At 46.5% G+C, this 129,100-nt stretch overlaps 1 protein-coding gene and 3 long non-coding RNA genes across 5 annotated transcripts; all 4 read right to left on the reverse strand.

Annotated features, from left to right (window-relative positions):
• Window positions 1–16,800: 16,800 nt before the first annotated feature.
• LOC308195760 lies at window positions 16,801–19,727 on the reverse strand. Its single transcript, XR_013951838.1, has 2 exons — window positions 18,595–19,727; window positions 16,801–17,724 (listed from the first exon to the last, which is right to left on the reverse strand). It is a non-coding gene; the product is annotated as an uncharacterized lncRNA (long non-coding RNA).
• Window positions 19,728–44,814: 25,087 nt separating this feature from the next.
• On the reverse strand, window positions 44,815–121,502 carry PELI2 (pellino E3 ubiquitin protein ligase family member 2). Of its 2 annotated transcripts, none has more exons than XM_080594918.1 (6): window positions 121,304–121,502; window positions 96,679–96,808; window positions 61,444–61,545; window positions 55,076–55,273; window positions 54,190–54,378; window positions 44,815–51,056 (listed from the first exon to the last, which is right to left on the reverse strand). In XM_080594918.1, exons 1-6 carry the CDS (start codon window positions 121,354–121,356, stop codon window positions 50,490–50,492), a joined length of 1,239 nt encoding a protein of 412 aa, XP_080451044.1. In that variant the 5' UTR covers window positions 121,357–121,502; the 3' UTR covers window positions 44,815–50,489. The 2 variants fall into 2 exon arrangements, with proteins under 2 accessions (XP_080451044.1, XP_080451043.1); XM_080594917.1 differs by having other exon boundaries at window positions 121,280–121,500.
• On the reverse strand, window positions 78,109–96,667 carry LOC308196214. The gene is made up of 2 exons (XR_013952128.1): window positions 91,307–96,667; window positions 78,109–90,749 (listed from the first exon to the last, which is right to left on the reverse strand). It is a non-coding gene; the product is annotated as an uncharacterized lncRNA (long non-coding RNA).
• A 1,840-nt stretch (window positions 121,503–123,342) lies between the features above and the next one.
• Window positions 123,343–127,855, reverse strand: LOC308195808. Its single transcript, XR_013951860.1, has 3 exons — window positions 127,419–127,855; window positions 125,744–125,775; window positions 123,343–125,592 (listed from the first exon to the last, which is right to left on the reverse strand). It is a non-coding gene; the product is annotated as an uncharacterized lncRNA (long non-coding RNA).
• Between the last annotated feature and the right edge of the window lie 1,245 nt (window positions 127,856–129,100).

Below are 129,100 nucleotides of genomic sequence, written 5' to 3' on the forward strand. Positions count from 1 at the left end.
GCGGCGTGACCCGCTCCGAAGTTAATGGGACCGCCTGGAGGAGCTGGTGATTCGGGGCATTCAGGGTACAAACGGCGGCTGAGCGAGGCTGGGCCGCATGGCCGCCTTCCACCCGGAGGGAAACTGCTCGGCGCTGCGGTGACCGAGCGAGCTTCAATGTACTCGACTCGTTGGCAGGTTCCTCGCCTTGTTGGCTGAGGTTCATCGGGGAGAAGAAAAAGATACGTTGCGATCCTCAGCCAGCCATTGTCACTATGGTAATGAGAGGGGTCATTGTTCCCGCACCCGTTGGGGCTGCTAAAATGTAATTTTAGCAGCAAAGTGCACAGTCTGTTTGTGAAAGCACGCTGGTGGCGAGGCTCTTTATCCAAAGCGCGGCTTTTTTCTTTGCGGCATTTTTCGTTCTTTGTACTTGACTTGGAAAAGGCATCCAAAGACAATGTTAGCCGTGACTGATTACAATTATATTGAGGGGGGAGGTAGCAATTTAAACGTGAATATGGAAACGTGGAACAATGTCTGGTAATAATATGGTGAGGACAAACTATTCTTTAATTGTCCTACAAGTTGTTTTATATCTTTGTCGTGCAGAAACTGGAACTTTTAGGGTGCCGGTGACAAAGTACTTTGCTCTAATATGGTAGGGCAGGCTCACAACAGCCTTTATCTTATTGAATAACTACCACCGTTTCAAAGGGCAGGATTACAGACACACTTCATGTTGGCACAAACACTTTAAAGAGTGCATTTACATTTTTCTTCTGTAAGCAGAAATCTGTCAGTTCATGAGATTTGACTTCTCCTTCTTCTCCAGGAGTAACCCAGAGGGCTGACCAAGGCAAGAAGGACATGCAAACCTTCTTTTTTTTTTCTGTTTTTCTTAGGGGTAGTGTGAGCCAGGCAGGTATTTTAAATTGTTTTCATTCATGCTCTAAAAGTTGAGAGTTGCCCAAATCCACCCCACCACAGAGCAATGAACAACAAATCTCTGGGCTTTCTCGAAGCCTTGAGGATGGGCTCAACAGCATTAATAATAATAATAAAAATAAAAATAAAAAAAATAGAAAAGAAAAAAGTATTCCTGAGGGGAAAGGCACTGGGGAAAGTGAAAAGCTTTTGAATTTTTGAAAGCTCTTTGATTTATTGGAAAATAAATAAATAAGTGAACCAACCATCACCTGGAACTTGTAGCACGAGAGCATACTCTAGTGGTAAGTAAGCAGAGAAAGTGCTGGTGGTTTGCGCAGTCTGAGAGCTGGGTGTAGATGGTGAGACGCCCGCTGCCTTTCAGGGGGAGGCTTAGTCTCTCCTATCTCCTCCTGGTTTGTGCTCCGCTCAGCCTGACAGGAAATACCCAAGGCAGGCAGAGAAAATAAACAGGAACTTCTAAAGTAATTTAAAAACAGAGCTGGAGAACATATCTCCAAAAATGGCTGTGTGCTTAGAGAGTTGTCTTTGTATTGGGCTCTGTTGCAGATTTACCCCTGAGAGACGCAGTTTAGAGGAAGCAGGAGATAGGAAAAGGGAGAATAATACTTAAAGCAAATTCTCTTCACCCATGGCAGTGTCATTACAAACTTGAATGAGCACAGTTATTGCAAATAAATAAAAACAATAGACCAGAACCAGTTTTACATAAGAAAATACTGAAATACTGTTCAATTAGTCCTAAGCTTTAGTTAAACCTTTTCTTTTGCCCATCAGGTGATAAGGTTAATACAGAAAGCACTCAACTGCTGTACTTGTGTAACAACAGTCAGCATCCATTTAATGAACTTGCGTGTATACACATTTAGCAAAGCCTCAATATTGTCAGCGCTGGACTGGCACAGAATTTTAATGGCAAAGTGGCCAGCCCTTGTCTTAATCGTAAACAGTGTCCTTACGGAAGAAAAGCTTGTCCTCGCGAGGAACATTAGCGATACCAATAAGCACCGCTTCTGTATTTAAACAAGAAGTTTGGCAGTATTTCCACTGCCGATATACGCCTGCCTGCAAAGCACAAAGGGGGAGATTATGATACTTTTATTTGTTCTTAACTGGCTCGAATAAGCTGCGTTTTATGACTTCTTGCTTTGAGGGGGAATGGGAAGACCAGGCTTGTGCCCGCACTTAACCACAGCAGGGCTGGGATAGCTGGACGTGGTGCAGAGGGCTTCCCGGCGGGACAAGCAGCATGCATGTTCCAGCAAGGATCCCCTGAGCCCCATCGCGGGGCGGTCACCGTGCCTGTCCCACAAGTGCACGCGTTTGGAGTTACTGAGGGGAGCAGCTGCATCTCATCCGGTGGTGGGTTTGGCCCAGAGTTGACCATGAAGACCAAGAGCTACCGAGGAGAAGCTGGGACATCTGCGGTCACCCAAGCACTCGGGGACCTGTGCAATACAGCACACAGGTGGCTCGTTGTAGTCGCCCTGGTGGCACTCTCCAGCGCCTTTTGAATCTTTTGAATCCATGCCCAATTTAGATTAAAGAAGAAAAAAAAAAAAGGTAAAGGTCTCCCAGATGTTATTACATTATTATATTCACGGCCATTTCGTGCAAAGCAGCTGGGAGGAGGTGAGACGCCCAAATCGGAGTCTGCAGCGGGAGGAAGGAGGAATGCAGCTGAAATGTGGTCTGCTCAGCAGTGGCCAGGCTATCCGCAGAGCAGGGTGGTGGCATCATGCTGTCCTCTGGCATGGGGATGGGACCTCGGGGACTGAGGTTGGAGGCTGGGGGAGCCTGGGGGCTCAGATCCAAGGGAAAACAGGCTTCATTGGCTCCATCGCTCGCAGGACAGCTTGCTCACTATTTCAAAAATCAGTTTCATTTTCTTCCCCAAATAATAATAAAATTAGACTGAACCAATATCCCCATGCAGATCTTGTTTTTCATGATTTGCAACTTTATAAAACAGGCTTTCTTCTCTCGCAAAAGACCTCCCGTGCCTGCTTGCTGCCGTTCTTAGCGGCCTTCCAGCTGATTTTCTGACACACCGAGCAGTCACAGATCCCATTTGTCTCGGCTGGTTTTCCCAGAACTCTGACAATCAGCTCTATGTTTTCACACCTGATTTCCTTAAACTTATTTATTTATCCCCGTGCCTTAGTGGTAGGCTCGGGTCTGGTGCCTGGTGTGCACAGTGACTCCGCACTGGAGGCGCAGACCTCACCAGTGCGCCTGGTGCACCACATGAGGGCCCCGTTCCCTTCATCCCCAAACCCCTGGATTACTCTGATTAGGATTTGTAAGAAGGGTAGTATGCTGGGAACATCTTTTACCACCACAAAACACATTTAAATGGTTTTTATCCTTCTTTTTCATTACATGTGCCAGAGGTAAATTGTCATCTTGTGCCTTGGCGGCCAAACTCGGCAGCCTGGCCCGAGGAATACCCAAGCACGGCACGTATCTGAAGACCTGCAATAGCAGATGATGCTTCGGATCTCCAGTGCTTCCAGCTCTCATTTTGTCACCTGTGCTCTCAGTCTGGCAGCATCCCCACAGCTCAGGCAGATCTCTGTGCTCCGTAGGCGGTTTTCCAAGCAGAGCGCCTGGACATGCTCCGACCACTCGTTCCTGGGTCTGCACGGGTCCCGCGGCTGTTCTCCTTAGAGGTCAGGAAGAACAAAAAAAAAAAAAGAATCGAGATATTTTGGCTCCGTCTCCATTTCCTGCAGAAGGCCAGGCTAGGAAACAGATTAAATGGATTACCTTAAATCCAGACTAAATCCTGGCATGAACCCAGACCTGATTTGCCCATTCATGGCACCAGTTACTCAACGTCCATGTGGCCAAAGCTTTGCATGAGCAGTCCGCGCTCAAGCTAGCTGCCTTGTGGAAGACACTGTGGGAAGGACCCCACATTCAATTTATCTGCTGAATCGTGGCTGTGGGACGTCACCAGAAGGATCCATGGCCCACACAGCAGAAGAGCAGACGAGGAACACTCTGCCCAAGCTGCCTACATTTGAACTAAGGCCACCACTGAGCGCACGTTAAAGGACAGCCTGAACCCAGGTCTCCTCTCCTTGAAGTCCCAAAGCTTGCTTCAAGCTCACATCTGAGCGTCAGCTCATAACCCTGTAAGGTGGCCATAAGGTGATCTGGGGAACGGGCCTGGGTTTAAATACAACCTAGATCTCCATCACAGGTGCTGCCAGAGCTTTTGCTGCTGGGGCTGAAAGAGAGGGTTGCGTTTATTTCTGTATGTCAAGCTTTCAGGAATGAGAGAACACCAGCACAAAACTTAGATATGCTGCTCTGGGGCTTGTTGTTACAACAACCTTTAAGTAAACGTGGTTGGGTTTGTTATTTTTTTTTCCCACCAGGTCATGCCTCATGTGATGCCTTAGATGACTGGTAATTTTGGAAATAAACCCAGGAAGGTTTTCATAATCAGAAGGAGCTGATGAACATGCTGGAGGCTCGCAGGTGGCTGAGACGAGAGGCTGCAGACTCTGCAAATGAAAGGGAAACCAAAGGCAGGGCCCCAGTAAGTTCTCACATGGATGTGGCTTTCTAGGAATGGAACTGGGAAATTTGAACTGGTCCCATGGAGACCAAAAACTTCCAGTTTAGCATTGCCTAATCCTGTGTCTCAGGTAGAGTGATCTTACCCTGAGCATCCTTTTAACACCAAGCAGGTGTTGACAATCAGATCAAAACAGCATTTAACATAAAGCAAGAGGCCGAAGCAGAATGTACTGATGTTTCCTAGAACTGTTATTTCAGGGGTGGATAAAAAGAAACAATAACCAGGCAGGGTATTTCCTGAGACCTTCAAACCCCTTGTTACATTAAGTGAGAGGGAACAGCTTCTACAGCCTCCTCCTCCTCCTCTTCTTCTGCATCTAAGAGCCCAGCAGAGGGTGACTGCAGCGTCTCGTGGTCAGCAGCCCCTACAACGTCTGCTTTTACATTAATGCACCCGATGTTGCCACCGTTTATAATTTACGAGCCGCAGACTTCTCTTCCACTTTCTGTGGCCCAGTATTTTCAAGCTCCCCACAAGCCAAAATGAGAAAAATGCATCTCGTTTTTCCAAGGCCAGAACTGCTGGTGCAGAAAATAGCCGAGTGCTCGGGACTGAACTCTGCGTCTGCTTACACTGGGAGAAATCCAGCATCCCTCACTGCCTTCGGCTGATTTACTCCAGATTCGCGCTGACAGAAAGCAGAATTTGGCTCTTGCTGTTTTCTGATGGCATTAAGGCCTTTAAAGAAAATCCTACAAAAGATTTAGCCGCAAACAAAATCTCCTGCCTCCCACAAATCTGCCTGAACCTGCGCTGTGAAAGGAGCCGGAGGATCTTGCAGGGGACAGGGGACTCTCCGACAGGGGCAGCTGTGCAGATATTTGGGCATGATATTAGCAGGAAAAAGTGCAAAATAGGTGTGTTGTGACCCAAGATGCTCCAACCTGCCTGCGCTGCCATTACTGCTGGGGGCAAAGGCATCACTGCTTGGTGACTTGATAGTCATTATGAGCTAATGAGCAACAGCTTAATCAGCACAGGTAATTCTTCTGTAATATGTGAGACAATTACACATTTTTCTTCTGATTTTTAGGAACCTCGTGGATTTTTTTTTCGCTTGTAAGTGTAAGATAATGGCCCCACAGGCAGGATGGAGGCATCCTCAGGGTCACATCTTCCATCCTCCAGCTCCGCAGCACTTTTGGGGAAGGCAGCTCCCTGCTAAACACCCTAAGCCTTGCATAACCTGGCAGTTTCTTCCCTTGTCCTGGCCAAAATCCCACCGCTGAGATTCTGCCAGTTAACCCCCCTCCCGAAACATCCGTCCTGCCTGGAGGCTGGGGACAAGAAGACGCCGATCAGACAGCCCCGGCATGTTTCTAACGCCACGGCAGAGCAGGGGGAAGGCAGGCAGCCTGCAGACAACAGGGTGGCTGCCTCGAGCCGACACATTTCTCCCTGCGCTCCAGACAAGATGTGTCACAAGCCCGGCTTGGTGGGGGATATCCTGTCTCCCACCTCCTTTGGCTCGCTTGAGTTTCTCCCGTCACGGGCCGGCTGGAATTAAAACCAAGAGCCAAATTCCCCCTGGTTGCGGTCAAACAGAAGCGGCTGCCCATCTCCGCCCCTCGCTCCCAGGCTGGAGCCTGCAACGAGCAGATTTCCCAGCTGGTTTCCCAGCCCAGGACCTGCATAAGGCCATCGAGCAAACAGGAGCCGGGGAATTGGGTCCAAGCGGGCAGGTGCAGCAGCTGGATAGCTTGTGGATTCCCCTTCTGCCGCAAAACACCGGTTACTGCACATATGTTGCAACGAGAGCATTGTTTGCCATCAGCAGAGCGAAAGGCAGGGGCTTGCTGCGGTTTGGGAGAATTGCTCTTGGGGATGTTCAGGAGCTGGACGTGTGTGGGAGCAGAGGATGCTCTGGGGGATGGAAGATGAAGAATTTTGGCCTCGGCTGCCTGTACCCAGTGTGTGCATCTCCCCCAGGATATATCAGGTGCGGAGCCATGTCCCTGTGCCGAGCACTGCTGGAGAACCAGGAGCAGGGCAGGCTCCCCAGGGAGGACTTGTTACAGCACAGGAGAGGTCTAAAAATTGCTGCAAGCAGCAGTAGGGGTGCCAAAAAAAAAAAAAACAAAAAAAAAAAACCGCTTTGCCGTTACATTTAGCAATCTGCGGCTTAGCAGAGAGAAGGGTAGGCGGTGAGTTGACCGTGGTCTGTAAGTACCCCATGAGGAGAAGATTTCTAACGGTGGAGCGGTGATTAATTGAGCAGACAAAGGCAAGGTGAGCCCGAAGTGCTAAAAGCTGCAATTAGATAAACTACACCTGGAAGTAAGGCGAGCGGTCCTGCCGGAAGGTAATGAAACGCTGGAGAAATTCGCCTGGGGTGGCAGCTCCCAGCTCCCAGCTCAGGGCACAGCGATGGCCTCACGCATCGCTTTGTCCTCCTGGCATCCCTTATTTCTCTAGCTCCTTTTTGCCATTTCCAGGGGATGAGGGGGGCAGTAGGGCTTGAGATGACTTAGAAGTTCCCCCAGCCATGTGTGGACAAACAGAAGGGCCAGGCCAGCGGGGTTCAGCACCAGGATACCTCAATTCCAGGACCACCAGGGGCCACTTGGCTTCCCTAAAAGCATTTGATTTCAGGGTTGGAGACTCCCCATTTATTCTCCTGTCCCATGGCAATGTTTCTGAGGGACTAAGACAGGGAGAGCCGCCCAGCCCCACATATAACAGATGACCTGGACTTATGCCCAGTGCCACCACACGTTGGCCTTGGCCTTATTCCACCCCTCCTCAAGTCCGTGGAGCTCCGGGACACCGCGGCCGGGAGGAGAGCGAGGCCTCCCGTTCCTAACAGCCCCTAATCCCTGCCCTCCGTAATCAGTTTTAAAACGGCCATCAAATCTTCCCTCCGCCTTTAAATGAAAAAGTGATGTCAGCGGTAATCTGCTGCCCCGATTTATCCCCGCGTGTTTTCGGCAGTTTGGGCTAATGCATTGTTCCACAAACATATGTTTTGACGTACCCGCGCGCGCACCCACACAAAGGGAAAGCTTTGAGCGCGCTGCACTCGTTATGGAGACTAATGCCTTAAATATTACTTTTAATACTAATGTCAGATTATTAAAAACGTAATCCATTCTCCTGATTGGACCTAATGTAAGCAGGAGGATAAGAGGGCTTCTATCCATGCATTAACACATTTCATGGAGCGTAAAGCCACTTTCTTCCTCTTAAAACAGAAGGTCAGGAACTAATAGAATCTGCACTTCGAGTGGTTTTTTAAAACATATTACACAGAAACTTTAGTGAAAGTTAATCTGTTGATAAGTGTCAGCTGGAGCTGTGTGGGTAAACAAGAAATAAATGTAATTCACAGGCAGTTTTTTCCTGCTAAAGACCTATCTGTGCACTTTAAAACATTTATGTTTAAATAGAGCAGAGACCAGCGCTAAGAAGCACTCAGCTGAAAGCAGCTTTATGCAAATGTGTCGTAAGGGACTAAAGTAAAGTAAGCTACCCAAATCTCCCAAAGCTGAAGGGAGAAGGGCTCTGACCCTGGGGGAGCTCTCCCCCGACCCTGACCACAAACCCTTTCTGGCTTTCATTCCCCTCTTCCCTCTTTGGCCCCACTTTTTTTTTTTTTTCTCATTCCCACTGCAGAGGGCTGAGTAATTTCCAAAACCAGCCCCGTTTCCCCATTTCTTTTCCCCAACATCTGCGGAGTGATTTGGAAATCCCAAACCGGGTGCTGACACAGGGACGACGTCCATAAAGGGCTGATGTTGCCCAGGACTCACAAATTTGGCAGAAACACCATTTTTAAGCAGCCTCAGCTCCCCGACGGTGGCGGAGGCCAGGCGGTGACCCAACTGCAGCGGGCGAAGCAGGAGGTGGAAGCGTGCGCTGGCAAGCTCCGGGGCTTGGCCCTTGTGCTCCCAGCCACATGCCAGGGATTTAAGCTTCGGAAGCAGGCTACAGCCACCAGAAAGGGATTGATGACATATGGATTTCATACATTCAGCAAATGAAGGAAAAGCTCTCTGTGGCTGCATGGGATTAGCACCATTCCCATACAATTCCTTGTAGTCCCCCCTGGAGGAGGGCTGCATTGCTGGACACCGTCACCTTCACACCATTTGGGCCATACTAATCTCAATGGCAGTGGAAAACGCTAGAGATGTGGGGGGAATTCGGGTCCTATAGGTCCGGACCCTCCCTGTAATAGAGACAAGCAATTTTCCTCCTTGTCTGGCTGCCCGGTGTTTGCTGGTGTGGCTGCAAGCTGTGCTGGGGCTCGGGAGATACACAGATAGGTGAGAATCAGAATTTGGGGGGTTATCCAACTCCGGGGAAATGGGGACCAAAGTGATTTGGCATTTCCCATGCAACAAGCGACACTTGCCAGTATGGGAATAAGTGGCCAGTGCTGCTTGCACCCCAAGGCTGCTACAAGTCCTTTGGCAACCAGTCAGGTACAACCAAAATCAAACGGTAGCACCTTTCAGCCCAGGGCAAAGAAGAAATGTTTGCGACAGAACCCAGCTAGTTCCTTTCACCTTGAAATATCCTCAGGCTGCAACTACTTCCCAACGCATTTAACATTGTCAAATACCATGCGCCAAGGAGACCCCTCAGTTCATGAACAAAGTCACTGAAGAAGGAAGAAAAAAGGTAAAATAAAAAGCTGTGGTGCTACAGAGTGAGCCCCCATAGCCTGGCCATGTTATTTCAGGGAAACAATAGGACACCAGTTCGAAATAAGTGAGATCGGATCGTGTGCCTGGTGGTGGTGCAGAGCAGGAGGGAGCTGCTATCTAAACCCCTTCTGTGGCTTCTGTCCTTAGCAGAAGCTGATCGTGCCTCAGGGGACCCAAAATCCCTACAAATGGGAATTCGCTGGCCATCTATAAGGCTATGATTTTGTCACGGCAGCCACAGGAGCCATGAATTTGAATTAACTCCATGAAATCTAACAAATGGAGGGAGAAATACATCTAATGCGGCAGGTTCTTTCGTTTGTTTCCAAGAGGCCATGTCCTGCCACGAGCTGATGGCAACTCAAATCAGGGGAGGCATCACTCAGCAAGGAATTAGCTCTTGTAGCTGTGCCCATCTCCAAGGCATGCTGCTGAGCGGGGAGGTGGAAGGGTGGGGAATGCAACCAAGGTCCGAACGAGATGGGAAATATCTGAGCAGGAGCAAAATCGGCTTCGGCAGAGACCCTGCAGGCAGCAGACAGGAGCGAAGCCTCCTGGTGGGGAGCACGGCTCTGCCCAGCCGATGAGGATGAGGGGGACAGTTTGTTGAAGGTGACAAACCTGGCCTTGCAACCAAATGGTCAGCAAGTCCGTGACTTCACGACTTCATTGGTCTCACCAAGTGAGAGAAAACATGAGCCGGAGCTCATGGAGGGACAGTGCCTTGTCTGACATGGCCAGCTGGGCACAACACAGTTGGGATAATAATTATAACAATAACAATAACAAACAATAATAACAGATAAGCTACGTGGAGGCTGTTGGGTGCTTTTGCCAATGCATTCCCAAGTCTTTCAGCAGTGACAAGTCCTTGATATCGATCAGGACAAGATGCTTGACCTGACTCTGCTGTGTTCTTTTCCCATATTTGAAATGATGCCATGTTTGGCCAAAACTAAATTCAGGGGCTTCATGAGCACCACTTCCGATTAAGTACTTGAAACCCTCTTGAATTTTCGTGTGACTTAAGGCACGGCATTCCTGCTGGGGAATACCCTCTGCGTGGTCGATCAGTAGCCATCAGATGGGAACGAACTCGCAGATGGCAGCCTCGGCTCGGGGTCACACCTCCACCAGCTTCTCTGCAGAATAAATTAGTGCCTCGTCATGCTGTTAGGGAAGGACGTGGCTCTCTGTTATGTGCATGTGTGGACCTGGCAGGAGTACATTTTGTTATTTAAAAGCACCTTTAAGCCGGCCCTGGCGTTTGGTATCATTCCAGGGACTTTTCCCCCACTCTTTTCTCCTCCATGACATAGGTTAAAATGTATTGCTTTAGACCCATGTTTGCATCATCTTCTGGAAAGTTTCTTCTTTACATTCAAGTGTCTCTTAAGCAGCATCACCTGTGTGGCAAACAACTGTGGGTTTGATATTTAACTTGCCTTTTTTCTGGGATTCCCAGCACCCAACAGAGACAACGTCACAGTCTCCACGTCCCCCTTCCTTCTACGATCTCTCCCCCATTCCCACACAGCCCAAATCAAGTGAAGATTTCTTATAGAAGACCTAGATAAGGGAAGACAACAGCTGTATGTCTCATTATTATTTCATCGAGAGCCTCACAGCGGAGGCATGAAGCGATGGCATGGTGGGACTTCTCCGTCCCAGTGCAATGTCCCATTCTTAGGCAAGCAATAACAACCAGCTCTTGAGTTCCTCATTTACCTACCTTGTGTTTAGCCTTCCTCATGGTTTGGTTTGGCTTCCTGGCTGTGACATCGATGAACGTGTATAATCCTGTACAATGTTGGCTAAAGCATTAATCAGAGTAGCCTGCTGGAAACCGTGGCTGATAGCTGAACGCCCTCCACAAGAACGTGCTGACAAGGCCAAGGCTGGTTCAGCCTTGCCTTGTGGTCCTTCAGAAGTGTCCCCACCATGTCACTCTCCTTCTGCGACCGTGGCCTCCTCCAGCTCCAGCCTGTCTCACCAGGGAAGAGGCACCCAGATCCTCCTCCAACTTAGCTTCCCATTGGGAAGGTCTTCTGCATCTGCCCCTGCCATGGTAGGAGAGGAAAGAAGCGAAGCAACCTCGTTATCTATGAGACAAGGTAATTTTTAAAGCTGTCAGATGGGGCAGAAGGTGGGCATGTCATTAAGGAGCAGCCTGTGTGCTCATCACACAACCAAATGGTTGCAGCTTGCTTGCATGTGGCATAGGGAAGGAGGTGGCCATGGGCTCGTGCACCAAGCACGGGTCCCACCAGGAGCAACAAGCTGGACCACATGAAGGGAATAGGCTGAAAATCACCTGAAAACACAGGCAGCCGAAGTTGCAAACATTAACAAATTTGGAAATGTCTCCTCTTTAGCAGATCAGTGAGTATCGAAACAAAATGGGGCCAGAAGCTAATTATATGGAAATATTTCTATTTGCACATTTCACTGGAAGGCAAAGCGGAGAGTGCAACTAATACATCTCTACGACTGACAGGAATATTAAGTTTTCTGTCATTTTGCTACCACGGCTACCTTTCTCAGCATGCATTCTGTCCTAGTTCCCATTAAGGTGAGAGCAGAATCAAACTCATTAATTGTCTGCATTTTAGATATGATAAGAATTTAGTGGCTGGTGTTAATTAAACTACAAAACAACTCCTCTTGCTGCGGTGTGCATTCCAAGTTGGAGCAATTAATTCACTCACTTAAACTGATCAAGATTTAATTACCATCACTCTGTGCAATTACTCCATAATTAAAGTAATTTGGTTCATTCCACTCGCTGACAGTGTCATTGAACAGCCATTCATAGTACCAAAAGAAGTGATAATTAACTTAAAGAACAGCTCAAGGCAGTTTTACACAGACTTAGTTATTCCTAAATATACCTATACCAGAGAAAGAAACCTATCATATAATACAGGTACTTCCCCAGTAAAGGGTTTGGGATATTCTGGGTTTGTTTTATAAGTCAGCACGCTGTAGCAAACCCAGTTTGGGGCAAGGCTTTGTGGTTGTCACTGGAGAACGTGCTGGTTCGTACAGATGGGCACAATAAAACTTGGATCCCACCAGCTCTGCAGGCTTCCCCTTCCTGTTCCTGGTGACTCCTCATGAGGAAAGAAGCAAAATCCTCAATGAAAAGTTCCTTCCACTGAGATAACACTGACAGCTCCTAAGATCTTACCAAGTGTCTCGTGGCAGGGAACTACAACAGACACACGTTGCATTCTGTAAGGTGCTGAACTCATACCAAATGCAAGACCATGCAGGAATACTTCTGTATCTACCTATGTCATCTTTAAAATAATGATGGAGACCTGGTGTCTCAGTGCTCATGGCAGGTTTCTTTAGAAAATTCAGTTTCGCCTTTATTTTATTCTAGAAAATTATTTCGCTGGTAGAGTTATTCCCTAAGAATTGGAAGCCTATTTCCAGAAGTAGGGTGCTTGTCATCACAAGGACAAAGTTGGTACCACAAACCTCTGTGCTGAACCTTAGACTCCTTAGATCAGTCTAATCTTTCCCCGATAACCTTGTAAAATGCCAGACTCTCTACAGGATGGACAGAGAGAGAGGTGGCCATAGCCATCTGTCCTTCTGAAGGATGCTGGGGCTGGAGTGGCAAAGAAGACCTTCAAGATTTTTCTAAGTCAAGTCTTCTCAGCCCATGCACAGAAAGTCAAAACCTAACCCGCCACAACATTTTGGTCACCAAGTCTGCAATATTGGTGTTGAATTTTTATTCCCCACCACGATGATGTTGATCTAGAGAGTCACCTCAAACAAGTGGAAGAAGCACACTGGCTATTGTCCATGACTATCAAGTCAGTGGCATGTGTCATCTTCTCCAAGAGCCCACTTGTCCTCAGCAGCATCATGGGGAAGCCAGGCCAGCTCCAGCTGACCAGATAATCCACCCCACACTTTAACAGGACCGCCTGTCCAGCGCAGCCTCATCCCATAGCATCCCACGACATCCTCAGTTCTCTCCTCATGGTCATGTCTCGGGCGGCCCCCAGCCAGCTACAGAGATCGGTGCTGATGTGTCTTTGATGTGATGGAGAGTATTGACCCCAAATATGCCGGATTCAGCTGATAATGAATACATTCATCCTGGAAAAATGAATATATCTGGTTGTTGGAGCTGGGTGATTCTGCTTTCTGTGAAAACACACGTGGCCACCGAGCTGTTGCTGCCATTGGCATGGGCAGAGAAGCACCAACAGGCACAGGGTTGCACATGCTAATTCCTGATGCAGCCCAGCTCCTTGTGCTGTGGGTTTCCCAGGGTGTCAGCACGCCCGGCAGACCACCACAGCAACCCAAGACATACCCCAAAAGCTGGGAATTATCCCTGCACCTGCACTGCTTCTAAAGCCGAGCGTTTTGGTCGGGCTCCCAGCGCTGGTTAGCCTTCTGTGACTCAGCAGTGGCTAAGTTAATATCAGCTCTGCCCAGGGGAATATATTCAATATTTCTTTTTACTTAAAAAAAAGGAAAAAAAAAATCCCAAACGTTATTTTTAAGCTTCTAAAAGAGCATTACAAAAGAATGAAGGGGAAGGAAAAAAAGAGACTATGTAAAGATTGCTTACCAGAGCCCTTTTACAATAGGCGGCCACACAACAGAAATAGGTGGACATTAATTCATGCTAGCCTTGCACACCTAAATACCATTAATTCATCAAAACTAATAACATTAATTCCTTCAAAAAATGAGATTAAAGACAGGCACCCCTTGCAGTCATAATCTGTGGCTGATGACACTAAAATGAAACCTCCGGTATACAAAGCTGCCAGCAGAGCCTGTAGAGTCTCATAAATTGCAGCTGCCAATACATAAATCCTCAAGACAATATACGTTATTTTCCAGGGAGCGAGCATTCGCACACCAAACACCAAAGGAAAAGGAATGCAAAAAAAAAATAAATGCTGGTGGGTGTCTTAGGAGCTGGGCTGGCCTGTGGCTGGACCTGCTGGCAGCTGTGGAAGCAATTTTATTCTCAGCAAGAGCAGTCGGGCGTTGGGACGGGTTGCCCAGGGCAGTGGTGGAGTCACCGTCCCTGGGGGTGTTCAAGGAGAGGTTGGGCCTGGTGCTTAGGGACATGGTTTAGTGGGTGACAGTGGTAATAGGGTGTTGGACCAAATATCTTGGAGGTCTCTTCCAACCTTAATGATTCTATGAATGGCAAAGGGTGCTGAGATTTCAGCGGGTTTGGGCCATCGTCCTGGCGGTCGGTTGTGATGTGGCGCGCTCTAAAGGTGGGCTTTGGCAACGATAGGGGAGAAATACGAGATGGGAAAGCACAAACTGCTGCACAGCTCCTTCCTTCCTTTCCCAAGCCCAGGGGAATGTGAGGGTTCAGCTCCCATCCTCAGGGTCAGAGCCCTGTCCCCAGAGGCATGGAGGGAACGGGTGAAAAAGGAGGGGAGCAGGCACCGTGTCAGGGTTTGGAGGGTTTGGATTCTCTCTGCCAAAAGGCTCCTCCTTGGCAGGCCAGGATTTCCCACGCTGCACAAATTTCTATGGATTTGCACTGAGAGGTGTCCGCGCTGAAGCTCGTGGCCAGGCTGAGAGCAAGACCAGCGGGATGCTGCGTGCACCTCCGGCTTGCCCAGCACCACAGTCCGGGGTTGGCGCTGCAGACACACCACCGGCGCCTCTGAAACGCCAGAGGTATTATTTCAGATTAAGCTGAGATTAAGCCCATTTAATTTTAACTCGGATTAAGCCCCTATTTAGAGGCTGGCCCCGTTTCTGACGCAGCCAGGCTCCCCCTGACCAAGAGGGGCTGGGAGTCGCCGCAGCCAGGAGCATCCTCCTTGGAGGAGACGGAGCCTGCATCTCCTCCTGCCCGCCTCGGGCACGCGGTGCTGTGGGGTTTGTGCCTCCTGATTTAGGGGTGCCCAGCGCCTGCTGCAGCCCACGGGGCTTTGGGCAGCCCTGGACACTGGGGAGCTGCACCCCTGTGATCTCCAAGCGGCGATGGAGGCACGTTGCTCCACATGGATGGGCCACCTCCACGTGCTACATTCCTTAATGGCACAGGGCTTTATCCTGCCCTGCTTTTTAAGAAATACTGCACCATCCATCAATGCCTTTCAGAGAATATCTGTTTGCAATGAAATTTAGGGAGAGAAGAGTTCGGGACCTGTTCAGGCCGGCTGGAAAACTGCAATGGGGAGAACACAATCAGTGCCTGCTGGTGTTAGCGGGATCCCAAAGGTCTGGCACAGCCGTGTGAGGGACCATGCAGTCCCCAAAACCAGAGAGATGTCTCCGTGTCTGAGGCATTACGGTGACGTGTGGCACACAAGAGGACACGGGCAGATGAATGTGCCCGGGGAAAGACCGGGATAATTTTTCTTTGAGAGCTGCAAGTCATCGAGGTTTCTCAAAAGGCAGGCACTGCAGCAGAGGCAGGCTCTGCAGTGCTTGTTTTTCTATTTGGTAGATTTCTGGAGTATGTCGTATTATAATTCGCCCACCCTTTCCTCCTAACCCAGCCCGGGCTGTGCTATTACTCGGCCGTGCAGCCTGTTTTCACTTCCTACTGACTGGCTGTGCACTTCCCTCGCGCTAATCCCTCGGTAATGGACACTTTCTTCGAGCCAGCTGAGATCCGAGTTACATTGTCTTTGCGCTTCTCGCAGATTTGATTACCGGGATAGCTTTGTTTTCATTATTTTGAGATTTGGGGATTTTGCCTGTTTCCCTCGGACTGATTCTCGCCGTTCGAGGCGGGCTGGCGTCCCACGGCCCCTGGTTGTGTTTGATCCGGGAGCGGCGGGGGAGCAGCCCCCCGGCTCTCCAGCCGCCAACGCCGAAGCAAGAGCCGCGTTTTGCTTTCGCTGGAAAGCACCTTTTGCTTGCAGAACAAAACCAGAGCAATTTCTGGCACTTCTCTCACCATACTGAGGCACGCTGGCTTCATCTGGGCTCCGCTTGCACCCGGGAGGTGGAAACCACCCCCAGCCTGGGCAGGCAGGGGATGGTGGTCAGCCCAGGCCACGCAGCCCCTCAAATTTTTTGGCACCAGTCACGGCGTTTGCAGACCAGAAGCTGCTTCCAGCCCAGTTCCAGAGCCCTGAGAAGTCCAGGGATGTTCACCTTCCCCACTTCTTCTTGGCACCCTCTCCTTAAATTAAATCACGAAACTAATCTGATATTTTGATGCTTCCTGATAAAGCTTACGTCTGTCAGAATGACCTTTCGGCTAAATAGCAATAGCTGGCGTTAATCCTATTATTTCATCACGATTATTACTTTTTATCAATGCAACGCAGCTGCCATTTCGTCGCGCGCTAAGTGAATTGAAGTTCTCAGCTGGGGCACGCCGCGCTCTCAGACGCGCGAAGCTCTGATAGCCACAGCACGGATCGCCGCTCCTTCTCCCTCCGAGCCCCTGCACCTGATTCTGAGCCCGCGCTGAGACTGTCGGAAAAGTCAGCTCAGCTCCGAGAAAAATAATCCCATTCCAGCCCATGGAGGCATCAGGTGAAACTCGTTGCTGTCCCTCGTGGGGAAGCAGCCCACAGCTGGGCGGTGCAAAAAGGACGTTTGGCGGCTTCTGCAAAAGAAGCGTGATGAAATTGCTGATTCTGATGACTTGTCTTAAAAGAAGTAGTAAATAAATATCAGACCAATTCCAAGGTTGATTGAAAGGAAGATAAAGGTAAGGGCTGAAGCATTTTGGATACAGTCCATGCAGCATTTCCACCCAGTCCCTAAGTGCATGTTTTAGGGAGGCAGAGGAATAATGCCACTGACTTGAGGGGGTTGTTCACCCTGTCACATCGTAGGGATGCTTTAGTGCTTCTCTGGATCCCGGTGTAAGGTGTGAGAGACCAAACCCCTGCTGGCCTGGCCACTCACCATGACCTCAGCAATCCCATAAGCTTCACGGGGCAATGCACCCAGCCCTACAGCCACCTCCGTGGCCACAAAGGCAGGTCCAGCTGGGGCATCAGTCCCAAGGACAGCGAAGGGTCTGTCCCAGGGTCTTGCAGGAGGTCTTTACGAGCCAGTTAGATGAATATCCTTCTCGCTCAGACATCGCCGATTCCAGCTGGAGGCCAGGCATGGGTGAGGTGTCTTTTTGAAGTCCCTGCCAGCCTTAATTTTGGTTTCTGTGCCGGGGAAGGGTTGGATGCGCAGGAGGTGGCCGTGCAGAGCTGGTCCTGCTGAGCCCTGCATCGGTGCTGCACTGGCCATGGGAAGACGTGGGCAAAGGTCTTCAAAAAATGTGGCACTGACGATGTCCTGGGCGTGGATGTGGACACGGGGGTGAGCACGGACGTGGGCACGGACATGAACTTGGGCATGGGTCTGGGCAGTGCAGTTAGGTCTGAACAACCCTAATGGTCCCTCTGGGACCCCGCAGCTGGTGGTTTCCCAGTGCCGTGGGAGCTCCTGCTAGGACTGGAAATGTCCAGGACAAAGGAGACATCCCCCAAAAGGCCCGGCCTTAGGGGACCCCCCTGGATTTAGGAGACAGCGCCGGACGGTGCCTACTTCTTCTGCAGCTCCTCATTTGTCCTTTACAAGGTTCTGTGATTTAAGAACGTGTGTTAAATCTTCTGCAACAATCAATTCAAATATACAAGTTTGGCTATTCAAATTACTTTTCCAAAAGTACTTTAAAATGCATTAAGTTATTAATTGCCTGCTGGCACTTTAATCAAACGGGAAAATTGACATAGCCAGAGGCATGTATTTTTGTGGAAAGGAAATTTATTTAAGAAGAAACAGCAGCTCTTACTGCTTAATTTAAACTGAGAAAACTGTGGAAAATCAACTGCTATGGAAAATTAATAAAACATTTCCAGCTGCAAACAGTGACTAATTGTACAAGATGAAGACTGCCTGGAATTAATAACTTGCAATCTTCTGTGTGAAGAACCCCCTACCAGTTCAATTTACTGGGAGATTAAATTACTTCTAAGTTTGCCATATTAAAACAGAACATGAATAAAATGTTAGTGAAAGCACATCTATTATTTACTGTCTGTGATATGGATATAATTATTTCCAAACAACCACAATGTGACGTGACTGGCAATACTGAAGTTATTTGCTAGTGAATGGAGTCATACCACCCCGGTTCCCGTAAAAGCAACCCAAATGGGTTTCCTTTAGATGGCACGTTGCTGCCACAGGGAATTATCCCCCCCAGCCCCTGCCCCGCGATGCCCAGCACCCCGTTCTTGCTGCTCTTCTAGCACCGGCACCGCTGTGCTTTCCCAACCGCCCCATGCCTCATGAGCCCTGCGCCTCCATCGCTTTGCCCAATTTTTATATTTTTCCCCCCGTTTTAAAGCAGGAGCCAGCTGAGTGCACGGAAAGCCTGGTGCAAGTCGGAGATCCAGCAGCAGTGGAGGAAAACTAGGCGAATGCTGTCCCCCCCATGCCAAAGCTCACCTGCGGAGCCACCAAACTCACGCTTTCTTTTCACGCGCGTGCCAAGTTCGCGGGGAGCGTAAGCCCCTTTCAAAGGAGTAGAAAATGGGAAGGTGGAAAAGAAACAAAGCCAGGCGAGAGGGTGTTTGCTAAAACCCAAACAAAACCCAGCGGGGTTTCGGAGCAACCCGAGAGGGAGCAGGAGGTGGGAGAGCTGCGGAGGTGTTGCCAGACCCTAGGATGCAGCGTGGTGGTCCCGGTGTGGTGCTGGGTGCTGAGATAAAGCAAAAAAAAAAAAAAAAAAAGAGGTTGGGCAAGGCATGGGTTAGGTGGAGGAGGTTTTACAGAAGGTTTTGATGCACCAGGTGGGTTGGGAATGGTGAGGGACCACCTGGGATGCATTTGGGGCTGATAAGGCTGACAACACTCACCTGACACAAGGTGCAAAATGCTTCCAGGGCATTAGTGTAGCATTAAGACACTTTAAAAAATACAGTGTGCTACAGAGATGGGACATGGGAACATAGTAAGGGTCTGTGGGGTATCAGTCCTTGCCATTCAGCTCAAAGACAGGGAGGAGAAGGACAGCATGACGCCATCCCCACTTTAGAGGGGAGAAACTGAGGCACGGAGCAGCCTGGGGCACTGTGTTGGGGGTCTCATGGTCACAGCCCCAGTGGGAACACCCCCTCCATGTCCATCTCTGCCCACCTGGCCAGGGAGGGACGCCCAAGCTGGCACCCACCAAGAGGTATCCTGGCCACATGGGGCTGTCAGCGCGTGTCCTAGTGCCCTCTGGAAGCACTAAAATGGGGTTGGAGGGATGGAGATGGATGCACCGCGGTGGGAACCACCCAACAACTCATTCAAACAGAAATAAGTGGCTTACCATCGCATGGGACTGCCTCTAAGGCTTTGCTTTGACCTGAGGCTGTCCCAGGAAGGTCTCATCAGGAGATGCCAAGCCCCAGCAGAAGGTGCTGCAGAGGCAGCTCCGCTCGCTCCCGGCTCCCCAGTGTGGCACGTGGTGTTTGGAGCCTCTCACAACGTACCTCCAAGGCCCGTGAACGATAATGAGTGTAATTATCAGCGCTGGGCATTGAAAGATAAGAAGTTCTTCTCTATCCACGAGCAAATGAGTTGTCGTGCAGGTCTGTGGGTTAATACACAGAACGTGCATGGACGGAGACGGAGTTTCCAAAAGATGTTTTCACGTTTCCATAATTGAGTGTGTCACATTTAATTGCAATAGGCTTTGCACTGCGCAAACCTGGGGACCTCTCCTCTTGATAGCAAATTAGACCTGATTGCCTAATTGCAATTACCTGGGTAATTAGATAGGAATAGAGTATAGCCTTGTGCTGCACAACAGTGAGGATCCACTTCCTAAAAGGGTTGGCCTGGCTTCAATGTGGAAAACTTGGACAGACAGACAGACAGACAGACAGACAACTTAACCTGCTTGTAATGACACAAGAGTAGCCCCAGGGCTTGCCCCCTCAAGATAATAGTTAAAAATGACACAAGTCTGGCTGCAAAGAGCCTCGTTTGTGCTGCAGTCTGGATATCAGCAACCTGAAGTACTGGAGAGCAAGGGGGGACACCGTGCCCCAGTGTGCAGCTCCTGTGCAGGATCTCTTGGAAGATCTTCCAGGATCCAGCCGGGATCTTGCTCCAGGCCAGCAGGAGATGCTTCACACCTCGAGACACCAGCCCTGAAGGTGCAGCTTCAGCTCTATGGAAACACGGTGCTGGGAAAGGTTCGGGTGGGATGGGAGGACCTGGGGAAGAAGGATGGAGCCGTATCGCAGGGGTCAGGGCTCACTGCCACCACGCCTTGATGCTACCATGCCCTGCTGCCACCATGCCTCGGTGCCACTGGGCTTTTCTGGGCCTCGAAGGAGAACTGGCTTTGCTCTGGAGTGGGTTCAAGAAGCAAGAAGAAAGCATTAATAATCCCCTCTCAGCAGGGTGCGGTGCTCATAAATCCTAGTGGCTGTAAGGCTCACCTGGACGCCTGGCAAGACTTGTTTGCCTGAAAGCCCCCTTTCCCCCCCTGCTGGGGACGTGCCAGCCTGGAGCCACGTCCCCATGGGATGGAGATGACCTGCGCCATGCAGCAGCCCCTGGTGAGGAGCGGGAGGAAGAAGGCCTCTCTGCACGGAAGGTGGCTGGTGTTTAAAGCAGGATCAGCCCCCTCCCAGCCCCTACACCATCGTTCACCCTTGCCTGGGACAACCTGGCCTTCCTTTGCTCTGAAGGGCCAATTCCAGCCCCGTTCCCCCGTCTCAGCCCTCATCCCTCCATCCAGGCCCATTCCCCCCACCCTCACCCACCACGTTTCCCCCATCGCCGCCCCGACGCTCCCTTTCTCCCCGCTTCGTTGTGCTGTTTTCTTTTCCCTTTCTCTTTTTTTTTTTTTATTCCCTTTCTTCTTTTACCCTTAAAGAGCGAACAAAACAAAACAGGAGAAAGCGGTGCCAATCTGATCCTCTTAGCCCAACGTGCCTACCCCGGGGAGGGCTCCGGCGGCGCGCGGCGAAACCCCGGCGCATTCGTCCTGCTCCTTCCCAGCAACTCCGGCAAATTGTAAGCCACCGCGGAGGGGTGTGCCCCCAGGCACCCTGCAAATCCACTGCCTTTGTCATAACGAGAACAAATCCCACCTTTGAAGTTTTTCCTCCTTGTTACAAGGGGAATGTCTTTTGTTTAATCCATTTTAGCCTTTAATGCCTGACCTGGATCAATCCTGTTGGGTAGATTACACACTGCTCACGCCGACTTTAAACTACCCTACAGGGATTTTTATTTCTCCCCCCCTACTTTCCCCCCTCCACCGCCCCGCATCGGTGTGAGAATCTCAGCAATAATCAGCATTACACTTCAGGCCGTCGCTCACTTTGAAGGGGGAGACTGTCTTTTAACGGAAGGGCAGGGGGGGGACCCTAAATATCAAGCAGATTTAATCAGCTCGGAGGCCTTTCAGTCTCGTATTCATAAGGGATCTTTATCAGTTGTGAAAATCAGCACAGAACTTGGTTGGGCTCTGGGTGTCGCCGTGTCCTCCTCGGCCATTTTGTGCTGTTTGGGACCCCGCAGCCTTCCCGTTGTATATCTGGGGTAAAGCATGGGAAACACCAACCCAGGACTGCTGCAGACAGCTGGCCAGGGTGTGCAGCTCCCACACCGTGTCCGACCAACGCTGGCCTCCTCCATCCCACTGCTCGTGCGTATGCAAGAGGCTGAAAACTGCTCCCAGGAGGACCCAGGTGCCCTCCCTGATGACCGAGACACACACGGAGGACAGATCTGTACATGGCCCCATAACCGGGGCTCACAGCAGATACCCATCTGTAGGTGGCATATCTACAGCACCTCTCCTCTCCTCCAGCATCAAAGCTGTGCTGTAGGTCTCGCTGGCAGTTTAACGTGGGCTTTCTTGCTTTTTCATGCAGTTTGAGGCCAATCTCCAGCCTTGTTCTTGAAGGGGTACAAAGCAACAGGGCCCAGGCTCATGCAGGGCTGCAGGGGCCCTCCAGAGGTGACGGCAGCATTTCCCTGTCCTCCCCAGCCCTGGCACCAGGGTGGAGGGAATATTACTCCCACCAACATTGCTTTGCTCCTGCTGGCCGTGAAGCCAACGCCGGGGCCTTTGTTACTCCTAGCCAGCCTCTCTCCAAGTTACTCACAATATTTTTAGGCCCCAGACTGGACACGGTGCTTCCCCTTGGGCCTGGCAGGGGCACGTGGGGCAGGACAACTCCTGGCAGGGCTCACATGGGAATAAACCCCCAAATGGAGTGTATCTTTTGTGCCATATCAGCCTCGGGCTGCGATTTGCTCTGCTTTCACCAGGAGGCATCTCCTTCAGGTTAGCACTTTGTGTGTCCCGTTTTCCCCCCCTAACCATACCGTTGAGGAGCCCCATCCTGCTCGCTTCCGACCATGGTTCATCGAGGTCATTTGGGATTCCTGTACAAAAGGCTTTCTTTTTTGCCAGCAGGAGCCACAAAATGTCCACAAGAGCGGGGCCATTTTACAGCCCCCTTGGAAGGGGCCAGCTTTGGGCCACGCCAGCCAGCCCTCGGGACAAGCGCAGGTAAGGGAACATCCTCTTTGGCTATTTATGAGATTGATATGCTTTGAAATTAGTAACCCTCCATTAGCTCTCCAAATAGCTCTGAATCATTAGGGTCAGTACGTCTGCACTCCTCAAAATGAGCTTTTACCTGAATTAGCATCTCAAAGAGGCAGGGCTCCCTTCCCCTGCACATCGGGATGATTTTCGTGGCCAATCCAGGCCCCGCATCCCAAATACATTCAGGGGAACCTGCTGGCTTGTTTAAAATGTTCTTTTTCCTTCCCATTCTTTACTAAATGCCTATTATATTAATGTTTAAAATCCATTTAAGTTCATCATGGGTGGCTTTGTGAAAGGACACCGGGCTCCATCATCGTAATTAGATGATTTATTGCCCTCTCGTGGTGACACACGCTAACTAGAGACGCTGTGACTTAAATTGGATGAGCCTTCCAAGAGTGCTTGAGTGAGAAATAAAAAGAGAATTATTAATACCATTAGGAAGCAGCGGCGTATCCGTGCTAGGGATACACCGTGCTAGGAGAGGGATTAGCCAAAACTCGCTGCTTTGCAGCTGAGCGCTGCCGTAGCGGGCGCCCGGCCCGACGTCGGGCCAACATCTCCCACCGGCTGGCACAGCGAGCGGGGTGAGGCTGGCACGGGGATGGGAATGCCATAAAAATGGAAATATTGGATGAGAGCACGGGTTTAGAGTGAGAAACCACCGGGAAAGCTTCGCCCTGGGACCTGCTGCTCCGCGTGCCCCCGAGCAGGGCCATCTCTGCCCTCCCTCCTTCTCTGCTGCTGGCCACAGGAGGTAGTGGTTTCACTTTCTTTTATTCCAAAAGTTTGTTTCCTCTTTTCTCACTGCTAATAAAAGTACATTACAGGTTTACAAACCTTCTCCCCTCCCAGTGTGCCAGCCTTCCACTTTGTCCCCGCTCTGGGGAAAGCTGCAAACCACCCCAAGTTAACCCACGGTATGATAATTTCCCAGCAGTGTAGGGGAATCCATAGCAGCGTTTTTTGCTGATTTAATTAAAAACAAAACATCAACAACAAAAAACAGGCAGGCCTGAACTGCAATAATTTGCTGTAAAACCCAAGTATAGACCTAGCTTGGAGCTGTTATTCAAATGCCTGGGTTAATACAGTGTAAAACCATGAGCACATCCTCTTACGGCGGGTCTTAAATCTTTAAGAGTGGCTTATATCAATCTAGTTTAAGTCAATTCCTCACCCAGTTAAGCTAAATTGAAAGAAGCACTCAGACCCTAAATGCCAGCACAGAGCTGCTGCCACCTAATCCCCTTGCACGCAGGAATGGCAAAAGAAATACCAGAGGCAGTGGCTGGATGCCCTGTGGCCACCAGAGGTGTGTGTGCAGATGAGGTCTTCCCAGTGGTAAAGGAAAAATAAAGGAAAAAAAAGGAAAAAAGCTTTTTTTTCCTACCTGTCACAATTCCTGGAGGCTGCACATTGCTCCTGAGTCCGACTGCTTGAGCTTCGCCAGCGAGCTGGGGCCGTGCTGGCTGGCGGCAGGGCCAGGAGCGCCCCTGGGGACCTGCACGGAGTTAAACACACTTGCAGTAAATAAATAAAATAAAGCTTTGATTTTTGGTGCAGTCATTAGGAAGCTTCACATCTGGGTCCTGTGAGCACATGAGCCTTCGGCCTCAGGCACCCCAGCACCCCTCACCTCTGCCCTGCTCCACCTGGCGCTGAGCAGCAGCTTCCCAAAAGCCAGAGGCGACCCCAAATGCTGTGACCCCAAACGCTGCGTGTGTTCAGCCTTGCAGGCCTCCTGCCCTCCCCATCCTTTACAGACGACCGGGAAGAAAACTTAAAATCACCACTGGCGAAGTCATCAAAGCCCTTGGAAGATTGTGGGGAGATTAAATAGACACCACCTTGAGGGTCTCGCCAACCAGCCCCATGCCTCCTCTTCCCAGCCCTGGAGCTCGCTCTTTGAGCAGGACAAAAGCCATTTTTAAAAAATCCTTTACCCACTGACACTCATTGGGGTGTGATACCTGGGAGTGCCAAAGCTCACGAAAAAGGCAGCCCCACGCAGAAGTGACCCAGAGCAAGGAGCCCGCTGCTGAGCACCCACACAAAAACCCACTGCAGGCAGCAGCACCGCGAGGACACGGAGACAGCGACCCCAGAAGATGTGACCTGATGGAAAAATTCCCATTTTACGCACACCTCCCCACCAGGCTGCGGCCCTGGCTATGGGAGAAATCGATTCCTTGCCTTTTGTGGCCGAAAAAGGCTTGGGGGAGCAGTGCCTGCAGGAGGAGCGTGGTTTTCCTACAGATTTTGGGCGTGAGCAGCCAAAAAACCTGACCTAAGGGCATCGGCCACCCTGCAGCCTTGCTTGGGTGCTCTAGGGACGTTATCCCTAAGGGTGTCTGGGGGCTGACACTTGGGCCAGAAGCCCTATTTACCTGCAGGAACAAATTCCCTGGGAGAAAAGGGGTTATTTTATTTTCTCTTTCAGCACCCTTTCCCCCAGCTCTGGGCATTAGGTGGCAGCAGCGCGCAGGCAGCGAGGGGCCCCCACTGCAGCAGCCCCCTCCTGACCCTTTTTCGGGGATGTCTGCACGCCAGGGGGTTTTGCTCCTATCATCCCTACAGGGCAGGGACCTTTTGGGGTCGGCAGCGAATATTGGGGTGTTTGGGAAAGCGGCTTCGGGTAGTGCATGTTGTGGCCGGTGTTCGGTTTGGGGTGGTGAGGGGCAAGGGGTGGGCGCTGCGATACCTGGCCATAAATCTTGATTTTTGGAAGGCAATTTGCAGGAGGAAAGGCAATGCCCTTACACCAGACGTGCTCCAGCTCCAGCCCAGAGCATGATGGCAGTGAGGTGGGCAGTTCCCTTAAACCCACTGGCCAGGAAGTTAAGTCTGAGGAGTGACGAAAATTGCAGTTAAAAAAAAAAAAAATTGAGGAGAGAAAAAGATTTCTTTGCTAATGCTGCAGCTGCAGAGGAATTTATGGAAGGGCGAGGGAAGTTGTAAGGCACAGTATTTATTTTTCTGCCCGACACATCCACTTGCTCAGTCTCGCATTGCCTTATCTACCAACCCCGATAAGAGCCCCGGAGAAGGAAAAGAAACAGCAGAGAAATTAGCAATCACGAGATATTGCATCAGGTCGGTGTGACAAATGTGGGGACGGAGAACACCGCGTCCTTCGCCCCCCCCGAGATAGGGCTGCCTGGAAACCAAAGGGCTGTTTTACCCAACACTGCAGGAGCAGTGTCTTTTCCTGGTGCCACTTCTGCAAAGGGTGGAGGCACCGGTCCTGCTTCCAGCCCTGGTCACCGCTGGGTGCTTGAGAACAAGTGGCTCTCGAAGGAGCCTTTGCTGCAGCAAAACGAGGCATTTTTGGGGGCTGCACACTCAGACGGTTTTGCTCCGGAGCCCAGGGGATGACACGACAGCACCCGGATGCCTCCTGCGAGCACCCTGCAAAGGGGAAAACCAGCAAGCGACAAGCGAGGCTGGGTTAAACAGCTCGAGACTACCCAAATTTAATTTTTATTTAAAAAAAAAAAAAAAAAGAAGAGAGATTGTCTGTAACCTTCGGCTGTAACCTTTCTCCATCTCGCTGATGAAATTCAGCAGTCTGCCTGCCAAGAACAAGTCGCAGGACTTGCCAAGCGCTATTGAGCAGCGTGCCCCCGTGGCTCAGGGGGATTTCGTGACTTAGCGCGTGTGCGCTGCAGTGATTTACACCGGAGCGGGGGGGGAGGCAGGAGGTCACATTCACAAATGTTGTGAAAAATCCTTAATTACTCCCCCAAGGGCTGTGTCCGAGCTACCGGAGGGCCAAAAAGGAGATTGAAAAGGTTCATTAAGGAAGTTGGCGGACAGATGCGGCCGCATCGCCCAGCCGCAATATGGTCCGTGACCTTAAACCAGCGAGCTGGGAACCTGAGCACGATGTAATGAGAGGGGAGAGGGGGAGAGCTTTAAAGCAGCGCTTGTAGCCCGGCATCGTGAGCTGGCTGCCTCGAAATGCTGGTTTCGCTCTGTGCAACGAGCAGCAATGCCAAGAGAGGGCAGCCCAAGCCGCCACATCCACGCCCGGCTCTTCCCAAATCCGCGCACCCAGCCATTAGGATGCTGTGAGCAAGCGGTGTGTGTGTGTGGGGGGAAATAATTAAATAATAAATAAAAAAGGCATTTCCAACCTAAATTCCCTGCACAAAAAAAAATAGAAAAAATAATAATAATAATAAAAAAGCTGGGAAAGAAAATAGAGGAAGAAGGCAGAAGAAGATACAGGGGGAAGCCAAGAGAGCTCCCATTCGGAGGGAGCGAGAGGCTGAAGCCCCAAGGCTGCGACCTGCTTGTGACAGATGATTGTAAGAGCTGGGAGGCTGGGCTGAATCCCTCTCCTAAGGGACTGTGGGGGAGACATGAGCTGAAGCGAGGTGCCCCAGGGCTTTGTTTTCAAAATGTTTTAGGAAAAAAGACGTGGGGAAAGTTTCCTACGCGGGGCGTAACTCAGCCCCACGGAGCACGTCCCGAGGGTCTTGCCCCTTTAGGGGGGGGGCACTGATTTCCCACGCAGATGTCTGGGCTTTTGGTCTCCCCCGAGCCCATTAAAGGCCTCTTCCCTGCAGAACGAGGCAGCTTTGCACATTTACAGTGTCCTTAATAAATAGTGACAATAAAACCCGGGGAGATAGGGTAATGGATTGTGTCAACGTGCAAACATCTCTTCGGGGCATTTCCAAGCGAGTCGCTTGATCTCAGCAGCCCTAATTGTGGCTGGGAAGCAGGTGGGGTGTATTACACTAAACACTCGATTCAGGCCGTTTAAACCCAGCATTATTCACAGCCCCGACCAGAACGCTGAGCTCCTTTCTTCCATTTCAATGCGGATCTGTGCAGCCTTACAAAGCGCCCGCGCGCTCGTGGCTCCGGCAGACAATAGCTGCACCAAAACCACTGCTCCCGGAGGGGCTGGGGAAGTTTTGTCTGTGCTCGTGGTGCTGGGCATGTCCCTTCCCAGGGAGAACGAATCCACCAGGCTCTGGCTCAGCTGGTGAAAATCCAAGGTGCTGAGATGAGGATCGGCCCCCCGAAGCGGCTGGGCTTGGAGCGGACAAAGTGAATTAATCAGAAGGAAAAAGAATTACCCAGCAAATTCCCTCGACGTGTTGTACCAATTTAAAGCAGTGTTAACGTTGATTTATTGATTCAGAAAGGTACTTACATTTATAAAAGCAGCGAGGGCTTGTCTATAGTGCCAATAACGCAAGGCAGACCTGCTGGCTGTCACACGGGCGGCTCTGATCCTGCAGCAGCGCAGCAAACTCGTCAGGTGAGGCAAAGGGACGCACAGGGAAAAATCAGGAAACTTTATTTCCCGTGCAAGAAAATATAAAGAATTAAAAAAATAATAAATAAAGGGGGGCTAAAGGCCAGGATAACGCATAGGAGCCAAGTATGCTGTGAAGATCCAGGGAGTTAACGGGGCTGGAAACCAAAGCAGTGATGGGGTGGAGCAGCGAGGTCTCCACCAGCACATCTGGGACCCAGGTGGGGTGCACGGGCACCCCCAGCCCCACGGCAGCCCCAGCAGCACAGGGAGGTGTCCCCAGGGCCAGCACTGCCAGGCATTATGGACGGGAACGAGGGGCGATTTCACAGATTCACAGATTCACAGATTTCTCTAGGTTGGAAGAGACCTCAAGATCATCGAGTCCAACCTCCGACCTAACACTAAGTACTCCACTAAACCATATCCCTAAGCTCTACATCTAAACGTCTTTTAAAGACCTCCAGGGATGGTGACTCCACCACCTCCCTGGGCAGCCCGTTCCAATGCTTAATAACCCTTTCGGTAAAGAAGTACTTCCTAACATCCAACCTAAAACTCCCCTGTCGCAACTTTAGCCCATTCCCCCTCGTCCTGTCACTAGGCACGTGGGAGAATAGACCAACCCCCACCTCTCTACAGCCTCCTTTCAGGTAACTGTAGAGAGTGATAAGGTCGCCCCTGAGCCTCCTCTTCTCCAGGCTGAACAAGCCCAGTTCCCTCAGCCGCTCCTCGTAAGACTTGTTCTCCAGACCCCTCACAAGCTTGGTCGCCCTTCTCTGGACTCGCTCGAGCACGTCCATGTCCTTCCTGTAGCGAGGGGCCCAAAACTGAACACAGTACTCGAGGTGCGGCCTCACCAGAGCCGAGTACAGGGGCACAATCACTTCCCTCGACCTGCTGGCCACACTGCTTCTTATGCAGGCCAGGATGCTGTTGGCCTTCTTGGCCACCTGGGCACACTGCTGGCTCATATTCAGCCGACTATCCACCAATACTCCCAGGTCCTTCTCGGCCAGGCAGCTTTCCAGCCACTCATCTCCCAGCCTGTAGCTCTGCTTGGGGTTGTTGCGCCCCAGGTGCAGGACCCGGCACTTGGCCTTGTTGAACTTCATGCAGTTGACCTCAGCCCATCGCTCCAGCCTATCCAGATCCTCCTGCAGAGCCTTCCTGCCCTCGAGCAGATCGACACACGCACTTAGCTTGGTGTCATCTGCAAACTTACTGAGGGTGCACTGGACGCCCTCATCCAGATCATCAATAAAGATATTAAAGAGGACCGGCCCCAGTACCGAGCCCTGGGGGACTCCACTAGTGACCGGCCTCCAACCAGATTTGACTCCATTCACCACAACTCTCTGGGCCCGGCCATCCAGCCAGTTTCTAACCCAGCGAAGCGTACGCCAGTCCAAGCCCCGAGCAGCCAGTTTCTTGAGGAGAATGTTGTGGGGAATGGTGTCAAAAGCCTTACTGAGGTCAAGGTAGACCACGTCCACAGCCTTTCCCTCATCCACCAAGCGCGTCACTTGGTCATAGAAGGAGATCAGGTTCGTCAAGCAGGACCTGCCTTTCATAAACCCATGCTGACTGGGCCTGATCGCCTGCTTGCCCTGATTTGTAGGGTCTCATGCGAGAAGTGATGCTGAACAAACCCGCTGAGCTGCAGGGGCATTTCTGCGTTTGTTTTTTTGTTTGTGTGCGGAATTTGGTTTCTTTGCCTGGTTTTTGGAAAGCTACGAGGTATTAGGGCAGTCACTCAGCAAGAGGACACCTTGCAGTAGGAAGGGATTTGGGGGCACAGGGTTGCTCTGAGCAGCTCGGCAAATCCCGATGGCAAGCAGGGAAAGGTTTTGGGAGCCAAGAGGCCGGTAGGTGCTGGGTGCCGAGAGCCTGGCCTGGCCAGGGGACCCTGGGGACAGCACGGGGCTGGGACAGCCACAGCTTCTCTGCCAGGGCACTGCTGTCCCTCTGCTCGGTGGCTCGCCCACAAGGGATCCACGAGCAGGGAAGCGGCAGGAAGAAAATCCCCTTCTGCAGCAAAGGCAAGCCAGCGATCTGTCCCAGGCTCCTGCTCGGGAGACACATGGGAATAAAGACGCTTCTCAGAAGAGGAGGAACAACCCAAGTCACTGCCCACAAGGTCCAGCACGGCCCAGGTCAAACGGGCAGTGCAGCAGGTGCTTGCTTGTGCAAGAAAATCCACATAAGCTCCCCACGGTTGGACCGAACTCCTTACCGGCTTCTCCTCAAAGCCAGGGGGACATTGAGCTGCTTGCACGAGCCCTGCCCCGGGGGTTTTCCCAGGCTGGACCGAAGCAGAGAGGTAACACAACCTGGACATCGCCGTCCTGGGCAGCTCCTGGACGGGCGCTGGAGCAAAGACCTTGGGGCATGCCCGTGCTCGAGCAGCACGCGGGGCAGAGAGGAAGAGCAGGGGGTGATTATTTATCCCTGGAGCTGATTTAGATCACAACTGGCCCCTCTGGGCAGCTGGAGCAGGGTCAGACCCCCTCATCCCCACACCGTCTCCTTCTACAGCCCCGGCCATCTCCTTCCCCACCCACAACAGAAAAGAGCGAGGCGGCTCCGGCAGCAGACAAATGGTGCACAAATTGCACGAGCCGCAGAGGTTGTTGCAGTTACTGAGTGATTAAAGCAGCTGAGCTCTGGAGCGATCAGGATGAACGTGGTTTAAAAATGGGGGAACGTGGGGAGGGGACTCCTCCGGCATCTCTCCGGGGGCTGTGCCATGGGAGCCCTCCGAAAGAGCTCCAGATAAGTAAGACATCATTAATAAATCAACGACAGGAAAATGAAAATGGAAGTAGATGAATCAGCGAGCTGATCGGGTCACAGATGAGAAATAGCACATCTGCTGCTGCTTTCAGTGCATTAACAAATAAGGCCACTGGATCAGACACACTAATGCTTGGAATAATGAAGCTTCAAGACCGATTAGAGCATAAATCACTTTTTTAAAACGTCGCTGGTCCCTCCCCATCCATTGGGAGACATATTTGCTTTATGCTGCGCGCTTCTGGCGGCTACGTGGCAATGCTGCTGCCCCGCTCTGCTCGGCGGCAGGGCACAAACCCCAAACCCAGGGCTCAGCCTGGTGCCGTGGTCCCCTTGGGGTGCGTCTGATCCAGGCGGTCACCCTGGGGCAGGGACTGACCGCTGACACTTCATTGATTCCTTGATGCCTGGATGGGACCCGAGCACCTTCCTCTCTTCCTGTCGGGTGTGCAGGGATTTGGGGTTTGGCTCAGCTCACGGGCTGCGGAGCGATTCCCCCATTCCAGCTGGGAACAGGGAACCTGGGGTCAGGCTGGGGGAACTCAGCATCACCAGCTCCCACCAACATCTGGCTCGGGAAGAAGGGATCCGCCTGGATTTGGGGAAGGAAGACAAAGCAGCTTTGCCATGGTCACGCAAACCAGCAGCGAGCTGGGAACAGCCCCAGTTTGGCCTGTGGGGCCACGGGACTCGGGGACAGGGCCAGGAGGGTGACGGCATTGCAGGGGACCCCGCCGCAGGCTGGCATGTCCCAGCCCCATGCGGCGAGCTCTCGCAGCATTCATCCTTCTCCCTGTTCACATTTTCCCATCTCCCTGCTACCAGTCGTGGGGACGGCACAGCACCCCAAAGCCTCCCCCTCCTTCATCCCCTCCGCACCGGCTGAACGCCAGCCCCAAGCCCACACGCTGTGGGACATTTGGGGGCACAAAGCAGGAGGTGCCGGCACCATTTGGGTACCCACGGACCCAGGGGTCTCCCATCCCGGCTTCTCCCCGATTTCTCTCGGCGCATCCCCACCTCCTCCGCCCCTTCCCGGGCACAGCGGCGAGATCAATAAGCTCATCAAGCCGCTCCCCTCCGGGCTTGCAAGAGAGACGGATCGTTATTGGTGTTTCTATTTTTAAATAGTGCACGGATATGATAGCAATAGGGTCATCCGTGTCCCCAGCTCCGCCGAATCGTGACCCGAGTCACAGATGGCTGGGTCTGCAACGAGCTGCAGCCTGGGCGTGCAAAACCCAGCACCAGAGCAGCGATAGGAAGAGCCACTTCTTGGTAACCTCCAGGGGCACCGCTGCAGAAAAAGCCCACCAATTTCCCCCCCATGTCCCCAAATTCAGGCCGGGTGGGTCGTGCGCGGAGGTCGGGTCGCCTCGGAGGTCAGGCAGCTTTATTCCAAAAAGTGGAAATTGCATTTGGGACGAAATATCTGCACTGCTGCCTTTTCACCGTGGGGATGATGAATTTGTGGCACCTGCAAGCACAGGAGCAGAGCTCCCTCCTCCAGCCCCGTTCAATCCCATTGAAACAAGGGCAGGGCGCTGCTTGGGATTCAGGGGAGCCATGCACGGGATTGCTGCCTGGCAAGACTACCGCCCCATTACGATTTTACACGACTCCGCTATCCCATTGCTTAAGTACAGATGCCTCTGCTGCCCGCGCCCATGCGAAATTGCTTCCCATTGTCCTGCCGCAGAGACGGCAAATGCGATTCTCTGGGCTTAGTGTCGAGAGCTGAATTACCAATTTGCAGCCGAGGCAGGGAGGGCCGGTGGGCTGCTGGGGGCCGAGAGCCCGCGCAAGGGACAGGGCAGTGGTTTTAGCTCAAGCGGTGATGAATATCGGCGAGTTTCCCATCCGAAATTAAGAGGTCTGCTCTCGCCGCCAGGCGCCCTATTTATTCCGGCGACAGCCGCGCGCGTTTGTATTAATATTAAAAGGGGAAGGAGCAGCCAGCTACATTCATTCATTAGGAGAAGCGCCGCGAAGAAGCCTGCTTGGGCTGAGATTACCTGTTTGCAAGTGATATTCGTCACTGAACCGAAAACTAATTACGTGGCTCGCTACCTTTCCCTCTCCCTTAGGCTCCCGGAGACCACCGGCGAGCCCGAAGGAGCTGCGGGAGCGCGGCAGTGGCTGCGGTGCGAAACTGGACCTGGGTTTGTGCACAGTCAGCAGCGCTGCCTTGGCATTAGGAACCGGGGCTGGGTGGGGGGCAAAGCCCCTGGGCCCCCTCCCCATCGCTGAGCTGTGGTGGCTGCGGGGGGAGCCACCGGCGTGTCCCCGATGGGTGTCACCGGGCTCAGCAGCACCCTGGGTGCCTGGCGGGCATGGGGCAGCGTGTGCAGCTCACCTGAGTTTTTAAAGGCAGGCTTTTGCCTTGGGAAGTGTTTAAAAAGGCAGGGTTTGACCTAAAAGGGGCTGGGATAGATCCTTGGGTGCGTGCGTTTGAAAACAACGCTCATTGTTTGAGTTGAAAGGGAAAAGGGAAAGGGAAAGGGAAAGGGAAAGGGAAAGGGAAGGGGAAGGGGAAGGGGAAGGGGAAGGGGAAGGGGAAGGGGAAGGGGAAGGGGAAGGGGAAGGGGAAGGGGAAGGGGAAGGGGAAGGGGAAGGGGAAGGGGAAGGGGAAGGGGAAGGGGAAGGGGAAGGGGAAGGGGAAGGGGAAGGGGAAGGGGAAGGGAAAGGGAAAGGGAAAGGGAAAGGGAAAGGGAAAGGGAAAGGGAAAGGGAAAGGGAAAGGGAAAGGGAAAGGGAAAGGGAAAGGGAAAGGGAAAGGGAAAGGGAAAGGGAAAGGGAAAGGGAAAGCCTGTGGGCAGGATGATTCCCCAGGGGGCTGGGGGCAGTTCTGGGGTGCTGCCGGCCCCCAGCAGCTTTGGGTTGTGGCTCTCGAGGGGCTGTGTGGCCAGGTCCCTGCGGTGGCCTCAGGAAGGAGCTAGCACTTCTTGCTGCTCCCAGCCCTGTGTCCTCCGCTGGAGCCACGAAAGCACCTGTCAGAAGGGGTTTCGGGCCAGATAAATCCCTGCTCAATTCAGTGCCTGCTACACTCTGCGGGGAGAAGGACGCCCCTGTCCAGAAAAATGCACTCGGCGGTTTTCATCCTTTTGATTTATGGGGCGTCGGGCTGAAGAGATGTTCCTCTCCTCTCCAAACGAAGCCGGCGCTGACAGCTCCATCCATCACGCGGGCTGTCAGAGGCCCGGCACTTTAAATAAGCTATTAAAGTGAGATCTAGCTGGTTAACAGTCATAACAGACCCGAAATCAGAGAGTTTGCTTACTTCAGCACCCGGCGAAATGAATTTCCTTTTAATGACCGGGGGCTGAGGGTGCGATGGCTGCGGTCTGGGCTACGGGAGATATTCCTGAGCTTGCCCACGCTTGCTCTGGAGAGGGAATCCGTCTTCGTTCACGATGGCAAAGCCTAATTAAGGGGCTCAGGCACCCGTGGAGCTTGGCCGTGGGGACCTGCCTGTGGTGGGGGAGAGCAGCAGAGCCCCCCACATCCAAACAGCGACCAGCACCAGCACCCACCCAGTGCCTTTTTCTGGATTTTCTCCGAGCTCCCTGCTGCAAAATCCCAGCACTTTGTCTTTTTTAGCAGGCTCGGCGTCCTCGTCATCGTTTCCCTCTCCATCCCCACCAGCCCGTTCCATCCGTCCCCACCCGGCCATCCGTCTTGTCCACCTCCTCTCCCCCAGCCCCAATCCCCGCTGGCATTGCTTCTCCTCCGTGCCACAGCTGATTTATTCCCGGGCAGCCTTTTGCTGTGCCGGGCAGGCCGGGACACCTGGAAATTTCTGGGATTTCATCTCCAGCCATGGCAGGGGAGCAAGGGGGCCCGGTCCCCAGCCACCAGTATCTCCAGTATGGGATGCTTGGGGGAGAGCTGCTTTGCTTGGTACAGGGTGTTCAGGTTTCTTTCATTGTGCAGGTGGCAGGAGGGGTACTGGGGGCATTTTGGACACCCTGGCTTGTTGATACATGAATCGGCTTCCCCTCCATGTTAATTTCATAATTATCTATCATGTGCTTTGCTTGGTGGCCACTCTCGTGGTGCGCAAAGGAAGTCACATCCTCGCCAGCACTCCACGGGACGCAGGGCCCTCGCCTGCCTCAAAATTAGTTTGTGAACAGGGATTTTGCTGGCATTTGCTCTCAGCCAGGTAAAGCTGCTGGGCAAAGAGCCCAACACGGACCTGCTGTCTCCCACCATGTCTCAGAGCCTTCCATCCGATACCAAAGAAAGCTGCTTGCCTTTCTCTGCTGGGAGCAGAGAAAATTGGACCCAAGGGTAATCCAAGCCCGCCGGTATCTCTTATTATAACTAAAGAAATCTAATTACTGGCCAGCAGGAGCATCGCACTCGCCTGGGCCGTGCCCTGCCCTTCCCCATCTCCGTGAGAACTTCAGCCAACATTTTGCAGGGGCTCCTCGCCCTGCTGTTTGCTGCGTAAAAAAAATATATATAAAAAAATATATAAAAAAAAGGGAAAATATCCCAAGTCATGGCACGAAACAGCCTGATCCTTTGGGGAAGGACGGGGGGCAAAGGGGGACAGGTTCTGTGCAGCATCAGGGGGAGAGCCCAGCAGCAAGGGAAGCTCCCCCAGACAGTGATGAACGGGCGGGCTGATGAAAAGATACAGCCGTATTTATTACCGGTGGTCATTTCTGACAGCAGCGTGTTAATAGGAATACTAATAGTCGATATTTCTTCGGGAGAGGCTTCATCCATTTCTAGCAGCCTGCTGGAGCCCAGCAGATGAGTTTCTTATGGGCTGTTTCTCGCAGCTGCCGACACGAAGCGATGAAATCTGAGCTCCCCGAGCCGCAGCACGGCGAAGTGGCGCGACTTTATTGGGCTTTCAGAAATCCAATTTTACTGTGTCCGATACTGCGAGTTGATTAAACCTGATTTGAATCGACAAACGTCTGGGCGGGTGGGCGGTAGCCAACTGTGAAAGAAGGGAGAGAGTTTAATAAACAGGCTGGGGAGATAAAAATCTACTTTTATTCCAATAAAACTCCCACGTCAGAGAGCTGATGGCTGTGTGAAGGGCAGGAGAGAGGAAAAAAGAAGTCTCCGAGCCAGAGAAGACTTGAAGATATCAGCAGCACAAGAGATGAAAGCCAAAAGGCAAACGCTAGGGCAGAAACCTTCTTGGTTTAAAGGTTTAAGCCCCTGGACTACAGCCCCCAGGGTGCTGCCGACGCTGTGAAATTGCCTTGGGAGTGCAAAAGGAAAAGCCGGTGCCCCCCGCTCCTGTCCCACCGTACAGGGGAAGGCGCCTTCATCCAGGGTTGGGGTGCAGCTCCTGGGGTGCCAGGCACCAAAACGCCACCGAAACACGGCACCAGGAAATTGGGCATCCCTCGGTATTCAGCCCGCGTCGGTGCCAGTGGCTCTCTCCCAGGCAGCTGAAGATCACAGCCAGGGCTGCTCGGGACGGTCGCTGCAGCTTTGTTCCTGCGGAGAGTGTTGTCTAAACCTACAGGCCTTTTGCAGAAGGCTTGAAATGGTTTTATAGCAAGGGAGTCAAGGTTATTCCCAGTCATCCTGGGGAGATGATGGGGAAAAGCTGATAAATCAGGGCCCAAGACGGTGCTCACGGCTCTGTTTTAACAACAGCACGGAGCAAACTTTGACCAGCACCTCCCATCCCGGTCCCCTTAGACCTTTCCCAGCTTTCTCCACCTGGGCAGCTGGTTCAGACAGAGCAGGGCTCCGGCTGCACCCCAGGACCGGCAGGATTTGGGGGCACTCCGCACCTCGTGGGTGGCAGACGGGCACCTCCGCGCCCACCCAGCCAGCCCAGCAGGCTCCCAGCCCCGCTGCTGCCACCCCCCCGTGCCCAAATGTGAATTTAAACAGGAACGTGAGTGGCTCGGTGCGTCATCACACACCTTCCCCATGGGGTACCCAAACACCCACCTGCAGCCCCGTTGCTTTTAAGGGCTGGCCCACTGCGTGACCCAAAGTTTAAGGACTTTGTGTTACGACGGGGCACTGATGATGTTTTATTTTTTGCTGGCACCCGCAGCCAAAGCTGGGAGCTGGCGGCGCTCACACGCCTGCAGCGCTGAGAAGAGGATGGGCAGCCTTCATCGCCTGCTGGCTGGGAGCGGTCCCGGACACGTAATCCCGGCTGTTTTACTGCCCTCATGGCCATAATAACCTGGACGTGAGGCACGGTCAGTCCCCCACTCCTCTCCCATCCTCCCCACCCATTTCCTTCAGAGTAATCTCTTCCCTGCACCGCTTCCAGCTCGCTCCCCTGTTCCCACAAAACCCAGAGAGTTTCCAAAGCCATCGGCTCAGCAGGCCAACACGAGAGCAGTGCCAGCACCTAGAAAACACAGCCCAAGAGGGGTCAAAAGGTTCACAATTACGCCTAAAAGTCCATACCCTCCTCATCTCATTGGCACTGCGGGTCTTCAAGATTTAGAAATATGGACTACAAGGATGCTCTGCGTGAAAATCCCCCTTTTAAGCTTTGCTAAATCCTCTCCGAGTGCCGTGGGCAGCAGCAGGGAGCCCCAAGGGCATCGCTCCCTGAAAGGCAGCCCAGACCCCGAACAGCCCCATTACCCTCTGATGGCAAGAGATGGGTTTTAGGTATCCTCGGAATAAAATCCTTTTGTGCCAGGTTGGCTCTGTCTCTGTCTCTGGGGCAAGCAGCTGGCAAAAGGCATTTTCAATGAAACTTTTCAAATTAAACAGTTTTCTCCTGGTGGCTCGCATCCCCAGGGCAGAGATCTCCAAACTGACCCCACCCCATTTTCTACAAGATTAGGGTTGAGCCAAACCCCTGCTTTCTCAGGGATAACGTTGCATGGTGGTATCATTTTGCTGCTTTAAGGGTTGGGTTTCAGAAAGCCCATACCAAAATCCCTGGGAGGAAAGGGGAAAATTAAAAGAATCCTGGTACATTTTGACCGCAATGCTCTGGGGCTCCGATTTTTCACCTCATCTGAGGATGTGAAACCCCATCCCCACCCCATCCAGGCACATTTTTCCTGGGAAAGCGGCGCGTTTCCACGTGCTGGAGAGCCAGCGCCCTCGGTCCAACCCCAAACCCTTGGAGAAAACAGAGGCTTGGCTGCCAGGGAGAATAAAGGAGGCGACGGCAGGCTTGGCAAGCCTTCTGGCCAGGAGGAGCTGCAAGCGTTTAGGGCACCGGGAGGCGTCCCCATGGGGTGGCAGCACAGTCACTGCCCCCATGAGCAGCACCCAAATCGTGCTGCACCCGACGCTTCCCCCCCCCCGCACAGGAGGTCACTCGGTTCACTTCTGTTTATCCCCTCACTCCATTTTCCAGTCCCCACATCCCTCGGCAGTTTTAAGCCAAATCAAAGCCTTTTTTTTTTTTTTTTTAATTACTCATAATTAAGTGATTCTTGGCAGGGAGGCCCATGGAAACAGCATTATCCCACAGACAGGCATTCAGCTAGGAATTTCCTCTCGGCCTCCTAGTCCCAAGTACATCTGGAAAAATGGCTGATGGCTCTATTTACTGGTGCAACTATTTCCTCGCGCACGCGGCCCCCGCGCAGCACCCCGGGACCTTCAGCACGGCACCGCCTGGAGCTGTGCCTTTCTACGGCCATTCGTCAGGCTGAGTTTTTCCTCCTGCCAAAATCACTGGGAAAAAAAAAAATCTGCTTTTTTTTTTGGGGGGGGGGGGGCACCCTTTTTCGGTGTGTTGGCTGGTGCCAGGCAGGGATGCCTGCACAGGGATGCGCTCTGCAGGAGCCGAACACCCGTGGAAAGCTCGGCGCTGTCGGCGCAGCCGTGCCGATGCTCTCCTGCGAGTTACAGCGGCAGGGACGGATCCCCAGCACAAGCAGCACGGCAGGAAATCCCGCGAGTAAAACCTCTCAGAGCATCGCTCCTGCCAGGCCGAAGGGGGTCTGCAGGTGGGATGTCGGTGCGCTCGGGTGCTGCGGTGGTTTTCCCTCCGAGCAAAGGGGATGCTCTGGGCGAGCAATGTTTCTTTTGTGGTCTTGCACCCAGGACCGGCAGCTCTCAGTGTTCCTAAGTCATGAGACTGGCTTCAAAGTCAGCAGATTGTTAGAAATCCACTCATTCTTTGCTATTATTTGTCTGAATTTTATTTTTTTTTTAATGCTCTATATTTGGCTTTCTTTTGATGTGCTTTCAGGTTTGTCTCTCCCTGTAACCAGATGGGCTTTAAAAAAGGAGAAACAGCGGCAATTCGGATACGTTCACCCAGCTCCAGCTGTTAATCCTTACAACAAAGCAGCTGTGGAAAATTTGGGACAAGACCACAGCACCATGGCCGGTGGGAAGCCCCGGGGACCTGCAGCCATGTCCGAGGTCCCGTCTGTGCCTGAGCACGGAGGCAGGGACCGTGATGGGGCTGTGTCGGGTCCCTCAGTGCTCCAGTGGATTGCCATGGGGATTTGCTAGAAAAGCAAACGATGTTTTGGCTTCCGCAGCCTCAGGATATGTCCACAAACCAACAGGTAAAATCCCAGAAAAATGCATTTTTAGGCTGGCTAAATAAGTCAGAGCTGCTGCCAGGCGCTGGATGCAGGGACAAGGTGAAGCCCCATTTCCCACGGCCGCATCCTGCCCCCTGCTGAGGGAAGAAACCACTCTGGTTCCTGCTCCTGTGGGGGGAATTTAAGCACAGCCCCACGCAGCAGCCTAGTGAGCATCTCGGGGAGCACAGCGGTGCCCACCCAACCCTTTGCAGCGCTCCCCAAACCTGCACCACGATGGGGAGTATCCCAGGCATCTATCTGATCCCTCATCGCCTGGGAAAACACTTCGCATAAGCCAGTTAATAAAACTGAGGTGCTGCTTGGCAGGGAGCAGCGCCAGAGGGGCGTCGGGGCTGGGGGCTTGGGAATTCCCCGCGCCAGGTCACGAGAGATGGAAGATGCAGAAGAAAAAGCATAAAAGCAAACACCTGGGTGAGGAGCGCTCGTGTTATGATAGACTGGGTGGAAAAGGGCATTTATTACTGGGGCTAAGGGAAGAGAAACCTGGAGCTGAGCAGCAGCCAGTGCAGTGCTGCGAATACCCAACTGATCACATGTGTCAAGGCAGCTCTAGAAGCATGGAAAGACGGCTTGGTGCGGGACCGGGATCAGACCCAATGAGGGGGCTGACCTGGGCTGCCCTCACCTGTCCTGGGCAGAAAATCTCATGCATCTCTGCAGGATTCAGCTCATGGGGAACAAAGAGATGCAAAAACAACTGGCTCCACTGGGTGGTTTTGTAGGAAATAAGCATTAAACAAATGTGCTCTCGTTCTTAATGAGATAGTGCTCAGGTTACTAACTCGACAACATGCTGCGGGTAACCCAGGGAGGGTCCTACGCCTGTGCCCCAAGGAGGAGCACAGCAGCAAACAGCATGTGCAGACTGGGTAGGGAATTGGAAAAGCAAGGAAGAGCACAGAAATGATTTTAAGGCCAGGGAAAATAGCGTGCAGAAAGGCTCATAAGGATCTCATCCTGCTTAAGGCTAAGGGAAGGAAGGCGTTGGGGGCTTGAATCTGTCAGCGCACCTGAATGAAAAGAAAAGGAGGGGAACCACTCAGCCACAAAGACAGCACACAGGTTGATTTTGGGGAAAGCAGGAGATCAGCATAAATATATGGAGCGCTTGCTTTGGGGTGATGGTGCTTTGGCTTTTTTCCAGGCAGAGGCTCAGGACAGCTGACAAGGAAAGCAGGAGGCAGCTCAGTGTGCATTCATAGCCCTACAAGGTCAAGGGGAACAAAAATGAAACAAAACATGATTTTAGTAAAAATAAACAAATAAATAAAAAATAAAAAACTGAAGTCTCAATGTTTTCTGTGATTTTCTGTGACTCTGCCCCCGGTATACAGCAGCACACAGCTCCATCATGTCCCTCTGGGAAGAGCAGCCGGGGACCCAGAGCTGGAATCTCTCGCTGGCTGCTGCCTGGCACACTGCAGGAAACCCCAGCCCCACAGGGTGCCAGAGCCAAACCGGGGCTACAGCAGCCATCAGCTGCTCTGCTTTCACATTGATAGGAGATTTTTTACCCCAAATCCAAGGTTTAATTATTTTTTTTTTTATTTTTTTCCCCAGCAAAACCCATCAGTGCGAGGGTACCGTCAGTGCAAAAGGGCAGTACCACCTGTTTTTGGTCAGGACCGTGGCTGCCCTATACCTAGTGACACTGATGGTGCTCCCTCCTTCCAGGCCTAAGGCAGTCGTGCTGCCAAGTCCTGCCCAAATCCCCCCGTTTCCAAAAATTTCCCTTAAAAAAAAAGCCAGACTGGGGGAGATGCTGCGACAGCAGCTTCACCAGCATCCACACCCAGGCCATGGATTTACGCTTGCTGAGATTAGGGGCCGGAGACCTAGTTTGTAGCAGGCTCTGCATTGATTAATTGCAGGCCTTGAATCCGAAACACGCCAAGTCTTTCAACTCCGCAGACAATGTCTGGGTTCTGCTCCCAGCCTGCTTGTTGTGGTGAATCACTTGAAAAGAAGTCGGGCTTTTGAGGAAATTTCTGGTGTTTGCTGGCACACATGGTAATTCCAGCAAGCAGAGCCAAGGGGGAATCATTTACTTGAACATCTAAATCCCTCTGGAAACACTATCCTACAGATGCTCTCAGTATTTTAATTCATTTGGTTGTTCTAGATGGAGTTTAAAATGCCAAGAACTTCCACAGAACAGAAAACTCCCAAAACTTCTCTTCAGAAACAGCAAAGGAAAAGCAATGTTTGTTTGCAGAACTTACTCAGAGCAAACTGGAGTTTTCTCAGTGGGGGAAACTTTAACCAATTCAGAGGGTTTTTGTACTTAAAACAATCTAACAGGGGAGCTTCGCATTTGTGAGCAACCAGCAAAAAAAACTACCTTCCCTGGAAACTGGAAGAGGGAATGAGGAAATGAGGGGATGAGGAAAAGCAAGCTGCTCCTCTGCCTTAACTGCAACAGGCATCCAGTGAGGCTATGGATACCACCTCTTAACTGCCAGGCTATGAATTATTTAAATTTTAATATGATAGGAACCTCTTCCTCTTCAGCCTGCAAACTCTGTCCAAATAAAACCAACCAGCAAGGTTTGGATACTCCTGCACTTCCACGTGCTGGAAATCCCATGCTTGGCCTGCACGTTCTGCCCCGGCGGCCTGCAGCGATGCCACCCTGGGGGGACGCAGGGGTCCCACGGTGGCAGCATTGAACCTCACACAGAGAGCGGGAACACAGCCAAGTTCATCCAGCTCCCTGCGTCTTCCTCAGGATCAGGTCCCCTGCTCTGGGCACGGCCAAGCCCTTTTTGTATCTGCCGTGGGCAGCCTCGCCTCAGGCAGTCTCCCACCTTCGCCACTTGCTGTCTCGCAGCACAGGCGAGGCAGGACATCTGGCCCACACGTGTGCAAGGGAGGAAAGATTTCTGCCTTGCAGGTCAGGGGCTGCCTGTAACACTTGCCGTTCCCGGCTCTGGAGGCTCCTGGCTGTCTGGACGCTCTCCATTACATGCGCTCAGATCCCCGGCAGTGTGGCCTGAGGGCACTGGTGGGGCCTGGTGGGAAGGGAGAGAAGCCTGCCCCTGGGGACTGTGCCCCCCCCCCGAAATCAGCAGGCTCCCGGGAAATAGGCACATTAAATAAGGATATACAAAAGGATGTATATATAGATATGTTTTCTACTGCTTGCAAGATAAAAATAAAGTTTTATTTTCTGTCAGAAAGCACTTAAATCATTGTTTCACACCTCCAGGCAAGGCAGGGCTGGGCAGTCCTGATTCCCATTCCTTAGATTGGGAACGGGAAATTAAAAGCCTCCTGCCCAAGGTCAGAACATTGAAAAGCTAGGCCCAAAGCCTGCCCTCCTTCAGGCTTTGCTGCTTTCCCTGGGACTCAATTATTAGCATTATTAGGCTTTAGGTGCCTATGCTGCATTAGCTGCCCTATCCTGTGAGGGCTATGTGGGCTGGCACAACTTTCAGCATGGACCTAAATGGTCCCTTCCCTGGCTCCTCTCTTCCTATTTAAGCAGAGAAATAAAGAGCAGAGGGGACACACCACAGACCTGAGGTCAGCCAGATGCTGCTCATTGCTCTCACCAGCCTGCTGAGCTGGATTTGTGGTCTTAGCTTGACAGACAGTTTGGCCCAAATCCCGAATCGCCCTGGAGGCTGAGCCTGGCTCCTCTCATGGCTAACCCAGCTGGCCACGCAGCTGTGTGGCGCTGGCTTTCAGCAGCATGCAGTGCCTGCTGCACCTTCCCCTGGCAGGGCGCAGAAGGGTGCAGGGGAAAACATCCCTCCCTAATGAGGTCCAAAGGGCCTCTTGCTGCTGAAGCCCCTCTATCGGAGCAAGAGTTCAACACAGAGAGAATCAGAGAACCATCCAGGCTGGAAAAGACCTTCATGATCACCAAGCCCAGCCATCAACACAACCTACCAAGTCCCAGCACTAAGACTTGTCCCTCAGTGTCACATCCCCACATCTCTTAAATACCTCCAGGGATGGGGACTCCACCACCTCCCTGGGCAGCCCATTGGGTGCTTGACCACCCTCTCCATGAAGAAATTCTTCCCAATGGCCAGCCTAAACCTCCTCCGGCACAACTCAAGGCCATTTTCTCACATCCCATCACCTGAGAAAAGAGACCAACACCCCCCTCGCCGCAGTCTCCTTTTGGGTAACTGTAGAGAGCGCGGAGGCCTCCCCTCAGCCTCCTTTTCTCCAAACAGCCCCAGTTCCCTCAACTTCTCCTCATAATTCATTTTCCAGCCTCTTCACCAGCTTCCTCACTCTTCTTTGCACATTCTCGATCAACTCCCTGTCCTTCCTGGAGTGAGGGGCCCCAACTAATCACAGTGTTTGAGGCACACAGGCCTAAGTTCTCCACAGCTGGCCCTAAGCACCTTCAGATCGCAGGGCCAAAGGGTGCCTCCATCACCACAGCATAGCAGAGGATTTGGCTGCCAGCAGAGCCAAAGGACCCTTTCTTTGCCTGGTCCATGTGCTCAGCTTGCCCCATGGCCAGCACAGCTCCGTTTCTATACAGAGATTTACGAACCAGACCAAGAGGCTGGGTCACTTCTCCAGAAAGAGCAGCAACAGCCCTCATGGAGGAAGGTAGTTGGTGTCCAGCTTCGGCCTTCCTCCCTTCTTCTCTTGTGGAGGACACTTCATCAGAGGTGGCAAATTTCCACTTGGTTCAAAGGCCAGGCCCTGCCCCTGCAGAGTTCTAAGGCAAATATTCCACAAACTGTGTTCGTACTGCATAATTATATATAATTTTAAACACTGATGTAATTGGGGTTCTAATGAACTCCTTCCTGCTGTTGTTTCCTCATCTTGAGCCTGTATTCAGACATGAGATTTCACCGAGTTAAATTTTTAAGAGGAAAAAAAGAATCAGGCTGAGACAACTCAGACACCTCTGTCAAACTTCTGTCTGCCTTACTTTCACATGAAAGAGATTTCTTAAGTTCCTCCTAAAAATATGCATCCATGCAGCAATACCTTGAAAAGGGAGAGAAAGGCGGTAACCACAAATGCTCCAGAAACCTCACAAAGATCATTTCACAGCAGCAAAAGCCGCAGTCGCTGCGAAGTGAAGTCTTACAGGCAGGAATACGCGCTCCTTGCTACAGGGAGTGACGAGACCTCAGCATCTTGAACTGCATAATGAGAAGAAAGTGGAGAAAAAGCAGCAAGGGAGATGGTATCTTTAGGAAGATGTTTGGTCCTACTGTCTTGCGTAACATGAACTGAGTAGACTTAAAGCCTCCAACTTTCATGCCCTCCCATTATAAGGAAGCTTGAGAGCTCACTGGCAAGCCATCACATTTAGAGAAAGTTGCAGAAATCCTTATTTCCCTGTTATCCTCATACCAATGTTTTTCTCCCCGCTTACCAAAAAAGCAATTTATTTTAGCTCAAAAAAAAAAAAGCTTATGTATTCACAGGGACTGCATACCAAAAGGGACAAATACAGATATAAACAAAACAGTGAATTACCATTATGGAAATTAATTTCAAGAGTCACAAGGCATATTATTCCTGGAAATTGTTTTTATTTAGCAATTATGTTAACACCGCAAGAAGGCAGCTGGCATTGAAAACAAACAGTTCAATTTAAAAATCAGGGAAGTGAATTAACTGAAATTTCAGGGCACTCACACCTGAATACACTCCACTACCTTGAATACTTAAGACTCCTCAGAGGTTTAGGTTTTTGTCAAGGAATAGAAAAAATGGGATAAGAGAGTAGGAGAAACTTTTTTTTAAGTTATTCATTTGTTTTCGCAAATCAACAATCAAACCCTGACAACCAGCCAGCAGGTGAAGAAACTGAAGGAGTCGATGACAATACTGAGATAATTTTATTTTTTATTTTTTTTCCTGTAAAATGGCTTGTGCTTCCACAGGTACAACAGCAAAGAAATTATTTCAGTCCATTTCACGTGGTGTATAAAAGACCAAGGTTACAAACATACCCAGAAGTTTAACAGCTGCTAACACTGTTCAAAGGTAAACATAACTTCTCCATCGCACGGGGCTCGCTGTGTGGATGAGGCTTTTCCTATGGTTGGGTCCCAGGAAGAAGGAGCCTTCCAGGGGCTCTTCATCACATATTCGATCCAAGAATAAAACAATGCCCATCCCTTATCACCACGACAGAAACAGAAGGGACCTCAAGGTGACTTGAGGACTGGCTTGTCCACCAGGAAAGCGTAAATATGCCCTGTTCAAAGAAAATCTCGACAGCCACCAGTTTTGTCTGTAGTTTGGTTGTCCAAGCAGCTTATTTTTGTTCTGCTGCCAATAAGCAGAGGCTGATCAACACAAAGTAAAGCTGTATCTTTACTACTTGTCGAGGCTCGCTCTACTGTTCTTGCAATATCAAAGTGTTTGCTGCAGTCGGTGGGACTTGGTTTGCACACTGTGACTTTTCATCCTAGAAACTACCTTCCCCCCCAAACTGCCAAATCAGCCTTACCTTCTACGTTTTTCCTTGTAACTCACAAAGTGTAGACTTGTTAAGAGTGCTTATAAAATAAAAATACTGAGAAAAACCCGTGATAGACATTTGTAACTTCATTTTCCTTGAACAGAAGCAAGCCTGAAGGTATCTCTTAATATTTTCTTCCATGTTTTCTTTTCAAGCTCTGTTTGTTTACCTGCAACTACATGGATGAGTAGAGAATGAGAGAAACCAAGAACTCACGAGAGACTGAAAACTGAGCAAATGAGGAGGATCCTTGACCAGAGCTCTCCACGGAAGCTGGGCTGTCCACATCTGCTCAGCTCGAGCGCCTGACAGACTTCTGCTTCCTACCTCTTCACATCAACAGCTCTACATATCGATTCCACGGGAGCCGTCACTTCACACCCCATGCAGCAAGTCAGCAACAATCTTGGGGAAAACAGCATTTATCACCCCTGACAGAACAACCCTTGACAAAGAACAGACAGGCATGGCCCATCTCAAAAAGAATATTTGCAGCTCACCTTTAATCAAGAGCAGGAGTCAAGCCAGGTTGGTTTTTCTAACCTATTAAAAATGCATTTAAACGAAAATCAGTAGTGATGATGGCCAGAACACTACCAACAGTTCTCTAACCCCACAAAAGTGACAAGACTACAATGTCTGTGAACAGAAACACGACTGTCTTGGAGAAGCTTCCAATTCCAGAACAACAGCTGGTCAGCAAAAGAAAAAAAAAAGAGCAGCAAAGGTGATCGGCTTCGGCAACAGCACTAAAGGAGAGTTACCACAGTTCTAGCCAGCAGTTTATTTTGGGTGGTGTGCAGACTAAAATAGTAAATTCTATTCAGAGACTGTTGCAGTTCCTCAGCAATTCAGGGAAGCCCCCACTCAGCACCTCTGCTCCCTGCCCTGGCTCTAGGCAGAACCCTTCAGCTCCATGAATTGTCCTTAGAACCTCAAGGAACGTTTTCCTGGGAGGACCACCTGTGGTTCCAGCCTTTCCAATTCATCCTGGGACTTCCAACAAAAGCGAGTGCTTTTTAGAGCATGAGCCAGGTCTGAAAGCTCCTGGCATGGCTTTGCCTCAAGGCGGTCTGTCCCTCGTGGAACCAGGCTGACAGCAACTTGCGTCTCTTTTGAGCCCCGTTCCCACCCTCAGGAAGAAAACCAATCCTTTAATTACTATGCCAGTACAGTACGACTACTGTACCCGAGGCACAAAGTGACCACACTTGGGGGAAAAAAAAAATCTTGATTAAAATGCAGTATCATGCTAACTCCTTTGTGCTATTTGGAACACGATTCAAACAAGAACAACGCTTACCACTGAGCCGCTTATTGAGACTTCAGCACTCTACCAAGAAGCTGCCAGGAAAAAGGAAAGCATTACAGCTCCAGCATGCATGGATATGACAGACTTTTTTTTTTTTTAAGATAGAAAAATACTTTTAGCTGTACGTTATGCAGTCAAAGCTGTTTTTGAAGCATTTAAATAGAATCAACAGTTAACAGGCGAAAAAAATCCATACAGAATACACTGCCAACACTTGAAATGGTATACAAGGAATATCATCACACTGAAATCATGAAATCAACTTTCAAAACAAAGTTTGAGTGTGGTTCTCAAATTGAGTCACTCCAAACAGCATTGGTCTTATTTGTCTAGAAATTACTTTTTCCAGCTGAGTTACCAGATCAGTGAAGGTGTGTGGTTATTGAGACAAGGGAAGGAGAAAAGGGATAAGCAGCCAAATGGTCATTTAGTCAGAGCAGCATACATGGCACTAGTGTTTGAGAAAAATAATGCTACAGACTCTCCTGCCTTCCCAGTAAATCCAGCTCTGTGGGACTCACCCTAGATTTGAATACTGGTTAATGACAAAGTACCTGAATTCATGCAAAGGAACTGTGGAAATTTGTTCCCCAGATAAGAGGCAAGTTTTCCCTCCTACAGTATTTGTTGTTACACAGAATTGCCGACAAAAGAAACAAAAATCTTGCTTAAGCACAGTCTTTCCAAAGGACACTTCCCTCTGATACAAACCATCAGCCTGTTTTCCACATCATGCAAGCCAAGCAACGCAACCCGATGGTGTGCTGGCATTTCTAGCGAGCATTCCTCTAGCATCATAAATTCACTTTGCACAGGGTACAGCTATATGAAGCCCCAAAGCAGCAATTAATCTGCAACAGCAAAGGAAGCAAGTAAAGAAGCTGGATAATGGAGATGCCTCAAAACCTGCACGTTTACACCCATTTACGCTCAAAAGGAGACTACGCATGCATGTCCTGATCAGCTAAAGCTCAGTACAAACAGTTGCCACCCCAGACCAGTGAAGCTGTCATACAGGAAGCTCAAGACTTCTGGCCCCCAGCAGTAACACACAGCTTGAGGCCTTAATTCAACAGCGAACAAACGTTTCCTGAAAGTGTTTTCATAGCATCTCTTGTGAGAAACAAGGTTAAGTATTTCAGAGTCCAGTAAGAACAAGGTGGAGGTGAGAGTGCCTCTCGCGGATGAGGTATATGCTAACCAGAAGTAATGCTGCAGTATGCATATGGAACCTGAGGAACTTGAGCTGAATATAAACAGGGAAGAGGCACCTTCACGTTTATGACAGAAACCATAAGAAGGAATTGAAGGCCCAAAGGCATTTCTTTCCCACCTGGCTGGGCTGCCATTCTTGATGAAGATTAGCCACAAGGTTGGCTCGTGGGAAGTAAGGAGTCAGAATACGGAATCACAAGAGGATCTCATTGAAAAGGCACTAGGAAGAAGCATATAGTTTTAGGTTAACAAGGTTCGTCCTATTTCCAATCACCGAGTGGGACAAAACTGTACAGTTTGATTTTTAGAGAAAATGCTGCAGAACAAAACTGTTTCTTTACAGCAGCAAAAGAATAAAAAGAAAAGTAAAGCTATTTTCAAATCATTAAAATGCTGAACATTTATACAGCAAAATTACACTAAAAACAGCAGCAGACAAAGTATATCCCATCACCATTGGCAAGGGACTTGTAAAATGTTTATAAGGTTAACTATAAAATAATTTTACAACCAAAATATGAACAGGCCAATTCAAGTATATATACAGAATATATTAAAATCATATAAATTATATATTTATACAAAGGGCACAAATATAGCAAAAAGCTATAGTTGACTAAACAGAACTGAGCTTGAATGGTCTATTTCATCTAGGTGTTATAATTTTCTCCCATTTTTTTTTAAACCTGGATAGATTGATACCTCAGATACCAAGAGTACAGAGAGCAAAAGAAAAAAAAAACACAAATCAAAGAGTTATCATTCTGTATGAAATGAAACTAACAGTGGGCGGGGTACATCTCATATGAAATTCTGATTTAATTATCTCCATAGTAAACATTTATCAGCTCCCTTAAAAAGTCAGGAATTTCAAGTGATCCACTTCAGATGCACCACCCTGATACATATATTTGATTACATTTGAATGCTGTTTGATTTGCAAACATTTGAAAAAAATGGATACAAACACATCTCAATCTGCAAAAAAGGTGACAGATGGCAGCAAGTTGAAAAGTGAACAAAACACTCACTTGAACTAGATAGGATGCTCTCCTCACAGCATTTTGGCTACTAAGTGAGCTTAAATAATAACTTATTTTTAATTGTTTCATTTCAAAACATAACAGCATATAACCACAATCCATTGAAGCACTAAACAGTCCCATCCACGGGCTTATATTCAAACATCAACTAAGTGCTTTCCTGAATTCAGGTTTATGTAGATAAGCTCTGTATAAACTGTACCTAAACCTTCCATCTTGCTGCAGCACTACCTCTTCATTAATGCAGTTTTTAAAGGGTCGCCACATCTCAATTAACCCAATGGTTCTGGGCATGCAAGGAGCAGTTAGGGCAAGCTAAGTTAAGCAGAAATAAAAAGGCCAGACTACACATATACAGAACACCGGCTTACAAACCAGACCTATTTATGTAAAAAAGTAAAGCAGTTTCACCAGATGCAGGTTAAACAGGGAGGAAAAATAAGAAAGAAAACCAGCCATATACCATACGTAATGAACAGTGGATATCTATTACACTGAAAGGAAATCAATGCAAACAGGATTTCCTCAGTTTCAAGTAATCCTTGATGCCTTTTTGGCCAGCTGTGTTACACCATAATAGATATTTTAATAGCATTTATACTCTACAATTTAGGCAGCTAATTTTTCTCTTACATATCCAATTATCTCTAGTGAACATTCACCTATGGTTGTCCACACATTCTGTATTAGCTCCTTGAGAAACTATTCAAGTTAATTTATATTGCAAATTAAAGACAGTTACATTCTGTATGTTCCTTCTAGATTTGAAAAATAGGTTTTAAAGGCTTGTCAAAGTTTAGAAGAAAAAACCTTTCCATTAAAAAATCTTAGCTTAAAAAAATCATTAAGACATCATTTTTCTGATCCAGGGTGCTAATAAAAAGATTACAAATATACTACAATTTGACCAAGAAGACTTCATGAATATGCTGCTTTTGAGCATGCAACACCACTGATATCTGTCAAGTTCCAGGTATCAATGTATCCCATTCCACCACAGTCCCTCACAATTTCCTTGTCAGCTCCCCATCCCCACCCTACCACCCTATTAATAACATTATAAAAAAAGGTAAAATCTAGAGTTAGTGGCAAAATCTTCACAGTAAATTGTTAAAGAAAACGTTATTGTGGTCATTGCAAAGTGATATCAGTCAATTGGACCCTGAAAAATCAGCTTGACGCAGTTGTGTTCCCCGGACAGTTGTGTTGCACAAAAAGGGCAGGCAGCATGAAATGCATGAGTACCATGAGGCAGTGGGATTTGAGACCAGTATTTCGCAGATTTCTCAGAGCACACATGTCCACACGGGGTGAAAGCATGAGTCGGAGGACCAGCATCCACATAAAAGCCTGCTTCACAACCGAGCCAGAGAGGCACGTAGGGGCCAATGGTTCTGCACATGGGACACTCCCGCTCGTTGGCTTCTGTGTCACTGCGATGTCCCCAGTTGTGATAGCCATGGACATGACCACAGCTGAGGTACGCCCAAGGTTGCTTCTCCTCTACCACATCTTTACGGTTGATGCTGGGGAACGCCAGTGTGTTCAACCCGACGGGACACTGCGGCCTGGCAGCGTTGATCTCCTGTCGCAGAGCCTCAATGTGTTTCTGAGTTGGAGTGTGAAACAGTCCGTCTGCTGTTCTCCACAGAAGGGTGGCTCCACACAGGTCGATCAGGGAGCCATCTTGGAGGACGTTGGTCTCATTTTCTACCTAGAGGTGGAACACAGAGATGACGGTCAGATCTCAGATACCACCTTTACAGACAGAGTTAGAGCTGTAAATGTGTCCTCTTCCTCAAACGTTACTCTTCCTAGCATGCTAACTACTTTTGCCTTACTGTTTCTTTCTGGAAGCCCATTTTTTTTTTTTTTTTTTCAAATTCATCTCATCTCTTTTCCTATATTTCAGTTTATAATAAGCATGGGTCTTTTTTATGCTGTGCTTGTACATGAGGTACTAAATTTACAACTGTTACATGCTGTGGGAATACTAGCTATTATGCACAGTTTTCCTTCCTGTAATTCTTTGGGAAGGTATTACATTACACTGAGTTCTTCATAAGAGGACAGGGGGTAACAGTTTTAAAACAAAAAGGGTAGGTTTTGATTAGATGTGAGGAAGAAATTCTTTACTATGAAGGCAGTGATGAGGCCTTGGTGCAGGCTGCCCCAAGGAGCTGTGGCTGCCCCATCCTTGGCAGCGCCCAAGGCCAGGCTGGATGGGGCTGGGGGCAGCCTGGGGTTGTGTCCATGGCAGGGGCTGGAATTAGGTGGGCTGTAAGGTCCCTGCCAACCCAAACCATAACGTGATTTTAGAAATACCCCCACCTCTGAGCATGCTATTTTCCTCTCTCTAGGATTGATCCTCTGCGTGCCTCTCATGTTTAAGGTAAGTCACCACGGACTGAAGAGGAAAACGGCCACTCCCTTAGGACTGTCTTCGCAGAGCACCCAACTAGCTCCCCTGAAATTCTTTGCTGATGTATGTTGGCAGAGGGCTGCTCCTCGTGCAGAAGATCTTTAGACCAAAACCAGCTACACCCGGGACAGACCAGCTGTCCTCTCCTCAGATACCGTTTTTTGGCTTGTGGCAAGCATAAAGCATTTTGCAGAAGCATGAACTCCCCCAGCGTACCTCATCAACAGTGAAACACACTTCCACGGGTATATTGTGGATAAATGACAAATGCAATACCAGCTACGTGCACAGGTACCTTCATAGGTATCACTACAGCAGAGTGAATTACCAGTCAAATATCTCAAGCAATAAGTTCTGCAACCAGAGCCACACAGCCTCAGCTTCTGAGCAATTAGCCCCCCACCCCCAAACTAGTTAGCTCTTTATTCAGGGAGGTATTGCATGCAAATACAACCCCAATGGGCACTGCCTGAAGGCTTCTTTCATCTGAAAAAAAGCAGGTACGTATGATACATTTTCAAGGGATTATGTTAGAGACATATTGTATTTCAGTGAAATATTCTCTAGTTTATTTTAATGTCGAAAACACAGGCAAATTGTGCTATTGCTCCCAGTTAAGTAGTGATGAAAATGTATTAAGTGAAATTTAAAGAGACAGACCTACTACCCAGGTTTATACATTGAAAATTGATAGAAAATACCACTAAGGCAAAATAAATACCCTGGATGTTAAATAGGTCACATTAAGTCATCATGTCGGCCTAGGAATTCCATGAATGACAACTGCTTTGGCATTTACATCCTAATCCAGTTTAAATTCACAGATTAACTGTGGATCATCCTTGCACAAAACACCTAGACAGTACAATACAGACTACAGATAAAAGGTCACCACCATAAAGTACTACCAGCAGGAAAAAAAAACCTCAGCAATTGAAGTAGAGAGAAACCTTGATATGATGCACTTCTCCTATAATTCCTTCACAGACAGAAAAGAAAAAAGCTCTCATACGCAATGTGTTCAATTCATTACACAGGGTGCATTTGGTTTTATGAACCCAATCAACGAATACTGATCACATCAATACCAGTGTGCCATGTAATTTTTATTTAAATGAGAATTCGAGTCATTTTGGATGCAGGAAAGGGAATTTATTTGTTTTCGTATTGCCTTCTTTTAGTAGCACTAATAAGGTGTTTTGCTAACCACGTACAAAGGGCACAACTGCAACATCGTCTGTCCCAGTCCCTGAGGCAACGTTTGCCTCCCACCATTATAATGGCAAAACAATTTATGTACTGCAGGCTGTCTACTGAAAGCAGAACAAAATATTCAAACTCCCTTTTCCTAACCCCTTTAAGCAGTCAGTTTTCACCAAAGCAAGTGGCAAAACTGGAAAGTCAGTTCAGTGCAAACATGTAGGATAACTCTAACACTACCAAGCTAAAGGGAACTCAAGGATGCAGCACAAAAACAACTTTGGTCATGAAGAGAGGGATAAAAATCCCTCTCCACTGCTACTCTGTCACTGTTTGAAGTCTAGCAGCTGAATGATGAAGTTACAAGAAAGAAGGGGCATCTTTGTTCATTGTGAAGGCTCTCAAAACCTCTTGTCTCACCTCAAATCGTAAAAAATACCAGAGGGTGTAAACCATGAAGGATCTTCCAGGTCTGCAGTCGGGACAATACTTTAGCCTAGGCAGAGACAGAGGACTTCTGGGGAAGCTCATCTGCCTGAGTGGGAATATGATAGTCTGTGTATTTCACTGGATTACTTCTGCATGTTGGTGTTGTTTTTTTTTTTCCTTCCCCTCAAGGAAGGGGGAGAAAAAAAAAAAGGAAGAACAAAGATAGCATTTTTCCTTCCTAAGCTCTGCAGATCTGGGGAAGGGGAAAGGCCAAGAGTGCTGTGCTCCCACTTTCTATGGAAAGTGGACACATCCCTTCACAGGAACATCTATCCAGTTATGTATGGCTCAGGTCTCTGGCAGATGAAACTTTTTGTTGTTGGTAAAGGCAAAGCCATCCTGCTCCATAGGGTAACACAGGAGCACACTAGGCAGGGTTTCTCTGATCTTCTGAGTAGCAGGTAAATCAAACAGAAGCTGCGCTATTCAAAGTTGTTTTGCATGCAAGCACACTATTAAGATTTTACGTGCACAGGGAGATGCCTTTTGCAGTACTAACTTACAGATCTTCCCATATCCTAAAAGGACATTTTTAAAGAGGTGGGGATTCAAGAGCAAAGTTTGTTTAGCTTTTACAATATGCTATTTCAGTTGGAAAAGTGACATTAGCAGAAAACTAAAGAGCATTCTATATGAGCAGAAACAGAACAGCAACAAGAATGCACTGTAGCATATGCATACTTCATTGATTTCAGAGCCCGTGCTCTGTTTTAATTACCAGATGCTTTCAACTTACCAGTTTCCCCCGTTGTTGAGCAGATCTGGTTTCCCGCAGAGTGTACACGTCACCACAGACCGAGATCTCCCGCCAAACTCCAGGTTTAGACTCCTCAGTAAACCCTCCCTTTGGATGCATGACCAGCACCCCGTTAGTTGTTAATCCATCCATATGGCCATCAGGATTTTTCCATTTCGCTGCTTTTTCCTGCATGTGACAACCACATCGGGAAAGAAAGTTTGTCTAAAAGCTTACAGACTGAGCTTTCCCCAAGTTTTGCTAGTCGTGTCTAAAACTTTTCATCACCACCCAGCAGCTCACAGATTCACAGAAAAAGTATTTTTAAGACAACCTTCACAGTCAGAGTAGCAACATTTTTTGCTCATGCATCTCCAGTTACGATCTTAAATATTATTTCCACTTCAGTTAAGGAACTCTGCACATCAGGTGATACTTGGGGCCTGAACCTCAACCTGACCTTGAGGTCTACTCCAAGGTCAGTAGCGTAAATACCCCTGACCACTGCAAAGGAACACCACTGCAACGTGTGCACTGGTTTCCATATTGTGGCCAGTATGTTCCTTGGTCTTCGGCACCAAAAACTACAATAGCAGCTTACTCGCAATGAGTATCAAGAATATAATAGACAAACCTAAAGAAAAACCCTTTAATAAAGGCTACTGAAGTAGAACTTCATTAGTAACTATCACCAAGAGTCCATGCTGGTAATAAATCTGGCACATAAAACTGCAGCTTCTGCTTAACGCTGTGGCTGGTATGCGGCAGTAATAAAAAACGAACGATAGGATAGTCATTGACTCATACAAGAGAATTTTGGGGCTTGAAAATAAAAGAATAAAAATGGAGTTTGCTCACATGTAGCATAATCAGTAGCGGTACTTACACCAAGAAATATATTTTTGGAAGAGTCAAATCCAGCTGCAAAAATCCTTGCTGTATATGGCGGGCTCCTGTCACATACAATCCTGCACGCAAAACGGGATATGGTGCTTTGTGTAATCTGAGTTTCATCATTATTCTGACTTCCAGAAATAGTATCTGTTACTACAAAGTCTATGGGGCTTTCTGTTGACCTCCCAACCTGCAAAAAAAGTAAAGATGTTGGTATAATTTGAAAGAGCTGTAGAAGTATCAAGACATTAAGGGTCAAGTTATATCAGGGATTTTGTCACGTTAAGGTTGATGCCATTAAGAACCTACTGTCTACTGAATTTCTGGAAGACAAGATCCAACTAGGGACTAGTCTGTATTCTTCACATTTGTCCCAGGTACAAATATGCCACTGGCACCATAAATGTTCACTTACTACAACTGATGCACACGCTTGCCCAATTTTTTCAATTAAGAAAAAATTAATTAAGAAATTCAATTAAGAAAAAATTAGCTTGAAAATGTCAAGTTTTGTTCACGTCTAGTTTCCAGTCAGCTTGCCATGAAAATAAAGGACTTATTTTAAACCCAGAACTTGTTTATTTTGATACATCATAACAAAAAGCTACCCACCTTCATGTTTTCAGAATCTGTAGTTCTAGAACAGAAGAATTTTCAGGTAAAACCCCACAATATGATTAAGCTTATTCCTAATAATGCATATGCACGAATAAAAAAGTTAGAAAAATATTCTTGTCTACTGATCCGCAGTGTTTTATTTCTTCTAAAGAAAGGTGTTTTTTTGTTTGCTCGTTTCTTTTTAAATTTTGCCATCTATGAAATTTAATTCTAAAAAACTGGAAGCATCTAGGCATCTGGAACAGAAACATTTGTTACAAAAAGGGGCAGTGGGATTAGACTGCCAACCAAACACAATGAGACTGCGTCAGTACTTCTACAAGCAAATTAGTGTTGCGCCAAATTTGAGCATAACTGGGAAAGTAGAGTTGAGGAACAAAGAATGGAAAAATATTCTTTTTTACAGACACCTTGTTATTAAACAGAAAACTCAGAATTTAGCACATTTTTCACATAGAACTACTTATCAAGGATCCACATTGTATGAAATATCCACATTCGTATGAAATATCCTCCTCACTAAACATGATCACATCACTCCCCCCCAAGAAGTTGCACTCAGCTTAGCTGCTTGCTCCTCAAAGCCCCTCACATGTGGTTCCATCATGAACAGCAACAACTCTGCAAACTCAATTCATTATGCCTGTTTAAAACAGTGAAGAAAAATTGTTCAGGAAAGTGTTATTTTTAATACTTAAGCCTTGCCCCAACTGAACTGATAGCAACAGTACAGGGATCTTTCCCGTACTTCTGCTATACTTGCAGTTCTACTTTTCAGTGTTACTCTTAAACACACGCTGAAATTCACATGACACATCCAGTTCTTTCCTCCATATCACAGTTCTTGAAGTAGAAAATGTGATGAGCTTGCCACTGAAAACCACCACAGAAGTACCAAACCAGGTCTAATCAAAAAGTACGCACTTTGATTTTTCACGGAAAGTGACTACCAGAATACCCAAGAGACAGAGTTTAGAAACTACTTCATACAGGACATTTCTGATTGATGCAGCTTGACAAGTTCAAGCTAAAAATTATAAAGCTTTATTCCTTTTCCTCTTACAATATTACCACCACCAGGCTCCTATGTCCCACCCAATGCAGCTCCTGCTAGGAGTCAGCACTGACCAGCAGCTTACTCGTAACTTTGGACTCTAACCTGCATGCAAGCTCTCTTAAAGGGCAAACAATAATGAATGTGAAGTCATTTTGTTCATAACAAGTTTCTGCCTGTTGCAATCTATCAAACAGATCAGTCTCAAAGGTTTTAGATGTAGTTAAGGGAAAATAAGACAGGTTCTTCTCTGAAGGATGACAAAGCAAGTGTTTCCCAGTCTCTCATATCCTAACAATCTGTCCATGAAATCTGATTATATTCAGATATAAATATTAAAATCTATATAGAAAGCTTTTTGTTTTTTAAAAATCTGAGATTACAAGTAAATTTTGAGCACCAATTTATTTAAATCTCATTTGTGTTAGATGTCTATACAGCCCCAAATATTTTAAATACTTGTGTTTATTTTTGTCTTTTGAAAGAAGCTCCTAAATGATCAGACCATGTAGTATTGCGCTACACTTCAGCAGTTTTTTCCATGCTCCATCTCAACTCAGAATTTTGGATTTTAATATCATGAGAGAAGAAAGCCTTCAGAAACAAATGACAAATTTGATCAACATTTACCAACCAGAAAAACAATTTTATCTCATCTGATGTTGCAGGCAGAGTACTGTCACTATACACCTTCCACTATTCAAAGCTACTCATTATAGACTTCATTATATTTTGCAGTTTTCTTCCATTTTTCTCTATTGCATAGGATGCTTTTCTTTTTAGGAATTTTTAGGCTCCATTTCAGGACTCTTCTTCTGAATGCTGCCATACTCCGTATTATTTCACTCAGCTACTTCCAACAACACACTACAAATCTTCCAACTGATGCCTCAGACAGCTTCTGTTGTCTACACCACGGGTTATTGTTAAGAGCTGTAAAAGCCAGGCAGTCAGTCAATTTGCTAGTGTCTACCGTCAGTCAAAGAAGTGCTATTAAACCCCCCACTCCTGAGACAAGGCACAACCAGACAACCTGCCAGCAGATAACATAACTGCTGTAGATTCTTAGTCTCAACAGAACTTCACTTTGATGATAGGGGGAAGCAGACCATGCATTTTCTGTGGGGCTGTTTCTTTCTTTTTTTTTTTTTTAAACACAAATAAATCCAATATTCATATGCAATATAGCTGCTCCTGTATATATCGGTAGTTATTTCGGGTACTGGCTATACACACTGTGGTTCCTTTTAGTAGTACTAACAGGTATAAATTAATCCATTCTTGTCCAAACAAACCACGAAGGAACAGTTTCTACCCCATCTTGATGCATCACCAACAAAATGGTAACTCTTAAGGAAAATGGTGCGGGTTGCCGTTGCTTTTTTTATTTCTCCGATATGCTGATTACAAAAGGAACATCTTGCCTTTGGGAGACAGCAGATGAAACATTCGCACATCCTTCTTGTTATCAAATGAACAAACTTTACATGGATATCACTAACAAAGCTCCACAGTAGCATTTGTGCTCAAAATACACTACAGAAATACATAAAGGAAACCAGTTGTGAACTGGTAAGTTACATGCACAAAGATATGTTAATTTTCATTTCATTACAGAAGGTATCAAGAAAATGGATGGTCAGACAGCCTGGACACTGCTCTTCAATGCCTTCTGATTTTTTCACTGCCCCTTCTATAGTCTCTCCACATTTTCCATACGTGCCTCACTTCTGCTCGTGTTTCTTCTTGGTTAGAAGCTTGGAGAGCATAACGTGAGAAACTAATTCTGCATTTGTAGTCTTCAAAGCTTTCCTGCTTGTTTCTGAAGAACTGCAGAATACAGGTCACCAACACTTCTCACGTTTTCCTTCAGAGAAAGGACTGACTACAGGATCTCAAAGTGGAAGAAGGGAAGAGGTGACAGATTTTGTGAACCGAATCTCCCTCGCTTTAAAGAGAAATGAGCTCTAACTGAATGGATTCAATCTTCACGGGTTAGAAGTGGTGCCCTGGCTACGGAGAGAAAGAAAGCAAGAACTCTTCCCTCTGTTTTCCCTATTTCAGGTCCCACTGCCAGCGTTATTCACAACCCTCCGTACATTCCTCAGTACGGTTACCTCAGTGAGGCTGTACAGTGCTATTGCCCCATTTTTAGAGGGGAAAGTCTCAGATAAAAGCTAAGCAATCTGCCCAAGACAATACACGTAACCAGTGGCTGGGGATAATCCGATGGTCTTGGCATTGTCCTTCCCTTTTCAGCTTCTGCGTCCTTACCAGGGTTCTACAAAAGCCAGGAAAATGCATTTGAGAAGAAAACAGCGAGCTCCAAGGACTGTCTACGCAAGCAATGGTTGATCAGCAGTAATGTTTTACCCTGTGGACCCATACAGACAATTGGAATTTACCACCAGGTACTACAGGGCAGCACAAGACAGCCTTCAAGCAACTTCTCAGACTGCCCAGAATCCAATTCTTGAGAATAACTAAAGCCCAGTGGCTCACCTAAATAACAGAAGCCTCTTCAGGCTGCTGTCTGAGAATGGCTTCAGCAACAAAATACTGCCGCAGTCTATCAGACTATTCCTTCTCCCATTTTCACAGCCATCAGGCCCTCTAGGCCGAGGCCTGCAGCACACCGAAGACAGCTACAGACAGGGGAAACATCAACCAGGACACAGAGCTCGAGGGGAAGCTGAGATCAAGTCACAGCATGACAGCTGAAACAAACCATGCTGAAAAGACAAATTTTTAACAATAAAGAAGCCATAACCCTGCCACACTAGCCATTTGAAGGGTCACCAGAAGGACTGAGATGCTCTACAAACAAGACTCAGCTCCAAAAGTTTTATTGTTATTAAGATGGGATAGTCTGGTCTGTTACAAGCCAAACCAGTCATTAACTACAAATGTATGACAGATAATGGCCCGAACCATAGGCAGCCTCTCAGAAGTACGTGAGTAAAGGGGCCAAAAGGAAAGCTTGTGTGACTGACATTCCACTAGGCATCCCAGAGCTGATCTGGGCTTGAAAAGCATTATGAAGATGTGTGCTCCGGTGCCGGCCACCCCAGCACAGACCAACCTGGCTCAGTGCATACTCTGCAAGGTCCTGCTCTGCTCTGAGTATCGGGATCCTGAAGGGCAGCAGGAGAAGACACGTCAGCCAGGCTATTCTACACTTCACTAGACAATTCCTCTGAGCCAAAAATCCCGGTATGGGTCCAAAGTGTCCTTGATTAGCACCCGTAACCTATTGCCTTAGAGAAGAGGCACCCAAACTGCAGTCTGTGCAGCACTGCTTTATAATGTGCTGCATCTCCACGCTTCATGCTGCTAGATTTCATTAGTGACAGCTAATCCCCCCAGCTCATTATTTGATATCCCTCCAGCACCCAAAGCTGTAACTACCACTACGTTATTATACAATCAAGAGTCTTCAATAAAATACAACCAGAAAAGCAGCTGTTTTGCAACTCCTCTTTATTCATGTCGGTGTATAAAAGAAGCAGAAAAATTCTAGCTATCAAAAATGGCATTTCAAAATTACTGACATACAGAAAAAGTTTCACTGGAGCTACTCAAAGCACAAAAAACACCTTGCAGAGAGAAAACAAATATCAGATAGTAACCCAAAAGGATGGGTTGCACTTTCTTTTTCACCAGTCAAAAGTCTATTTCAGTTCATTCGTGAAATCATTTTCTAATGATCCATTCATGCAGCAGCACATGAACTAAACTGTTTCTTCTCAGTCTCTATTTGGACCTAATCATGCCTAAGTCACATTGGGAAAGTCTTGCACAGAGAAAAGAATAGAAGCCACATTAAGTAAGAACCTTTTCATCTTGACAGAGTCATTTCCTCTTCTGTCAACACCACTCAACCGCTGACCCTTCTGAATTTGAAAGGCTCAACAAGGAGGGATAACAATCCATGATAAGATACCCTAATTACAGAGGTCACTGACAAGACAGACCTGATTAGTCTAGAGTGGAAAAGGTTGTGCATGTCTGTTTTCCCCCAAGCTTCAAGTCTAACTTTCTACTGACTTTCTGTTTATCAAGTATAAAAGCAAGCATTACGCAATAAAGTAGCTTAGGCTACCAGAATGCTAGATGATGCAGAGAAACAGAAATACATATCTGTTGGATATAAGATAGCTTAGAGAAAACCCAGCACAGTCCCCTACACCGTTTGATACATTTGCATACCCTCCAGGAACAGTTTTATTATCCTATCACCAGCCTGCCTCCTTCAATGCAGAGCTCCCACATGCCCCTTCCTCCCTTTGCTTTTACTTTCCCTTTCCTATCCCACGCTCTACTCCTTATCTACTTCCTTTTTACTCCAGTTACTCAATTAACTGGAAGCTGGGGTGGGGAGTAGGTGGAAAGGTGCATTCTTGTGCTTATTCATGAATTCAGACTACTCATTTTTTTTTCTAGTACTTATACAATTGTGACACTGTCCTTGTAGAAAAAGCAAAAAGCAGTGAAAGGAGTAAGGCAGTAAGGATACTGACAGTGCTGGCGCTGGTCTGAGAACAGACAATGCAAAATTTCAAAGGGCTCTCATATTAGGCAACTGGCTTTGGTCATGAAAGTTCCACAGAACAGACAAAATACCTAGAAGAATATAATCCAGAACTGTGGTTTCACATGTTGCTTAAAAAAAAAGGAACTGGTCTTACCTGAAACATGTCTGTGTCTTTATCATGAGTATATTCCACTACAACCGTCTGGTTTCTGGATAAAGTGTAAGAGATACTGTGCTGACCTTTACAGCTGATAGCCTGTTGAACAAAAAACATCTATTATAGTTTCCACATAAATATTATAATCAAATTTATTTTACTTTATAAGCACCTTTGCCTATGTTCATAACATTGTATTACAAGGCTTGGTAAATAAGTACAGTAGGACTTTTTGTTCTGGTTTTAGTAGGAAATCCCAAGCTGCACTTGTTTGCTTCTAGTTCTAAAGTACCTGGTACCTACCATTTTCATAGTTTCGACTCCAAACCTCAGAAATTTCCGAGGTTTTTACCTCCGAAATTATACTAAGTTCCTAAGCCTCGGAGGAACCTGTAACCCCTTTGAAGACTAGGTCTTGTGGTTCTTCCGCTGTGTTTTGTTTTTATAATAAGTGAGCAATACAATTGATTTCCATTTAAAAGTGCCAGGATTTCAGAGGTAAGGACGTCATTACAGTTCAGAAGATTTCTAGTTACACCAAATAGTCGCTGTTTTATAATAATTGTAACGAAGAACATGCACTTTCAACCCGTTTTTCCTCACTCACTAAAGAGTATTTCTTACTGTCTGCCAAAGGGAACTGATCTCTACAGATACGAATACATTAAAGATATGAATGTATCTACAGATATGAGTGTAGCAAAGACTAAATGGTATTCCAGTATTTAAAACAAGACAAGAGGACAACAACTGTTATTCTGCTCAGTTTGGTTAAGACTGAGTTCTTTACTTGTCAAGCCTTCCCAGGTTTACATCTCTAGGTTGTCTTTTTCAGAAAAAAAAGATAAGAAGAATGTACCAGTCCAAGAACTAGTTCAAGAACAGACATCACTCCCACAAAGGAGCACCCACAACTCAAAAAACCAGTAAGAACCCTTTTTCAAGGACAAGAGCACAGTTGTCACAGCAGAGAGATAAGAAAGGGTGGGACTGAATGATCTTTTCAGAACCTCTGAGACGCACACAAAATCTCTGCAGCACTAGTGATTGTTTCTCAAGCTTAAAGACTAATACTTACTTTAAACGATTATGCAGTGTCAGTGTAATTGCACTAAATGTACGATGTAAATGCATTGATAAAAGCTTCAGGACAGAGTGGAACATGCCAAGAAACTAAGTCTATTGGCTAACAAGGAAATAAATGTAAATATAAAGTCCATATAACTGCACACAATTAGGAAAGGTAATGACTGTTACTTCCCAGAAAACACTTGCAGACACTTAAGTACTGATTTAATAGGTAAAATTAAAGCTTTCTCCACTTTTCTGTTGACAGGGGTCATTACCTACAAGAGGTTCTCTCTCAGTAGCTTCATTCCTTCCTGTTGCTCTTCATCTACAACAACCACGGCTCACAGCTAGGGGTGGGAGAATCAGAGAGGTTGGAAAAGACCTTCAAGATCATCTGGTCCAACCACCATCCTGCTACCAATGTCACCCACTAAGACATGTCCCTAAGCACCAGGTCCAACTAAGCAACTAAGCATGTTCTACTCATCTGTCATTTCTCACAGAAGTCTAAATGATCTTAATGATGTTACAGATAACTGTTAAACAAATCATTAAAAAGTTTTACTCAGTCTTAGAGGTATTAAAAACCATCTAACTGCATACTAAAAGCCTAGCCAGGGTAAGCAAAAATATTGATGAAATATTGAAAAAACAATGACAGATTTCTTTGTAAACTGAGTATTTGCAGCAACAGATTAGAGACAGCTTTTACAATGTGCCTCTTGCTGAAAGCTCTTCGCAGCTTCAGCACCTGCTAAAGATTTAGGCTTAGGTGATAATACCCAGAGGCAAAGCATTGGGTAAGATGACCTCTCCTAGTCCCTTCCAGTACTTCTGTCTGCAAGCTTTTAACACCTAGGAGGCGATGAGTTTTCAAGCCATACAGTCTAGTTTCGCTGATTTTATTTCAACAGTCATAATGACCACCAAAAAGTGATGTAAGCAGGATCTATCTGTTAAGAGTATCCCACTGATCATGAATTATAAGTTTCTCATTTTAAATGGATAGTCTGTTTTGTAATAACTATTACACTGATGCACAGAATGTTGCAAAAACAAACAACATCTGTAGGTGCAACACAAATGAAGTCACTATCGCTTTGTGGCCTGACAAAGCACTGAATTGCAGGACTGAACCATGTATAAAGAGCTTTTCCTCTTCGCATGTTTGACAGCTAACAATGGGATCGCAAGCCCCAAGCAGCTTTCAGGTGCCTCAAGTATAAGAGAAAGACTAAAAGTGATAAGAGACCCCTATACCTTGCATTTTAATTATGACCTGGTAATGATCAACTGATACTCACGTTATAGGAAACCATTTCAAATATCAGAAAGTAGTAGCTTTCAGACAAAACTTCCATTTGTTTACAAAAAAACTAGGCAGCAGCAGAGGGCGTAGTGGGGGGACAGGTCCATCAGGAACCTGTTCACCTGGTGGTCCCGACTTAAACTCTAGCCGGTCCATACAGCACTGGCCACCAGCAGATGGGTAAAATTCCAGGCACGGATGTGTGCCCTAAGCTTCTGCTCTTGTCAGATGATATTGGATCAAATAGAAACCTTGGTCAGACCCAAAACAGCAGTTTTTAAGGTCTGACAAAAAAAATAATAAAGAAAGAACAAACACAAAACAAGTGGGAAGGTAAGTACTACCAGACATACATTTAATAAGGTCATGTCCTCATCTACAGAACTTAGGGCTTAGATATGCTAATAATTCCCACTAGGTTGGCCATGGTCAATATCTACTCTGAAAAGCAAAGGTAGGGCATAACCTGCACTTTCTTTTCCCTCCCATCTTTTCTTCCTCATTTTATTTCCCCTTCTCTTTGCCTTCCACTGTTTAAACTCAGTTATTTCCAGCGTGAAAGGCCACATTTTGTTTCCTGGAATTGTATAATCATTTTCCAAAAAGCTAAGAGTTTTATGAGAAATGTTTCGACTTGTGTCCTTTCACCAACAGTTGCTCCAATTCAAAACACATTTTACTGTTATTTTAATTGTCTCAAAGCAATTGACCACTTTCAACTAGAAAAAAAAAAGGAACAGCATTTCAGGAACTATAGAAATCCCACCAACTGGCACAGTGAACTATGACAAGTGTAGGGTAAATATCTTAATAAAACTATATTGTAGGTGAAATGGAGCCACAGGCAAAATCATGAAGGATTTTGACAGCTTGAGGAGCTACAGAACCACAGTACTGCAAGTCCCAAAAAAGCCTGGAGATTGATTGCCCCAACCCCCTTGTAATTCTCATTGGTTTTTATCATCTAAACTAGAGAGATTTGTTTTTCACTGCTTTCAGCATTCAGGTTTCCAGAGTGACTCCTGCCAGTAGGATTTATTTTATTTTATTTTATTTTTTTTTTACTCCCCAAGTCTTTGACTCGGAGTTAAAGACTTGGGGATTTCCTTTTTTACTCCCCAAGTCTTTGAAGCTGTCACTAATTGCATTGCTCTGGTAAATTCTGAGAAGTCCTGACTCTCACAAGACGTACGGTAGCATCACAAGTTCTAGCAGATGACTTCAGAGATTCAGGCTGGACACCACCACTTCCACCTTCCAGGCGGAACTAACACATAGAAGTACAAAACCCAGGCACAAACATTGCCTGGACCTCCCCACCTCCTGCTCGTGGCCGCCAAGACCCACCACAGCAACACTGCACGTTTTCAAAGCTTGCGAAAAGGCCACCAAGCTTTTGAGTCTGCGGGCCAAGAGCACCTGAATTTGAGAGCAGTTCTCACATCTTTCAGGTTCTTACAAGTTTAGCAAAAATCAGCAACTGAACACAGGAAAAAAAACCTGAACGAGTTCCCAAAAGAAACAACTGATGGAAAAAAAAATACCTTGCTAACGTATATAGCCTGAGCTCGCCAAAGAAATCAGAAACACGTGGCTTCAGACTGGCCATAGCATGTGCTGCCTCCTGTCCAGCAGGAATGCTGTTGGGAAGATACAGGCTAGATTAATTCAGCCGCCTACACAGCAATTTGTTTGATATGGTTAGCTGTCTCAGGCTGCTGAATTCAAGTAATCCCTCTGGAGGAAACAGAGTGGGGGCTAACTGACATAAAACCCATGGAGGAAGAGGGGGAGCAAATGATGGCAGCGGGAGATTTTCCAGAATAATTCCACTGCCAGCAGCTCCATGTCCGCGCTGGGGCTGAGCGATTTCAGCAAGTCCAACTGCCAAACGAAAGGAAAAGGAGATGACTGGGGTGCCGTACTCTGCTTAGCATAAAGGCACAGACTTCCAAAAGCACCTTTTCAGATCAGAGCTCACGTTTGCACAGCAATCGGTTCACCTCCATAGGACTTCCAGTTGAAGGACACTGAAGTAGCTCCAATCCTTACTGTACGTTGGGGCAGTTTACCTGAAGGGGAAGGCTCCTCTCCTCTCCATCACTCCAAGGAAGCCCCGCAGTTAGCCCGGCCACGCAGCGCTCCGACTGCCCTGAGATTTGCATTCCAGTGATTTAGGGACATCAGAAGTGCCATGTATTATCAGAGACCGAAGAGAGGTAGGTATGAGAAGCCCCACTATCCCACCCTCACACTAACATGACCCAAGCAATTCAACTTAAAAGAACAATCCCAACCACCCACCCCCCTCCAACCCCTGCTTTCATAGCAGCTCTTCAAGTTTTTGGGTGTTTCCTTCCCACTGGTTCCAGTTATACCTGGCCTTTTTTTCCCTTGCTCCCTTACACTTTTCATTCTTGCCACTTTCTCTCCAGTTCGAGAGCAAAACCTCATCGCAGCGCTCTGCACTCACTGTCAAAGCAGCAGCTAAAGGCTATGGCTAACAAACCTGCCAGGGCACAGCGGAGCAGAGATCAAGCAGAGCACGTTCACAGCACCAGCCCTGCAACTCAGCCTGCCCACAACGTCCCAGCCCACCCGAACCCTTCGCTCCCCCTCTGTGTCCCCAGAAAGGTGCCTGCTATCAGTTTCACCACGGTTTTGAGAAGTGAGAAAGTAAAGTGCCCTCTACCAATACGTAAAAACACCTTGCAGGTAAGGGGAGTAAGAACAGGCAAAAGTTTAATTAAAAAAAAAACAACCTGCATTTCTTAGAACTCTTTTTGCTAGCAAAAGATACAGAAGAAGGATGGAAAACACCATTAAAAAAAACCTTTAGCAGACCAGATGTATGCCCATTTAACCAGAGGCCATGCACACAACCACATCTGCAAACGTACAGCATTACTCAGGAGCGTGACAGCACTGCAAGTGCCACCTCTCTCCTAACCACAGCCACCGCCCATGGCCGCTGCCCCGGCAATCGGCAGACAGGGCAGCACCTCTCAAAATAAACTTTAATTTGTTGTTGCACAACAGGAAATGGTCAGTGTCAACACAGCCCCAGAAATGCCTTTATTGACCAGCAAGACACAGGGAGGTAAATGAGCAGGAAGCCACCCCATCCACAAGGGTCTGTAAAATACCCTGACCTAAGGTGGAGTTCTTTTTCAAGAGGTGAACTGCTCCAACGTCAGATTTCTGAAAATACGACTGGGAAACCCATATTTTCCTTCCATCCCTTTTCTCTGGGCTGTTCTCTGAGAGCTCTGTAAGCCCGTTTTGCATCCTGCAATGAATTACTGTAATACACTTATTACAGAAGACAAATGCTACAAATGTGACTTCTATTGATGGTCAAAGCAGTACAGCAAACGTTCTGGAGTAAGGATCAAACCCAAAGGAAGGCTTGCAAAGTACAGGTGTATTTTTGCCCCCAAACTGTACTACTATGAGATTCTACATTTACCTACAGAATTCACCTAGAGGGGGGAAAAAAATACATGGACTTCACACCCACCAGCAGCCAGACGTTCCCTATCTGGGAGCATCTGCTGGTGTCCGCAGCTCTTTCTGGCACACTGACATTGATGAAGTTGCTCATTTTCCTTAGTCACCTTCAGCCCCACAGTTCAAGAACAGGTCAGGAGCTCACTGCGTGACTGCATTAATTTAACTGAGATCAAACCTTTTGTGCAGGGAGCGTGTCGATGAATCAACTGGAGGAGCAGATCTCGAAATTCTCTCTGCTGCTCATAGGGAGCAGGTCCAGGCCACTTCCAGAAACAGAAATGTCGCCGCTTTCTTTGGTCTGCGGACAGTATTTCCAGGACAAAAAATCCCCTGCTTTTGGAAATTTAAGCTTTGTAGTCCACTTGTGCCTAACCAGCTCCTGAAAGACCATGAGACAGACTTAGCATTATTACGGTTACCAACTCTTCCCCACTACGGCAGAAGGGAAGGCTAAACCCATTAAGAAAAGAGGCAGATGTCTCGCAGGAAGGGCTGCTCCATTAGAATGGGAACCCTACTTTCATTAATTAGGTTGGGTTAGGACAATGAAGTGATTTATGCGAACACTTTGGTTTTCTTTGTCGGTAGTCAAGCTGACCGACACCACACTGACGCGTGCAAAATTAATGACAGCAGCAGTGCCTTCATGAGTTAAATGCTTGCTTTCTTGGCTGCTGGCCTTCAGTTTCTTTTCTAAAAAAGAACAACTCAGGGACATCAGACAAAAGTTCTTGCAGCTTGAAAGCAAAAGGAAGCTTTAGCTAGTGAGGAAGAAGTCCTTCTAAAACGAAGAACGCATTTCCACTGGATTTCTGGACTGACTGTCTGCCAGAGCCAGCAGACATCAGCTTATCACGAAACACACACCAAAAGCTCATGATTATGACACATTTTGCCCACATCAGGGAAGTGTGGCCACTTCAGAAGTTTCCCAGCAAATTACGACAATTTTCAGTCCGTGCAACATTAACTAAAAACTAGTTGCAGTTTTATTCCGTCTCAACTTAAAACCAGCAGTAATCATCCAGAATTACTCCTTCTGCAGCGCCGTATTTAAATAACACTGAAAATTTACGCTGACCTCTAGCTACTGATACGGCTATTTATATATATTGTCCTCCAGCCTTTTGCAAAGAAAATAAGAGACATTATCATGGAAATTTAATGGGCCACAAGAGGGGCCGAAATGAGGTACCAGAGCCATGGGCCAGCTGCTTAACAAGCCTGCATCTGCTTCCTGCCCAGCGCCATGCAAGCCCATCCTTCAGTGGTCTTCCTTCCTCCCCTTGTCAGCAAGCATCTACACTACAACTGCAACATCTATGCTTTTTTTTTTTTTTAATATTTTTTATTATTATTTTGATACCAAGGCTAACACCTCCTCTTACCTCTAATCTTTCAGCTGTCAATATTCTCATTTCATTCTGCAATGGTTAAAAAGCAGCCCTCAAGAGTCAGTAAATACAGGTAAGGAAAATTAATGTCGCCACAAAGAAATGGACTGAAATCTGTAGGCAGCTCTCAGTACTCATTGCCAACTAATATTTCAAACACACGCAGGTGTTGCGACTACCTACAGGGAAAACTTGTCTTCAGTAGGTGGTAAGCTGAGCACAGCAATGCTGGTCTTCTGTTTCTAAGCTCGTGTTTTTCAAACAAAAACCACGAGCGTGTAAAAATATCACAAATCCCCTATCAGTTTCAGATACCTTTGTTTGTTTGTTAAATGATCTCAGTACTAACAGTGACAAATATTCAAAACTGAGGGGGGAAGGTTAAAAATACACATGTAACAGGTAATGAGATGAACCATTTCTTTAATGGTTGAAAATCTGTTAAAACCCTACACGTGTGGCACCGTCTGAGCTCATACACGACCCGCAAGTCGCCTCTCCTCCATTTGTTGAGCACAAGGCAGGCCCTCGGAAACTCAAGGCAGACAGGCTCAGGGCCTGTGCAGACACAATCGCAGCAAATGCTCCAGTTTATTTATAGTTTCCTGGCTTTCAAACATGCACATTTATTTCTTAGGAACCCTCTTGTGCTGAGGGGGACGGGGTAGAAGGGACGACACGTTCATTTCTTGGGCACATCCAAGCCACCTGCTCCACGCGAGGCTGCGCGCTGCTGCTGAAGCAATTTATCATTTATCGACTCTACAGGCATACATTAAATTACCTTTTCCATTTGCTGAATTTGCCCTTGCGTATAGATTTTATATTTTACACAGCTGGCTAATACAGCGCTTGGTGCCCTTTCTCCAGAGGAGGCACCAGAATACCCAATTCCCGAAATCCTCTGTTTGGGTACCACAACAAGTAAGGGGCAAAAAAAAAAAGGTATTTCTGGATCAGCTACTGCAAAGCTGGGTGGGTGCTGGCAGACAGCTGGCCACACACAGTACACCACCTCTGTGCGTGCCCTTACTCCAGGGCAGGCTGCTCCTCAGACAAAAGCAGGCGTTCGAAATGCACGGCTAGGCTGTTGCCTGAATTGCAGGGATAAAAGAGAGATGGCCAAACCCACCGTTACTGCAGCCCCGCGTCCTACCTCGGCACCTAGGAGTCCTGACCAGCTCAGACACACGCCACAATAAGCCACGACGGAGTCAGATGCATCAACCACCCACAGCACAACTGTAAACTCCCGAAGGCTCCTTTGGGCAAATTACTGCCTGCACACTGCTTTTCATTGCAACTGCTCCAGAGCTGCCTACCGTAGTCCTGCACTGAGCACACCACACCTGATCTGGAAGCCCAGCAGACATACATTTGCCGCTGCCCTGCACTGAGTTTCATCTATTTCATGTGACTTGACCTGGTTTTGAAAAATCCAGGGAGTCTCAGGCTTCCAGGACATGCATATTCCAGGAAATTTTGCAGATCATGTACTGAGAGCCAACAGTAATTCATTCATACTTAAAAAAAAATAAAGTCATAGCACAATTTCTCATTTATTCCACCATGTATTCTCTTTTCATTATCTTCACTGTTCACTACAGAGAACATGGGACGCGGCTCAGTGATGGGACTCAGTAGGTCAGTTTGATTCCCAGACCTGACGATCTTGAAAGTCCATTCCAACCTATATGGTTCTGTATAGAGATCCACCCGCTGCATTACAGGTTAGATTTGCATGTACCTGTCAGCACAGGCTGAAGTCATTTTTATTTTTCTTCCAGTTTGGGGGAATGGTTACACTACTTTTTGGAAGACATCTGTTCCCATTTCAACTTCAACCCATCACGCAGCCATATCACTGTCTAAAAAACGCATACAGGCATGAATTCGATGTGTGGTTTCCGCAGGATATTTTATAGCCATTTGTGCAAAGAAAGCAAAACAGCCCAGGAAAGCAGGACCAAAGAGTTGGGACATACTCCTGTCAACATACTGCTTTTGGAAGAAGACTTTTTACTTTACAATGAACATTTAAGGTCCTCTATCTGCAACAAACAGGGAAGATGAAAGAGAAATACCTGAGCTACGCCAAGAGCCACAGTTCCTGGTCACACTGCTAGGGCTTCACTATAAATAAACCTTATTTCTACTACCTTATTCACTACCACGGTGTAATGGAGCTGCTTCTCATCATAGCAAGGAAGCCTAAGAAACCTTCCCATTCAAAAGCAAGACAAGCTGAAAACTATCTGGAATATGCTGTTTGCTGTACTGAGATCACATGCTGAAGACCACTAAGATTTCCCCTGATGTGTGTGGCCTCCCAAAGAGAATACTGACCCTCAAGCCCCTGTCCTTAGTTCACTAAGGGCAGGATTTCTTCTGGAAGACTACAAGCCTCTAAATCAAAACATGATGGCATAAACATGATTTTGCCACAGCAGCTGGAGCACATCCCCCAAAACTGCCGATACACCCACCAAAGTGTCAGTAATTAGAGAATGATGCAGCAGCGTTTGTAGCGGACGTTCTGGTGCCAACAGCCTCCAATTCATTTATATACATCACGAACAAAAGCAGCAGATGCCTGGCTACACTTACGTATTTGGCGATGCCAAGCACACAAAATAGCCACAAATTAGAATCCTTAACTAAAAACACGCGAAAAAATAGTTAAAGTCCCCTCAAGGGTTTCTATCAATACACAGACTGAAAGATTTGTACACTCGGCGCATCAGCGGTGAATGCTTCTGTGAATCAAAGCACCCACGAGCACCAATCTCAGCCTGCCAAAGGAGAGCACATAATAACAAGATGAGAAGCTGCATATCATTCTGTAGCTTCCAGAAACCATAAATTCAATCTGACACAAATCAATTCTACATTAAGACAGCCAAAGACTCTCTAGACAGTTACCTTAACAGACCTGTTAAGCAGCTGTAGAAAAATCCCTCAAGAGGGAAAAAAAAGAGATGTGAAGTTACTCTTGCCAAAAAGCCATTTAGTGCTTATAGAAAGCAGTTACATTTTTTAAAGCCCAATAAGGGACAGAATTTGCTTTCTAGACTTCACACTACAGCTCAAGTATTGTCCCAAGAGAAGGCAATCTTTGATAGAACAAACCCAAAAGCATTCAGTTCTTTTCTATCAGCCAGGTTCCTACAGAAAGTGCAACAAGCCATTGCAAGAAACTGGACTTCAGCGTTCTCCTTACCACCAAAAGAAAAAATCCTGCAGAATAGTTCAACTAGTACTTGACCAACCTGGACAGACACTGTTGATAGCATCCTTCAGAGGAAAAGCACATTAAGCCCACCTTAAAGCATCCTGGCACCTTGTATCCTTGCTGTAAGGCATTTTGGGAGCAGAAGGTAGAGAAGGGGTACGCCTGTAGGATCTGTCTCCTACTTGGATGAAGATCGGTCTGACCAGCAGGCTCCTGGTGTACGTTCAGATGCTAATATCCAAGTTGAAGAAACAGCATGCCAGTTAATGGCATGCATCTTGTGTGCCACTTTTTTTTAATCTTTATGAGCCTACAGTAAGAAAAAAGTACTTCTAACATTTGCAGTTATCAGTTATACATATTCCCAAGCACCTTCCTGTGTAAAGTTCAGAACTTACTCACATTCCTTACACGCAGCTCAGTATATTTAAAAAAACACCGACGCTTTTTTGTTTAAACTGTTTGACTGAGCTACTGAAATGATTTAAGCCATAAAGTTAACACACTAAACAGGAGTGAAAATGCAATCCTGATTTATGCTGCTGCACAGAAGTTGAAAAATCAACCCGCTAACAAGTAGGAAGCAAGGAGCTTGCTGCACTCTTCGTGCAGTTGCCAAGCTCATTTCCAAACATAACTGGCTGCGAGCCCCTCTGGTGCTGTCTCTGGATCTGCGCAGAACTGACAACAAGTCTGGCCCTGATTCACAGGCTGTGTGTTAAAGTTATGCAGGGAAATAATTAAAGCCCCTGTCTTCATGCAAAGAGGCAGCGCCATGCCATCTCCTATCTGGTAAACTGCAGAGGACACTGCGAGTGAGAGGTATGCATCCCATTCCTGGCCACCCACCCCAACTACAAGAAGCTGCTAACAACCAAGTTCAGGATTCATTTATCAAAGTGTTTTGTCACTAGCAGTCACTTCAAGTATTTTTTACAGTCCAGGCTAAGCAGACTTACAAAATAAATTCAATACTAATATAGGGAGGTTCGACCAAAAGGCAATTATTTAACACCTTTGCCTGTTTACCAACTTTGGTGTGGAATATGAGCTAAAAATTCAAGTATCAACAGTAAGCTACAGAGTAAAAACAAGTACAAAAGAACTTACAAGAATGAAAGCACCTGTGCCAAGATACGGGGAACGTCTGCCATTAAACAGCTTCGATATCAGAGCAGAGCCAAAAAACTTTCCCAGTCCAACACTGACCACCTCTGCGACAAAAACACCACATCCTCAGCCCCACCGGAGCAGAGCGCTGGACCTACCTCATCATTTGGTTAAACTTCGAAATTCAGGATGTGAAAGGGTGAGCACAGGGCAACCAGCGCCCAGGGGAAGTCAAGCCTGAAGATGGATATTTAACAGTGGCCACATCTGTTTCACTTCTGTCTGATAAAGACCACCGCAGCCCAGCACTAGGCTGAGCTGGCAGCAAATCCCTCCCTCTATAGCTTTGGGAAGGAATAAATTTAGCTTACACGAGATTGAACTGAAGGATATTCTGCAGCCCAATTCCCAGTGTTCACAGAAAGTAATTAGAGGATTAGTAGCCTCTATTGGTCTCCGTTCCTGTTATTTTCATTGTGCTCTCAAATTCAAGTTTCCTATCATTTTTCAGTAAGATTGATTCAGAGGGGGGTGGGGAAGGAAAATATATGGCCCTATAATTTAAATGCATTATGCCAGCTTAAAAACTGAAGCCACAAAGATTTGTTTTAAAAATAGGCAGCGCTGGCATTTGGGTTTAGTCGGCTGTGCTGGACGCATTCACATCCAGAAGTTACCCCTTATCTCTTTGGCAGTTTATTAAAATTTAAAGCAAGCTTTACAGAAAACTTGCTGTATATGAATATGTAACACTAGATAAGAGAACGTCTCTTCAAAATCCGGGCAGTTCACACGTGATTTTAGCACTGATTTGACCCGTGTGCATCCCTCCCCCAGTCACACGCACAGCCTCGCTCAGGAATAAGTGAGACAATCCTGTCCTGTATTAACACGTCTCCTCGGGTGCACGTTCAGCGATAAGCTCAAGTTATCTGAACACGGGGTCAAAGTGATATCTCAAACCCTCTAGGTTCAGAAGCAATAAAAAATTAAATACATAAAAGGTACAGCACAAGATTGAAGTCACAGTAACCAAATTATGGGATACTTCTCAATTTCTGTGGAAAACAGCAGCTGGATATACCGGGTTTCGGATCCTATATTGGATGGAACAAATGCTGAGAAGAAATCCTGAAGTGACACAACACTCTTCAGAGGTCCCCTCTGTAAATAAGGCACGGTTATGATTAATGCTCTAGAACAGCAATTGCTCCTAAGGATAAAGCAGTCTGCTTTTACATGGAGAGTACGGATCTGGGGAACTACATATAGCAGAATATACTTCAAGTTCTTCCCCCCCCACCAGAATGCCTGGGTACCAGTTACTTAGATAAAGGTTAATCATTTCTCCCAGTATTAACTGATTTAAGTCATGTGGTGTTTTTTTTTTTTTGTTCGTTTGTTTGGTGGTTTAAGCGACTTAATTTCTTAAATCAGTTGTTTAAACTAGCTTTGAACAAGTCTGAAAATCCCCACTGCAGTCCAGCTCGCTCCTTTCCTGGTAGAGCTTCGAATCCCACCGAGCCTTGTGATCGACTATTTGGCGCTCAGTACTCTCAGACTGCCCATAGTAAAGGACATAAATGACTTCAAGAGTATGACCTGCATTTAAGAAGTCAGAGATATGAATATATAAGCTACTGTTGAACAGTTTTAGTAGCAACATTGGGCACATTTCAAAGTTAAACCATGTCCCAACCACAATTTTCCAAGTTTACTAGTAGCTGCTTTAAAAAAAAAACAGCAAAATCGAAACAAAACCCCACCCAAATACTTCATTCCTTACCGCCTTCCACACCAGCACGGCACACACAGCACGAGGAGCCTATGACACCTGACGGTACGTCCACCACACCACAGTCCAGGTGCAGCTCTGAACTTCCGGAAGCTTTTTCTCCGAGGCTCCTGCCCGCTGGTAAGACAGGCATGGCTCTCCCCTGCAGGCAGCACACGAGCAGGAGACTGCAGGGTAAGAGAAGAGCATCGCTGCCTACGCACTTTGCACGTAGCTGAGGAGATTACCGCTTGCTCACTCTCACTTCGGAGCCCATCTCCTGCCAGAGGGGCAGCTTGTGCAGAAGTGCCCTCACCTGTCTGAATCCCAGGGAGCTGAGCAAGCTGCTGCCTACCACGTAACGCGCTTCTGACAAACTAAAGGGTTTGAGGGGCAGCCTACTCCATCTGCACAACTGGGTCTGAAACTTTGCCCCTCGACCGCTCGCGTTACACAGGCTTTCAAGTTCATTTGGCACACGAAATGAATATAAATTCAACTGCCGTAAGCTACGGCCCAACGTTCGTAAAGTTTCTGAGCTTCGATGACTCTAGCGTAAAAATTAAAGTGTTCCGAATCACCCAATCGATGACTAAGTGCCTGCTGCAGATAAGAACAAAAGATTCCTTCCCTTCTGCAAGCCCGCTGCCAAAAAGCCCCATCACCGCTTTCCGAAGAGCTGCTGCACAAACGCATTCCAAGTCTTGCATCTGGCATTTGCACCGTCCCGTTCCTCTGCCCCACCTTCACCTCCAGGCTTCTCTGCCCTCTGTATGCTACTGAGCAATTATCTATTGACATGGGCTGCGTGACTTGGAAAACCAAGCTGCATGTGTGATACATTAATTATATAACATGTAAAAATATAAAGCGCTGAAGTCACAAGGCCTTGGATCAAATTCCGTTACCCATTTGGAACATCTGGATGCCATCCAAAGGAATCTTCAAGGACACAACGTGCAAATGGTAAGTTTTGGGGTGAAATAGGAACCAGCTATCAGGGACTCCCAGAAACAAATATTATCTACGTATGAGAGATCAGGTTATTTAACACAGACAGCAGATAACTAATGAATAGGCTTTTTTTTTTTTCCCCTACCAGAAGAGATGCGACAGTGAAGATGAACTTGCAAAAATTGAACAGCCACCACTTAGCTGAGCTAAAAGTGATTTAAAAATAGTTAATATGGGAAATCTGCACTGCAACCAACTGTTCTATTGCAAAGTACAGACATAAAGCTACAAAACCCAGCAAGATGACTAATTAATGACAACAGATGAAAGTGACAATCCAGATCAAATGCCAGAGAAAAATTAAGAACTTAGTTTTTTAAAGCAAAGATAGTAAATGGAAACGCAACGAAAAATATAATCTCTTCAAAGTCAGTAACTGAAGGACACGTCCAAATTTGCATTTAATAAAATTATAACTGAAGACAGCTTATCAGTTTGCATAACAAGCACCCTACAAGCTAGCACAGATTCACGTATCCTTTAAAAAACAGAACTTAATAACACAGTATTGTTGGAAAAACAGAGACCACACGGAGTGCAACACCAACACAAAAATTCTTTTATATACAGATCATCACACAGGTAGCTAGCTTTATTTAAAGAATTACTTTCAGAAGACCTTACAGGAACTCCTGTTCAGTTCTTCTATAAATACCTAAGGAAGGATGTCAGTCTTTGTCTCCGTAACTGAATGTACTCCCCATCTGCAACATGACTTCAAATAACTTACTGTCCCACAATGTCTTGTCCAACAGGCCCCTTATGAAAATAATTTCTATACTGATTCTCCCATACTTAAGCTCTGTGATAATTTCATTCCACAACTAATTTTTTTCCAGCTACCTTAATTTATCCTCATATGTCAACCTCAGTTGTTTTTATATATGTAATATATTCATATACAACTTAAATAAGTCATTTAGAACATCTTTTTACCAAAGTATCTTACTCTGGCCTCTTAGTTTCTGTACATGGCAACTGATTGAAAATCATTTCCATTCAAGAGATTCACTTTAAGTTCAGTCAGCTAGGATGGACAGTGCAGGGATCTGAAGTGATAGCAGATGCTATAGACAAAAGTTTATGGAAGATTATAAACCACTTTACACTACATGCAGTACTGTTCCAATTTTTAATCTTTCACAAGTTAAATGCAAGCTTCAGTTTGAGGAGGGGTTTGGTATTGGAATTTGCTCTTGAGCCTCTACAACAACAGCAAATAATCTCTTAAATCTCTACTTTGTTAAGGACAGACTGCATCTGCTTTGTCTAATGAAGCACCAGAAACAGAAAACCCAACAGCTGAGACTCTTCCTCCACATCCACGAAGGCACAGGCTTTTACCTCCTTCCCTGCAATACGATGCCTCCGCAGACAGAGCTGAACCAACAAATCACATATGGGCTATAAAGGCAGTAGCTTCCTTTAATCTTCCAAGACTAAAGCTTCCCAGGTTTTCCATCCACAGATATTACTCCCCCTCAGCACCAGCCCAGCGCTATCATTTTCTACACCTGAAAAAAAGCCTCAATTTTGGCACTTACTCACAGCCACACTTAATTTGTTTTTACAGCATCCTTTACCCTCCACATCCAGCTTCACACAACGCTAACAGCACCTACTTTAACACACAGGAGCATCTTCCACCACTGAAGACCATGCTACAGTTACTGCGGTATGACTTATTCCCCCCCCAAAAACAGACTTCGAAGAAAACAGCAAACATCTGCCTCAGAGCAATCAAATACCTTGGAGCACTTAAGGGCTCTTTTGGAGAAATCAATATTAACTAACTCAGAGTTTAAAATTGATATATAAAATATATCGTAAAGCCAGGTCCAATTTTCCCCATACCAGACATCTTCCAATTTCATCCAGTTGTTCTTGTAGTGGTTTTATAGGCATACTGTTTGGCTAAAATCTTCCTCAAAACTGATCCGTGCCAATCTGATCACTTCAAGATGGAATAAATCATCTTCCTTGTTAGCTTGTTCCAACAGCTAGCTACTCCCTAGCTAAAAAGCTTCCCATTTCAGTTGGCTTCAGCGTCTAGCTCTCGTTATCGACCTTCCTGGCAGAGCAGGATGCCTTTCAGCATCCCGTGCGCTCGTGGCGGCACGCTAACAGCGCTCAGCACTCCGACGAGCGGAGCAGGATGTGCTTCAGGGAGCCTCGGCGTTCTGCCAGCAGCACGCTCAAAGTGCCAGGCAGCTGCTGCACTTCAGAGGCAGACCTGCGAGCCACTTTCTGCCATGCAAGTGGCAGTTTCTCCATAGATGCAGTGAGCGACTTCAAAAGCAGCTAGTTTAGGCCAGCGGTTTTCATTTGATGCCATACAAGTCAGTCTCTCCCTTCCTGCCTTCACATCGGTTTTGCAACTCCTGTTCGCATCCTCTTCAGTTTTCTGAAATGTTTTCAAAGAGCTGACACCAGAACTGCATACAGACTTCTGTTAAGCAGCCTCAGACTATACGATGCTACCATTCCCTTACCCCTACTTGCCTTTTTATCCCATCCCGGAACTGTTTTACCCCTTTTTACTGATTGCAGAAAAGTCTAGTTTCCAAGATACAGTCCCTACAGCAAGAGATTGGGACCTGACTGAAAGCCTCTAAATATTTAGCTTTGATAGCTGGATTAAAACTAACGTGCTTTTCCTTTTTCTTTTTGAAAACCTACATCGCCAACCCACGTAGAGCTCTCTATGCAGCCACCTTTATTATTTGCTCTTCTGACAGATGAGCTGCTACTGGTTTTGTCAAGCTAGGGTAGGTTCCCCCCCCTTCAATTTCATATGGTCCATTTAAGGCAGCAAATTGCTTATCTCTACGGAATCCCATTAGCAACTGGCTCAGGAAATTAAGTTTCCTTAATAATTTCTTGGGATTTAAATGAATTAATAGTCAGCTGATAATGGTTAAGATATTAATACCGCACAGTGCTTCTTCCTATTTCTTCTTCATTTCTCATACCAGAATATAATTAGAAAAAAAACCTTAAAGAACGAGGAAAATACAACACGCAGGTTATCAATCAACTGTCCTACCATTTCTGTGCACAATCCGCACTTCACAGCATCACACGGTACTGTGGGACACTAGCAGTTATTTCATCCCTCTCAGTTAAAAACAAGCAAGCTTCTTTACGCTCCTTCTTTGCATGTACCACAGTAACAGCACAGTTTGGCAGCTGAACCACAACGACTTGCTCCCCACCACATGCAAGAGGGTATTGGTACAGCTAACCAGACACGCTTGCGTGCTGAGGAGCTGCAGAAACGAGCATATTATTGACAAAAGCACATTACCCACAGAGCTGCATCCACGATACACCATATCCTGTACGTGGCATCGTAACAAATGCACCTACGGTCCCTAATCATCAGTTACCTTGTCGTGCTCCTAGCAGACCACCGGAACTCTACAGGAATTCCCCCACTGCAATCACTTGCCGAGCCAGCACTGGCTCGCTCTTTGGCCACCTCAGATTCCTGAAAATACACCCCGTTACAAGTGTTTTTTCTAGTATTCGATAGACTAAGACTCACTTTATAAGCCTCCTGTGAATACAGACACAATGTTCTGCTTTTTTCCCCAAATACAAACAACACATGCTTGTGAACAGAGATGAAAAGACACTGAAGAGGTGCTGGGCAAGCTTCATCATCCCCACCTGCCTTTGGGAAGGAAACAGAGCCAGGCTCTTGCCTGTTCTTAATAAACTTAAAAGAATGCCTCGTTACTTTGACTATGGGAAAGATACCGTGAGGGGCACAACTAATCAAAATCTAGATCACGGCATTCATGCTGTGCCCCCGTCCCCTTCCTCATCAAACAGGATGGCAGAGTAATTTAGAGAACCACATTTCTCCTTCCTACTTCGTGTCCTTTCTGAAAGCGCCCCTTATTGTATCAGCATTTCATTTCTGCAAATCCTCAGCAAATTACAGAAATGCCACAGAGTTTCTTCTCAAGAGATGATCTGCAGAGATTCCTTGCGTTATTCTGTAGGCACGGAAGGAATTTCTCTGGACTAGAACCTGCTGAATGCGCTTCTCACAAATGCTACTTAGCACGCTTATCGTGGACCGTCCTTTGGGTGCTCTAAGTTGTCTTCAACCCAGATGGCAATCCCAGGTGCCAACAAAGTTAGGGTCATCCTTCGCACAGTCCTGTCTTCCATTGAAATGGAAGAATACAGTGTACAACACCAGCGTGTTTAGTTTCCACTGCCCACAGTACATCTTTCCCGTCCTCCTCCTTGCTAGGAGTCCGAGCAAGCTGGGATTTGCATGGTGCCGGATCCATATATTGACATCCTCACCACAACATGTTCTCTTTAGACAAATATTTTGGATAGACTTCCCTTAATTACCTCTATTTCTAAAAATAAATATCGAACAATAGCTAGCATTCACTTTCCAGGCATAGGCAAAGCATTTTAAGTTGCAAATCATGACTTCAGTAAATTCTTTTGAAAAGATTAGACATTCCTTTGCCAAAATTGCTACAAACATATATAGGAATTAAATATTTGTTTGCCTGACTTGTACTCAGCACTTAACTGCTGACAAAGATACCACCATACACACTGGGGAAAAGAAGAACTATGCCCCATGAAAATGCATACACAAAAAAGAGCAGTCATTAAAGTCATAAATGAAGTTTTAGTATGAATTATATGCAGTTTAATCATTTTAAAGGGTCTTAAAGTGTCAGGCGCCCAACTGACATATCCTTACACAGGGGAAAGCACAAGCATCAGCTAGTTTTGGTGCCTATAACCTAATGCATCTTTATTAAAATTTTGCTCTAAGACTCAAACTTTGATTTTGATAGCTAAAATTGTCAAATGAAAGAAGGTTTACAAAGCATTATGAAAAGATAACGCATTACCTGAAAACAACTGCACAACTGTGATGTGTAACTAATTGCCTGGAAGATCTGAAGCATTAAATTCCTACCCTCGGGGCAACAGATTATCAAATCTAAAACTTCAGGAGTCTGCTTAAAGAGGCACTATCCCATCATGAAACCGTTGAAGCATAAGGTTTCAAGGGTTAAAGCACTGAGTACCTGTCAGGCTGTATTAAGCAATTTCAGAAATACACCAGTCTAAAGCCATTTCAGAGATGCAATTGTCCCTGCCTTTAGCTGATAGCAGCAATGAATTGATGCAGCAACACAGTTGAGACTTTTGCTGAATCGCTACCAAACAAGTGGATTTGAAGACTAGAAAGTCTGCCAGAACTTGCACAGATTCTCCTGTTGCTGTAAGAACAGGAAAAAAAGAGATTGGTTAGATGTTCAATCTGCAAGAGTGAAACACTACACAGGAAAATATTTGTTTTGTCTGCTGAAATCCAGAACTTCACAGCGCTGGGAAACGGAGGCAGCTGAAGAAGAGCCGCTTTAATGACACCCCAGGGGAATACAAAGATAACAATAATTGCAGCTTTGTATCACTGCACATCAACCTGAGCAACTTCTGTTAGGAAGTTCAGACTTTTTTTTTTCCCTCCATGAATTAATGCACAATTGTTTTTTTAACTAAAAATAAATAAATAAAATACAAACAAAAATTACACAGCACTCATGGAAAAAGCATTCATAAAAGAACAATGTGTTAGAGTTGTGAGAACAGGAGGACAGACATGCCTCCTGGAGCAAAAAGGCTGCGTTGTTACCACAAAGCTTTCCCAGTGCAAATGCTACAGGGAAAACAAGCTGAAATCCCGTCCAGCTCTGCAGAGACTTATTTTATTTGTGACACCAGGAGATCACAAATCAGTGTTCTGCCGCTAGACACGCAGATGACTGACACTTTCTGCTCGGACTGGCTTCCAAGCCAAATAATAGTTTTGAGGAAATGATAGCTATGAAAGAACAGCATGTATCCTGCATTTTTCCCTTCAGTAGCAAAAGGCCCCAGTACCAAGAAAAACATAAAGACAGCAGAGGAGCTTGAAGTCAACTGTAACATGTAATTTTTAATGCTTGCTTTGGTGCATCTTAGGCAAAGCACATAGTGATTTTCACTACAAAATAGTCAAACGAAGACAATCTGGTGTAACTAATACTCTGATTACAGAAGCATATTTACGACTCCAAGATCCTCCTTCACCCTTCAAAGGAACACAAAGCAGCAGCAACGCAATAAAATCACCTTCAGTCCTGCAACTTCTTGCTTTACAAAGATCTGTTTATTCAGGAAGGCTCAAATCTAGAAATTCTGGGAAGGTTTTGAGGATGTAAGCCACAACTGGCAGCATTCAGAACTGCTTGCATGCACGCAGTCGTTGCAAACAAACGAGTAAGAAAGCAATTTGTAGAAAAGCATTGCTATGGTTTAGATTAAAGTATTTTTCTATGCACGATATTATATGCAACTATTCTGCCAGCACACACCCTTCCCTTTCTGTTACTACATTGCCACAGCCTGTGGTAAGAGACGACGGAAGAAACCTGCTACGGCAAAAACGAGTGTCTAGTTTTGCCAGCTCAAGAGGAAAATAAATAGTCAAATACTAGCACCACGGAGTGACGGATCGACACGGTGCAAGTGTTAGCGGTACGGCTGAAAACTGGGACACAGCAAGCCTCAATTCCTGAGCAGGCTGCTTTTTTACCTCGTGTACTCCAGTAGAACAAGGCAGTAAAACAGCAGCGAGAGCTAAGCAGCGCATACATGTTTTAAATATTGAATGCAAAATGAGAAGGAAAAATCTCTTTAAAAACCTGTAAGTAGAGTTTTGACGTTTTTCTCTCCAGAAAGACATTTTTCAGCGCATTTTTCTAAAAAGCTCAGCAAAGGCACCTCGCTGATGCCTACAATAGGCCAACTAGGACAAAACCTCATGACCCCTGGCACCCCTTACCCATGACAAAAGAGCACCGAGTAGAGGACCACGAGACAAGCAGTTGGCAAGGGATAGGAGTGGGGAGGTGTGCTGGGAGGCAGAGTAACTGCGGAAGGGCTTATTACTACCTACATATCGTATTTATTTTCAGAAGATGCACAGCAGATTACGTGTAAGGGGAAATGACAAACTGCAAGCTTCTTTTTCACCTTATTTCCACATTATATGTCATCTCAACATAAAAAAAATATTAGAATACATTCTTTTAACACTGTTACAACCAGACCCTGCATGCCAGTTATTAAAGTATTTAATGCAATATATCCCCCCACCCCCCAAAATTTTGAATGCTTTAAAATCCTGGCACCTTGGAACTAGCTCCCAGCCTAGCAACTCCGCAGCGATTCGCGCAGAGCGCCACATCAGAAAGCAAGCCTTTGCCCTGTCTACACACACAACCAACCCAACTGCATGCTTCACGACAAGACAACCAGCCCCAGACGGGTATCGATCTCAGTTTCTGCCAAAAGCACTTTAATATAACCACATACCCTGTTTTTAAAGGTAAGGGCTTCCCACCCCCAGTAGAAAGTGCAATATATACTCAGCCAGCAAGGCGCAATCATAAATCAGAGTAATACAGTGCTGACCGCACCGAGACATTCGGTAGGCTTTCAGTCTTTCTGCTCCGCATGCAATTGTTTGCTGTTGACAACGTTATGTTAGCCTGGCATCAAAGAATAACCTCATTCCACTCCGTCTTCTACTAGTCTGCAGGAAAAAGCACTCAGACACCACGCTGGCTGGTCAGCTGGCACTAAAGCAGCAGATTTAAATGCATCAGAGATGCTTCATGAAAAAGGGTTACAACTGGAAATTACTCGCTTCCACGCCTCGGCTGCAAGTTACCTTCAGCACTAGTCATGTACTGTGGGAACAAGATGAGCGAGGTATCTAGACTAATGCATAAATAAAACAAAGATAAAAGGAAGTGCATAAGCAGCAAACCATCATGTCAAATAAAAGTGAACGCTCTGGACAGCAATTGAATTGAGACTGCAAATCCTTACTACTGAAATGAGGAAGTTTTCATTTTAAAGAAAATCTACTTTTTATCTTCATTGTCCTTCAAATACACGTTGATGCACAACCTGAAAAGTTACACAAGTGACACAGAAGATACATTATGTACCTGTAACAAACATTACTGAGTGCTCTCTCCTTCCTGTTAACAGAGCCTGAGAAACCCAAGACTGAAGCAAATCTTGAGCCACTGAACAGAGCGAGGGAGCCGAGGCACCTGTGATTTGTCATCTTTCACTCACGCTAATAATTCAGTTCACAAATTGCCAAATGAAAGAGCAGTGAAAGCCAGTAAATCACTGTATTTAGGACAGAGCATCCGGCTAATAAAGCCAGCCCCAAACATGAACAGAGCTATGAATGTTTAATAAACAATTCTGGGTGTGACATTTCCTTGCAGAAGACTTCCTAGAGTTCAGAACAAGGAGAACCTGAATCATGGCAGGAATACATAGGGAAAAAAAAAAGACTCTGCAGATGTTCCTCGACTGTTTGGCAGAACAGCTACTGAAGGACAACAGGTTGCATAAGGCTCCCCAGAATGTCAGACAGCCCCTGCACCCAAACTTGCTCGAGTTCCTTCCGGAGTCACCTTCAGCTGTGGCTAAGCCTGAGATTACAACAGGTGAATTGAAGCGACCTTCCATACGTGCCTGATGCCTAAGCTGCTACTGAGCCAGCGGAGCCTTGAGCAAAGCTTGCCGTAAAACAGCGTACGCTGCTTGGCCGAGCCTCCTTCACCGAGACAGCAACTCCAACTCAGGCTTGGGCATCTCCACGTGCTGCAAGTGTCGACAGAGGCACGAGCATCAGACAGCCCCAGTCACAGCGGCCTCAACACCCCAATCGCCGCCTTAAGCAGGAGCTGCTGAAACAGGCAGGCTGCCAAAGCGCTGGACTACCTCCGTTGTACCTACCTCTGAGCACTGCTGCAGGGTTTTGTCTTCAGCTAGCACACAGTGGCTTATTCAGAGCAGCGCTAGGCAGGGCTGATATGCTTACAGCTGGGAGCAAGATACTTGGGTGTCAGAGATCAGCTAATACACTAATAATGCTCTGCCACCAACACTGGAGCTACGCACCGTGCGCCAGACTGAAACAGGCAGGATTACTGCTTCGTGAAAGCTGTAATGTCTGCTTGTTGAGGCAGAACTATCGTTTCCCAGTATTTGCATAGCCTGCAACCCTACCTGAGGCAGATATACTGTTTGTTACATTCCTTTTTTTTTTTTTTTAAAGTGATTTGTTTGAAGCCATCTAAACCTTTGACCTAGGAAGATGTCTCTGCGCTCCCCTTTCAAAGCACGCATTTGAGTACTTCTAAAGCTACACGTGGTTACCTTCATAGTCACGAAATAAAACAAGTTACTACTTCAGTCTGAAAAAGCCTCAGTGTATTCGTTCAGTCACGGTATAGGATGGTGTTCCCTTGTCATCAGTATTTGGTATTCATATGTACATACCTGCACACACAGTCACCATCATGCCTAAAGTTTAAATCAAACTATTTTCTACACAAAACTGAGTGTTGTCAGAGAAAAGTCAGGGCCTTACTTCTTCATCTTAGCAATAAAATCTTCATCTGGAAGAGGATGCGACTGCAGAAAGGGGAAACTCCTCCTAAAGGTTTCATCACTTGATTAAGTGATGAAATGCCTCTGCTTTACCACCGCTATCGCACAAATGTTGATTTCCAAAGCCTTGGACAGTGTTTCACATCAGAAGTCTATATCCAGTGAGCAGAGCCACAAAACAAGGCAAACTGAAATGAAAGCAGACAGGACAGCGGGAAGTACGCAGATACCAAAAGAGAGATTATCAATCCTAGAGCGCCATGGATTAGAATTTAAGCTTGGATGCTACAAAGTACACGTGGGAGGAGCAAACCTGATCTGTCAGGATTTGGGGATGTTCCTCAAGCCCAGTCCTTGAGAAAAAGCCTTCTGAACTTGAACGTCTGGAATTAAAGCCCTGCAGCAAACAGGAAGAAAAGCGTTCTGCCAAAGGATATAACTGTTAGATTGTAAAGGGGTTTTGTCCGACATCCAGTGCTGGAACAAAGTACGCTACTGTAGGTCAAACAAAGAGCATATACTCCTGTTTAAAGTTAAAGAACCCTCTACCCGAGTTTTACAATAACAAGTTTATTTCCATTGATTTAAAGCCACGAATCCTTTCTGTCAAAAAAGCTGTATTATTTAAAAAACGATTTGAATGCTTTCTTTTTTAAGCAGTATTATTTAAGAAATGATTGGAACGCTTCCATTTTTTTTTCCAAATCCCTAAAATATTTCTACAGCAAAAGCCATAAAAGCAGTTTACAAAAAATTATGCTAAACATACATTGCACCATCTACATCTGCACATTACACAGATATTTCACAGAAACACTTCTGGAAAAAGATTTCAAGTTAATGAATGGAGCTACTGTGACTCAAGAGACAGATTTTTCACAATCTACTTGAGATCTTTAGTAAACGTAAACATCCAAGGGAATTCAGATATGCAACTTTTCCTCTTTGAAATCCTTCTTTATTTTCCAGAAAAAAGAAGTTCCCCAGGAAGAGTCCTGTGTTTTTACATGCAGCACGAGGTGTGTAACACACACAGCTCTAGCACTATGTGCTACTCTAGTACAAGGATACTCAAATGCTACGTTGCAGAACAAAAATATATTTAACAAGTAAACCATAGCTGGTCCTTCTCAGTTACAGTCAAGATTGTATGAGTGACATTTTAAGAGAACAGGGGCAGTCTCTGCAATAAATTGCCAACATTTTGACTTACAGCTTATTTTATTACACTACAACAGCAAGAGAGTCATTTTTGTGATTAAACACCACAGAAGAATACGAGAAAGCTTTGAGGGGGAGGGAGAAGTTAGGAAGAACACTTTATGAGCTATTAGTTTTGCAATCCAGCTTTCCAAAGCCAGTTTTTCATTTGGAACAAAATAAGAGCAGCTGCCCGCGCTGAAGTGAGGTCAGCTTTGTTCCTGCCTGCCTCCCACCTGGACCACCAAGGCACTGCCTCATTGCTGACCCGCAGCACTGGAGGATTCTTTGGTGGGCTGAAGCAGCGAGAAAATGGCGTGGAAGACTAAATGCTAGCATGCAAAAACACAGAGGAAAGGAGGAAAACGTTTCTGTATGTCTTAATATTATAAAGTTCAGACAAAAGACTCCCTGTGATGACCAGCATCAAAAGTAACCCACAAAGCCCACCCCAAGTTCATTTCAGTCATCCTGCAAGTTTTGCGGGTTTGTAGTCATCCACTGTCCTATTCAACATTTCCTCCAAACCTGCTCTGGTAGAAAATTAAGAAACTAAAGTTTGGATATATGAAGTAGTACCATCAAATGTGAACACCAGAGAAATCCTATCTAAAGAAATCCAGACATTCTTGTTGAAGATTTTTTGACCATTCGTGCAACACAAAAGAACTTTTGCTTCAGTAACATTTCGCCACCACTCTCAAACCTCAAGCTGAAAACTATACCCTTCCCTCACTTTTTCATAACCACATCATCTCCTTAATTACCTCCTCTGGAATTCTGGACTCTGAAGGAGGCTGCATGCTAAACAGATGCACAGACAGAATGCTGCGAAGGGAAGAGCTTCAAAGAGAGGTCGGGTGTTTATCTGCGCAATCGGCTTACGTCCCTCCGTCCAGTGAGACTCCAAGCAAGACGAGGTGGAGACCCAGTTGCGGGGAAAAGGCTCCCAGGCTCCACAGTTCAGCAAAGGACTAAAGGTCAGCCTTAACCAGGTGCTGCATCTAGGCACGAACAGGAACATCTAGGACAGAACATGGAGCCAGAAGCGTGCCCAGATGGTCAGGAAAGCCAGTGGCCTTGGACATCAGAAAGAATTTCTTCATGGAAAAAGCAGTCAAGCACAAGAACAGGCTGCCCAGGGTAGCGGTGAAGTCCCCATCCCTGGAGGCACTGAAGCGATGTGGGGACGCGGCATTGAGATGTGGGGACAGGGCTTAGTGACGGGACTTGGTTGGTCAGGCAGACTGTTAGCCTTGATGATCTTGAAGGTCTTTGCCAGCCTAAATGACTCTAGGATTCTGTATTTTGGCAAATGTTATATTACAATGGTACCATGTGACTGAGGCCAATCCTGGGAGCTGAACCATTCTGAAGGCACAGAGTCTACAACGGTCTTAATACAGCTATGAGAGTATCACACAACTCAATATCACAAAAGCTTTGGATATTTATGGGGAGTGTCTGGTCCTACGCGTTTACTCTTGGCGATGAGAAAACATATCTCGTTCAAGAATGCATGCAACTTATGAGGACAGGGAGGGAAAAGATGGAGTAAACTCTAGATTCAGCTGAAAATAAGTCTGAGAAACAGCAGCTCTTTAGGAAAAGCACTGTCTTGGGAAAGGGACAGGAGCTCTTATCTCTAGATGCTGTAACCCCTACCCCAAAACCAGCTTCTATGGAGAATCCCTCAAAGAGATGGAGTAAAGCAAGCTGCAGCAGGTTCAGAAACAAGGTGAGCATCGGGGATGTTAACATGCAAGTTCTGGTCCCATGAAGTCCTGATCCCCATAAGTGTGAACCTACAAAAGAAGGCATCTCCGCAGTTAAACTTAACTGAATCTGAGATTAACCGGCAATAAAAATAGAAGTTTGCCTTGCTGCAGAGCAAGCATAAAACCTGGTCTTTATCACCAGGAGGAGTTTAGTGTTCTTTTCACATTCCCCTGCTCTTGAGGGCATCCTTAACTGAAGCTGAGCGTTCCTGTTTCAGACACAAGAGCTATTCAAGCTGCAAACCGGGAATGCTTTGTCATCTAATCATCCCATCAGCTGAGAGGTCTTAGAGGAGAAACAATTCTGCAGGAACCAGAGCACCTTTGGTCTCACGGGAGCCACGTAAAAATAAGTAAATCAGGGCTATGTTTGTTTCTCCTTTCTCTGTCCTGGAGGAGAGCAGAAGGGGAAGAAAAACATCTCAGTATCTTAAACCTGGAAAACAGGAACAATTCCCAGGGAAATCTTGTTCCCAGAGCTAACAACCAAGGCAGAGAGCAGCACCTCAGAAGTCGTCCAGCCCAAGACAGATCACTGTTAAGACACTGGTCCCATTCCACGAGCAGCCAGAGAAATGCCAGGCGAGTAATCAGAGTGAGAGTTTTAGGGGAGGAAATGCAAATCCGACTTCAGTGCAACAAATCCAGTTTCTCAACTTGACAGGGAGCAATACCTCTCCTTGCTTGCCAATATCAAAAAGCAAAGATAGGAGAGATCATCCATCACTCCCTGACTGCGGTGAGCTCGGTGGAGGAGACAGAACTCAGAACTCGCACTGATAGATAGTTGGAGGAAAACTGAGTACTGCAGAACCGAGCAAGTTGGCAGTGCTGGGCCTATAATTAGCTTCCTCGAGTCAGAGCGATAGGCATCTGCTGTTACTGAATTAGAAGGCCAAAGTATATATTACCACACACATTATCTCACAGCAGGCATCTGCAGAGTCCTGAAGTTCCTGAAGTTCTGGCAGAATCACTACGGACAGGAGACATATGCAGAATTTAAAGGCGGGTCTGTACACAACACACACAGTCTCATAAAGAGGTCACGTAAGTACGAGGTATGGTGTGGAAGCAACGGCTGGACAAGCTGGTTTCTACAGAAGGCCACCTCATGGGATGACCCAAAAAAGATAGTGACCTTGTGGAAGTAAATCCTTAGTGCTACGGAATTCTGAGTTGCTCCTATGACCTCCAAACACTGATTATTTTTGTTAACACTGAAGAGCTTGGAGGGTTCAGCGAATGAAGCATTATTGTAAGAGCTTTGCTATGGCTACATCCCTTCCAAAGTGATCGTCCTGATAAAGTACTCCCCATTTTCTAAAAATCTTTGTGACATCTTCGTTGTTGAATAGGAACAAAACTGCAGAACCCCAAAACGAAGCAGTCCTACATCTAAAATAAAGCAAAAACACTTCTCAAAGACCCACAAACAGCAGAAACAGGAATCTCATAGCCTCAAAATTCAGTCACCCCTCTAGCACTTGTAGTGAACAGATGAAATTAATTGCTCCTTTTACAGATGTTGTAAGACACCCCCCACAAAGAAACTTCGATTTTGTTCTTTCCACCAACAAAACCTCAAAGCACTCTGGAAAATAACTGTTTTCAAATTTGTAAAACAGGAATAGCAGCGCTTTGTTTCTTTGAAAAGTTTCTGTTGGCCCATGAGGCTTCAATCGCTTCCTGTGTTTTCCAAATAATTGCTCCTCTCAACAAACCCTTAAAACACAGGAGTCTCATCTACCGTTTGATGCAGTTCCAGCTCCTCTGCTCCAGGACAGCTGCTCCGTACTGCTGTGACTGAGTACACGCTACCTCATTTTTCCAAAATACAGCGCTTTAGCCATTTAAGGCAATTTCCCTGAGACACCACAGTTTGGGTTACCAGAAAAAAAAAAACACATCCATTATTGGCTGCGCGCTCCTCTTTTCACAGCTTCTTCTTCTGCACATGAAACCACCTATGCACATATTAGCAACAAACGCTCCAGGAACTTTCAATTTCCCTGAAAGATGGCAATACAAGCACAGTATGCAGACGGCCGTATGCTTCTTCCCAGCGCCAGAACATCTGCCTTAGCTCTGCGGTACACATCTCGGGCAAAGACAGGCTCTCTGCGTAACGCGTGCCATAAATCCGCATTCTGCACAGCCTAGAATCCAGCCGTCTCTCTCCCTGCGGGTGCTTTGCAGTTCAAACCTAACGTGTGAGTCGCACTTCAGGTCTGTGTAAAGCCCCCCCGCGACAGGGGTGAGGAAGCACGTTTCCAAAACAGAAGCTGGGAATTCCTGTAGTATAGATGCTCCCAGTCCCAGATGCTGCTAGCAGTTGTAAACAGGCACCAGGTTGTTCGATAATCGTGCTGCAGCACAGCCAAACCAAACCCTAGAACGCAACAGCAGGTTGTCACTGTCTGTGGCACTCGGGGGAGGTTCTCGCTTTGTAGTGCCAACGTGCGATGATGTGTTTTCTCCTACAGAAAGCTCAAGGAGCAGCACACCACCACACAGACTCATTTGATCACAACCCTGACTCCGGTTCTCTCTTAACCTTTCAGAAGCTAGGACTAGCCCATGCACCTCTAAGACCAGATCCATCCCAGGCAATTAAGAGCATGAATAAAGGAAGCGTGTGTAACAGGACAGCTTCACCACTACACTAGATGGTCCAAACTTTCCACTCTAAATCGGGGACAGGGGTGTTTATGTGCTGGGGTGTGGACGGACTTGCAGAACCCACTCAAACTGGAAGAAGTTAGTTTCAAACAAGTCACGCCATCTGAAGCAGCGAAATTATCATCTTTCAGTCAAATAAGTGGCTCTGCTGCCAGAAGCACAGATCCCAGTGGTAGCTTTCCCAGTGGCTAGAGCAGCTGAAGACCTTGCCCCGACTGGCAGCAGAGGTTTGCAACATCTGATCTCCCGCTGCAGCTTTACGCTCACCTGGGATGCACAGCCTCCAGCTCCCCCAGCTATCCGGTTCCATGAGGCTGAACTCCCCCAGGTTATTTCTGGCAGGGTAAAGGAAGCTGTGAACCGATTGTGCTGTGGCAGGATACAGCCTGGCTCCCTATGGAAAAAGAAACGGGAGTGCCTGGGGGGAAACACAACGCACAGCACACCTTCAGCGCTTCCTTCTTCCACGTCCAAAGGACACTCAAATTCAAGAAGAATCTCCTCTAAATCTTGATTTATAGCAGATGTAGTTTAAACAGTTTACAAGGAAAGCATTTTCTGATCTTTTGTCTACCCTCTGAAGGGAGAGCATGAAAAACAAAAACAATGTTAAGTCATAAAAAAAGTAATTGTAGTCCTCAGCAATTTTAATTCCCCTTCCTTCACTAAGCATCTGGTTTTTGTTAGGAAACATTGTAAAGTGATTTTCCAAAACCTTTGACATGCATTCGGTTCAATAGGTCCCAAAAGCCTAGGAAGGAGAGCATCAAACAAAGTAAGTTATTTATTAAACCATACCAATGAAACGGGTCTAACCATTTTCTTCTGCTTACCCATGCCCTACTGTTTTCCAGAGCAAAGGGGTAGGGACTGCACATGCTAGGATGATGCTCATTTAGTAGGAAAGGACACTCAACGCTAAGGAAACCCTTATTCAAGCACATGAGCCAGGAAAAAACTGCCTCCGCGCAACTCTGGACTTTCAAGACACATGTGATTAAGTTACCTCAGAACAAGTTAGCGCTCCACGAATTGATTACACCAAAAATAAGCCCAAGAGCAAAGAGACAAGCCACTGACACGTAGTGCCCCCTTTGCAGCAGCCAAGCTTTACAGCTCTCATCCCGAAGCAGCACCAAAAGCTGCAAGCTCCAAAAGGATCAGGGGCCTTTTTGCTCAGAATTCACGGAGTGCATCAAAGCACGCGCAATAATCTGCATTAGATAACTAATCGCAAGAATCCTACGCGTTCCTTTTCTCCAGTCACTCAAAGCACACACTGCAGCTCTCTCCCCTGACCTGATAATTACTCGTATGGCTGCATTTTGTTCTTTTCCAGTAGCAGCATGAAACTTGATGTGAGCTGCAGGAACCCAGCCAGTGACTACACAAGCTGCTGTTGTGATAGCACAAGGCAGAAGCCAGCTCGGCAGGTAATTGGACTTGAAGTCAGAAAGATCTTTCCCAGTCAGCTTGAAACGGTAATTTCATAGGGGAAAAATACATTGTCTTTATCTACCGCAGGTTACCAAAGGAAAACTTTTATCCCAAGGCAGACAAAAAATACCAAGTCGTACCTCCACAAAAAGGATATTAAAGGTAGATTTATTTTTTACTCTGTACTCTGCAGCAATTCAAAGGACATTTCCAATCTGCTATCAAGTCAGCGTTAATATCTAACAAGAAAGTTTGGGTATCAAAACACAGCAACCCATTGTTAGAAAGGAGTACTTCTGGTACTTGCTGGTTATATTTTCCTGCCCATTGAGTAAAATGCACTGGAAGGTCTCACGTAGCAAGTAAGCTACTACTGTAGTTATAGTTCATTCCTATATACTGCTACAATAGAATTCATTCATGCTTCCCGAGTAATCCTAGGGAAACCTGGGGGGCTAACGTCAACCACTTAACTCCCGTGCACAGTTCATGTCTCCAAAAGGCATACTTCGAGTAACTCGAGCGCATGAAGCACTTCATTTTTCTAACCTACGCACCCATGAAAGCGGTTCCAAAGCATTAGAAACCCATAAAGAAACCTAAAGGCAGAAATAACTAGTCGTGGGCAATGACATCACTTGGGCGTTCGGTAGTGCCAGTAACCGCACTGCTGGTGCCAGGTGCCAGCAGCCCGCACCCGGGCAGAACTGGAGGAGTCATCTCCCACCGTGCCAGGAGAAGAACCGCAGGTAGCAGCAGCCAACAAGGAGCTCGTGTTGGCTGTGATGAGGAGGAAAAAGGAGCTTGCACAGCGGGAAAGCATTAACCTAACAGCCCGCTGAACCAACAGATTGGATGTGTATGGGAAGATGCACATCTCTGCTTGGCAGAAAATGGGATCAGGGTCTTATTTAGACAGGGCGTATTAGTCACCCACTTAAGATCTGTAAGACAGACATACCGTCCTCAAACATTGTTCTAAGCTGGTTTTGTTTTCAGCCAGACACCTCTTTCCCCTCTTTCCTTGCCAGATATACATACTTATATACCCCAGATGAAAAACAACACCCACCCACAAAACAAAGAAAAAACACAAGAAACCCAGAAAATTCTATTTTAACATCTCATCCTTCCCAGGTCATTATAGTGAGGGTGGATGTAACTTTTCATGAAGTTCCACAGTCACTGGAAAATTTCTGCCTAAGTAAAGCCTGTAACCCTATCACACACCAGCAGACCCAGATCTGAGCTTCATGGCATTAACTATTACATATGAAAGCAACAGTTAAACTCAACCAAATAAAAAAAAATTAACAAAATTAAAGGCTTTTTGTCTGGTTGAGTTTATTCGCTGTTGCTTTCACAAGCTTGACAATAAAACCCCGCAATTCTAACTATGCCATGATGAGCTATGGACAAACTTGCACCTAAGATCTGAGTAGTCACAGAAGGTTTTCATGGCTCGTACGATCTTACCTGGTGACAGACTTCCTCTTCATCAGGAGATCCAAGCCAATGCAAGTAATGGCCTCTCCTGTTCTACATTCAAGTTTTAAGAAGAGTGAGGATACACTGTTTTGTGACTTGATGATTTTGATACAGTCATATACCGCAAGCCGGGAGACAGCCTAAGAGTTTTCTTGCAATACAACCGATTTTGGCCCTGCTGGAAAAGCCTGTCTCCAACAAACGGCCTGAGCTTTGGAAAAGAATGACACCAGAAAATTCCCTGAATGGTGCCTAAGCACAGAGTTAATAAAACAGTTTCTGAAGTATGTAACATTGAAAATACGTATGCATACTTTTTCAGTACTCTGAAAAAAAACTTGTGACTTATTACCCCATGTATTGCTTTCCCCCAGAATATATCCATACATCCTCAGAAATCCTCAGAAGGCCAAACAACTCCAAATTATCTTTTTCAGCACCTCCAGAAGGCAGAGTGGCAAAAAACAAGCACTCCGGGGGAAAAAACAAAAAGGCACTGATTCATATGCAATTATCCCAGCTAAATTTACTGTTGAAACCATTGCTATTCCAGCTGTCCTTGACACCTGCATAGCAGGGACAATGGAACATGACAAGTACGCTCTTATGATCTATTGCAGTTTTCAAGCTGACATGCTAACTTAAAATTGGTGACAGTCAACAGTTCTTGAGCTGCTGCATTAACAGAATTAGCACAAAACCAGCTAGGCAGAGCATTCAAGGATCCATGCCACAGCAGCGACAAAGCAGATGGAGACAGAGCTTTATCCACCACCAAAAAAGTATCAGTAGCCCAGGAATAACGTGGTTCTTTCTACTCAAAGATTCAGTTCACACAGTGACAAACATGCAAAGTAAAACAGAGAACTCATATCTGAAAAGGTACAAGGGAGCATGTAAAGGAGGAAACTTGTAATATCCTGTGCAGTACATGTTCCCACTGTTTTTTCTTCTTCCCTAAACAAGAATTAAACTGAAAGATTGAGAGCAGAACAAAGATTTTTTTAAGGTCAAGTTGCACATTATTTTCCAAGAACAAAGCATCTCACTGTCTATTCTGTAATTCCCTGCATTTCTGGAATCATTTACAGAAGTTGTGTGCAGAAGCCGTTCCTGGAAAAACAGATTTAGACTCTGGTGTCTAGGATGTCAGAAAAGCCTAAGAAAAAGTGTTTTAAAACGTAATGTCATCTCTGTGCATCTGAAAGAGCACTAACTGAAATCCACTGCATCACTGTGCTGGCACACATCCACCAGCCTTGCCCCAGACAACAGTATAAATACACAAAAGCTCTTTTATGAGGGTTCAGATAAAGTGCAAAAGAATACATTCAACCTGACATAGCCACCTGAGTCCAGATCCTCGAAGGAAACACCTCAATGTCTCAGGCCCTGTGCTATCTTTATAAGGACATTAATTTGTACAGCACATATTTTATCTGCACTACAATAACAAAGTAGATGTACATTAACCAGATTCCTTGTGGTGTCTGTCAGGTGTTTAAATATTTTGAAAATCAAATGCCAAAATACTATCTGAAGTCCAAATGCTTAAGATTATCCAGTGCAAGTATGTGTACACTTCCATCAACTATGTGAAACGTGTTTTTTTTTAAATTTATTAAATTTTTAAGAAACAAACCAGGGTTGCCAACATACACACAGATAATACAGGCCTATTTCGAAAGTTGATTTCATCAAAAAGATTTAACTCACCTATACTTTTATTTTAAGAATATGAATGCTGAAAAATATTTACACAAACCCAAAAGACTACATATTCATCTACGCTATGCAAGCCCTGTAAAGTCTTGAAAAAAACTGATATAGTACATTTTGACATGCTTGGGTGGGCGCTATGCGTGGCATGTATTATGAAAGAAAACAACATATACGATGCATTAAACAATACTCTTCTCTTAACCACGTTAGAGAGCACACTTAAGAGATCAGAGTATGGTGCCCCTCTCCCCAATACATATTTTGGGGAAGTGATGTATACCTTGCATAAGCCATCCATTTTTGTGAGGGTCACCAGAGGACTGACCTACGGTTTGACCAGAACTCTACTTACTTTTTGCTCCTGGCAAAAATGGTTTGAGAGAGGTTAAGATGACTTTTTGCACCATGAAACGCATTCTACCAACAGAACTTTAACCAAGACAATTCTGTATGTTAATAAGTTACTATGTTAATATATTTATTGTAATACTTTTCCTTCTTTCCCTACACTAGGCCTCAGGTGAAAATATACACAATATTATTAGCAACAAAAATGAACGGCCTATAGGAATCACTGAGTTTTTGTTTCATTTTTTGTTGTTGTTTTTTTTGTATTTTGTTTAAAAACACTATTTGAGTTATCTTCCTGAAGAGGAAACACACACTAATCCTATACTCCAGTGAAAAAGAAATAAGCACTACTTGTGTTTGCATCACATGACTATTCTATGACTCGAATAAATCCATCAGCTTTCTGAACAAGGGCAGAAGGGTCAGATTAACTCATACCTGAGGTTAAGGACTATTTTAAATAAGTAACTGGATTAAAGATACACATCTCTACCAAGAAAATCCAGTGCAGACTTCATCAGAACAAGTATCTGACCACCATGGAATGAACCAACAGCAAGGTAAATCAGGTAGCTGTGATACATGAGTTGTTCTCAACCCAGGATCACTAGGAAAATAAAATCTGTCTCACTGCTGCATACCTTGGATGCTTGAGGAGTAGAAATCACGTGAACAGTGCTGGGCTTAACTCCGTTTGCCTTAGGTCGCTTATAAAGGGCAAATCTGCTTTTCCTGCGTCCTCTGTCACCATTAGGGAGGGAGCCATTATACCTAGAATGAAACAAAAAGTTTGTCATTTAAATAAACATCAACAATTTAGAATACAGAAAAGGAAAGCAGTAATTTGGTCACAATATCCTGATAATTTCAAGGATGTGGTTATAAAACAAGTAACAGCCCGAGTCAGCTTTGCTTCCTAAATTACTATGGGCCTTCCAACATTCCTTTCCTGCCAATGGTTGAAGTTTTACTCATCGCTAATAAGGTCATCAACTACAAATGACAGTGAGCTGTTCAGCCACAGAAATAGTTCTTCACCTCTAGAATTAAAGGAATTTGGAAGAACAAGTTCTAAATCTTTTCTGCAATTTCATGACATGGGGAGTTTGAAAAACTGCTCTACCCTACCATTCCCTTCCCCACAGCTCACGTAAGAGGAGAGAAGACAAGTGGAAGAAAAGGAGTGATTGGAGGAAAAAAACCCACACAATTTAGGGGCAATTCAAACTAAATGAAATGGAATTTTAGTCTAGCCACATAGGATTTTTTTAAATCTAATCATAAAGGTTTCATTTATTATTAACGAAGGAAGACATGAATGTTATTAATTCATGTGACTATTTGAGGACTTGTTAATAACAGCCTTTATCAGGTGTAGCACAGTAGCCTTCACCAGTTCTTTCATCTCTCCCAGGACAGAGCCCCAGTGGACAAGTTATTCAGAGAAGCGTTAAGCCTCAAGGGGATAATTCCTTCCCCTGGGAAGGAACCAACCGAAGTTTCTTTGCAGTGCGTAAGCACGGAAATCACATTTCCCCCTCCCCAAAGATCTAGGAAAGGTAAACGCTTCTCATCATAGCACCTTCACCTGTAACATCCCTGACAACTCGCAACTGGTCTGTGAAGCACTCTCAGGGCTTGGACTTAGAGCACAGATGCCCCTGTCATACCTGATCTTCAAAGTTTTCAGACTTTTCCCTGAAGAACTACAGCTGCAATTCCGCTTCCAGATTTCAGTAGTCTTACTGGGAAGGTCTGTTCTATACTAGATCACATTTATTCCTCTCCTACAGCCTTTGAGATTAAAAGCTAACATCACAACAAAGAAAAGAACCTGGACAGGAGAAGGAAAAGGAAGATTTAAAGATTTAAAGGAAGATTTAAAGGTGACAGACTCCCTGAAAAGCAAAAGAGGTTAAAAAAATTAGGAGAACTCATCTGTTTAGAGTTGCACTTTGAAGGAGTTCAGCTCTACATCCACCACACTATCTTCAGATTACAACAAGTTGTTTGTAGCCCCACAGGAGGCCAATAGTCACTCATTGCTCAGGTTGTACGAGAAATTCTTTGACAACTGCTGACTAGGAAAAAGCAATGCAGTAGCCCAGAACTATACTTTTCATATCATTACCATTTTGCATGCATACCTACCTAGTTTGTTTAACAAGAAAACGTAGTTGGAGAGATTTGAATCTTTTTGTAAAAAGAAAAGTACAGCAGATGAAACCAGGCAGTCTCGTTGCTGAAGCCCTGCAGCACTGCCCTGCAGAAGGCTACAGCCTCACACAGAAAAATAGTTTAAACTTCTCCTGAACAGCATCTGAGTACCTGAGATCTGAGCTGCAGGACCACTGAATGTTCATGAGCACAAAGGAGAACAGATTGGAGATCACAGCCTCAAATTTAAGCTCTAGAACATACGGACTTAAATATTCTAAAACATTTAAAACCAGCCTTGAGGTTTGTTTGTTTAAATAAATATTTAAAAAACACGATCCCATGACTCAACAAGAAGTTAAGAGTTTTTCAGCTGGGCTACAGTTGAACTTGTTCTCCCACTCTTATTTTCACAGGGAAGATTACTGTATCTCTGGAATATTAACAAAGATTCCCCCACACAGCAGAACACCAGGAGTAAATTACTTATTTCATGCCTATTCATATCAGAAAACTTGTTATTAACCCTACACACGCACTCAGTTAACACAGGTGATTCTCACCACAAAAGAGACTGCCTCATAGAAAAATACATCAACATGATCCACAGGCAACTCGAATACAAGCCCTCAACACGTGAGTGATTTGATTCTGCAAATTGAATCTTTTCAGATACATACATGCGCTGTCTTCCAATGACGCTATTACCACAAATACGCCAGAAACTTTTACTGTAGGAGAGTTAAAGACAATATTCGTCCTACCACTATTTGTACCTGAAAACCCAAGAAACCGATAATTCCTGAAGAAATCATTTATAAGTAGCACCATCACTAGCTTTATGTTCTGTAATTAAACATTTTTGTACTCATATAACTATTTAACAGCACCAAACTTAAGCAGTTTCAATGAAAGTTAAAAGAGGGTAGGGTTATTATCTCCCCCCCCATATACACAAAGCAGTTATAACTGGAAAGGCTACTTGATTTCATTTCTTTTTTTTTTTTTTGTGGAATTTAAACAGTTTTTAAACAAGGAAAGAAAGAAGCCACTCAAGGTTAAAAGGCCTTTTGGAAACTTCAAATAGGAAGGAAATGCAAGCAAAGTGAAAGTTTAATTCGCTCGTCCTGATTAGCACTGACAAGTTTTTCGTGAAGGTTCTCTTTGTGCCAGTTTCTAAATTCCCTTTGTGAAAAGGGCAGGAGGACTCAAGTAGTTTTTACTATTTGTTATGCTTTAATTATAGACTTGTAAGTTTAATTTTGATCCGACGCTGCTAAAAAGGAGATAGGACAATTACCGGCATACCTATGTGTTTCCCAGGAGAAAAAATTAGCATCAGAATTTGCCTCTTCCCCCTTCACAGCCAGCAGACGAGCTCATTTTTTCCAGGCCACGTTTCTCAAGCTGTGCGCCACGGCCCAGCCCTCCCCACAGCGCTTGGGCCCCACCTTTCCCTGACACCTCCTGAACAACCCCAGCGGCAAAAAAAGCCACAAAGGAGCCAGTTTTAGGGCCACGGGATCTCCCCAGCTGCAGTAGGGCCTGCGTGCACCCACCCTGCTGGCTTGGCCTCGTCGGCCTTCTGAGCTGAGCTGCCTCACAGGAAGACGGCACCACCCACGTGCAGCCGAAAGCGAGCGTTGCGTCCAGCTAAGGAAACCTGCGCCAGGAGAAATGCACCTGCATGGAGGGCATCCTGCTCCCTCACGGGTCTGAGGGGCACTCCTGAAGCTCTCCCACATGGCGGGTAGAAGAGCAGCCCCGTGCTTCTTCCGCACGCTCCTCAATCCCGGGACAGCTGGCGCTGCGAAACCTCGTGGGACAGCTCTCTGCTGACAGCGCTGTTCCTTGCGAATAAGGCAATGGTGCTGGCACGGGCTGCGGGCACCATCACTAACAAAGCCAGTTCCCTGCAGATTTACATCAAACTGGGGAGGACTCTGCTATACAATGACATGCAAACCCCCGTCCCGCTTTTCCCCAGGGCTGGGACACGCCACGAGGGCCTCCCCTCCGCTCTCCGGAGAGCAAGGCCACACACGCTCTCTCCCACAGGCCAAGCACTGCGGCAAGTTCCTGTTTTCCACTAGCCTTGTAGCAACCTACTGGTCTACTTCAAAGATCATCAAGTTTGGAAATGCTCATGGGATGCTTGTTCCACAAGTTGTTGTGTCTTGGGTCCCCGCACTCTCCTTCTCTCTTTTCCCCCTTCTCCTTTTAAAAGGAACTAAGCGAGACCCCTGTAATTTAGGGGAAGAGCTCTAGAAATCTTGACCTGCACCTAGAAAAGTTTGATTTCAACTCATGGAAGTCACCCCCAAGATGAGGGAGAACAGCTATTAGCTACCATACACAAAAACTGCTGCTTGCAGCCAAGTTTTAAAATGCTAGGAAAATACAAACTATGACAAAACTTAAACATTTCTTCATACCTATGCAACTCACCTCCCAGGAGACTGACTACAAACAGGTCAGGTAGTAATTTTCACCAGTAACACTTCCACTGAGCAAACAGGAGCGACTTCACCTAGCTTTCCCCACTAATACCAAGGGCTCCAGTGCACACAAAACTTTTAGGGGCAAACTATCCCATTTCAGAGCCTCAGCCTCGAACAGCCGACACGCTACCCAGAGCACGTCCTTGCTGCGCTAAACAACAAAGCCGCAAGAGTATTAGCAACTGCTTTCCTTGTGAAGTCAGGCTTGAGTGAATTTTTCCTTTTAAGTACATTCTGATGCCGTGTTTGGTATCGTACAGCAGTAGATGCTCAGCACAGAGCAAAAAGTCAGTTTGGGCTTACACTTTTATTTTAAACCGTCACCGAACTCGTGTGGGCCAACACCGCAGCCAAAAGCGGCAGTTCCACCCTTCATTTGCTATTTTGTTCCCAGCTTCCCTCCCTGGTTCACATGAATTGGAAATAAAACCAGATTTATGCTTTAAATTTAGTTTTAAACCACATCAATACCTTGCTCCCCCGTGCACTGGGAGGCCACTGAAGCACTTGTAACAGTAAGAAGAGGAAAAAAGCACAAGGGGCAGGAGAAAGATTCCTTTGGCAGTGCTGTGAGCCTAGAGTTACGATGTCTACAACACTGTAAGTCTAAAGATACATTATTCACCTTGCCAGTATCCAACTGCAGGGCTTTTCACAACCGTAGGCTAGAGTCCTGACCAACTGGAAAGCCCTTTTCTGCTGAAGCATCCAACTTTTTACTTTCTTGAACACAGATTAAAAGGAAAAAAAAAAGTCCACGTGCTAGTTTATAACAAAATGCAAACGAAGCTCCAATATATGGAATATCGACAGCAAAATATATGAACTTACATTTCCTTTTAGGTAATTCGACTGTTGATATTTCATTCTTTACACCACTCCCCTGTACCATACCGAACAATTCATTTTGTACACAGAACTACTGTACTGTTTCAGCATAGTAACTTGAATGGTTTGGGACTTTCTATTTTTTTCCTTCTAAAAATAATATTGATTGAGGTTTTGGCAGCGAATGCAGGACTGGTTCTTGATTAACAAACACTGTAGTGCTTCACAGATGACTGCCACAGATTACAAGAAAACCCTCTAACGCAGAAGTTCCTGGGAGGTGGGAAGGAGAGTACTATTGCCAGCACCCCCCAGAAATAAGTCTACTTATTTCCAATCTGCAGAGGTAGCTCAAGGAGCCTAGACTGACCAAAAGGTTCTCTTTGGTGTTCCGGAGATGCAGCCTTCCCTTCTCACCACGTGGACCTTTGGGAAAGCATACGCCTGCTTGCTGGTCACAGAATGGCAGAAGATGGAGCTAGACAGAACTCCAGGATGTCACCCAGTCCATCCCCAACTTGAGGACTTGATCCAGTCCATCTACAACATTTCTGTTAACATTTCGGTTAATCTGGAAAGCCAGCCCTCTCCACCTTGCAAACGGTGTTTATATGTCTTCAACAGATGTGTCCTACGACTTCAACATCTTCAGAGTAACAACTCTCCCCCATCCATGCAACAAGAGAGATCCAGGTCAAAGCAAGCTTCTTGTTCTCCCTGCCAAATCCACCAAGGAACCTAAATAACCTGTTCTCTTTTCCATTTTACAGCAGCCTCGTGTGCTAGAAGACTCGATTCCCATCTGATTTTTCTCTCTGAAATAAAAGCTTCTAAGAAGTTACGGCACTAACTAAACTAGCTTTAAGTAGAATTTGTTACTATTAACTATAGCATCAAGTAATCTATGGATAAGACAAGGGCTTCCATCCTTTGATTAACAAGAGCCACGGATCCAACACAAGGTTTAAGCAACCTCGGAGGAAGTCCTGAACGAAAGGCACATAGTTCCACCTCAGGCTCTGCTGGCTAAGACATCTCTACAGGCAGAAATGCTTCCTGATCACTCTACCAGCAGAGTAGCTTAATAAAGCAGTCTTCCTGTAGAGCAAGAAAATCCAAACAAGCAAGTTCTGAAGTCCCAAATAGTCTCATCTCTTTCCCCAATTAAGGGGATGTTTTTGCATCTGTGAATTTGATTATTCCTGAGAAAGGTATGTCAGAATAGTTAAGTGTGGCTATAATCAGCATTTCCCACCCCCCCCCTCCGAGACAAATATTCTTTCTTGTAACTTGCATTTGGGAAGTCATTCTACCCCTATAAAACACCTTAGAAAGCATCCCCTCCTCCAGTACTTCTGGGACACTTGTTGGCACAGCGATCAATCCTGTGTGCTCACCGCAAGCCTCTTGCCCTCAGCACCAGGTTTTAGGACTGCCTGCCTAGCTGAGTGCTACCCGTACAGCCCTAGAGCCTCCGAAGAGGCTGCAGTGGCTTCAGTGAAATGCAGCCTGACCTGATAACCCCTGTAATTATTAGGCGGACTGTCAGAGCAAAGGCTGAGTTGGCATGGCTGGCTAGTGATTAGAGGGGATATTTTTACTTGTCAAACCGAGACTACTCGAAAAGTCTGCTATAGATATGGACCCTTACAAATGCTTTTTTACTACACTCCAAAAGATAGTGGCAATTGCTCCTGCTACCATTAAGAACCTAGGAGCCACCTTGACTAAATGCTCTATGCTAAACTTACTGTGCTTTTATGGTCAAATGCAGCCAGCCTCTTTCTCATCAGAAAGAGAAGCATGGATGAGCTGAACACACGGCTGAACGGTTACGCACACTGTGAAAAAGGCTTTCAGGGCCACCTGCAACACATCAGATACGCTAGAACCTACTTCCCTCCTTCCCAGGGTATTCAGATTAAGCTGAACCTTATCTACCGAAAACACTGCAAGAAGCCACGTGGGAAGTGGCGGGGGTTCTCCAGGGTGACCTTGGTTCTCCTTTAGCATTCCGGAACAGAACTGGTTGTTCTTCTGGTTTGTGCTCCCGGCTGAGGGAAAGAACCTATCCCTGGCTGCTGTGGCCTCTTCCCAGCTCCCCCACCCCACAAAGTCCTGAAAAGAGCTGGCACACTATGGTTCAGATAAGGCTGGTTGATCAGCTGTAGCACGACTCCTCCCCAGGCAGCAGGACAATCCTGCCGTTGTAGCAAAAAGTTGTCTCTTCTTTTTAAAGAGAGTATTTAGAGAAAATACATCTGGCTAACCCTTCTCCGTGTTTAGCTTACATAATATGGGCAACCCAAGAAGATATACACCTGATCTATATAAATTTCAACCTCTATATAAAGAGAAAGGATACTATTGGCTTACAAATACCATGTTAATCTCTTAAGAGCTGCATTTAATCTGCTTTATTCGCACTACACATTCAGTTTCATTCAAACTGCCCAAGCCCCTGTCATTTTGATATTCCCCCTCCCTGATGCAGAAAGGAGTCTACAGAGCAGGCAAACACGGAAGCCAAGTGGCAGAAGCAACCAGCCTCCAAATGAGGGGCACAGGGGTCGGGTTTTATCACCGCAGCTACGTTTAACATATAAAGACTGCATCTGATCAAACCCACAATTTTGACGCTTGTGCAAGTGATCCCACATTTCTTCTGCAGTAGGGGGAAACTTACTTCAGAAAATTCTTAAACTCTGACCAAATTCTGCTTAACAAGTGGTTTGTTACTTGTCCCAGATAATTTTTCTGGAAAATGTTTTGGTTTTTTTCCACTCTTGTGAAACCAAGGACAGCAGACCTTTGTCACAGCTTTGAAAGACATATTTCCGTAGAAATTTCAACTGGCATTGTAACATTAATTTGATTATTAAAAAAAAAGGATCTTCAATTGCACATATTATTGACAACACGGAAATGCATATTTCAAGAAGCAGCGGTAGAGGATACATGCTGCATAGGCTTCTGCAAGACACCTATACGAACAGCACAAGAGTTTGATGAATGCTCATACTTTTCACAAGCCCGAAGGAACATGCTGATGCAGACTACCAGAGCCTCAGGATGAGCTTCAAATAAAGTAGTCAAATAGCCTGTTTCAAACAACTTAATAGCTGAAAACCTACCCAAGCAACCCAGTTAAACACTACAGCCAGAGACAGGAATGAGTATAGCTGCACCTACATCATACATTTCTTAGCAGTCATCCACAGCCATCTGGCTAGCAGGGAAAAAGAGCAGCTACCTTCAGTAGGAAAAAAAGAAAAAAACAGCCACAGCAAGTCTCTATAACCACTTAAGACACTATTATCCCAATTCCAACGTAAGTAATATGCCAGAAGAGCATTAGAATGCAAGGGGTTTTCTTTCTAGAAAGCAAAGGGTAAGAGAATCAGTTCTTTCACATAATGACTTCCTTAACAATCCTTATTTCCAGCATTTTACTGCTCCCCCCCAGCATTCATTTAACAAGGAGGCAATTTCCTTCGGTGCTTTAAGCCCATCTCCAAAGCTGTCAACTAAAACCATTCACCACTGCATAAAACCAACAATGCCAGTGCACGGCAAAATACAGGGTATAAACTAATCAAGTTCATTTCAAAGCGTGCTTTTTCTTCTAGCTAAAGGAGTATAAAAGGTGGGCAAAGCACCATGTTTAAAGAATCTTCTTTCCAACCCCAAATCTCTCATACTAGGAAAAACGCTATTCATCTGGGAGTTATCTATAATCTAGCCAAATACCACTGAAATTATTTGATACAGCATTTTGTTAAACTAAATACAGATAGATATGATAAAGCGAGATCTAGCTTTCACTACATTCAAAACAAGTCAGATAAACACAAAATTCCTTTCAAAGGAAAGGCACAATGCACAGCTGGGTTTTGATAAAAATGAAAAGAAGCGAAGGGGGAAGTCTGTTTAACCAAAACACCACAGACTTAGGACCCACACACAGTTTTACATGGAAACAATTTACAGTCTCTTCTTAAATAGCAGATCAAAAGTGGCTGGAAGTTGCAAAATTAAAACAAATTAAGACTTCACGTAATGCAGGGGGACAAGAGACTACGAAACATACCTGCTCTGACATACCAAGCATGTTCCCACCAACCCATCTGTGTTTCATGCATACCTGAAGGTGCAAAAGCAAACTGCCCAAATTTTAGTCTGAGGAATGAACAGGAGTAACATCACGTTATGTCTGAAACTTCACTGCATTAAGCATTACGGAGAAGCTACATTGGATGCAAAGCATCATTTGGGCCATTAACCCAAACGCACAACTCAGACAACTCATCTCCGAAACTGCCAAATGCTCCCCTTAAAACGCTATCAAGGACTATTTGACTGCTCACATTTTATAACTGAAATAAGAAAGCTATCACTTTTGCTTATCCTCCAAACACAAGCAGCTGTAATATTTTTGTGATCCCGCAGACAATCAGTTGCAGGGTCTGTTACTTACAGCTTTTTCAAACACTCAAGCATGACAAGAATCTTTTCAGGTTCATTCCAGTATCATTTAGCACAGAGGAAGAGGGAAAATTTACATCTATTTCTTGAATCTAGGTGAGCTCAGAGGCAGCATACTGAATAGAAAGTGAAGCACTCAGCTACTGTATCCTGACCTGCAACGTTTATGTCAAATCATATCAATTTCAACATCCCTCTTACTTTCCCAGGGAAGACAGCCTTACACACGCACGGCTCCCTGTGCAATCCCAGCTGCTTAAGAGATCCCCAAATGTTTGCCTCAGGACTAGAAAAATAAGTAATTGGGTTTCTTCCCGCGTAGCACTTGCAGACGTTACAGCCTCTCGTAACACAGCAGCTTCCTCGATATCGCCGGTGCTGCATCACCGCTGACTGCCAGGGCGGCACAGCCAAAGGCAAGGCAATCTACCGCATGGCCTGCTCCGAGCAGGCAAGTAAAGGGAAAAACCAAGGAGTTTCCTTTCTGCCTTCCAGTACCCAGCAAGATCCGCAGGCTGGAAGTTTCCCAATGGGATGCCTTTTAGAGGGCTTCTCCACCACCGCCTGGTAGGACCAGACATGCCAACTTAGCTGAGATTCATTCCATGGTTACGTTCAGCATGTAATATTCTGTGTTATTGCCAGGGGTCTGTACTTCCAATTCGTATTCTCCAAACAATACAAACCAAGAACAGGCATTTTATGAGGTAGATATAAAGATAAAACCTCAGCAGAGGTAAGCAAGCATTGCTGTAGAGCTGAAGCTATGATTTTTTTTTCCACCCCAAGTCTTAATAGAGCAGAAATTAACAGTGCAGTAGTGCAGAGAGCTAGACTTCAATGTATCTTCTTCAGAATTAAAATACCCTGACAGCTTACTAATTCACAGCATCCTTGGGCGTTTGCTTTTTATCATAATCTATAACAAAGTTAATCAGTCACCTCTAGCCAGGAAAAGACTTTGCACGGCTGTTAGATGCTTACTGCTGATCAGAAAAAACAATTCTGATTCCATATAGCTTTCTAATTGCAAAGTCTTTCAGTCTTACACTTCAATGCAAAGTTCTTGAGATTCTTCTTCCCTTAAGAGGACTTCCCAAAACGTTACATCAAATAAACATCGAACCTTTACAGACACTTTATCTCAGAAGACAAACCCCATAAATATTTTGGAATCACAACGTATTTGCATATGCTTACTGAGAATGAATCAAAGTCACGTAAGTGATATACGCCTGAAGTTTTTCATTTCTAGGAGCTCAGATTCTGATCTCCAGAAGAATCCCACTCACGGCTCCTTGCAGATCAGTCCATGCCTGCTCGTGTCTTCGGATGGGAAGGCACGCTGCTATCAGTGATGCAGCAAGACACGTGCTGGGGCGGTCACAAGCCAACTATGCTAAACTGTTTATACACGGATGCCACCATCGAAACCCTAAAGCCACGCTGTAGGCTCTGCAGCAGCTAAGTTTCTTGGAGGACCACAATTTTCACTAAGTTTATTTGCAGCGCTAATCCAGCCTGCCTATTTCTGGTTAGGCTCTACAAAGTGAAGTTTCAGAAAACCTGCATTTATACATTCCAACTGATACGAAGTAATGCACACAAGTGGCACAATGGTTTGTAGAACAGAAAACAAGTTAAAACCACATATAGTTCTCTCTTTTTCTTCCTTTGGAAATCTTTTCCTTAGCCAACACCCACAAACACAGTCAGCACACTATTACTATTTTTGTTCACCGGCTTTAAAAAAAAAACCACCCCACATGTTTTTCTTTATTTATCTCGATTTCTTTGATTTTAAAGGCAAGGGAGCACTATACAGCAAACCAGACCAAGAATACAGAGGATCTGTTTAAAGCAGCGTTTCCCAAAGTACAGGCTATAATCCCAAATAGTATTACAGGACTTAAAGCAGCATTTGCAAGCCAAATGGAAATTCAGCTGGAGAAGTCAAAGCTGATGAGCCCAAGACTGCAGTTGGAAGTGGATTCCGCAGCAAACCATTTCTGAAGAGATCTAGTGCAAGGATACAGAAATCAAGTAACCGATTACAGCTGGCTCAAGAGATTCCCTTTTGCCCTCACCAATTTTTATACCTGCAGTCAACCTCCATAAGGGTACCTGGGCCATGAGCTGCTGTTTCCAACTGACCAGAGGAGTGTATGTTGTTAAGAAATGCCACATCCCACTGCCCTGCCAGCACATGAGGATGTATAAATAGATATACACACCTCTACAGATTATATGTACTTGTACATACGTAAGCATTTGACAGATACCTACATTTTTACCTCTTCTGCCTTGCCCACCTGAACATATTGCATGTTTATTACAGAAAAAAATACTCCTTTACTACCCTGTCAAAATTTTGACATTATACCTCTAAGACTGTCTGTAAAGTTCTCCCACTACTGTTTTACTTTCCTCCCAATGCTCTATCAAAAACACAGGAAAGAGCTACAGCGTTTGCTTCCATTATGTAGAAATCTCTTGTGCGAGAGATGCCATCACTTTACCACCAAGTGAGTTAGTAGAAGACAGGGAAGATGTCCAGAAATGCATCTCAGCCTCTTTTTGTATCTTAAGTCTGTAAAACTTCAAGTCCATCTCCTGGAACCACCCATTACAACATAACAAGCCTGAAGTCTGATAGAGAAACATTCGTATTTGGACAGATCCCAAACAAACTTCTCCTTTGGGACTTTTGGCCGGTTTTACAAGCACTTAGAAAGTCCAACTTTTGCCCTGCAGAAAATTTAAGGTTTACACTGAGTAATAGAATACTAACCTGGGCTCTGAACTGAGCCCATGCACAAGATGCAAGAGGATGAGGCTGCTGAGCTACACGGGACATTATCTGTAATTCCCAAAGTTTCCAACTGCGTTCAGAATGCCTCCAAAAGGTTGATTTTCCAGGAAAAAAGACACTCAGTTTTTCTTGATGTACATCATTTTCCACTGAAAAAGCAGAGATGAGTTGATCCAAAACAAAAGCACGTATCACCAAAAGATCTTGGTTCTGCACTGAGCATTTCACTGAGAACACTTATTTAAGGCTTTTCTAGTAACCCACTTGCTACCACGGACATTTTCCCTCGGAAGGCACTACACTGACTTTCATATACAACACAACAGACAGATCTTCTCTGCTGAGTTTTTCCTTCGGAGCCACCTGGGACAGACCTCATGGCGTGGCCCAGGCTGCCCGTAGGGATCACAGCGCTTCGGCACCCAGACCTCTTCACACCAGTTAGCTGCAGCGACAAATGCCTGCGTTCGTGCCCATTCACTCAAGGCTGACATCCCACAAATATTACAAGGAGGAGAGGTGAAGCAATGATAGCAACACAGAACAGTCAAACACAAGGAATTTCATAAGCCAAGGAGCCAGCAAAGCATGATTTCCTCTGGGTAACGTGTCTTGCAGTTGGATTCCTTGTCTACTACGCTGACAGCTCCAATTGAGCTTCTTCCTGAGCAGCGAGGCAAACATGGGCACATGAATCCCTGATGTCTAACGAAGGAGGGGGACGTGGGGGGCTGATTTATGTTACAGACTCTCCTTAATAGAGCCCAAACAGCGTTGGGAGGCTTCAAAATAAAATCTGTTCAATGACATACCTCATTTCCAGTTACAGACTACAGCCTCGCCTGCCACTACCTCTTCCAGGGATGAACACTCAGTGTTCATCAGAGGCAGATGGAAAATGACTGTAACAGGGAGCCAGCAGTGCCGGCAGATTGCGGTGTGGAGTCCTCTAGCAGCAGGGCTGCCTATGCAGGGGGAGCGGCAGCTACCTCACGTCTGACTCCATCTGTTTGGGTCATCACCCTGAAGCTCCTTACCCGGTTCCGCCCCTACCCCACGCCTGCCCTCTGTGGCATCAGAGCCTTGAACGCTGTCTCACACCACTTTAATAATCCTAAGCAGTTCTAGAGGCTACAGTTATGATGATCAGTTTGAAATAGGCACCTACACAGAATTTCTCTACACTTTACGAAGGCTTAATTTATTCCAAAACAAGCTGCACATCTGAAGTCAGCATCTGGACTTTCCCCCCTCCCCAGCCCCAAAGCAAACAAAAAAAAGAAAACAACAGAAAAATAAAAAACTAAAGTGATCCCATCAAGTGCAACATGCTATACCTTTTTTTTTTTTTGACAACAGCTATGACTAGTGTATTTTATGATGCCACACTGTGCATAGGCCTGTGCATAACCAAAACACCCCTTTGTCCAAAAAATGGCAAGAGCATACTTAACACCTAGGAGCAGGAGAAGTAAAAAAAAGAAAGTTTAGATTTTCACGTTGTCCCTAACCACACCACTCTTTATATTAAGTTAATCGTGAATATAGGTGGGAAATGACCTTCACTTAAGCAAACGAGACTACTTCCAGTCACTTACATCAAATCCGCCTACTTCATGCACAAGTAAGAATGGTGGCAACAGGGGGTGGGGGGAAAAGCATAAAGTCACTTAGCACATCTGGTTCTAATGAACAAGCTGTTACTTTTACAAATGAATACACTTATTTTCTGGATATTAAAAAGCATCGTGTGTGCGCCTACCACTCATTTATTCATTTCACCCAACTGCTTTGCTCCCTTGACTTACGCATGACAAACTGATCTTTAATGCATTTCGCTAACTCCACGCAGCACAAAGCATCACGCTTTTACCACCTGACACGCTCACAGCAAGTTTCGTCAGCTCACAAAAGTGAGACGGCTGTTCCTTCTCACACTGCCATCCCTGCCCAAAACTTAGAAGCCAGCCCATATTCTCGCTGGCTGGGGTCTGAATAGAGCCTGCAGCTGGAATCCAGCCAACCCCAAATCCAGTTCCTTCCTTCCTGCCTGCACTGGCTACAAAATGCCCAGAGGAGAAAGAACAAATCATTTTTGCCATAGAAAGATCCGCTTACTCTTTAACAGAGTACTGCTTTACAGTTGTTCTCTCTATGCTGAGAGATTTCCAGTAGGCAAAGCTTTAATATAAACCAGTTTTCTCCAAGAAGTCTAAGGTGCAAAGTCATAATATATGATCAGAAGCCAATTCCTGCATTGAATTTAAAGTCACATCACACATAATAAACTAGGAGGGTACCTCGGGCTTGACATAGACCCTGCTAATCGCTTAAACCCTAGCTTTACTTACAGAAGGAACTGTACTTTATATTTTGTAGTCTTCCTGAATCTTTACATGGAAAGGTATTTGCTATATTACACCCGCCTCTGCACACTGTAAACTCACAACTTGAAGGCTATATATCTAGTTTTAATGCAAGCATTACAGCTGGAAATGTGATTGTGCAACCGAGGAGATAAGGCAAGGCTGAGCCAGCAATATAACAACAGTATTTTGTATTCAAACACTGAAAGTAAGGCATAAAACAGAAGTCAGAAGTTAAGGCTCTTCTGCTCTGACAGCAAGCAGATTGTGAAAATACAGCAAAGAAAGGCTTAATTACCTCTCAGACTGAAAAGAAGGAACATATTTAGAGTGCTTTTGGGAAAGCTCTGTCAGAGTCTTTTAACGGGTGCAGGGGCTCAATACCAAAAATAGTTACTTGAAAAAATCCTTTCAGAGTTGATGACAAACACGGCACACATCCCTAAAAAAAACAAAAACAAAAACAAAAGAGCAGCTTGCAGTCTGTACCCCAGCAGCTTCATCCAGACACCCTACCTAAGGGAAGTCTCACCCTGGTCAATGGCTTCTTGTTAATCTGGTGAAGACCAGCTAAAGACAAAAGAGGAGCAAGAAAGCCACGCAAAACCGATCTGTTTGGCTATTGCCAAACTTCTGTCTCCAGATTTAGCTCTGATGGAGGAAGGCACTCAGCTGCTCATACCAGCCAACACTTGCCTCCTCTTAGATTGGCCCTAAGATCAACTGGTTTCATTTGCTGGTACTTTTTGCCAAAAGCCTCTGAGGCACTGACAGCCCATTTAATGAAGTCTTGTGGCAGAATCGGATTAACAAACGCTCGTGATCAAATCCTGTCCCCAGCGCTGCTCTACCAGCGGGGACAGCCACGCAGCAAGGCCCAGCAACCTCCTCTGGCCACAGGCCGTGACAAGAGGCCGCACACGAAACTTGTGAATTCACAACTCACTCCCTGATGCGCCAGGAAACTATTCCAGCGAGCGTTAAGATCCAGAAAGTAATTCAAACAACGTCTTACATGTCTGTTAGCAGGAAGGTGAGGACAATTACTACAAGATAATGAACCATAACTGCTCCAAAATATTCTCCTCCAAAGCCAAAGAGATTTTTGAACCCAGGTATTGGGTTTCACAGCTGTCTGCTCTCAGAGGTCAAGTGCAGACTAGGAGGAAGGTGAGTTGGAAGAACAGCCAAATGGAAGAACATTTTGATTTATTAGTTAATGTTCCATTAAAATACATGGTGATCTACAGAGATGGGCAGAACCCTGCCACAGGATGTGTGGGAACTGTACGACTCTCGGCATCTTTCAGCAGTCCGGTCTTTCCTACGAAAGAAGCACACGCACACTACTTCTGTTTCAAAGACTACAACCAGGCCGTTACTAGATCAGACAGCAACAATCAAAATAAAGTCGTGCTGCTCCATGTGAAGAACTACAGCTGTGCTTATATCAAAGTTTCAGCCCATTAACTTCTGTGTCTAGACTAAACATTTCTTTCACTCTTCCTAAAGGCACGTGCTAGAGAGCTTGCACATTTGGTCTCCAGTTTATTTGGAATATGCAAAAGGAGATTTAAGCTTTTAGATGCTTCAATTTTAGTTTATTTTCATGCAGTGACTAATTGTCTTCACAGTCAGTATCACTTTGTCTTTGTCCATGACATTTATATGCCCTACAAGGATATACCTCGTAAGTTTGAAGCTTACCTGTTTAAGCATTACTAAAGCCATCAAGTTGGGAGAATAAAGTTCTTTCATGACAATTTATCAACTTACTAGATCCTAAAATGAAGACAGCATGTGTATTTCAAGGTGAGGAGTAATTTGAAATCCTACTAACCACATCGTTACACTTGGACATGACTGCCTTCTAAAAAGTGTTGTTTATCAACCAGAGAAAGATGATGCCAACATTTCTCCTTTGTCCTCAATTCATTGGATGCAAGGAGGAAAGGAGAATTTCGCAACAGGGATTAGTTAGCATTACAGTACTCAAGGAGAAGACTAATGCTTTTAGGCCTTCTCCTTTTTAACACACTGTCAGCTATCTGTGTTTTCTTGCCTGTCCCCACTCCTTTGGGAAGGCAGCACAATGAATTGACATTTTAGGGATTTGTCTCTCCGTGCAAATGACTGCTTTTGTCTCTACTTAACACAATTAACTGCTACAGTCAGACATGTAGCTATGTTGTAGATAACATAAGCAATAAGATATAGCAGATGAGTATTAGGTCAGGATATACAGTGTACTTAAGCCCTATATTAAAGATGATATTATTAAATAGGGAAAAATCAGCTAAAAATAAATCCCTTCCAGCAGCACAAGACAGGGCTTGCTCGGTTTCCCTGCCTACCAGTGGAACAAGCTGCTATCAAGAGAAGCGTGCCCAACAGGTCCTCAACAGTCAGCACCTTCACATCGTGCCTAATCAAGCTCAGCTCAAAACTACTTTGTTTTTAATAAAAATAAATAAATAAAGCATAGTAAATGTTGCCTGTACCCACTTTCACAACTGTTTATGATCTATTTCATCTTTAGAGCCCTTCTGTTGTGAAACAGGAAAGTTTTCAGGCGAATTGTTCTTTCTTCATCCTGACCTAATAACTGACCCTATAAAGCAGCAGCACACACGCTTCTGGCTGACCTCACGGGACTTTATAGTCGAGCCCTGGAAGAACTGAACAAACCTTATGTGCAAACAGTCAATACTTGCCCATCCTGCCCAGAAGGGCCTTATAACTAGGCACAGAAGCTGTACTAATCAGAAAAAGAAAAAAGCTGCACCCAGCCAATACAAGTCCAGTGCCACCTCCATGACACACTACTCATAACCCAACTGTACTAAAACCCCCTTATTCTCAGGCCACCCAGCCCTTCAGTATCAAGCTTTCAAACACTCTGAATGTTGCTACTACTGCTGTTAAAGCTTTCCTATGCAAAGATTTCCTATAAAGACTTCCTTGCACCTTACACTCCGTTATCAGTTCTAGTCAACCAGTGCTGTTTGTGGCAGGGGCTGTAGGAAAGACATTTATTTTGAAAGAGCTAGCCAAACCCCAAAAGATAGGCGACTCTTCCTGCTGAACCCCCTGAGCTATGGTGCCCATTGTGATATGAATAAAACCCCACAGATAGCTTTGTGCCTGCCACCCTTCCCTCTGCTGGTCTTTTTGTTTCTAAATCACACAGCCAGAAACTTGCCAATTATACAGACATCAACAGTACAGAGACCCAGTGAGAGTACTCGCACGTGTGGCCACACTACAAGGCTAAACGTACAAGGGATATCACACATGGGGCACATCTGATCACCCAGGGAGGACATATGATGGGGTGCCAGAGCTGGACAGCACTGCTCCGGCTATCATCCTGCCCCGCACGCTCACCTGCGGCTCTGGAAGCCCCTCCTGCCCTTGCTTGGTGTGAGGAGTGAGGCCTGTCCCAGGCCACTGAGTAATAGGATTATAAAAGTCTAATCCCAGTTACTTACAGCTTGCCAGAGAAGTTACAAATTGGTTCCCCCCCCCAAAGTATCTGAAGGACATGATGATCTCCAGACCCAGTAATAAACTGCGTAAAGCTCTACCAGTAGCTGTCTAAAACGTGAGAATAAATAATATTTATCTTACTAATAAAAGGAGAATTGTCGCTCCTCTGCAAGAACTGACAAGTAGCTACCAACTAAAGAAGAGTTTCACACCTCACTAAAGCAAAGACCTGTTAAATAGTAAACAGGAGAAAGGAGCCCTGGCACAAGCGGCACACATTTACGTAGGCATGGAAACAACCTTTCATCTAATTCAGAGTGGCCAGACTCTTCCCTGCTAAAAGAATAAAAGGAGCTTCAGCAGAAATAACCCAGGACTAGTAGAGATTTTAGAGAGAAAGAACTGATGGAATATCCTAGCCTCTACTTAAAGGGAAGTATAAAATTCTGAACAGCTCCTTGTCCAAAGCTGAATAAGTCAGCTGAAAGAAAAAGAGGAACCCCTCCAATACAGCATTAGCACATGCAGGTGATAGAAGTGAACGGCATGAGACCACCACTTACTGAATTAAGTGTTTAAAAAAAAAACACAGAGTGAGTAGCTTTGTCTTCCAAGTCTTTCTGGAAAGACTTGCATCCCTCTTCCTGTTGCTCAACGTCTAGGCTTGGGACAAACCTCACATGAGCTTTTCACTGCTGACCTTAGAAGGGAGCGAGAGCAAACACCAAGCAAATTTCTTGATAAAATAAAAATTATCCTCAACGGAAATGAGATTTCGGGTTATCGGACAGCACAAAGTACACCTGGAAGCCAACAAGTTCCTGCGTGAAGCTGGGCACTCAGACTGAATCCTCCCCAATTTCCCTCTCCTTGCTGACCAGTAAGAGAGCCACGTGTAGGACAGTGCAGAATAACCAAACAACCCCAGGTGACACCAGCAGCACTCCTACTAAATGTGAGGTCGTACTGCCAACTGTACAACGTGACAGAGGTGTCTCCTTTACAAGACTAGGCTTTGTACCCATACTAGTCACAGACAGGAGGCAAATTCAGAACCAAAAACACGTGTGGCAACACCAGAAAGAAAAAAAATGACACAAGGCAAGGGCTGGTTCAGCCCACCTTAACATCTTTTTGCCTACAGGTGTTTTGCAAACAGCTGTAAGACTTTTTCTGCTGGCATTCTGCACTGATAAACCCTACCTTCAGCAAGGCGTGTTGGCTCAGGCTCAGTGCCATGCTCCATTCACGCAGCCTGGAGCACAGGGAAAGAAGGCTGCATCTTCCCAAAGCATCAAGCTGATGTGTGCTATCACTACTAACGAACAAGAATTAAGCAAGTTAAAGGGCAGCATTAATTCGATAATCAATGAGTATAAAACAGCCATAATTTAGTTTGAACTGGATAATAAAAAGTTCCTGACTTCTTAGCAAAAATCTGTTCTCAAGCAACCTTGTAATCACAGTTGAAGAACAGCCTGCTGTTAAGATGGAGCATGAAATAGCTTCAACAAGATGCTGCTTTCAGCAACAAAACAAAACAAAAAAAATCTTAATAGCCTAGAAAGTCATTCCTAGTTTTACAGGCACATTTTTAAGTAGAGCCAAGTGGACTTTCATAGCGTCTACTCATTTATAAATTCCAGTTGAAAATGGAAACTATGAACCCCTGGTTCTGCCAAGGGGGGAAAGGAGCAGTTATTTGGCTCTACACGGGAAGTGCATCAGTCAGAGGCAACAAAGCCTTACATTCATCATACTTGTTTCCTCGGAGTAAACAGTCTGTTTTCCCTACTTAAAAAAAATAAATAAATAGTCTTCTACATGTGACCTACTGCCTGTACATGCCAGAGGGATTACAGCTTAACTTCCCAAATGCACCCAGTTTCCTCTTTTTTTTTCCTCCCTCCACAACAAGCATGAAACTCACAGATGTTTGATGCTCCGATTTGCTTCAACTTACATAGATCTTAACTTCCCGAGTTTGAGATTCCTGCTCTCCAATTTTACATCGGGATCAAGATGCTGTGAATGCAGCCAACAGCTGAACACAGATCTGCACTCCTACAAGTCTGAGAAAGTCAGAAGTACTCCAAGGAATATGATAGTCACAGAGAACCGACTCGGATGTGTTTTCTTTCTCAGTGTAAATGAAGCAGAACCTTTGCTCTACCCAGCCTTCATACACAAGCTTTCATTGAAAAAAATCCACCAATCTTTCCTCAGCTATAACCTCTCCTGCTATTTTTTCCTACCCCGCAGTTAATGTTCTATTCAGACACAATATTTCTGGTGTTTGATTAATCTACCCACAAGCTCTGAGCTGGCACTGATCACATTCTCAATATGTAGCACCTAAGATCTAACAGAATAGAAGCTTAAAGGTGTCCAAGAAACCACCATCAATATCAAATACCCCCCCCCCACACACATACATATGCATCAGTTTCTCCAGAACAGCAGCCTTCCAGCTATGACTGTTGAAGCAAATGATTCCCTGGGAGAATCATGACCTTGAACACATTTAACGGGTGGCTACTATACTTTACTATACTGTCCTTTAAATGAAGCCTGAAGTGCATTTTAAAAATAAGGTTCAAAAGTTAAAATAAGGTTCAAAAGCAGAACCCCGGGTACCTAAGCAGTTCCACTAATATACATACACAGCAGTGCGAAGAAAATTACAGAATCACGAAACAAAGCCTCGGGCTCGCATCCAGCAGCAAATCCATGCAAGTGCAGCGTAAGCCCCGAGCACAGCACCGCAGCCAGGACCAGCCCTGCCTCTGCCTTCACCGTAAGCAGAAGGAGACGGACACCAAGGACGAGCAGAGAGCACACTGCTCCTGCATCCGACAGCATTGCTGGCACCTCGCAGCAGCTTCTCTCGCTGTGCAGGTCGGGAAGATTAACAAAAGGAGCTCTAAGAAAAGCCAAACAGATAATTTAACAACTGGAAACGTACTTGAAAGTAGGAAACACTTAAAGAACTTTATTTAGCTCATCAAGAAGGTAGTGATTAAGGAGGAACTCTGATCAGTCAGAAAAAGGCTGTGCGAGAAAGAGGAGTCTAAAAATGAAGGTCCCTTCACATTAACACAAAGGCACGTTTCAAGTCTAAATTGCTCAAAGTACGAAGCAGTCCATCAATCAGGACAACTTCCCAAAGGTTATCATCGATTTATCACTGTAAACATAGAGCAGAATTTTAGTTTTGAGAAAGGTTAACCTGAAGCAGAGCTGCAGCCTGTTTGTCCAAGGATATCCAATGGTCCACACCAAACGAAGCTGCAGAACAACTCACAGCAGCTCTCTGGGCAACACAGTCAGCAAGTTCACTCATTCATTTACTGTAATGGCTGCCCGTAGAAAAGTTATATGTAAAATGTTGACAAGGATTTCAAAGTGACCACCGTAGCAAGACTGAGTGGCAGCCCTTAATTCTTGTTTAGCAAGATAAAGTAAGATTGGATACTGCAAAATCCATGAAGTCTATAAGAAAGTCTTCCTCAACGTGCTGCACTTCCTTGCTAACGAATAGCCAACAGGAGCGTTTGGTAGTAAGAAATATTACACCTGCACGCACATACCTATCAGAAACCCCTAGAACTGGTGGCAGGACACCAAACGCAGCTCACGTAACGTCAGGGCCCAAATCTTTCATTGCGAGAGAACTCGGCCACTAAGACGTGCGTCTGGTGCTCCTCATTCAGAGGACACCACTAACCACACCGCTCATCTGAGAGGTCAGAGCTGCTCACCGACACCATGAAACACTGGAGAACCCTACAAAAGGTGCATGCACGGCCTAAGGTACGTGCTTACATAGTCCCAAGCCAGACGTCTCACAGCAGCACCCACCGACCCCATCAGTGAACGCTGCGCCCCCACTGCCAGAGCCAGGCAACCACAGCCACGGGCCTCAGGACAGGCACCTTGAGGGGGCCGCTTGGTTTTGTCCAGCCCAGAGCCGAACCTTGACCCGTTCCAAGTCCCTGTTTGGTGTGCCTGGTCAATCCCCTAACACCACGACACCCTGCATTCAGCATCTCCTTCCCAAATCCCCCAGCCCCACGTCCCAACAAACACGTAATGGAATATTACTTCAAAGGGACTTCAAATAATGCTCTAAGAAAAAGAGACTACAAGTGTTTCTACTTCACCAAGAAATCCACAGCCTTTTGTGAACAGATGATGCTACGAGCAGATGAACACAGCCAGATGATCTCTTCTTTACCAGCCATCTTGACCTGCCCAGCCTGATTTATATAAACTGGGTTTGTCCCCGACAGCATTGATTATGTAAACCTCAGCAAAACCTTAACCAAACACGAACTGCCACAGCACTTACAGAAAGCACGTCACGGGCTACCGGGAGAAATGATTAGAAGCACCCTCGCTGCAGCGACCAACTGCAGACACCTTTGCCTTTACCCTCCGCAACGCGCAGACAGGATCACAACCGCCACGAGACAACGTGGTCGCGGTGGGAGACCCACCCGGGGACACCTTCCCCTTGATGTTTATGCCAAGCATCGAAGCATCCTACTTTAATATTAAAGGCAGAGTAAGTTCAGAAGATGAAGGGAAAGTTTTATCATCTTAAAAACAGAGCTCCCAGCAGTTTGCCAGGTCGGTCAATTTCTTTGTTCATCATCATTCCCCCCCCCCCCCAGTGTAAAGGTCTTACAGCTCAAGAAGTTATTCATCAGCATCACAACCAATGCCTTTTTTTTTTTTAAACACTCCAAGGTATCAAAACAACTTTTTTTTTTTTGGTCAAATTAGCTGTGAGGTCGTCCCACCAATTTAAATCAAGCAGTTACGACAAGAGCTGCAATGCTGGGCTTTTGCAGTTGATGGGTCTCGGCCTCACTTTGACGAGCAGAGCAGATTTATACTGCCTTATCTACACTGAACTCCAGATTGGAAGATTTTGAAATACAAAACAGGTATTTATATATATTTTTTTCAAATGCTACAGAACAGATGCTTAAGCTGTTCCAAGAATTCCCAGCCACAAATGTTGAGTCACCAAAGAAAAAAAAAAAAAGAACAAGTCTGTCTTATTTATGGCGCTACCGATCGCATTTAAAACATCCGATGGGAAACGTGGCAATCAACCCCGAAAGTGCAAAACGGCCCTTAACACACCCATCCAAGTGTAATTACCGAAGTTCCTGCGCTCCCTGGATCGTCCCCGTCACGTCCACCTCTTCCTACATCACCTCCACGGAGCGCACCACGTCAGTGCACCGTGCCAGCCGGTGCCTTACCGCGTCCCGTTGCAGGCTACGCAGACAGACCGACCACAGACACACTCAGCTGCCAGCTCGCAGGCTCCCTACTACAAGGACGAGAAGATTTGTGCGCTTTTTCTTTTTAGTACGTGTAATACCCAGGCAATGTAACCTCGGTAGCTTTACGGAACAGCTGACAGGCAAATAACAACTACGCTCGGCGATAGGAAGTTTATTTAAATTTTATTGGCGTGCTTCAACACACTGCAGCGAAGATCAAGACCTTGGGCAGCACCGATAAGCCGAGATCGATGCATTTCCATATGAAAGGAAAAAAAAAAAAGCACGCCGCACTTCGCTATGGTGAGACCGGAGCCAAAACATTTCATACTTCTGTACTTTCAACGGCGCCTAAAAATAGTAAAGCAACAGAAAGGAAAACGCTTCCAGCTGCGCGCGAAAAGCCTCTGCAGCACAACACCAATCTACGCGCCCCGATGTAATGACAGATATGTAATTACAGATTCAACGTTACACCGTGACTTTATGGTTGGCGGCGGCGTTGCCCAGCTGAGGGTACCCTCCATTTTCACAATTATTACGGCGAGATCGTTCCTTTATCGGATTTAGTTTGACGCAGACGTCCTTCCCCAGCCAAGTTACTTAAATTTGAGCCTTTGGAGCGCCGGGCGTTGCACGTCCTTGCTGGCAGCTGCATGTTGCTCCCCGGTACCTGTATCCTGACCCTACACCCCCGCGAGGAGCGTTCAGCATCCCCCAAGGGAGGAAGGCGCGGGGCTGGCCGCACGCCTCCCAGCCCCCTGCCACCCCAGCAGCCGCTCCGCAGAGGCGAGCCCAGCTCGGGAGGGCACCCCTCGAGCACAACGACGACCACAAAAACAAAAAATAAATAAATAAATAAATAAATAAATAAAGCCCGAACGACCAAAAAATTTAGGGTTTTCCGTGACCTCCCAGCGGCTCCGGCACGGCTCCTGGGGGAGGCCGAACAAGGCTTCGCACGGGGCGCCCCGGCAGGAAACCTTAGCATTTCCATTCCCCCGACCCCAAAACCACCTTCCCTGACCCCAAAACCATCTAACCCCTGTCCCCAAAAACAGCCCCCCCCCCCCCCCGCACCCAAAAACATCCCTCCTCCCAAAAACCACCCCCCCCCCCCCAACCCCAAAACCAACCCCCCCCATCATCCCGCACGGAGACCGGCGAAGGGAAAAAGGAAAATAAATAAATAAATAAAATTTAAAAATAATTAAGAAAAAGGGGGGGTGAAGCGGCCGCGGGACGAGGATGATGAGGGAGGGATGAAGAAGCACGGGCAGCCCCCCGCCCCCTCCGCAGCTCACCCCAGCACCACCAGCTCCCCGTACTTGACGGGCTCCTTGTTGGGGGCGCAGTGCTCCTCCTGGCTGGGGGAGAACATGGGGGCGCCGCGAGGTCTCGCCCCCTTCTTCCTCCCCTTCCTCCTCCTCCTCCTCCTCCTCGCTCCCCCTCCCGCCGGGGCCGGTCCCAGCCCGCTCTGCGCCCGCGGCCGCCCGGCGACGGCCACTACACCCCGGGAGGGGGGGGGGGGGGGCGGGGGGAGCGGGAGGAGCGCCCGCGGGGCGTACCAAGTGCGGGTGAGTGGGAGGGGCGAAGCGGCCGGCTGCTCGCCGCCCGCTGAGGGGGCGGGGTTTGAAGGAGGCGCAGGTCCCCGTCCTCCCCCCCCCCCAGCCGGGAGCGGTGGTGGTACGGGCGGTGTGTGTTATGTAAACATAGAGTAAAGGGGATGGGGCTGCTCTTAAAGGGGCCGCGCACTGGGGGGGGGGGGGGTTAGATCCCCTCTGATCCGAGGATCCTGCGTGGGACTCGATCCCCTCAGGGACAGGATCCCTCACAACCAAAGCCCCCAGACCACCAGATCCATAGGTCCCAGCCCCAGGCACCTCAGGCCGTCCCGTCGCTGCCCTCAGGTCTCTCAGCGAGCAGGCCGGCCATGCTCCCGTGTCACACCATCACCAGGCCTTGTGTACCACAAAACTGGGCTAAAAAGGCACCGGGAAGCAAAAAAAAAAACCACCTAAATTTTCTGTAGTGACACCCAAGGGCTCGCCACCCTGCGCTGCTCACCAAGCAGTCCCCACACACAGCCATCGTTCAGTTCCCTTCAGTTCCCAACCAAGGAGAAAACCCACAAAATTAGCCCCAAAACAATGCCTGTGGAGGACGGGAATTGCCACCGGCCCTAAATCGAGGTCTCCGCACCCCGTTTGAGAACAAAGAGAAGTAATTGCAGCGGCCGCGATGCCGCTTGTGGCTGAGCTGATCCCTGGGCTGGGATCACCCGTGGGTGTGGATCCCCCATGGGTTGGGATCCCCCCCGGGTGCAGATCCCCTGTGATCCCAGGATCCCCCATGGGCCAGGATCCCCTCAGGGACAGGATCCTGCACAGCCCACAGCCCCAGACCACCAGATCCATAGGTCCCAGCCCCAGGCACCTAGGCCGTCCCGTCGCTGCCCTCAGGTCCCTCAGCGAGCAGGCCGGCCATGCTCCCGTGTCGCGCCATCACCAGGCCTTGTGCAGCACAAAACAGGGCCAAAAAGGCAGCAGGGTGCAAAAAAAAAACCCCTAAATTTTCTGTAGTGACACCCAAGGGCTCGCCACCCTGCGCTGCTCACCAAGCAGCCCCCACGCACGCCCACCGTTCGCCTTCCTTCAGTTCCCAACCAAGGAGAAAACCCACAAAATTAGCCCCAAAACGATGCCTGTGGAGGATGGGAATTCCCACCGGCCCTAAATCGAGGTCTCCGCACCCCGTTTGAGGACAAAGAGAAGTAATTTCAACGGCCTCGATGCTGCTTGTGGCCCTCGTTGGAAATCTTCCCTGGCCGGAGCCGTGGGCTGGGGAGCGAGCCCGGCTCCTCCTGCCGGGAGCTTTCCCCTGGCTGAAATTGTATTTAGCTATTAATTTTCCTGGTAATGCTATTTTTCTGCCATTTCTGGTGAAGAGGTGAAATGGAAAAATCCAGCCAATCTTGCAGGGCTGCAGGATGGAGATCTTCCCAGGGGCTGTGCGAAGAAGACAAGGTTTTATTAAAGACAGAGAGCTGAATTATTACAGATTTATCTTCTTTATTGCCCTAACAAAATAGAAAAGAAAGCCGGGCCGTAAGTCACTGTCAAAGAAAACAAATACAGCTTGGAAAACAGTGTGAAAAACAATCCTCCTGGCTGCATCCTCTTCAAGTCCTTCCCTTTCTCCCCCCGAACGCAAGACCTTCGTGTTAGCTTTGCTTTCACGAGGCATAAACAAACTGAAATTGTCTTCCAAGGAGCGCTCCGAAACAGTTTCAGACTTCCTGTAAGCCCAAAGTCCCACTGTCCAGCTGGATTTACAGCATTTTCTGCTGCCCCCTTGCCCCCCATCCCCTGCGGGGATAGAGGATGAGGAAGGACCTTGAAGATCTGTTTTTGCCTGTTTCCTTCTTTCTCATTTTCTTACATTGTGCGCTCTTTGGAGAAGAGGCCAAAATGGACAGAGCCTTGCACAGAGAGGTTCGTGAGTGCTATCGCAACACAATGAATGAAGAAAATAGACGGGTGCATTGCTGAAAAAAAAGAAAAGACAACTGCAGGGCTGAGAAAAAGAGCTGAGCAGGCTTCAGGGAGGTGTATTCGGTGGGATAACCCCTGGGCTCTGGGTTAATGCAGGTTTTTTTCCCTTGGAAATGCGGCTGTCTGTTGTTCTGACAGTGACTTACGATGCAGCGAGGGGTGAGCGGCAGTAACAGCCTCTTCGTTTGGCAGTCCCACGTTGGTTATTTTAGGCTGAAAAATGGAGAGCGGAGGCGCAGCCCCAGCCCCACAAGTTGTTAAAGGGCCTTTCTTCCTAAAGAGCTGTTTTTCTCATTGCAGCTCCCAAGGACCTACTGCTCCCAGCACTGGAAACCTGCTTTTAATTTTCTAATGAGAGCAACGAGGTGGAGACAGGGGCAGGGAGCTGCTTTGCCATACACTGCACGGCTCCATGTCCTGCACCAACACCAGCACCAGCGCTTCCTACAGCTCCAAAAATTCCTTTTCGCCACTGTAGCAAACAAACCGTAGCTGGCATTTTTCCCCAAATCCATTGAAATAATGGAGAAATGTACCTCCAGCTGCATTCAATTATTTTTAAGCTCGAATTGTCTTGTGCTCTCGCATTTGGGATGGCTCCACGTAGCTTCTCAGGGCAGCTTTTTAGGGAGCATCCCCTGAAGTAAGAATTGCTGATGACTTTGAGCCCCTTCCTTGCGAGAGGCAGCTCGTTCCCGGCTTTATTGCGAGCAGCTGCTTGGCCAGGGCAGCAGCTTGCAGGAGGGCTATCCAGCAAAGCCAGGAGAGCATTAAAATCAGTGTCCGAAAAAATCCTAGACACGGTGAAATAGTGCGTGCCCGTTTGTTTTTAAAATGTAGTAAAAAGTTATTTTAAATACAGGAAGATTAATAAGGCTCTAATTCAGCAAAGTACTTACAGATGTGCTGGACTCGGAGTAAGTAGTTCAGTGCTTTCATGAATCGGGGCTTAGGGAACGAGCTTGAAATATAAAGTATTGAAAGACATCAACAGCCCTCCCACCATACGTGTGGCTCACGTTGCACGTGAACCTCCTTGGATTAGGGATCGGCTCTGGCAATAAACAGGGGCACAGGTTTCCATCACCAGCCCAGTGCTCCTGCAGGGCCAGGTCTGTGTTCAGCCTTTGGGGCGATGGCTGGTAAGAATGTGCTGCTGGGCTTAGCACAGCACCAGGACCCTTCCAGTTCCCTGCTTTGCACGCGGGGTTTGGTGCCCAAGCCAGACTGAAGCAGATTTGCATTTCTTTACAATATTTGGGAAGACATTTGTATGCTTTGGACCTGGTAACGTCTTAATTGCCCGCTTGATTTTAATTTACAGTAGCACCTAAGATTTAGAAAGGGCAATGACATCAAAAATAAAATGGAAGAGCTGAAAGGATAGAATGATTTCAAGTATCATGGTGGCACCTTAAGAATGTGTTACAGGCTCGTGCCTAACACATAACTCTTTAGTAAAGACCCTAAAGGGTTTTTAAAAAGCAGAGTAGCTAAGCAGAGTGAAGAAGGCTGTTAGGAGGCCAAAAGGCAGTCATCAAAAGGCTACATCTAAATGAGGAAGAGGGAATACAGCATAAACACTGGTGAATACAAAACCACAATCAGACAAGAAAAAATGATGTTACAAAACGATTTGCCAAAGGCATAGAAATGCGCAGAAAAATACATCAGGGACAGGCTGGGGACAGCCCACAGTGCAAGGGTGAAAGAAATAGGGATAAAAAGGGATAAAACCACGGTGGCTCAGCTCAGTGAAGCCTCTGCATTGGGACAGGGTCTGGAGGCTCCCAGAACAAAGCTGTCTTGGTCAGGGCTGGGGCTGGGGAACTCCTTAAATACCACTGTCAGCAGCAGAGCTTTTAAAATAAACAGGTTAATTGAGAGCGGAGCAGATTGCTGGGGTGAGATGTCACTGGCCCAAGGGTTGTAAAGACATTCAGGTATGACAGGGCTGAATTATGAACAGCGTTTGTCTCCAGCAGATGGGGAACACCAAATTTGACATCATGAGCAAGCTTGAGAGCTGTGATCCACTCGGTCTGGGTTCTGTACTGGAAAATCTGTAGGAAATGCAATAAAGAGCAGGTAAATGTGGATACTTTGGGATGCAATTAATAAACCTGAGAAGGCAACAGGGGCTTTTGCAGAAAGAAGTCAAAGTTTGTAACCCATTCATACCCTCTGAAGCAGCCAAAAAACATGATCACATACCTGCACTTCACGAGAGTTTTGCCACCTAAGGGCTGTGAAAGAAATAAAAGCAGCATGAGATAGGAAAGAAAGTGCTTCACGGAGTAGCAGCAGGAGAAACCAAAGGCTTGGAGTTCTCCTTTTCACCGTGGGGAGAGGTTACTGCCGGGACACCCTGGTGTTGTTCTGGGACCTTGGCCGGGCAGCTTGCTTCTAATGGAAATGTTTGCTGAGAAGCCAAAAATTTTAAGCTGACTGCAAAGAGTTATAGGAGGACCTAGCAAGAAAACGTCCAAGTAAAGTACGTAGAGAAGATGACCTTAGCCATATCTACCTAATGACTGGCTCTAATTGAGCTATTATCATTCAGCAAAGACACGCTGAGATTTTAGTCACTATAGGTCCTTCTCTTGCAACATTAGCACAGAGATCAACAGAAGTCTCAAAGACAAGTAAAATGTGCCAAGGAGCTCCTAGACTTAAACGTGTCTGTCTTTTCCAACAGCGTGGGTTATTCCGAGAAAATCTGCGACGCCCCTGGCTGGGTGGTCCCCATCCCTTCCCCTATGGGGTAGGGCAAAGGGCATTGCTCTGCCCCGTGCCCAAGCAGCTCACCCGTGCAGTTCCTCTCCTGAGGGGCTAGCTAAGGGGGAATAAACACACTTTGTATGAATCTGCCCGAATCAGAAGCACCAGCAACCCAGCTGTCAGCATCGCCTCTCGATATGGGACTGCCTGCAGCCTCGGAGCTGAGTACCCTCTCGTATCACCACATCCCCTTTGCGGGATGCTCTCTCCCACCCCAGTTGCTCACCCATGAATGGACTTTCCAAGATGTTGCCCTTTTTCCTCTTAACATCCTCTCTCTTCAACAGTTAACACTAAGACAGCGATGATGGGAGGTAGGAAACGGGGACCGTTTCCCTTGAACCCAGTTTGTGATAAATTCTGCTACTCCAACCTTCGTCCCAGCAGACAAAGCTGGTGAGACCAGTTCCCAGGCTTGGACCACACTATCCTAGTGCAAAAACTGTCCCCAGCAATAACACTTCCCCCTGGGAAGGCCCGGAGAGGAGCTCCGGCAGCAGATGGCTGGGTCCACATCCACAAAGAGACATTCAGCCAGCCCATAAATCAACCAGACCTCATCCATCGGACTTAATGTGAATGCCCAAATCGCTGCAGGGAGGAGAGGAGCTTCTCTTTTCCAGTGGAAAAGCTGGGATGCAACGGGAGCTCCGCTATGCCAGCACGGTGAACCTCAGACCCCAAACTTTCACAGTTTGCAGCCGCTGAAGGATTTTACCCAGCAGCAATTCAGGAACACCCACAAAGCCACTTAAAATCGAGCACCATTTGCACATATTTCCACGACAGAGAATGAAATGCGTTTTAGAAATTATTGCATATTAGAAAGGAGAGAGGGTCCCCTGGCTGCCGTTCAGGCAGCGGATCACCAGCACGTTGCAGCAGCAGCCTCCGGCGCGATGCCACGCGCTGCTCCCCAGCAGGGAGCAGCTCCCAAAGCCCCGTGCCCATGGGGTCCTGCTCGTCCTGCAGGACCGCGCCGTCTTTGTCTCACTTAAACATGCACCTGATTTTACAAGGAAAGGAAAGCACCATTTTGCTGAGGTCCGTAGGATCTGCGGTTAATAGCTACTCTGAAGTTCAGACTTCTCCAGCAGCAAGAACTCACAGTTAATCAGTTTTCTCCTCTGCATCTGCTTAGGGTGAAGAGGGGCTGGATCATAGCAGAATATGTTAAAAGCAGCATTTGGTCTGCAAAGTATATACATCAGTGAAGTCCTGTAACCACCTCCTAGCATCTGACATTCTTTTCATTACTATAATTTACTAAGTGAGTGCATTGCCAGGTGCTCCTGGCAGGCATCCAGGCTGCCTTCAGCCAGGCAATGGATAAACTCACACACACAAAAAAAAAAAAAAAAACACAACGCTGAAACCCCCGAAACCTTGAAATCTAAGCGTGAGGAAAGAAAGAAAAACAAACAAAACCCCAGCGAAACCAAACAACAGATGGGCACAGATGTCAGGAAGATGTAGCAAAAGGAACAATGTCCTGCAACATCCTGTTAAGGCACTGTGCGAGGGCAGCCCCCCAGCACTGCCTTCCTCCTGGCCGTGGGAGCGTTTGCAGTTATCGATGGTCGCTTCTCCTACACCTGCACGCTGTGGGCAATTATGAAGTCGTTAGCTCTGTAAGCTGAAAGGATCAGCATCGTCGGGATCAGCTGAGACGCCGGTTGGGTTGTCATTATTACGGGCACTTTAGCAGATGGATGGCCGAAACTGTATTTCTCAGCAATAAGGTAATGACTGAGAAATGCAATTCTGGTAGCCCCCTGATTGCTGCTGGCTTTTCGCTGGCATCATTAGGAGATGAAGATGCCTCGTACCTCATCAGATAATGCCTTTCCTTAACAAAGAAGCGGAGTTATTTTGGAAGAGGGTGAGAGCCCCTCACCTTTCGGGCCAGGAAAAAGGCACGGCCGTAAGCTGCGCTGCTAAGATTTACTAGCGACGTTAAACTGGGGGAGATTTTGTATGGGAACACGAGAAGAAGCTCTGAAAAGACCATGAGATATTTTTTTTTTTGACTGTGAGAGACACAGGATGAATGAAAAAGCCTTTGAGCTGAAAGAAAATCAACACGGATTCATTGCTAAGTGTTAGTGGCCATAGATATAGCATACGTCCAACCAAAGCAATGAAAAATACATTATTGAAGGGATAGAAAGAACAGGCAGCCGCTTGCTAATAAAAATTGCCTTTTGGAATGAAGGACTCCCTGTTTCAGATATTTTAGTCAAAAATAAGTCTGCTGGTCATTTTTTCATGCAAGAGAAAGCGCCTGTATCCATCCCATCTGGACAGCGAGGACCCACGGAGCCGGTGGCAAACCCTCACCGACCTCACGGGGAAGGATGGGGTCCTACCAAAGGGTGAAACCCCCACCAGGCAGCACCCACAGCCCCCTGCCCAGCTGATTATTTGGCAAAAACACCTCAAACGTGCCCTAGGGAAAACACACGTGGACCATTCTCCTCTCTGCGGGCTGTAAAACCCAGTGCAGGGGAGGTGCTGGAGCCGACGGTAGGAACACGCTGGCATCTTTATTAGGAAGAGCAGGACGTGACAGCCCTGCGTGAGCTACTTGGGGCTGCGTTCGTGTGATTTTGGGAACAGATGGGAGCGGGGCCACGGGAAGCCTCCTCGCCCAGGAGCTGGCCCCATGTGCAACCCGCGTGGCCGGACCCGCGGCTCCCCCATCTGCAGCAGCCAAAACCTGGGTGAGCTGCCAGCCCCCCGCCTGCAAACCTTTACGCTTGCCACACGCAGCCCATCGATAACTTCAGG

Source organism: Anser brachyrhynchus (assembly GCF_964034855.1).
Source record: "Anser brachyrhynchus genome assembly, chromosome: 5".
NCBI classification, from domain to species: Eukaryota; Metazoa; Chordata; class Aves; order Anseriformes; family Anatidae; genus Anser; species Anser brachyrhynchus.

Coding starts and splice junctions, on each gene's coding strand:
- PELI2 (XM_080594917.1), bottom strand. CDS start 121,356: ATGTTCTCCCCCAGCCAGGAGGAGCACTGCGCCCCCAACAAGGAGCCC. Junction 96,809..121,279: donor GGGGAGCTGGTGGTGCTGGG/GTGAGCTGCGGA, acceptor GTTTCATTCTAG/GTATAATGGCTCCCTCCCTA. Junction 55,274..61,443: donor AAGACACAGACATGTTTCAG/GTAAGACCAGTT, acceptor CTTTTTTTGCAG/GTTGGGAGGTCAACAGAAAG.